Source organism: Bos javanicus, chromosome 16, assembly GCF_032452875.1.
Source record: "Bos javanicus breed banteng chromosome 16, ARS-OSU_banteng_1.0, whole genome shotgun sequence".
Taxonomy (NCBI): Eukaryota; Metazoa; Chordata; class Mammalia; order Artiodactyla; family Bovidae; genus Bos; species Bos javanicus.
Genome location: NC_083883.1, coordinates 39,482,550 through 39,589,986, shown reverse-complemented (window position 1 = coordinate 39,589,986; position 107,437 = coordinate 39,482,550). Strand labels below are relative to the sequence as shown.

Genomic DNA, 107,437 nt, shown 5'->3' with positions numbered 1-107,437 from the left:
TCCAAGCTCAGTGATAGCTTGGCATTACGCATAGTAATGCTTGACACAATAGCTTGACATTGTTCATGGTGGGGATGTTTACATCACGGAAACTGGCAAACACTACAAATTTGGGATGTCCCCCACCCCCAGCCATTTGTTAAATATTTACCCTCTCATTTTTGGCAAATGGCTTTATCGAGGCCTAACTGATATGCAAAAAAACCTGTATATATTTAATGTATATAATTTGATGAATTTGGACATATGCCTGCATGTGTGAAACCATCACCGCTCAAGGTAATAAACACACTCATCACCTCCAGAAGTTTCCTCATGGACCTTTGTTTATTTTTGGTTAAGAATATTTGACATGAGATATACCCACTTGCTGCTGTGCTGTGTTCGGTTGCAAAGTAGTGTTCAACTCTTTGTAACTCCATGGACTGTAGCCTACCAGGCTTCTCTATCTATGGGATTTTCCAGGCAAGAATACTGAAGTGGGTTGCCATTTCCTCCTACAGGGGATTTTCCCAACCAGGGATTGAAACCGAGTCTCCTGCGCTGGCAGGCAGATTCTTTACTACTGAGCCACCTGGGAAGCCATACACCCTCTTAACAAATCTTTAACAAAATTTAAAAATCCACAATACACTATTGTTAACTATTGGCACTACATTGAATGGCAGATCTCCAGAATTTATTCATCTTGCATAACTGAAAGTTTATATCCATTGAACAACAATTCTCCATTTCCCTCTCCCTCCAGTCTCTGGCAAGCACCATTTCACTGTTTCCTTCTATAAATTTAACTATTTTGAATACCTCATATAAATAGAATAATACAGGCTTGTATTTTTGTGACTGACTTATTTCACTTACAGTAATGTCTCCAGGTTCATCAATGCTGTCCCATATTGCACAATTTATTTTCTTTTTTAAGAGCTGAATAATAGCATACTGTATGTATATACCACATCTCTTTATTCATTCATCTGTCCATGGACATTTAGGTTGTTCCCATATCTTGGCTATTGTCAGTAATGCTGGAATGAACCTGATAATGCAAATACCTTTTTGAGATCCTGATTTCAATTCTTTTGTACAAATACCCAGAAGTAGAATTGCTGGATCATATGGTACTTCTAGTTTTAATTTTTTGAGGAACCTCCATACTATTTTCCATAGCAGCTGCACTATTTTACATCCCCACCTACTGTGTAGAAGGGTTCTGATTTCTTCACATCCTAACACTTGTTATCTTTTATTTTGCTTTTGATAACAACAATCTTAACAGATATGATGTGATATCTCATTGTGGTTTTGATTCACATTTCTTTGATAATTAGTGAAACTGAATACTTTTTAATATACCCATTGGTTATTTGTATATCTTCTTTAGAGAAATGTCCATTCAAGTTTTTTGCCCATTTTTGAATTGGGTTATTTGTATTTTTTTTTTTTAAGTTATAGAAGTCCCTTACATATTTTGGATGTTAACCCTTTATCAGATGTATGGTTTGCAAACATTTTCTCATTCAAAAGAAAACGTTTCTTTTGCTATTCAGAGACTTTTAGTTTGATGAAATCTTGCTTGTCTATTTTGTTTTTGTGCCTTTGGTGTCATATTCATTGTTAAAACAATGTCAAGAAGCTTTTTCGATATGTTATCTCTTAAGAGTTAAAAAAAAGATCTTGCTGCACATTATATTAAAGACTGTTCTGCCTACAAAAAATAAAAAGAGTTTTATAGTTTCAGTTCTTACATTTAAGTATTTCATACATTTTGAATTGATTTTTTAGCATGGTGTAAGAGAATGGTCCAGTTTTATTAGCATGTGAATATCCAGTTTTCCCAACACCATCTGTTGAAAAGACTGTCCATTACCCTTTCTGTGATCTTGGCAGTTTTATCGAAGATATACTAACTATATATGTGTGGGTTTATTTCTGGGCTGTCTATTCTGTTACATTGCTCTGTATGTCTGTCTTCATGCTAATATCACACTGTTCTAATCACTATAGCTCTGTTTATTATTAATAGTTCTAACTTTTTTTGCGGAGTATTTAAAGGTTTTCTGTATGCAAATCGTGTCATTTGCAAACAGAGATAATTTACTTCTTCCTTTATGATTTGAATACTTTATTTTTGTTGTCTCTGCTCCAGCTAGAACATTGAATCTGAGTGGCAAGAGTGAACATTCTTGTCTTGTTTTTCACAATTGAGCATGATGTTAGCTGTGGACTTGTCATATATGACCTTTACTATGTTGAAGTAAATTCCTTCTACATCTAGTTTGTTGAGAGTTTTAATCATGAAACTGTTGAATTTTGTCAAATAATTTTTCCTTATCTATTAAGGTGATCATGTGATTTTTATCCTTCATTTTGTTAATGTGGTATATCACATTAATTGACTTGCATACATTGAACCACATACCACTCTTTATGGTTATATTTCTCCTGATTAAAGAGTCAGTCAAAGTTTATGTTTATAAACTTTGTTTAACTATTAGATCTCTTTAGTTTGTCTTATTCCATAACAGTTTTCCATCCTCCAAAGGGTCTAGTTTAAGAATGATCAACATCGAGTTTGCTACTACTGGAACTAATCTTCTAAAATAGCCTTCTACTTAGTTTTCTTACTTCCAGTTGCTCGCCTATAAACTGTCCTTCAGAACTATCTTTCTAAATCATAAATCAGATCATGTTTTTTTTTTTTTTTGCCTGTTAGTCACTCAATTGTGTCTGACTCTTTGTGACCCCATGGACTGTAGCCTGCCAGGCTCCTCTGTCCATGGGATTCTCCAGGCAGGAATATTGGAGTGGTTAGCCATTCCCTTCTCCAAGGGATCTTCCCGACCCAGGGATCGAACCTGGGTCTTGCGCATTCCAGGTAGATTCTTTACCATAGTTTGAGCTACCAGAGGCCCTCTGATGTATAAAAGTGTTTGCTGAAAGAGTTGAGTGGTTTGGGAGGGTTTTTAAAATCAGGAATAGTAAGGCATGTTTATATACTGTGGCAAATAACCAAGTAGAGAGGAAAACTCAACAATTTGGGAGAGAAGTTGGTGGAAATCTGTCAAAGTTATCTGCGAATTGCCACTATTTTTTCTCTGAGAGTGAGGTGAGAAGGAAGTGGTAGAGATTCGTGGTAAGAGGAGATGATATAAAATAGTCATCTAGGACATGAGATTGGGAAGTGAAGGACTTAAAGAAATCTACCAGGGTTTGGGGGCAGTAGGATAGGCATGAGTTGAAGAGTGATCAGTTAGGAAGCTGAACATTTTTCCTCTATCTAAGATGAAGTGTTCAGGTGGGGTCTGAAGTCAGAGAAGAGTTGGATTTTGTCCAGAGTTCGAGTCCTACCATGTAAGTGTGAATGAATGAGAGAAGACAATGGAGCTGAGAGTATGCAAATGTGATGTTATAGAATCATGAACTCTAAACTGGGTAATGAAGGAGATGAGAAAATAAAGGGGGGCTGGACAGTGAAAGATGGTGGAATGTTTGGATTGGAAGTCCCAGGAGTTTTAAGGGAATATCACATTAGAAGAGTTAACCGGAAGAATACAATGATGTTGGTGGAGAGTGGGATGCTTGTAATTCAGATTGTGAAAAATTACACTTGTTGAGAATAGTATAGCCAAGACCAGCACTGTCTAATACAATAGCCACTAGCCATATATAGCTTTCTAAGTGTGTTACTATTGGAGAAGGAAATGGCAACCCACTCCAGTGTTCCTGCCTGGAGAATCCCAGGGATGGGGGAGCCTGATGGGCTGCCGTCTATGGGGTCGCACGGAGTCCGACACGACTGAAGCGACTTAGCAGTAGCAGCAAGTGTGTTCCTAATTTCTGCAAGTGTTAATCATGCAGTTGTGTCCAACTCTTTGCAACTCCATGGACTATAGCCCACTAGGCTCCACTGTCCATGGGATTCTCCAGGCAAGAATACTGGAGTGGGCTGCCATTCCCTTCTCCAGGGGATCTTCCTGACCCAGAGATCGAACCCAGGTCTCCTGCATTGTAGGCAGATTCTTCACTGTTTGAGCCACCAAGGAAGACTATAGCTTTCTAAATTTACATATAAATCAACATTAAGTTAAAAATTCATTTTTCTTTGGCACTAGCCACATTTCAAGTGCTTAACAGGCATACGTGGCTAGTGGCTACTGCACTGCTGCTGCTGCTACTGCTAAGTCGCTTCAGTCGTGTCCGACTCTGTGCGACCCCATAGATGGCAGCCTACCAGGCTCCCCCGTACCTGGGATTCTCCAGGCAAGAACACTGGAGTGGGTTGCCATTTCCTCCTCCAATGCATGAAAGTGAAAAGTGAAAGTGAAGTTGCTCGGTGGCGTCTGACTCGTAGCGACCCCATGAACTACAGCCTACCAGGCTCCTCCATCCATGGGATTTTCCAGGCAAGAGTACTGGAGTGGGTTGCCATTGCCTTCTCCGGCTACTGCACTAGAGAGTGAAAATTGAATTTTTCCATAATGGCAGAAAATTCAATTGGACAGCACTGGTTTTGCATATAAACATAGTACTATGTGGGCTTCCCTGGTGGCTCGGTGATAAAGACTCTGTCTGCAGTGCAGGAGCTGCAGCTAAACCAGCAGGTTCAATCCCTGGGTTGGGAAGATCCCCGGGAGGAGGGCATAGCATCTCCTCCAGTATTCTTGCCTGGAGAATCCCATGGACAGAGGAGCCTAGCAGACTATAGTCCATAGGGTCCCAAAGAGTGAAGTGACTTAGCATGCATCCAGGTATAGTAGTAGGTGATTGAGACAGGTGGAGGATAAGATTGTTAGAGGGAGCTAGGTTAAGGAGCTGATTGGACATGACGTGGAAGGACGGTATATCTGATTTTGAAATCACTGAGAATTATGACAGGAGTCACGGGAAAGAGAGAGGCATTGAGTCAGAGGTTAATTCACAGCTTCTCCATGCTGCTCTGAGCCTCTTGGAGACAGCTGACCTCACCCACAGCTCTGTGTGTGGGTCTTTTAACCAAAGGAGAATCCCATCCCCCTAGCACATGATTAGAAGGAGGCTTTGATGCAGTTTATATGTGAGGACTTGAAACACGAGGAGAGATGCACTGGAGATTTTAATTTGTTTCTACAGTGCCAAGGGAAGCTGATGTAGCAGAGACTCTTAAATACAATGGAACAAATAAGACAAAATTTTATTTCTCTGCCATGCAACCATTTGCCCACTCTAGGCTGGTAAGGAGGCTTTCTTGCCTGAGTCACTCTTGTTATTCTGTCATCTCTGAGGACTTTGCATGGTTGAAACTGGGTTGCTGCCAAGACCATGATACAGCTCTCAGAAAGGAGAGAGTGAGGAAGTCCAGAGTAAGCAATTCCCTTTTAAGTAATTGAAGGAGAAACCACAAGCATAATTTTCATTCACAAGAAAATGATCACATGGCCACACCAGCTGCAAGAAAGACAGGGAAAGGTTGTCCCTACTTAGGCAGCCATGTGACCAGGAAGAAGAGGTAAACAGACTTTTAAAGTACAAGTTACTGTCTGCCATATTCTGCTTCTGAAGGAATTCTGGAGGCAATTCTTTCTTTTTCTACAGGTTTTAGTCTGGAATTGCAGCAGCTGTTTTCTTAGCATGCTAAGGATGAGCTGAGTCAAGGCAGAAGCGCAAAGCCAAGGAAACTGGAGAAATGGCACTAGAGCCACTGGATCGGGCAATCCTGAAGCCCACGTTACCTCTAGACTCCAGTTAGATGAGCCACTATGTTTTCTTGTTATACTGGTTGGAGTTGAGTTTTTGTTTCTTGCAGTTAGGATGCACCCCAATTTATTTAACCATTCCACTGCTGACACTATTTCTCTTTGTCATTGTTACAAGCAATGCAATAAACATCTTTGTACACATGACCATTTCTATAGGATAGAGTCTAAGATGTGTCATTGCTGTGCCAAAGAATATGTGCATTTAACATTTTGGTGAACACTACCAAGTTGCCCCAACCTATGTTTAATAACATTTACATTTCACAATCACCACCCTCCTCTAATGTTCTGAGATGTCTCCTTTTGTCTAGGTTTTGTAGGATAGCTTTTACAGAAGAGGATTTTGGTGATGTGTTCTCCTCTGCTGATGTTGAGGCTTAGATTTTTAAAAAAAATTTTTTTTTAAATTTATTCTTTTATTTTTGGCTTTGTGGGTCTTTGTTGCTTTTTTGTGTGGGCTTTCTCTGGTTGTGATGAGCAGGGGCTACTCTTTGTTGTGGTGCACAGGGGTTAATAGCCACCTGTTGCTCTGGCTAAGGCATGAGAAAATCTCCATGGGAAAAGAATATAAGCAAAATATAGCAATAGAGCATAACCCAAATAAAAGTACATTGGGTTGATCAGTTGGGGTCATCATGCCCTGCTAAGCTAAGGAAGAACATAGTGTGGACCTTGGAACGCTGGTCAGCACAAGTTCAGAACACTGCCTATGCACACACTAAGATGTTTTCCCAAGGCATATGCGGGTCTACCTCCAGATAGGTGATAGCCCTTGTACAAGAAAATAAAAGACAGTTTAAAGTAATTAATAAAATGGGAGTCATGACTGGGGACACAGGAGGCTAACTTCATCGTAACACAACAGATACTTTCTGCTTGCCAAGACACTAAATAAAAGTGATGTGGCTCTGAGGAATAGGGCTCTTGACCCAAGAGGTCTTGAGTTGCCCGGTCCCATCTTTAAAATTTTAATTCTGTCTCTAGTTTCTTTTTCCCAAATTGTGCGTTGACCACTTTTGATCCCTAGCTGCTGTGCTGGACACAGCAAAGGTGCACAGACTTCTCATTGCAGTAGCTTCTCTTGTTGCGGAGCACAGGCTCTAGGTGTGCAGGCTCAGTAGTTGTGGCTTGTGGGTTTAGTTTCTCTGGGGCACATGGAATCTTCCTGCAGCAGGGATTGAACTCGTGATCCCTGCATTGGCAGGCGGATTTTTATCCACTGAGCCACCAGGGAAATCCGAGGCTTAGTTTCTTTCTCTATTCACATACTGCTCTTGCTCCTTCACTGTTTACTAATCCAGCCATGACTAATCATAGTTACACTCTTTATAAGTCTGCTGGCACTTCCATGAAAACAGATGCCAGAAATAAAAATATGACATAGTTAGATAGTATAACTTTTACTCTGTAGGAAAATGTGCTCCGTAGTCTTATCCTATTGATACAAGCTAGTTGTCTCATTATATTTTCCCTTTTGCCCTAAAGTTTGATATCTATTTTTAATTATCTAGCAAGTTTTTTTTTTTTTTTAAGAGAAAGGAGTAAGTGTAGACTTTTAAAAAAAATCAAAATGCTCTGAAGTTAGAGACTGTTTTAAAATAATGATATACTGTGTTAAGGACAGGACAACTGTGGGGGTGTTGTTTTTCTTAGTTGTCACAGTTTTCATGTGAAACTGTCTACACTGGGAAGCAGTGATTGGGAGTAGGCACTAGGAATGGGCTTCCCTGGTACTTTAGATGGTAAAGAATCTGCCTGCAGTGCAGGAAACCTGGGTTCAATCCCTGGGTTGGAAAGATCCCCTAGAGAAGGGAACTGCTACCCACTCTAGTAATCTTGCCTGGGAAATCCTATGGACAGAGGAGCTTGGTGGGCTACAGTCCATGGGGTCACAAAGAGGCAGACACAACTGAGCAACTTTCACTAGGACTGGGAGAACACAGAAGCTCTTTCTTTAATTGATATCCTCTTACAATGATCACTACAGGGAATGGGGAGACCCTCACATTATTCTATGGGGGAAGGCAGGGAGATGGGGCCAGGGGGACCAATGGAACAGGAATCAGTAACCTAGACAGGAAATGAAATGGGCCTGAACTAGGCAGTGAGGAAAGGGGGAAGATAAGGAACAGAGTCTGTGATTTTATTAATACTTACCTTTATGTGAGTATTTACTGTACGTTAGGTACAGTAAATAGGCTCTGTTTCTTTGCATTGATCACTGAGGAAGGCTTTCTTATCTCTCCTTGCTATTCTTTGGAACTCTGCATTCAAATGGGTATATCTTTCCTTTTCTCCTTGCTTTTCACGTCTTTCTTTTCATAGTGGTTTGTAAGGCCTCCCCAGACAACCATTTTGCCTTTTTGCATTCTTTTTCTTGGGGATGGTCTTGATCCCTGTCTCCTGTACAATGTCACGAACTTCCATCCGTAGTTCATCAGGCACTCTGTCTATCAGATCTAATCCTTTGAATCTATTTGTCACTTCCACTGTATAAGCGTAAGGGATTTGATTTAGGTCATACCTGAATGGTCTAGTGGTTTTCCCCACTTTCTTCAATTTAAGTCTGAATTTGGCAATAAGGAGTTCATGATCTGAGCCACAGTCAGCTCCTGGTTTTGTTTTTGTTGACTGTATAGAGCTTCTCCATCTTTGGCTGCAAAGAATATAATCAATCTGATTTCAGTGTTGACCATCTGGTGATGTCCATGTGTAGAGTCTTCTCTTGTGTTGTTGTGAGAGGGTGTTTGCTGTGACCAGTGCCTTCTCTTGGCAAAACTCTATTAGTCTTTGCCCTGCTTCATTCCATACTCCAAAGCCAAATTTGCTTGTTAACTCCAGGTGTTTCTTGACTTCCTACTTTTGCATTCCAGTCCCCTATAATGAAAAGGACAACTTTTGGGGGTGTTAGTTCTAGAAGGTCTTGTAGGTCTTCATAGAACTGTTCAACTTCAGCTTCTTCAGCATTATTGGTTGGGTCATAGACTTGGGTTACTGTAATACTGAATGGTTTGCCTTGGAAACGAACAGAGATCATTCTGTTGTTTTTGAGATTGCATTTAAGTACTGCATTTTGGACTCTTTTGTTGACTATGATGGCTACTCCATTTCTTTTAAGGGATTCTTGCCCATGGTAGTAGATATAATGGTCATCTGAGTTAAATTCACCAATTCCAGTCCATTTTAGTTCGCTGATTCCTAAAATGTCAATGTCACTCTTGCCATCTGCTGTTTGACCGCTTACCATTTGCCTTGATTCATGGACCTAACATTTCAGGTTCCTATGCAATACTGCTCTTCACAGCATCAGACTTTGCTTCTATCACCAGTCACATCCACAACTGGGTGTTGTTTTTGCTTTGACTCCATCTCTTCATTCTTTCTGGAATGGTGGATTACACTATTTAATCCTTATGAGACTCTACAAGGTAGGATGTGTTATAACTTCTATGCAATAGGAAAGAAAACTGTAGCTTCAGAAAAGTACATTACTTGCTCTGGTTCACACAGCTAGTAAATGGCAGGACTTCTGCACTCATTTCAGTTCTCTAAGCAGCCCCTACAGCAGGGTGTATTGAAAGATCTGGAGAGTTGGACTGTAAAAAAAGATAGGTCCAGTAGGGGGTACTATTTGTGTACACTAAAAAGAATTTCTGACAATGTAAAATTACCCTTGAGTTGAAATGCCTTACCAGTCTTTCTGATTTAAAGGATGTGCCGGAGGCCAAAGTGTTTAATATATTTTCCCTTTTGCTAGGTTTCTGGGACCTAACTTGTAGTGGGAATTCCTTATAATGTACTTTCACAGCCTTGAGAAATTTCACAGAAATAGCACCTGGGAAAACAGCATATATTAAGAAATTATGTTAATGATTATCTTTCATGTTTTTCTTAAGAATAATTGCCTTGTTACAAACCCCAAGGCCAGATCCAGAAGGGAGTATGACTGGGATCGTGAAAGCATGGACGTTGGAACACCGGGTTGGTATCAGACATGAACACTGCCTACTTGCTAATTGTTCCCAAGGCTAGCCCAGAAGGGAATAGCCTGGGGCAAACACAAAGAGATCTGGACTATGTCAGTGTGGTCCATGACATTTAGGAGTAGGTGATCAACAACACAGCATGTGTCTTGAGAAAGGTAAGTTCTGAGAAAGTCTTGTAGTCAGCAATTAGGAATAAAAGCTGGACTCAGAGTGGACTTTGCACACTCAGAGGTCCCCTGACCCATTGCATCAGATTTTGTGTTCTGTCTTCATTCTCCTTGCTGGCTCCTGGACTATTAGGGCAACAGTAACTAAATTCATTTGTTTTTATGCATGGGTTGTGTTTCAATCAGTAATTGAAAAAATGTATCTCAATAGGTAATTATATAGAATTAAATTGGCAATTATGTAGAATTTTTCTGGGCTCCAAAGTCACTGCAGATGGTGATTGCAGCCATGAAGTTAAAAAATGCTTACTCCTTGGAAGGAAAGTTATGACCAACCTAGACAGCATATTAAAAAGCAGAGACATCACTTTGTCAACAAAGGTCTGTCTAGTCAAGCCTATGGTTTTTGTAGTGTTCATGTATGGATGTGAGAGTCGGACTGTGAAGAAAGCTGAGTGCAGAAGAATTGATGTTTTTGAACTGTGGTGTTGGAGAAGACTCTTGAGAGTCCCTTGGACTGTAAGGAGATACAACCAGTCCATCCTAAAGGAGATCAGTCCTGGGTGTTCATTGGAAGGACTGATGTTGAAGCTGAAACTCCAATACTTTGGCCACCTGATGTGAAAAGCTGACTAATTTGAAGACCCTGATGCTGGGAGGGATTGAGGGCAGGAGGAGAAGGGGACGACAGAGGATGAGATGGTTGGATGGCATCACTGACCACTGACTTGATGGACATGCATTTGAGTAAGCTCCAGAAGTTGATGATGGACAGGAAAGGCCAGACATATGGATGCTTTCATGGAGCAATATCCTTGTAATATGATTTTCATGATATCACTATTAAGAATTCTGAAGTCATTTTTTACATTGGAAACCACAAGCTTAAATGCTGGAGTTAAGAAGATCCCTGGATGTATGTTTTGCAGATCCATGTCTTCACTCAGCCACTTATTAGCTCTGTTACCTTGGACTAGGGGCTTCCCAGGTGACTCAGTGGTAAAGAATCCGCCTGCCAATGTCGGAGATACGGGTTCAATCCCTGGGATGGGAAGATCCCCTGGAGAAGGAAATGGCAACCCACTTGGGTATTCTTGCCTGGGAAATCCCATGGACAAAGAAGCCTGGCAGGCTACGGTCCAGGGGGTTGCAAAAGAGTTGGACACGACTTAGCAACTAAACCACAAACAACAACAACTTTGGAGTAATCAACTGATATTTCCTTGTCTGTTTCTTGTTAAATTGTGTAGTACTGACCTCCCCATGAAGACAGAGCTTGCCATAGTAAGAAATTCAGCTACCATCATTACATTTGGCAGAGATTCAAAGGCAGGAAGGGGAATTTTTTTAAAAAAATTAGAAAATGAGAGGCATTCAGACATACTCTTATTGGAGATTGTTTGCATGGGAAAGGTGAAGGCGGGTTAATGAGAAGCAGGGCATCACATGTGCCTGTGTTTGGGGATTATATTTGATTTTCTTTGTTGTTCATGAGTTGGAACTAGGGCAAGAGTTAGAGAAGCTGGCACTTATTGACCAAGTCCTGGTCCTGAATGTTCTAATCTGATTGCTGCAGAGGTTATGGGTCAGAGTTCTATTGTGACCAAGTCCTGGTCCTGAATGTTCTAATCTGATTGCTGCAGAGGTATGGGTCAGAGTTCTATTGTTGTAGATGGTTTGGCAATAATCTGTTTGTGTATTCAGTCCCTTGGCACAATGTGTTCAGCAGATGAGATTAGATTCAGGTGGCAGCTTGTGATCCCATAGTTTGCCCCATGGTTGCCTGGATAGTTTACCTTGCCATGCTTCATCCTGGGTACCCAACTTTCCCAGCCAACTTCATGAGGAATACTAAAGTGTCAGCTCTGCTTCACAGGAGAGAAAAGCATTTCCCAAAGTCATTTTTATTATATTCAGCAGAGCAGTTTTTCACTATGAGTTCCTATATTAAGTGCTCTGCTTCCAATTCCAATGTGTGTGTGGGGGGTTTTCCCCCCACACCATTGAGCGGTTCTTGGAGACCAGCTGGGTTTCCTACAGTTGAACTCGATTCTGACACTATCTACCTAGAGATAGTATCAGGTTCTATGCATTAAAGGCTTGGTCCTACCAGATCGCCTTCTCTTCAGATGTCAGTCATGAGCCCAGGTTGTCACCTGTGCATCTGAGAGCCAGTTGTAGGTAGGAAGTTTCAGTGAGCCCCTAATTGGGTTCAACGAATTTGCTAAAATAATCAGTGCTTTTGTGAACTAGTTTGGCTCCCAGAACTCAGAGAAACATTCTATTTACTAGATTACTAGTTTATTATAAAAGGATGATATAATTTAGGAATAGCCAGGTAGAAGAGATACACAGGGCCAGGTAGGTGGGAAGGGAATGGAATTTCTATGTCCTCTCAAGGGCACCATTCTCCCTGAATCTCTGTGTGTTCACCAACTTGGAAGCTCTCTGAACCTCATCCTTTTTGGTTTTTACAGCGGTTTCATTACATAGGAGATTTCATTAATGTGCATTAGAGGATACCCCAGGTTGACTGTCATAGAAAACTGTCTCTTGAGCCTTTAAATTCTACACCAATTCTACACCTCTGGCTGGCCAGCTGTTTGTTTCTTTATTTAGGTTTTAAGGTAAAAGACCTGGGGCTATTTGTTTCCATCAACCTGACTACAAATCTAAAGGCGCAGTTGAAATGTCTATTTTTCTTGCCATCCTCAGAAGAGATTGCTGCAGATCTACTCTATGATTCTCATTCTTTTCAGCTTACAATACAAATAGCTTATTATTTTTTGCAACCTATGTCTTATAATAAAGCAGTGCTGAAAAATTAAATAGAAGAATGTTCACTTGCCATATAGGCTATGAAAATGATTTGCTGGTGGTGATTTTTTAAGCTTGATTTTAAATAGGTTTATGAAGAATGGCACTTGGAAGACGTGGTTCAAATTTTGCTATTTAAGGTCCCCTGGAGGAGGAAATGGCCACCCACTCCAGAATTCTTGTCTGGGAAATCCCATGGACAGAGGAGCCTGGCGGGCTACAGTCCATGGGGTCGCAAAAGTCAGACACAACTGAGCGACTAATACTAATACTAATACTCATTACATAGGCATGATTGATTAAGTCACTAACCATTGGTTACTGATTCAACCTCCAGCCTGCCTCTCCCCTCCCCACAGATCAAAGGGATGGGAAGGAAAGTTCCAATCCTCTAATCATATGGATTGTTCTTCTGGTGATTGGCCCCCATCTTTAGGTGTTTTCCAAAAGTCACCTCATTAACAAAAGATATCTTTATGTTCTGATCACTTAGGAGATTTCAAGAGTCTTAGGAGTTCTGTGCTGGAAATGAGGAAGACCAAATATACAGTTGTTATTACATATCACAATATCACATATGTCAAGAAGTGAAATTGGAAATTGGTTAGAAGTGTTAAAAAATGGAACAAAAAAGAGGAGCTGCAAGAGCGGACCAGAGTGGAAGAGCCACAAACTACATCTCTTCTTACCTACACAACTCACTTACTCCTGATTCCGTAGGTTTTGAATTTACTCCAGTGTGAAAACCATGGGCCTCTCTCTCTGTGAGGAGAAGTTGGCCATCTAAGCCCGTCAGTGAGATCATGTGAAGGCAACACCTTTTCTGGCTGAGTCACATTCTCAAATGTGTAACTGTGAGAGAGGATCCAGGGTTGGTATAGCTTGGTCAAAAACTGCTTTTGACATGGTGTTTGCTTTTGCTCTTCTTTTCCTATCTTTTCTTCTATTATCTCTCTGTGAAAGACTTCTCAGCTCTGTCTTTTCCAACTGGATTTCGTTGACCCTTAGAAGAGGCAGCTGTTTGCCTCTTTAAGCAGAATTGTAAAGGTGTATGTGAGTGGAAGGTGTTTTTACTTTGGGTGCTGGAGGCCGGTTCCAAGAGTGGGTGGAGGTGGTTGCTTTCTGTGCAATAGATCTGATTGGGTTTGTTCTTATGTCAGCTGGAGACCCTGTTTGGTTGAAGAGTGCATTCTAGGGGGATGGGGACTTCTAGGCAGGTACATTTCTTTAGAAACACTCCAACCAAGTCATTGACAGCTCCCATCCTTTTATGGTCTTTATTAATAGACTTCTCATCCCCTTCTCTCTTTTCCCCAGCTCTTAAAAAGAGAATTAAAGACCACTCAAAAATAATCATAGGCTTTTGCTTTCTTTTTATTTTTAATCAGCTGATACCATAAGAGTGCCCTTTTAGTACAACCATTTAGTATTTCTTTCGTGAAATATTGAGTTTTAATCAAGATCTATGAAAATAGGAAAGAGGTCTAATTGCTCAGAGTGGTGTCTGAGACAGCTCTCTCTTCTAAAATGAACTTTGAACCTTCCAGCAGTCTTCAAATGCACAGAAATCTTGGTTATCTTTCTCTAGCATTAGAAGCAGGTGGAGCTGGGAGACACTCAGGAATACTAGTGGGCCTTTGAGCCAGCCAGGGAAGGGGAAGGGGTGGCTTTCATTGCTCAGATATAGATTATAGTCATGAAGGCAAAGCTGTTGCAGTGGGGGAACCAGATTGCTGTCCATCTACTCTGTGCATTTGATAGTTTATTTAGGTAATTTTTTATTTATAGGAAAATCAGGAAAATGGCCACAAGCAAAGCTAGAAAGCTGAAGACTTTAAGTAAGCTTGCAAAGAGAGATGGGGATTCTTGTACAATTCGAGTTTTGGTGGCCTTGAATGTTCGGTCCCACTGGGTCATGATAGCATTTCGGGCTCCTTCCCATTTCCCTGGACCAGTCAAACGGAACTGGTATGGTGTGCATGGGCCAAAGAAGATGGCCAAAGCCAGGCGTGGATCCGTCAGGAGCAGAGAGAACAGGTTGGGCTTTGCGTTGATAGCGGTCAGGAGTTCATCTATATATGTGATATAATCGGTTTCCAAAGCTTTGCAGTAACACAAGCCAAACCTTTATAAAAGGAAGATTGGGATAAAGGAGAAAACAAAAAGATTAAATAATGGTAACCTTAGAACAAGTAAAAGTGCCAGAAGTAAACAATAGGCTGCAAAATTTGAACTGGTTTCTGTATTCTTCCCTCCATGCCCATAGCTGTCTATTGGTCTCATGGTATTGTTTAAATACAAGATAGATCCTTTGAAAAAACACTCTGTACACATGGTTCGTCAAATGCTGATAATGAATCTAGTATTACTTTAGTCCTATTGTCAAATGACTAGCAATTTCTAGAAAAAAAGGTTTTATATAATTTTACTATTCCTACATCTTCCTGAAACTCAATTATTGCTTGATTTGTATAATGTGAAAAATCACAAAACTCAGTAGGGTGAAATTCTGTGTAATGCTAGTATTAATCCTTAATTAATTAATCCCTTGACTGACCAAAGTGACAAAAGCTTTTGCTTCATGTAGTTCTAATTAGTGATTTATGTTATACCAGAATTGCATAATGGAGATCAGATCATATCCCAGGTTGAGAGACACTGAAAGTGCTTTTATAATTTTGGGATTTAGGACTTTGACAAGGATAGAACAACATTTGAAGTTTGGAAATATATATGAAGGAGAAAAGTGGTGTTTCTTAAATGCAGTGATTTTAAGAATTTTTTCTCGGCTACAAACCCCTTCTTTTTCCCAAGTGAAAAATATATGTCAAAGTCTGAAACATAAATAGTAAAACAGAGAAAATAATAGGAGCTTTAGGATTAGGACTTGGGGAGAGCAAGAGTCCCTCCCAGCTGGCCGTCTGCCTTCCACTGTCCCGGCCCTTCGTGGTAGCCAAAAAGCAGAGCACAAGTGGAGACCTGTCTCTGGAGAAGGGCCAACAAACTTGTTCTTCAGAAGACTAGATGCTAACTACTTAAGGTTTATGAGGGCCATGTTACAGTTTCTACCTCAGCTAGTCAACTTGGCTGTCCTAACATGAAAGCAGTCTTAAACAATACGTAAATTGCGTCTGCTCAGTCGCTCAGTCGTGTCTGACTCTTTGCAACCCCATGGACTGTAGCCCGCCAGGCTCCTCTGTCCATGGGATTTCCCAGACAAGAATTCTGGAGTGGGTGGCCATTTCCTTCTCCAGGGGATCTTCCCCACCCAGGGATCAAACCTGTGTCCTCCATATTGGCAGGCAGATTCTTTACCAGTGAGCCACCAGGGAAGCCCAAACTTGAGTGGGGCTGTGTGCTAATAAAGCTTTACTATGGCCACAGTGATCTGAATTTTACATAATTTGCACGTTTTATAAAATCTTCTTCTTTCCAATGATTTAAAATAGGAAAATAGGCGGTTGGCAGATTTGGTCCATTGGCCCTGTTTTGACTCATGTTCTAGAGTGGCTGTCTGAATAAAAACAGGAGAGGTGAACGTAGATTTGCTGAAATGAGTGAATGAGCAGACCCTTTGGTGTCAGAGTGGATAAACACAACAGTTTGCCTTCTGATTATGGATAGAAGTATAGAGTAATATCTGGTAGATAAGGATTAATTACATTTGGTTTAGAATCTAAACTCCACGTCTCCATGTCGTGCTAGATGACCATGGTCTAAAGTGATGGTTTAGGACATTAAAACCTGTTTCCTTTGCCTTTCTTTCCTTAAAACAGGCTAGCTTAGTCTTTTCCCCCACCTTTTGAGTCTTAGCCGCTTCTTTTTTCTCCAGTGTAACTCGCACAATTCTTTGCTCTTGCTTTACCAGTTTTAGTTATGATTCAAAAAGAATGCATAGCATTTAACTTACCCACTGGGCTTGTTTTTTTTCCTTTCATTAACTTCCTCAATCATTATGCTTGATGGTGGTAACTTAATCACACCTATAAAGCAAACAAATAAAAATGCAATGTAACTTCAGTGCTTACTTAGCAGGCAAAGATGCTTTACTACTGCACATCTTTTATTTCTAGTACCCAGCTAGTCATTTATTCTTTTGGCAGAAATGTTAGCAGAGTAATGTTAACTCCTGGTGATTATGCCACCAGTTGAAGAGATAAGAATCAGATCCCCTCACTACTTATTTGATGTTGCAGAACCTCACAACTGGCTTGACTGAATTTGTCATTCAATTGATTGAGCTTTTAAAATGTTAAAATGTTAATTGAACCAGTTGATTGAGTCAGAATAGCAGCTGATATTTTTTGATCCATGATTTATCTTCTGTGCTTGTACTGGCACAAATTCATTGTGATATTGTAATTCAGTGAACAATAGATGGATTTGCTTAAAAAAATTCTATTATTTTAGATGGGAGGTGGGAAAAGTCTCAAAATTTCCAGTACCTAAAATGACATGGTAAACTGAACACATATATCCTATTATTTCTTTTTAAAAATTTAATTATTTTACTTTGGCCACACCATGTGGTTTGTGAGATGTTAGTTTCCCAATCAGGGATTGAACCTGAGCCCTCCACTGTGAAATGAGGAGTAATAACCCCTGGACTGCCAGGGAATTCCCATGGTCTCCTATTTCTTATACACTTACCTTTCAGGACCCGAACAGCCCATCGAGCTTGCGTATCCCCTGTGGGTAGTAAGGAGCCCAAGGGTTTGATGAGACCAATGACAGCCAGGGTTGGCTTTGGCAGATGTGCAGGAAAGATGTACTTGTATAGCGATGCCTGGCCATCTTCGACTTTCACTACAGTCTCGTCAAGGAAGGGGAAAGCAAAAGTGTATCCAGTGGCAAAAACAATGATATCGATGGGCTCTTCCTTTGGGGTGTTGCTAAATACGACAGAGTTTTCCTTCACTTCCTTAACTCTTGGCTTGATGAGTACTTTCCCAGTGATGATACGGCCTGGGAGCTCGTCATTTAGCACAGGCTCTCTTAGCTGTACCCTAGACATTAAAATGGATAAGGAAGAGATCTGCCAGGGACCGATGGGGCCAGCCCTCTCTCCTCCTCCCCTTCTCCTCTTCATTCTGTGACTGGCCCCTCAGCTAGGCAGGAGGTGACAGTATTGTGGGAAGTTACCTCTGTGGGAGTGGATTCATGAATGACCAAGAGGGATGATGGAACCATGCTTACCATTTACAAGAATTTAGAAGCCTCGGGAGAAGGAGGTCAGAGTTTTCTCTAGCTCTGCTTCTCCTGCTGAATTCTAGCATTCAGCTATCCCTGTCATTTTAGAGAGAGCTGAATGCTGAAGGACCACAAGGGACACCAGGGACTTCTCTATCTGCTGAGAAATGCTAGAAACTCTTTCCTCCTCGGAAGCAATTGTACAAGGAAAACATGCATGTGTATAAAGGAACCAGGGCAGAATTAGCTTTTTCTGGCTATGCCTTTGGAATCACCCTTTTCTGGCTGTGTCTTTGGAATCACAAAGCAAATACTTTGCAAGATGATTTTAAGTAAGCTGAGTCATTTTGGGCTTATGGTGAATGCACAGAAACAGACAATGTGATAAAATGGAAGGTGCTCTGGAGCAGGAGGTAGTTAGGGTGGCTTTGTGTCCAAATGTTTATATTTAACAGAGCTTGGGAAAACCATTTCGTCTTTGTAGGCTTTCTTTTATTCACCTGTAAAATAGGGATGCTAATACTTGCCATCCTTGTTAGTTGATTGGGTAGGATGAAGAACATATGAAATAGTGTATTTCTAAGAACTTTGGAAATGAAAAAGGATTAGCTAAATCTAACAGGGAAGATATTATAATTCCTCAGGCTTCTTTTACATTTTCTAGGCTTTGTGGGATTAAATAAAGTCTTTTGAGTGGCCATTTAGGCTAAATCAAGCTTATGGTAGGAAAGGCTCTGGTGAAAAGTTTAAAACTCCTAGGGGACTTGGAGTTAGGCAACAGAAGAGGGTAGGTAAGAAAGGAAAAAAATGGAGACAATAGCAGGACTAGACAAGCAGGGAGAGACGAAGGTATATGAGAGAAGGATGAAGAGACCTAGAGGAATGAAGTACATGTAGCAGGAAGGGGGCTGCCTGCCAACCCTGGTGGCTTGGGTGCCACCTGATCCATCCTGGTCCAGAGTGGAATCTGGGGGAAGATCAGACAGGATCTCTAGGCTGTGGTGTTACCCTGGCAATGGAATATAATTGTACAGAGTCAATGAATGAGGAAGTAAAATAAAACCACTGGTTCTCATTAATGGGATAAGTAATGGGTTGTAACTGAAAGGACAAGACTGAAATCAAGGTCATCTTGGGAAGAAGGCACTGTCCTTTGAAAGATGGTGAAGGATTAAGTTTTTCCCACACTGTGAAATAGTGTGCTTTTGTTGGAAGAGTCATAGACAAGTTTTTCTCTTTTGATTGATGCAACTAAGGTTTATGTAACTTGCCAAGGTCACAGAGTCTGCTTGGTACTAGATTAACTTGGGCAAGTGACTGAACTTCCCTAAGTCTTAGTATACCCATTCTGAAAGGGAGGTTATATGGCTTACTTTAAAGGGTTGTTGACAGTTATGTATCACATAATTCTACTTACCAAGCACTAAAAACAGTTAGCCATTATGACTAAGTAATTCATATGAAGTTTTCCTTCATACTCAGTCTTGTTGCTGTATTATGGTTGCTGGAAGGACCAATGCCCCTTCTCCCTAACAGCCTTCTGCAGACCCTCCGTATTTACCTGTCTTCTGGTATTAAGCCATAATTTGCATGATTGAACCAGCTGTTCATCCTTTTCGCTATCAACCAGTTCACAATTGGAGTTGGAAGAGAATTTCTGAATGTGTTCTGAAATCGTGTCATGAAAACCATGTCCCATGGGTACCCTGAGTCAAAGACACGGCTGATCACCCATGCCCCTCCAGTGGTGCTGAGGAACACCTAGAAGCAATCAAAGAGGTCACTCAGTTTGACACAGTGAACAGGGCTGGTTCGTCAGAGATGAGAGAAGTTTCATGAATTGAAAGGCACCAAATAGCCAGCCACGCCCAAAATACCTCCCTGACAAGACAGTTTTGGCTTCTCTAACTCCCACTTTAAAGTTATTCTTTTGAGATAATGGTTTGAGTATCTAGAGTATGAAAATGCCTTAGCACGTATTATTGAGCCCTTTTTATCTGCCAGGCTCAGTGCTAGACCCCATGGTGAATTATATATTGTGGTTAGCCATAGGAACTTAGAATCTCATGTGAGAAGATAATGTTATCTCAGGTGATAACAACTTTGTATGCTAGTGACTATGAACAAGAGCAGGGCAAGGATCCAACTGAAAGTTGTCTATAGGGACTTCCCTGGTGGTCCAGTGGTTAAGACTCTGCCTTCCTGGATCAAACCCATGCAGGAAGCACGGGTTTTATCCAGGGAACTAAGGTACCACATGCTGCACAGTGCAGCTAAAAAAAAAAAAAAAAAATATGTCTGCAAAGAGTTTCAACATAAACATTGTTAGAACTGACAGTAAAATTTAGTAATACAACTAGTTTTAGTGGATTTTTAAAAAACAGATTATTTAACTATTTGAGTTTATCAGCTGACCTAGTTTGTTAAGCTAATAGTTGCTTTGGAACCTATACAACAAGGAGTTGTCTGTATAACTTTTTAAAAGTTGAAAAATTTAGTCAACTGATCTGTTCCTTTGCAAATACAAAACAACTGGTTTAATGCCTGGTTTTTCTTCCAATAAACTGGGGCATGGTGGCCATAGCTGCAGTGTTAGTGTTTTTATGACACATTTTGTTTGACCTTATAATACTGGAGTGGGTAGCCATTCTCTTCTCCAGGGGATCTTCCCCACCCAGAGATAGAACCTGGATCTCCTGCCTTGCAAGGCAGATTTTTTACCATCTGAGCCACCAGGGAAGCCTAATAATATGATGGAGCCTTATGGTGGCAAGAATTATGAGCACATCAGTAATTCTGATGTTAGACATATTTGCACCTGCCTTTCTTCATCATGATGCAGAATCAGATATGATATTTTGGTAGAAATGAATTATATTCTGAAACAAGGGGAGTTTCTTTGTCAATATAGAAATGGTGTGTGCCAAAGCATGTTTTCAGACTGCAGAAATTTCCAGCGGTTAGAGAAATAGAAGTAGTAATGCATGACTCACGTGTGGTGGTCATTGTGAATGGGCCTGTGCTGATTTTTGCTTCAGAACCTCCTTTCCCTTCCTTCAGGATAACTCTACCAAATTGCTAAGTTTCTCCAAATCAGTCAATCAATCATCAAGTTCCTTCCTTAAAGTTCCAGAAAGGAACACACTCCTAATTTTTCTTCCTCATACCTATTTTCATTCTTGCAATTATTTACCTAATTATTTATACTTATTTACTTGACATCTGTTTTCCCCATGACTATACCATCTATCAGAGAAGGCAATGGCACCCCACTCCAGTGCTCTTGCCTGGGAAATCCCAGGGACGGAGGAGCCTGGTGGGCTTCCATCTATGGGGTCGCACAGAGTCGAACACGACTGATACGACTTAGCAGCAGCAGCAGCATACCATCTATGACAGCAGGAATCCTGTTTGATTATTCTATTCTTTCGTGTAGCCTCCATGCCTGGCACAACATTTGGTATAGCAGAATTCAATGACTAATATTGATTTGTCGCCTGAATGGCTTTCAATGAGTTTATAGCATAGTTGGAAAGAAAATACATACTATAAATAATACATACTATATATTTTACCTATATATAAAAGGTAATTGCCATGCCGTGCTAAGTTGCTTCAGTCGTGTCTGACTCTGTGTGACCCTATGGATGGAGCCCACCAGTCTCCTCCATCCATGGGGATTCTCCAGGGAAGAATACTGGAGTGGGTTGCCATGCCCTCCTCCAGGGGATTTTCCCGACTCAGGGACTGAACCTGCGTTTCATAAGGTTCTTTATCACTAGTGCCAACTGAGAAACCTCATAAAAGGTAATGAGCAATACCAAGAATTAAAAGTGCCATCTGAGGAGTGTAAATTTCAATTATTACATAAATTCATACTGGAGAGATGATTTTGTGTTGGGTAGAGGTATCTGGGAATGTAAATGTAAATTGTAATAAAAGAGAAAAGGGCACTGCAGAAGGGAGGGCTATGGTGTGAATGAAGGGGAAAATAGAGACTTGGGGGTGGGAAAGGTCACAGAGCAGATCAATCAGCGTTCAGTTGATGATCGTGTGGGAAAGTAGTGTAGGATAAAGTTAAAATGGCAGATCTGGACCAGGTGATGGAGAGCCCTGTAATTTATGATTTTTTTTTGTTAGGTAAGGAGGAGTTGTTAGTTTTTTAACATGAGTGTCATAAAGAGAATAGGCTTTTCAGAGGATTTGTCTGTTGGTGGTTGGGGGTCTGGATGGATTGTCGTGTGTGGGAGGTTGACTGGGATAGGAGTACAGGCCCTTAAGGTAGAATTAGGAGCAGGGGCTTTGAATGGAAGAGACTTGGGTTTGAGGACTGGCTCTACTGCTGGTAGTGTGCCTATAGGCAGCTTGTTTAACTCTAGGTTTCAGTTTCTTCACTTGTGATTAAGGAGTCTTGTACCTACTTCATGGCTTGTTTTGATGATTGGCTGAGGTCATGCAGTAAAGCCTTTAGTGCTGTTCTCAGTACAGAATAAGCAAGCCCCAGTAATAGTAACTCTTTCCATAATTGTTGTGAGGAGGACTGTGTAATAGATCCCACGTGAGGTGGTATGGACTTGATGAGGATGGTGACAACCAATAAGGAAAGGAAGGAGCAAATGGAAGATCTTAGTAAGAAAAAATTAGCCAGAATTTTCTGACCTATGGGACTGAGTAAGAAACAGATGCTTGCTGTAACTCACTTTGGCTGGGAAAATAGCACAAATAGGAAGTCATAGAACTGAATTTGTGAGGAAAAATGACACGATATATGACACCTGGAATTTATAGTAACATGTATGAACATTCAAGAAAAAAGTACCTTAAAAATCTGTCTGTGTGTGTGTGTTTTAGGAATTCTTTTTTCTTTTCATCATTTATCATGGTGTCAAACACAGTTTGTTTGAGGCAAGCATCTTAAGATAAAGCCCCTCATTAGGTAACACCAAGAACAATACCTTCTTTGCCAGGTGGCTGGCCTCCACAGCAATGTCTGTGCCAGAATTTCCCATTCCAATAACAAGAACGCTCTTGTCCCTAAATATATCTGGATGTTTATACTCTCGGCTGTGGAAATACTGGCCTTTAAAATTATTTATACCTATAGAAAAAAAAGGAAGTCAAATAGAAAGTTTACAAGATCTGTGAATGAAACACACATTATTTAGCTAATAACATCCTTTTGATGGGTGACTTAGGTTGTTTTAATAGCATACTCAATTTTAAGAAAATCTGAAACATGGATACATAATTATGCAAGATACAGAAATTGGTGAGTGATTATTTCATGGAGATACTTACTCCATCTCACTAGATGGCCCTCTAGTTTTACTTACTATATGATTACTAAGTTAAAATATCATGGCACTGTAAAAAAATCCACCCTGCCAACCTACTAGGGATTTCAAAGTTTTTGAGCATGAGCCACCCATCCTTGCTTTGCCCTGCAGTAAACCAATTTCTGCTAAAAACAAAAAACAAAACAAAAAACTAAAAAAAGGAAAGAAAGAAAAAAAAATCATGGCATTAAGACTTACTAAGCTGAAGTACAAGAGGTCATTACTTTTAAAAATTTGATAGAAATGAATGTGACAGAAATACTGTATTTACTAATTGATTATTTAGAACTTTTCGTAAGCAAGGAGAAAGAGCAGAGAAGTTAAAGTGAACTATGAGTCAGTGCTTCCACTCTATTCAGCAAACTTTTTGGACACCTCTTATGTGCCAGACACTGTGCTAGATGATATGGGAAATAAGAAATAAAAATATGGGACTTTCCTGGTGATCCAGGGGCTAAGAATCTGCCTTCCAGTGCAGGGGATACAGGTTCGATCCCTGCTCGGGGAACTAAGATCCCACATGCTGCAGGGTTACTAAGCCCATGTGACGCAACAAGAGAAGCTTGAGTGCCACAGCAAAGACCCAGTGCAACCAAACCTTTTTTAAAAAAGGAAATAAAATTATAGTCCCTATTTGAAAGATCCTTGTGTGTTTACTTTGGTGACTGATGGTAACTTGGCTAGGTTTGCTGAGTCAGCCAGAGTTGGCTCAGAGAAAAAGGGGTTATGTTAGTTATACTGGGATCAGCGCTGTTTGAACTAGATAAGACATCTCAGTTGATGCCAAATCTCATTGAAACATCAAATGCTTGTGGAGGGTTTTGGAAAATACTCTTAGGTTGCATAAAACAGTCAAAAGTAGTACATCCTGTGCAAAGAACTTTTTTTTTTTTTTTAAAGAAAATATGATAGCAAATCTAGATTCTCAGTGAATTCTCAGGATATGGATGCTGTGGCACATTAGTGGCGCATTACTGGGCCTTAACCAAGGCCAGTAACTCTATTTCACCTTAAATATTTAGAAGTCTAACATGAATCTCAGTTAAAACCCAACCACAATCTAGATCATTTTGAATTTAGCAATGATGCAATCAAATTCAAATATTGACTTAGCTCAACATTTGACCCAATAGGGATTCAAGAACTGCCAGGAATGGAGAGCTGGACAAGTTTAATTAGAATAATAGAATTATCTGTGAATGTTATATTGTCTTAGATTCTCTCTGATCAGGCTTTTTTGGATCACAAGTGGACAAATATGAGACTCCGTGGTTGAGTCTTCTATCAGACTAATACTTTCCCCACTTATATTACAGGAGAACAGAGCAAGAACTTTTGTTAGGTGAAGTGGCTGTGTTAGTAAACACAGCTGAATGTATATGGTTTCTGAATTAATAAAATAAATTACCTTGGGAAGTTATATATTTATTCCAGCTGTAATACCTATTATATTTACTAAGACTTTTTGGAACGCTTTCTTCTGGAATTGCCTCCAGAACTCATGACATGTTTTTTTTTTAATAACTTCAACAAATTTAATTTTTGTGACAATTAACAACTACTCCAGGGTGTATGTAAGTCTGCTGTGGGGCAGAGAGAGAGATGATGAGGTTTGGAGGACTCCATTTCAAGGCTAAAGTCATGAAATTTTAGTGCTCAAAGGCTCCTTAATAATAATTTAGCCATGGATTTGAAATAACCAATTGGTAGTGGCTGGTAATATGGATATTGAGAAAGATGGCAAATACTGATAGAGTTCTGTTTGCTTGATTTGTGATATATGCTGTTGGGTAAGGTAGGTCAAACCCCTCAGTTTCTAGGAAGGAAAACAGAGGTTTAGAAAGGTTAAGTGGAAAGCCCAAGATTATATAGTTTTTTTTTTTAAACGTCTGATGGGTAATGTGCCGGTGTCCTAACAAGGTTTAGGAGGGAGTACATGTCATGCTGGCTGGAAGAAGCACAAGCTGGAATCAAGATTTCTGGGAGAAATATCAGTAACCTCAGATATGCAGATAACACCACCCTTATGGCAGAAAGTGAAGAGGAACTAAAAAGCCTCTTGATGAAAGTGAAAGAGGAGAGTGAAATGGTTGGCTTAAAGCTCAATATTCAGAAAATGAAGATCATGGCATCCGGTCCCATCACTTCATGGGAAATAGATGGGGAAACAGTGTCAGACTTTATTTCTTTGGGGCCCCAAATCACTGAAGATGGTGATTGCTGCCATGAAATTAAAAGATGCTTATTCCTTGGAAGGAAAGTTATGACCAACCTAGATAGCATATTCAAAAGCAGAGATATTACTTTGCCAACAAAGGTCCATCTAGTCAAGGCTATGGTTTTTCCAGTGGTCATGTATGGATGTGAGAGTTGGACTGTGAAGGAAGCTGAGCACCGAAGAATCGATGCTTTTGAACTGTGGTGTTGGAGAAGACTCTTGAGAGTCCCTTGCACTGCAAGGAGATCCAACCAGTCCATCCTAAAGGAGATCAGTCCTGGGTATTCATTGGAAGGACTGATGCTGAAGCTGAAACTCCAGTACTTTGGCCACCTCATGCGAAGGGTTGACTCATTGGAAAAGACCCTGATGCTGGGAGGGATTGGGGGCAGGAGGAGAAGGGGACAACAGAGGATGAGATGGCTGGATGGCATCACTGACTCGATGAACGTGAGTCTGGGTGAATTCTGGGAGTTGGTGATGGACAGGGAGGCCTGGCGTGCTGCGATTCATGGGGTCGCAAAGAGTTGGACACAACTGAGCAACTGAACTGAACATGTTATGCAACAGTGTGAACACCCAGTGATCACACTTATGAACTTCAAAAGGATCATAGCTTCTTAATTGTATAGCCTGGAATCTATACCTTGGGTATAGATACTTGGGTCCCAAGCTCATCTGATTTAAACTGAGCACATTGGCTCCATTGCTTTCAAGCTATATGTTATCCTAATCTGACCTGACTTGAGTAACATCTGCAGGGCAGGTCTAGGACCATTTCAAGTACATGAATTTGTTGTAAAGTAAGTATTGCTGTCACTACAGGTCATATGTAGACTGTGATTCCTCCACTGGACCCCTATAAAACTCTTTTCATTCCTTTTGTGCAGGCTATGTGTTGTCTTATCCACTTCTGTATTCTTAGCAATAAACACAGTGTACTCTCTATGTCATGAAATTTTCTGGATTCTTGGAGTGATCCTGTACCAGGCACTCCTATGTGGGAGTTGGAGTAACTTGCCTACTCAGGGATTTTCTCTGTAGGCAAGAAATGGGTGAGGTGGAAAGAATTCATAGTTGAATGCATTTAAACCAAGGCTGTTGAGTCTTTCTCAGGGATGCTGAAGAGTTTCCTGCACCAGGAAGAAGGCTGAACTGCTTTCCAATTCAATGATTATAGTCTATGACAGTTTTCAGGGTGTGTTTTATCTTAACGTGGCCTGACTTCAGTAACAGCTGGGGGCAGACCAGGTATCATTGGAGGGAGATGAGTTAATTGTGAACTGAGCCTTGTGATCATTACAAGTAATATTTAGATGATTCAGAGAAAAATTTGCTAAAATTTGAACCTTTTGAATCCTTTGCTACAGATTAAATAAGCCAAACCTCTGGATTTTCTATTCCCTCTGAGTTGTAATCCAATTGAAATTTGACATAAATGAATCATGGTTGCAAAAGCCAGATGAAGAAACTGAGGCCCAAAGATGTCTTAATTTGCCTCCCAAGACTCGTGCCCCTGGTGACTATTAACCAGTGCCGTAAACCTTTGGTCTAGGTAACTACCATGACCCATAGACACAAACAAACAAAAATCAAGTTATTGTTTCGTTTATTCACAGATTGATGCTTGTGACCTCTACTCTCACCTTTGTCAATGCACTGCTGCTGAGGCTAGCAAACTATCTAGGTCTCCCAAGTCTTAAAAGGCTTTCTGGTGCTGCCAGTTACTTAGGGATGGACACTGAACCTCAGTGAAGCATAAAACTGCTTCATAGTTATTCATTCTACTCTTTGGTACTCATAACTTGTTACTCATGAAAGCCAAAATCTGGCCAAATAGCGCTGGTCAGGGGAAAAAACCCTCTTACCTCACTACTTTATTTAATGGAGGAAATCAATAGGAATGTATTTCCAGAACAATCCAGTATCAGGGTTGGTCACATAAGACAAATTAAAGTCAGTTGTAGAAAGGGCTATACCTGGAAAGGAGTCCAGTGGTAGATTCGGATTAGTAAGAAAACCAGTACAGACCATGACAGCATCAAAGATGGCTGACTCTTGCTTCCCTTCACACAGAGTGACTACCTCCCACTGGCCTGTGGCAGTAAAATCTGGGCGTTTTCTTACACTGCAGACTTTTGTCTGAAAAAAGAATCATAGACATGGTTAATAGTTTTCAAGATTCCAGAAAGGGCTTGCTGGCTGACATGCCAATTATTTCAAATGTTCTCGAGCACAGACTAAATATAATAAGCATAACCCTAGACGTTGAATTGGGCTCTCAGGTTAATCACAATTTTCTGGATGGAAGTATTCTAAACTTAGGGTTGTAGAGGGGTATTGAAGAGAGGTGATAAGGTCCAAAAATTTTAAGTGATTTGCTCCAAGTCTCACAATGAGTAATAGAACCAAGATTATAACCTAGGATATTTCTGTGTTTTTGAAATTCTTTTTCTGCCATGTCTAGTTCCTATAGAAACAGCTCTTTTTTTAACTTTAAACTTTTTATTTTGTATTGGAGTATGGCCAATTAAAAATGGTGTGGTAGTTTCAGGTGAACAGCGAAGGGACTCAAGAGACAATTCTTTTCAACAGTTCCTTTCATAGAGACATGGATAGTATATAATTGAAAATATAAATCTGGTCACAAGTATCTTAGCTTATGAAAGGCCTTACAGGCTATGGTACTGAAGTTTGCCCAGACTGAGGCAACTATGGAAAAGTGCTCATTTTATGGGTGAATTTCTGTGGAGTTGATTGAATTTCAAATACAGTTGATTCTTGAACAACATGGGTTTGAACTCTGCACGTCCACTTTTATGTGTATTTTTAAAATACAGTAAATATTACAGTACATAGGATTTATAAGTGTTTGAATCCATGGATGTGGAACTGTGCATACAGAAACAGCACAGAAATGCAGGAAATGGGAGATTTCCATTGTGTAGAGTTGGCCCCTCTAATCACCCATGTTGCTCCAGGGTCAACTGTGGTCTATTTTTATTCTCTTCCACTACATGTATGTCCATGGGTATGAGGTTCTGATTCAGAAAATATATAAAAGAAATTTACAAGTCAAATTTAAAAGCGTAAAAGAGACTTTGCTGCCTCATTTTCCTCTTCGGGTTTCAAAGAAGACAGACTTCTCAAGTCCAACTTAATGGTTCACTGTCTGGTTTATCATACTTGAAGTGCTTGTTGGGGGGTCTACATTTGTATTAGCAATCATCTTTTTAAAACATAAAATTTCAGCTAATTAAAAAATCATTCAAAATAAAATTTATTTTTATCTTGAAAATACTGAATTTATCATTGAAAATTTAGAATGTATAGAGAGGAAGGAAAAACAAAACCTCTCACAGACAGCTGCTTGTGTGTACTTTCTTAAAACTTTGGTGAACATCCAGTTTTATATATATATTTTAAAACAGGCTTGGAAAGCATGTAGTGAAGGAAATGTTCAGGTTCAGAAATTCTGATACATTATTAAAAATATTTTTGTGGATTATATCCATTGATTATGGCACTGTTTTATTTTTACTCTATCCCATGGGAAATAAGGAAGTGGGATGAAATATTCTTTGGACAACTTGAGTACTTTTAATTTTCTCCAGTTTTATTGAGATATAATTGACATATAACACTATATAAGTTTAAAGTGTACAACCTAATGATTTGACATGTGTGCATATTGTAACATGATTACCACAATAAGTTTAGTTAACATTTATCACCCCACATAGTTACAATTTTTTTCTTCTGATAAGAACTTTTATGATCTATTCTCTCAGCAACTTTCAAATATACAGTATGGTATAATTACCAATACATCTCCAGGATTGATTTACACAATATAAAAAGTATCTCCAGAACTAATTTGTCTTATAACTGGAAGTTTATACCTTTTGACCACCTTCCCTTACACCCTAGCCTACTTCTGGCAGCCATCAGTATGTTCTCTATTTCTATGAGTTTGGTGTTTGTTTGTTTGTTTGTTTGTTTTGGCAATGCTTCGGGGGGCATGAGGAATCTTTAGTTTCCCAACTGGGGATTGAACACATGCCCCCTGGATTGGGAGTTCAGAGTTTTAACTGCTGGACTGCCAGGGAAGGTCCCTTTTTATTTTTGGATTCTGCATATAAATGAGATCATGTAAATTTGTCTATCTCTGTCTGAGTTATTTCATTTAGTATAATGCCCTCAAGGTTCATCCATGTGTTTGCAAGTGACAGAATATTTTTTTTACCAAGGCTGAATAATATTCCATTGTCTGTCTATCTTATTTATTAATCATCTATTACATTTCTGTATCTACTTATCCATCAATGGACACAAGTTATTTCTATAGTTTGGCCTTTGTAAATAATGCTGTAATGAATATGGAGGTACAGACAGTGATTTCATTTTGATCAGGAATACTTTAAAGGTTGTGAATGTGAATCTTACATGGTACTTGTTTTGATCAATCTTTCCATGCATGTTACTTTTTCTGTGTAATTCTCCATCAATTCCTAACCATCCCTACCTCTTATAGGGAGGATAATAGGAGAAGAGAATCATATGAATTTTCATGTGTTTCTTGAGAGAAAGGAAAAACAGGAAGAAAGAAAGAGGATATATTTATTTGCTTCTGTCTTTCTACCTACCACCTGTCTCTTCCCCTAAAATGGGAAAGGAGGTGGGTATGGTCAATGAGAAGAACAATGTCAAAGATTTTTCTAATTCCAAAGATATCTAGAAAAATTTTCCTTCAAACAGTGAGATTCTCTTGTATATGAGCCAGTAAAAAGGACAGTAAAAAGGGAGAACCCAGGAGCTGGTAGGAAGTTCTCAATGTCCCTGTGTATAGGCATTTGGCTCAAACTGAAAATGTGATTTGATATTTTTAAGGTCCATTTGGATACTTGGATGGAAGCATTGCAAACTAAAAAAATTCTACAGATGAATCCTTAAGCCAACTATTCACTTCCACCTCCAGATTTACTTAGGGTGATTGTAAGTAAAAGGGGAAAAAGAATCCAACCAGGTGTTGTTGGTCTTGCCAGTTCATTCTCTCATTTATAGAACCCCAGGTAGAGAGAGATAACACAAAATAGGTAGGAAATATTTCCTGACTGCTAACTGATGTTTGGTGCCTTTCTTACCTTGAATTGAATGCATTCCAGGAGGTTGAACCGGTTTGCATACATTTTGAGATAATCCAGGAATTGAGAATTTGGCACATAGTTTGGATAATCTTCTGGGAATGGAAAGTCCGGGTAACAAGACATCTCCTTGCAGCTGTTGGAAACCACAGACTTGTAGAGGCTGGCTCTGCCTTCTTCAACATGTTCCTGTACAAGCAGTGCACGCACATGAGTGTGTATGCATGTGTGCATATAGCGTGCACACACATGAAATGAATACTAATTTTTAGATATTTGAAACATTGACTAAGATTAAGGTGACCCAGACAATTTATGTATGCGACCTTCTACTTTCTAATGGGATTTGGTATCCTGCACTTAACTTGAAAAATGATGAATATCAGGATAAGAATTACAATTTCATCATTATGTGCTAACAAACATAGGATAAACTTACCTGTCTAGATTTACACAGTATCACTGCAAAATAAAGGAAAATATGGAAATACACCAGACTCAGAAAGTAGTTTCTAGAGGATGAACGGTTGCTAGGTATGTTGATTTCATGAGGTATTGTCAAAAGGATTATGGAGAAAGGGCATTCAGATTATGAAGGATTTTGTATCTAAAATTAAGGAATTTGAATTTCGTAGAAACTGATGGAAGTGATTCATATTAAATTTTGAAAATATAATTCTGGTTTTACAAAAGATAAAGGGATCTGGAAAGGAAGGGAATGAGGCTAGTTAAGAACTAGAAACACAAATCCATACAATTGCCAATGAGAACCTGAGCAAAAGCAATGACAGTTGAAACTGAAAAAGATTGGATTTGTTAGGTAGCAGAAAGGTAGAATGCATAGGATTGTATGCATTACAATTAATGCTGTGCATTACAATTAATGCATTACAATTAAAATCTAAACTGATTAGATTTATGGTTTGGGAGAAGAAGCAGGTCAAGGGTTTCCAGACTGGACAACTGCGAGCATGGCAAAATGCTAAAGAATTTCCCATCCCAGTTTGAACTTAAATAACCAGCAAATAACAACATCTCAGACAACTAATACTACAAGGCTGAATAGTGGGCAGTTTTAGTTACTCATTTAGGTATATACATTGTCTCTGTTTTTTGGGTGTATTATAAAGGATTGTTCTAATTTCAGTGGGAAAGTTCTTAGCATTTTAATATTATTTGCCATCTTGGATATGTATAGTTCCTTTTTCCTGTGAAATAAAAATCATTTTTATGATCAAGTAGAAATGTGAATATAAACCTCACATATGGAGAGGACGTACTTTGTTCCCTCAAAAGGTGTGAATCTAGAGCTGCATGAAATGTGACATGTGTTGTGATAACAGAAAATAAAATTATAACATATCTTTATAGTTTGAAGTAATGATACAGATCTCATCAACTGATGAGTTCCCATTATCTTGCTTATTTGTGGCTCCACATCTGATAGTCTTATTTATCCAGAACACATCTAGAAAACTGGAATCTAAATGGCTTCGGAGAAAGATGACTGTTTAAATCCTGACCTTTTATTCTGTAGAAGATCTAAAGCAGTGCTGTTCAAAGAGCCAGACTGGTATGAACTCTTTGCTACCAGTTTATGACAATGTAAGTACAGAAGTTGAGGGTAAGCGTCTTAAAACTTTTATAGCGATAATTTGACATTGTTCAGTATTCACGCATGCGGACTCCTTAGTGATGAACGGGATCCATCTTGGCTTTGTCTAAGTCATGTGATGAGTTGTGTGGGATTTGAACTGTGTAGTAGTCATGTGAGTAGGACTCCATTACAGTGTGTGATATTTCAAGGCTAGTTTGAAAACTATTACCCAAAAGTGCATAAAAGCTATAAGCTATTTTCTTTGATTGGAAGATAATTGATATTTGATTATAACTTTACAGAATAAATGGTCAGAACTGACTACTACTGGTAAAGGACTGAAGATAAGTTTTAAAAATACAGTGCCACTTGCTTCACTTTGGATAGCAGTTAAAAAAATGAATATCCTGAGCTTGCTGAGGTTGCTTTGAATTTTTTTCTTCCATTCCATTCTTATATTCTGTGAGCCTCATTTCTTTATGTGTGCTGTTAAACAAAACTCAGAAACGGTTTAGATATATGTTAGGTCTTGGGAGGAGTGTTGTCGCCCATCCAATCCAGATTAGATAAAATGACAAACAAGAAGCAAGCTTAATTACCACATTATAAGCCTTAAGTATTAATATGTACGATGCATAGAGAAAGTGTGGCTATAGGTGTTTAATGGAGAACTGGTATTTCACACATAATGTTTTGTTTAGTAAAAAGTCACAAGTATAATAGTGATTTTCTACAGTAATTGCCTTGTACACACTTTCAAAGAAATTTGAATTTATGTTTTGTTTCATTTTCACCTTATTATAGCTCTTTTTATTGTATTTCACAAATATAATTGTCTATACTTCCTTGGAAATTAAAACAAACAAATCTGATTCTTTTCCACAGATTGAGGATCACAGCTGTTTAGATTAGCGCTTCTAAATCTTATTAAGAATTGCGTGGGGAATCTTATTCATGTGTAGATGTTGACTTGGTAGGTCTGGGTGAGCCTGAGATCCTGTATTTCTAGCAAGTTGACTTGCAGATACTACTGGTCATGGACCATGCTTTGAGTAACAAGACTTTAGAGCAGTCCTACCTGATAAGAGTGGGATGTAGGCCACACATGCACTTTAAAAATTTCCAATAGCCACATTAAAAAAGGTAAAGAGGATACTCAATAATTCCAAAATTTCATAATTTCAATATGTAATCAATCAAAATTATTAATGAAGTATGAACTTTTTTTTCTCATATTAAGTCTTTTAAGTCTAGTGTATATTTTACAAACCTGAATCCAAATGCTAAATTTTCACTGGAAAAAGTGGATTTGCATACCCAAATTGTTAACAAACGCATAAAGATTCTCCAGTAACTGAACTGAGTATTGGCTTTAAAATGAAAATTAATCAAAATTAAATGAAATAAAAAATTCAGTTCTGTAGTCAAATCGACTACATTCCACAGTTACCTGTGGCTGGTGGCTACCTTACTGGACAGCACAGGTTTAGACCATCCTTAAACTTGAAGCCAGGTATTAGAACTAAATTTAGTGTTGGTTTGATGTAGTTAAACATGATCAAGTTTCTTCCGGGTTATAGGAATGAAGAGAATGCGAATAGCTCTAAAGAGCTGTAATATTGAGAAGTGAGAGCAAACAGCAAGGGAAACAACTAGAGTGTAAGGAGAAAAACACCAGTTATCAACATTTTGGGATCAGTCAGTGTGTGACCAAAGCTCATTCACTTTTCTCTGGCATCTGAGAGCAGCATATTGTAAATAATACTTTGTTAATACTGCCGATTTCTAGTTAGCAGTAATAAAAGGCTAAATTTGGAATATACACTGTTAAAGAAGGGTAGAGATGTGTATAATATCTTGTTGTAAAGATTTTCATAAAAATAGTTCAAGAAACTTTAAAGCATTTAGTAATGGCATGTTTAAAAATCAAAGAGCAGTGGAGACTCACTGAAACTGAATAAGTCATGAAACCATGGTGACTTTAAAACAAATGAACCCACAAACAAAAATAGAAAATAAAGAAACCAAAACCAGCTTTGTTTTGCAACAGTTTGGAAGATAACTGTAAAGGCAGGAAGAAGAAAACTTTACAGGAAACACTGAAGCTTATTGTGAAACAATGTATCACAGATGTCAGCCTATAGGGTGGAATCCAACATGCTCTGTCTCTTTCCTCCTCTGCTTGTTTCTCTTGGTAAAAACACAAGGTCTGATGTGTTTAAGGTATATACAGAGATTACAGGTCCATGGCACTTCTGAATGAGGTTTGCAAGTCCTGAGCCCTCCCCTCCAGGGTTTGCCTCTGTGAAAAAAATGTCCCAATGATTCCCAGGCGCCACTGGGACCCCTGGCGGCAGGCACTCTTGGCATTCTCTCCGTCTTAGTTTGCCAGTTGCCATGGTATGCTGTGTGTGGACTCATGTTTTTCCTGAGAGTTGATGAGGACACTTAGGGGAAACATTTTTGTCTTGAAGGGGCAACTGAATGAGAGGTGTGTGTATGTGAAAGTCACTCAGTCATGTCCAACTCTTTGTGACCCCATGGACTGTAGCCTGCCAGGCTCCTCTGTCCATGGAATTCTCTAGGCCAGAATACTGGAGTGGGTAGCTTTTCCAGTGGGTCCCCTTTTCCAGGGGATCTTCCCAACCCAGGGATCGAACTCAGGTCTCCCGCATTGTGGGTGTATTATTTACTCTCTGAGCCACCAGGGAAGCCCGAATGAGAGGAGGGAAAAGGGGAAATAATAAGGGCAAGAATTGAGGGGTTTTTGGCTTCTTGGTCCACTTGGTGCTGCAATACAATAGTAAGGACATTATATTCAGTAGAACACTTCATGGGATTTCATGAACAGTCCAGGATTTGCACGCCCTTATTCCTGAGCTATGGCACAGACTCTGGAAATGAATGGAGTATAGTTCTAGACAGCGCAGGTCCTGGAGTCAGACAGCCTGGGTTCATATTTAAGCAGAACATTTTTAGCTGGGTGACCTTGGGAATTTTCTTAAGTTCTCTGTGTCTCAGTTTTCTCCTCTTGAAATAGGAATAACAATAGTACATATAACCCTTGGATAAAATGAAATGATAGCTCTAATCACAAAGAGTCAGACATGACTGTGCGACTGAACTGAACTGAACTGAATGCATTTAGAACACTGCCTGATAAGCTCTCAAAAAATATTAACTGTTTTGTATTATTCTTCTACAATTACCATGGAGATTTACTTTCTCAAGTTCTGTGTCCTCCAGAGAAGACTGTTGGCAATGGGAAGAAGCTTTGTCAGGTCAGAGGTCTCTCCTTTCTCATTTAAAATATGGATATAAAATGATAATTAAAGTGACTACTATATAGACACATTAGAGACTTTCTCTCAACACTGAGTGTGGGGAACCCTGAGCTAGGTTGTTCACAGCTCTTGTTCTCAAGAACAATTGTTTCCTTCTTTTCCTCTCCTTTGAAAAGTCAGAGCCCATTTTACTTTGTCACTTCTTTTCCCTATAGTCAGACTGCCTATATATAGTCTGTCCACAGTCTATAGATCTGTCTTCAGATCTACAGCACAGGTGGGCTGTGGAAACCTCAGAGAAGGCTTGAGGAACCCCATGAGAGGGTAGGGGCCTATCAGGTGGATCTATTCCAAGATGATATGAATTCAATAAATGTTTGTTTAATATATGAATAAAGTGAAACCTACTAAGATTACTGAACTTAAAAAATAAATTTTTAAGAAGTAAAAAGGTATCCATTTAACAGATCATTTCGACCCCTGTAAGAGTTAGGCTGAACACACCTAAAGAAACCTTCAATGATTTAAGGGGTGAAGTATTATACTTAATCATTGCCCTCACTGAATCCAAAAATATGTGGTACATAAGGTGCCTCGTGGGTTTGCTGGGTTGCTCAGCTGGTAAAGAATCCACCTGCAATGCAGGAGATCTCGGTTCAATTCCTGGGTCAGGAAGTTCTCCTGGAGAAGGGATGGGCTACCCACTCCAGTGTTCTTGGGCTTCGCTGCTGGCTCAGCTGGTAAAGAATCTGCCTGCTATGCAGGAGACCTGGATTCGATCCCTGGGGTGGGAAGATCCCCTGGAGGAGGGCATGGCAACCCACTCCAGTGTTCTTGCTTGGAGAATCCCCATGGACAGAGGAGCCTGGTGGACTACAGTCCATGGAATTGCAAAGAGTCTGATACAACTGAGTGACTAAGTACAACACAGCACAAAGCACATAGTGGGTACTCAATAACTGGAATAAGCAAAAGGATACATGTGTGGAGGCAAAGACCTTGATGGACAGAGGAAGAATGTCATTCCAGGGGAGGATTATTGTTACAGAGATGTGAAGGGTGAAGCAGAATGTGTTTCTGTCAGCATAGTATAATTACCTCTAGATGGTGTCAGTGTTCTACATGAAGGCTATTTCTCAAGGCTCCTTCCTAACCTAAAACCGTCTAAGAGTAATATTAGTTATGAGCGACAGGATAATTCCTGGCATGTTTTTCTTCAATTATTCCTCTACAGTTGAATAATCAGCCTTTAGCATTACTGTTCTAAGCCTCCTTTCCCTATTCAGAGCCTGAGAGAGTTGGTTGTCGAACAGATGTTCCACACTTGCCTCCTGCTGCCACTGGATTTGGTGCTCACAGGTGGGTTGTTTTCTTTTGAAATGTTGCCAACCCCTCCCCCACCCCGGAAAAGAAATGGGCTTTCTTTTCCGTTGCAACCTTTGTCTGCTTCCTCTTTAAGACTGTGGTCTAGAAGAGGCCAGAGTTATGCCCATATGAATATTGAATTAAACAGCAGTAGTCCATAATCTCTATAATGTTGAGGGCATCTCTCCACTTATTAGAAACCTTCTCCATATTTGTTTTCTTAGGTTTCTGCAGTTTGCCATTTTATTTTTGCTTTGTGACCCCTTCCACCCAGAACAGGTCCTAAAAATAACCCTTGTACATTTTGTGGCAAGGAGAGCCCTTGCCTGGGCAGACTCTAATTCTACAGGTTTTGAATGTGCCACTTGCTTTGATTGCAAAGACACCTCCAACCGTCTTCTGTGTGTGTGTGTGTGTGTGTGTATCTGCTGGGGTAGGAGCTGGAAGGGATTTCTCTAGAAAGACTCAGGAGACTCATAGCACGTTAAAGCTGAAAGTCCCCTATAAGGTCACTTAGTTTAGAGATTTTCAGTCAGGCTCTAGAGGAATCTCCAGGTAGTACAGAGGTGCCTTAAAGAGGCTTCTGTATCAAGAGAGAGCTGCTGAATGAAGGTGGAGGTGATTTTTCCTGCCTCCCAAGACCCTAGTAATTTAGCTTTTATCTATTTTTTAAACTGACTCCATGTTCTCATTTTACAGATGAGGTAATGGGGACTGAAAGGAGTTGTTAATTACTTAGGCTACTGCTGGGTCACCCTCTTTCTCATCCTTTTGATGTGCTATCACTTGCCTCACAGTGACCTCTTTTTTCCTTCATTCTCCACCCTGACTTCTTCAGCCTCCACAGATGCCATGTTTTCCTGAAAGAACTGAGGCCTCCATTGTGTTTGCTCCTGTGTCTTCTCTCCTTCACCTCAACATCTCTTGTCCATGTCCCTTTTTCCTTCCTTTCCTGTCTCTGAGGAAAGTGTGCCTCTGCACTTTCCCAAGGCAAATCCTTCCACTTGGATCTGCAATTCTACTTCTTCCTTTTACTGCTAGGATTTTGTCTCAATTTGGGCTAATGTATTCAGTCATTTCCTGTTATCCCAAGTATATTCTCTTTACTTGAGAGAAACATATATGGGTCTTCCTATCATGCAATCCAAACAAACACAATAGCAACAAAGACATTAATTCTGCTTATTATCCATTGCTTTCTAAATGGAGTGTGTGCGTGTGTGCTCAGTTGCTTCAGCTGTGTCCAACTCTTTGTGACCCTAAGGACTGTAGCCCACCAGGCTCCTCTCTCTATGGGATTCTCCAGGTAAGAATACTGTGGGGGTTTCCATGACCTCCACCAGGGTATCTTCCCCACCTGAGGATAGAATCAGTATCTCCTTCATCTCCTGCATTACAGGCAGATTCTTTACTAGCTGAGCCACCATGGAAGCTCCTTCTAAATGGAGTGTGAATCCTCAAACATTCCACCACTGTCCTCTTCTTCCATGTTTTCTCTTACACATACCCCATGTACCAATAAGCTATTTTTATTTTCCAACAAGCACAGTACTTTTTCTTTACAATATCCTCCCTGGTATTTCCCACTCAATCTCATTTGCCTGTTGAAATCTTCTAGAGTCCATCACACACTATCTCCTCCATGAAGCCTTCCTTGGCTTCCCTCAAGTGGATGTTATCCTGACTTCATTTAAATGCCCATAGTACTGCTCCCGACTTGCAAGATCCTGCCCTTTTCTATCAGTCTCGTAAAGAGACTGGGCATCACCACAGGGCAGGATGACTGTTTCTCATTTTTGTGTCCCTCACAGTGCTTTGTGCATAGGTGTTTGATCTGTCCAATTACATAGCCAGTTGGGCACAGATGGATCTAGAACACATTTCTTTTGATTCTTCATCAATGGTTTTTTTTTTTTTTTTTTTTTAGTGTGTTAATAATTGGGTATATGTGATTGACATAAGGGGCATTTTTCTCTGGTATCCCAAGGTCTCTGGGCTTACATTTTGCTATGACTGAGATTACTTTAACCAAACAACTCTACTAATTGTCCCTCTATTCTGGAAATTTATTCTGCAAGCCAGCTCTCAACTCTGATGGATTAATGCTAACACATCAGATTAATTAGTGGTAATCTGAGGTGTTGTGTTAAGAAGGATTCTGAGGTTAATTAGGTGAAGGGAATAGTGTTTGACTGGGTTTCCTTGATGTCTAGAGATAAAGAATGTCCTGCAATGAGGGATACATGGGAGACACGAGTTTGATCCCCGTGTTGGGAAGATCTTCTAGAGGAGGAAATAGCAACCCACTCCAGTATTGCCTGGAAAATCCCATGAACAGAGGAGCTTGGCAGGCTATAGTCTAAAGAGTCACAAATGTCTGAGTATGAGTCCCTGAGTCCTAATAGTGTTTGATTAGCAGTGTCTTCAATGGCCATGAGAGGCCATTATGGCATACATGTCAGGTTCTGCTTGTCTTTTGGAATGTATGTGGTTTGAATCATAGGAACAGAAGTTCTCTTTCCCCTAGGCCCCTTGGGGAGGTCTCTGTGCATCGATGGTCACATTTGGTGGTTGGACACATTTCAAGATATGCAGTTTTTCTTTATGTGAGCCAAGCTGGTTTATGCTGGGACTAAACTAGCATCATGGAAAAGAAATGCAAAAAAGCGAAATGGCTGTCTGAGGAGGATCCACGCACCTATGGACACCTTATCTTTGACAAAGAAGGCAAGAATATACAATGGATTAAAGACAATCTCTTTAACAAGTGGTGCTTGGAAAACTGGTAAACCACTTGTAAAAGAATGAAACTAGAACACTTTCTAACACCATACACAAAAATAAACTCAAAATGGATTAAAGATCTCAACGTAAGACCAGAAACTATAAAACTTTTAGAGGAGAACATAGGCAAAACACTTTCTGACATACATCACAGCAGGATCCTCTATGACCCACCTCCCAGAATATTGGAAATAAAAGCAAAAATAAACAAATGGGACCTAATTAAACTTAAAAGCTTCTGCACAACAAAGGAAACTATTAGCAAGGTGAAAAGGCAGCCTTCAGAATGGGAGAAAATAATAGCAAATGAAGCAACTGACAAACAACTCATCTCAAAAATATATAAGCAGCCCCTGCAGCTCAATTCCAGAAAAATAAATGACCCAGTCAAAAAATGGGCCAAAGAACTAAATAGACATTTCTCCAAAGAAGACATACAGATGGCTAACAAACACAGGAAAAGATGCTCAACATCACTCATTATCAGAGAAATGCAAACCAAAACCACAATGAGGTACCATTTCACGCCAGTCAGAATGACTGTGATCCAAAAGTCTACAAGCAATAAATTCTGAAGAGGGTGTGGAGAAAAGGGAACCCTCTTACACCGTTGGTGGGAATGCAAACTAGTACAGCCACTCTGGAGAACAGTGTGGAGATTTTTTAAAAAACTGGAAATAGAACTGCCATATGACCCAGCAATCCCACTGCTGGGCATACACACCGAGGAAACCAGAATTGAAAGAGACACGTGTACCCCAATGTTCATCACAGCACTGTTTATAATAGCCAGGACATGGAAGCAACCTAGATGTCCATCAGCAGATGAATGGATAAGAAAGCTGTGGTACATATACACAATGGAGTATTACTCAGCCATTAAAAAGAATACATTTGAATCAGTTCTAATGAGGTGGATGAAACTGGAGCCTATTATACAGATGAAGTAAGCCAGAAAGAAAAACACCAATACAGTATACTAACTCATATATATGGAATTTAGAAAGATGGTAACGATAACTCTGTAAGCAAGATAGAAGAAGAGACACAGATGTATAGAACAGTCTTTTGGACTCTGTGGGAGAGGGAGAGGGTGGGATGATTTAGGAGAATGGCATCAAAACATGTATAATATCATATATGAAACGAATCGCCAGTCCAGGTTCGGTGCACGATACAGAATGCTTGGGGCTGGTGCACTGGGACAACCCAGAGGGATGGTAAAGGGAGGGAGGAGGAGGGGGTTCAGGATGGGGAACATGGGTATACCTGTGGCAGATTCATGTTGATGTATGGCAAAACCAATAAAATATTGTAAAGTAATTAACCTCCAATTAAAATAAATAAATTTATATTAAAAAAAACAAATAGCTGTGAAAAGAAGAGAAGGGAAAAGCAAAGGAGAAAAGGAAAGATATAAGCATCTGAATGCAAAGTTCCAAAGAATAGCAAGAAGAGAGAAGAAAGCTTTCCTCAGCGATCAATGCAAAGAAATAGAGGAAAGCAACAGAATGGGAAAGACTAGAGATCTCTTCAAGAAAATTAGAGATACCAAGGGAACATTTCATGCAAAGATGGGCTCGATAAAGGACAAAAATGGTATGGACCTAACAGAAGCAGGAGATAGTAAGAAGAGGTGGCAAGAATACACAGAAGAACTGTACAAAAAAAAGATCTTCATGACCCAGATAATCACGATGGTGTGATCACTCACCTAGAGCCAGACATCCTGGAATGTGAAGTCAAATGGGCCTTAGAAAGCATCACTACATACAAAGCTAGTGGAGGTGATGGAATTCCAGTTGAGCTATTCCAAATCCTGAAAGATGATGCTGTGAAAGTGCTGCCCTCAATAAGCCAGCAAATTTGGAAAACTCAGCAGTGGCCACAGGACTGGAAAAGGTCCGTTTTCATTCCAATCCCAAAGAAAGGCAATGCCAAAGAATGCTCAAACTACTGCACAATTGCACTCATCTCACATGCTAGTAAAGTAATGCTCAAAATTCTCCAAGCCAGGCTTCAGCAATACATGAAGCGTGAACTTCCTGATGTTCAAGCTGATTTTAGAAAAGGCAGAGGAACCAGAGATCAAATTGCCAACGTCCGCTGGATCATGGAAAAAGCAAGAGAGTTCCAGAAAAACATCTATTTCTGCTTTACTGACTATGCCAAAGCCTTTGACTGTGTGGATCACAATAAACTGTGGAAAATTCTTCAAGAGATGGGAATACCAGACCACCTGACCTGCCTCTTGAGAAACCTGTATGCAGGTCAGGAAGCAACAGTTAGAACTGGACGTGCAACCACAGACTGGTTCCAAATAGGAAAAGGAGTACGACAAGGCTGTATATTATCACCCTGCTTATTTAACTTCTATGAAGAGTACATCATGAGAAACGCTGGGCTGGAAGGACAAGCTGGAATCAAGATTGCTGGGAGAAATATCAATAACTTCAGATATGCAGATGACACCACCCTTATGGCAGAAAGTGAAGAGGAACTCAAAAGCCTCTTGATGAAAGTGAAAGAGGAGAGTGAAAAAGTTGGCTTAAAGCTGAACATTCAGAAAACTTAGATCATGGCATCCGGTCCCATCACCTCATGGGAAATAGATGGGGAAACAGTGGAAACAGTGTCAGACTTTATTTTTGGGGGCTCCAAAATCACGGCAGATGGTGACTGCAGCCATGAAATTAAAAGACGCTTACTCCTTGGAAGGAAAGTTATGACCAACCTAGATAGCATATTCAAAAGCAGAGACATTACTTTGCCAACAAAGGTCCGTCTAGTCAAGGCTATATGGTTTTTCCAGTGGTCATGTATGGATGTGAGAGCTGGACTGTGAAGAAATCTGAGTGCCAAAGAATTGATGCTTTTGAACTGTGGTGTTGGAGAAGACTCTTGAGAGTCCCTTGGACTGCAAGAAGATCTAACCAGTCCATCCTAAAGGAGATCAGTCCTGGGTATTCATTGAAAGGACTGATGCTGAAGCTGAAACTCCAGTCCTTTGGCCACCTCATGTGAAGAGTTGACTCATTGGAAAAGACCCTGATGCTGGGAGGGATTGGGGGCAGGAGGAGAAGGGGACAACAGAGGATGAGATGGCTGAATGGCATCACTGACTCGATGAATTTGGGTAGACTTCGGGAGTTGGTGATGGACAGGGAGGTCTGGCTTGCTGCGATTCATGGGGTCACAAAGTGTCGGACATGACTGAGTGACTGAACTGATATGAAATTAGCACCTTTGGCCTCTCTGGAGCTTTGCTCACTGAATTAGTAAATGAGTGCTTTATTCCTGTTCCAAGTTCTACCCTTCAATAATAAGAGAATGCTAGGTCTTTCTCTTAATCTCTTAGGGCCTCTGAGGCCAGGATATCTGAGACCTTGCTCCTTTTCATTCTTTTGACATCTTTCTCCTTAGCACATTTAAAGCTCATAGGAAATATTCTTGTTCTCCTGAAAAGAAGGAAAAACAATAAGTTTGAGGAAATCTGATGCAAAAATCTCTCTGGCTGAGCTGTGGAGTTCAGAGTTTCAGTGACTCCAGTAGGGCCCCTGTGATTCTCCTGGGTCCCAGGGCAGTCAAGGGTGGGCTTTATAGTTGCCTCTCCCTCCTCCCCTCTCCAATCCATACTGTAGTCCTGAGAATATTACTTTTATTTTCCTCCAGCATCAAAAAAGTCTCCAAACTCACATCCTTTACTTGTGATTGTTCTTGGCATGGGTTGGAACTGCCAGGATCACAAGACCTTGAGTACAGAACTCCCCCTACACTGAGTCTTATGCTGCTTTACTTAAGATAGAGCAGGGCTGGAAAAAGAAGTTGGTATAAGCAGCTCAGTCTTGCAGGCAGAGGCAGAAATTCCTGCACTGTATTCATACCGTTGCCCCCACACTGCAGTTTCTTGCTTCAGACCCCCAGAGTTCTGGTCTTATCCTCCCTTGTCCTGAGCTTTCCCAGCTTGTCTCAGCCACTTCATCCTCTTCTACCCTTCATGGGCATCTTTCTTCCTCTTGGCTTTGGGTGTAGTTTATAAGGCAGCTGATGCACTTCCCACCCAAATTCAGGTGGTGCCCTTCTGCTTTTTTAAAAAAAAAAATTTTCAATGGCCCTTTCTGTCTCCCTGTTCAGCGGATGTTTCTAGCTCCTCCTCATGGGTGCCAGCCCTTGTGGAAGAAATTCAATCTCTTTTTGCACCAGTCAACCCTTTTCCAACAGACACACAACAAAGTCACGGAAACTCTACTTACGGTGAATCTCCACAGCCCCCCAAGGTCATCACTCCTCTCGAAGCAGGTGGGCTTTAGCCCTTCCTCCAGACAGCACTTGATGGAAGCCAGGCCAGTGGCCCCAGCGCCCACAATCGCAACTCGTTTGGCCATGTTGTCCTGTGTGGGGACAATGAAGCGGAACCATTTATTCATAAGTGAAAGCCTCACCCCATCCTTGGCTGCTCTAGCGAACCAGGAAAAAGAATTGGAGAGATTAAGGGATTTGCTCCTTTTGAATCCTCTGTAGCTGGTTTCTGGTGTCGTGCATGTGAGGAGGGCAATGTTCGGGTCACTGGTTTAACCCTGTGCTTCGTATGTTCCCACCCCCTCACTCAGAACTGGTGCTAAATAACAGTACATTTGTCAAGACTGTAGCTTTTGGCAGAATGGTTGAAATCGGATCCTTCAGTACACGGAATTTTGCGTTCTGCACTGTGCTGCTGCCTCCAGCCTTCCTCCACAAACCCTTGAGTAAAATAATAGAGCAGCAGCCCAGGAAAGGATCGCCTTGGCAAACTCAGGTTTTTATAAACACGTGAAATCGAATCTCAGATTGGTGTGATGTGATACGAGGTCACCCAGAAGCTGGTGGAGTGGGGTTGAGATGCAGAGCCAAGACACTGGCCGCCACAGGCGCTGTTACAACACTGCCCTGGGCTGGTCCCTGTCCCTGGCAAACTGCCAGTGTTCCAGCTGTGCTGTCATCCTTCTCCTACCTGCTGCCAGTGGATGGTCATCAGTGGGAAAGAGAAGGTGTGGGATGGAAAGGTAGGCATGGAGAATTCTCTTCCTGTCTCCACAGGGTCCTGACTCACCTCTAGGAAACCATCGTGTCACCACTGGCACTGATGGAGGGGTATCTGACCTTGGCCATGGGTTAACATGAACTTGTAAGAATGATGAGAGGCAATATAATGTATTGGTTAAGCCAGTGTTCTCCAACTTTTATGGCACCAGGGAATGATTTCATGGAAGACAGTTTTTCCAGGGATTAGGGTGCAGGTGTGGATGGTTCAGGTGGTAATGAAAGCAATGGGGGAGCGATGGCCAGGGCCAGAGGAAGTGTCGCTACCTGTGCTGGCCCACCCACCCTCCGCTCACCTCTTGCTGTGTGGCCGGGTTCTTAACAGGCCACAGGGGGTTGGGAACCCCCGGGTAAGCAACCAGACTCTGGACCACATTGTCTGTGACTTTGGCAAATCATTCTACTCCTCTGTGTATCATATAAAGTGAAGAAAATAGTAGTGTTTTCCTTGCAGGGTTTTGTTAGAATCAAGTGAGTCAATTACACATGACAGTTGGCTTAGAAGTGCTCCTGGGACATAGAAAATGCTCAATAAATAGAAGCTATTTTAAGTATAAAAACATTTCCCTAAATCAGCTTCCTCTTTGCCTTTCCCATCACTGAGCCTCTGTTCTTTAAATTCCTATAGCATTTTGGTCAACACGCACAAGCTTAACTCTTTATCATGTGATTTTAGCTGTTGTTCCCCCCAATTTTTTTGTGATCTTTTTCTCTCCCCAAGTTAGTAAATTTTTAAACCAGATGGATCAAAGAGTAGATGCAAAATTACCTCAAAGATACTATCTTCCTGAACATTTGCCATGAGACAAGGAAGTCTCACAGAGGAGCTTGTTGCACAAAACTGAATATACATCTTTTGTTTTTCAGGATTGAGACACAGAGTAGTAGTACAAGTACAGAGACGTCATCTGATTCGTACTCTGCTGTGACCCCAGGGTCTAGGGCTGCACTTGGAACATAACGTAATTGATGCTTCAGCTCAGTTCAGTTCAGTCACTCAGTTGTGTCCAACTCTTTGCGACCCCAAATATCGCAGCACGCCAGGCCTCCCTGTCCAACACCAATTCCCGGAGTTCACTCAAACTCATGTCCATTGAGTCAGCGATGCCATCCAGCGATCTCATCCTCTGTCGTCCCCTTCTCCTCCTGCCCCCAATCCCTTCCAGCATCAGGATCTTTTCCAATGAGTCAACTCTTCGCATGAGGTGGCCAAAGGACTGGAGTTTTAGCTTTAGCATCAATCCTTCCAATGAACACCCAGGACTGATTTACTTTAGGATGGACTGGTTAGATCTTCTTGCAGTCCAAGGGACTCTCAAGAGTCTTCTCCAACACCACAGTTCAAAAGCATCAATTCTTTGGCACGCAGCTTTCTTCACAGTCCAACTCTCACATCCATACATGACCACTGGAAAAACCATAGCCTTGACTAGATGGACCTTTGTTGGCAAAGTAATGTCTCTGCTTTTCAATATGCTGTCTAGGTTGGTCATAACTTTCCTTCCAAGGAGTAAGTGTCTTTTAATTACATGGCTGCAATCACCATCTGCAGTGATTTTGGAGCCCCCCAAAATAAAGTCTGCCACTGTTTCCACTGTTTCCCCATCTATTTCCGATGAGGTGATGGGACCAGATGCCATGGTCTTCGTTTTCTGAATGTTGAGCTTTAAGCCAACTTTTTCACTCTCCTCTTTCACTTTCATCAAGAGGCTTTTGAGTTCCTCTTCACTTTCTGCCACAAGGGTGGTGTCATCTGTATATCTGAGGTTGTTGATATTTCTCCCGGCAATCTTGATTCCAGCTTGTGCTTCTTCCAGCCCAACATTTCTCATGATGTACTCTGCATATAAGTTAAATAAGCAGGGTGACAATATACAGCCTTGTCGTACTCCTTTTCCTATTTGGAACCAGTCTGTTGTTCCATGTCCAGTTCTAACTGTTGCTTCCTGACCTGCATACAGGTTTCTCAAGAGGCAGGTCAGGTGGTCTGGTATTCCCATCTCTTTCAGAGTTTTCCACAGTTTATTGGATCCACACAGTCAAAGGCTTTGGCATAGTCAATAAAGCGGAAATAGATGTTTTTCTGGAACTCTCTTGCTTTTTCCATGATCCAGCAGATGTTGGCAATTTGATCTCTGGTTCCTCTGCCTTTTCTAAAAAGAGTTTGAACATCTGGAAGTTCACGGTTCACGTATTGCTAAAGCCTGGCTTGGAGAATTTTGAGCATTACTTTACTAGTGTGTGAGATGAGTGCAATTGATGCTTAGTACCCCCAAATATTTCTGTTTATATATATATATATGTTTTTAAAATTTTTATTTTTTTGGCTACTCTGTATGCATGTGGGGTCGTAGTTCTCCAACCAGGGATTGAATCCTTGCCCCCATGCAGTGGAAGTGCAGTCTTAACTATTGGACTGCCAAGGAAGTCTCCACAAATATTTCTTGAATGAAATGAAAAGGCCCATTTGTTTAGGTATCGTGTGAAAGTGTTATAGAGCCAATTTGCTTCAGCTGGATTTGATTTACTGGGGAAAGTTAGTAGATTCCCTTTGGGGGAAGTCATGCTCTAGTTGCTTATGGAATTGCCTTGAGCTCACTTTATAAAAGAGAGTATCTGTACTGACTCTTATTCCAAGGGCCTGACACAGTACTTTAAATATTTGCCTTTAAACATTGAAGAATCATCATCGACAGATTAGAATTACGGCCAATTATGGATTTGAAGATGTTATAGGGAGGCAAATTTTAGGTCAATATAAGCACTTTTCAGCATTTCAAGCTGATATTTATTTTGTTCAGACAGAGTCTGTAGGATGGTTTTTGGGGGAGATTTCATAAGTAGGAAATTAGTAGGTAATGTGGAGGGTGAAATCTAATGCCCTATAGGGTCTTATCAAGCCAGATTCATTACCCTTCTCATTAATTACCCTTCAAATACTCAATGAGGGGCTTCTATGCTGCTAAGCCCTAGGCAAGGTATTCAGGGGTACCAATAAGGCATGATGCCTTCTTTAGCTGTCATTCAGTGGGAAAGTAAGATTTGAGAATAAGTACCACATTCTGTGTCAAGTGCTAACACAGAGATGTTTCGCGTGTGCTTTGCAGTAAGCACATGATGAAAGAGGTGCTAATACTGACTTTGGGGAGGTAGGAAAGCAACACAGAAGCGTACTGTTTGCTCCCGGCTTTGAATGATGAAAAGAACTCCAGTGGGCAGAGGAGTGGAGGAAGTGCCCTCCAGAGAGAGGTAGCAGTGAGAGTAAGGGCCAGAGATCGGCCATAGAGGCATCATGACCATTTGACTCTACAGAGGCTTGACTCTAAGGAGGGCTATTCTTTTGACTCCTGTAAGAAATAGCATGTTCCCCACATGAGAGGACTACATTACTGTGTTGATTTACTGGATTGTATGTGTTTAGTCTTCTTTCTGCATAAGCCTATATGTTTCTTCACAGAAGGCCATTTTCTGTGACTAGTCTCTTATTTTCTCATAGCATCTAGCTGCATGCTTGGCCTGGACAGTAGTTGCATAAATATTTGGCAATGGGTTGATTTCCTGACAGGTACAATGAATTAATTCATCACCTTATATCTTTTTAATTAAAAAAATAATTGAGTAAATATCTTCTGGGAGCTAATATCCTGGGTCAGACAGTCTGTCCTCAAAATGACTTTCTATCAAATGTACAATCCATAGTAAGTCCCTCCCCAGGTCATAACTGCTACTCAGTGTGGGCCAGATGCAGCCAGCCTTTTTGTAGAAGTAAACATCACTCTGGATTTTTTATGGGAAAGTAGGGTACTTGGGTCTTGCCTGGAGAATCCCAGGGACGGGCGAGCCTGGTGGGCTGCCATATATGGGGTCACACAGAGTCAGACACGACTGGAGTGACTTACCAGCAGCAGCAGCAGGGTACTTGGGAGTCAGACCTGAGCTGGAAGTTTAGTGTTGGCTAATTGCCAGCAGTATGATGTTATACAAGTAATTTGTTTCTGTGTCTCAGTTTCCTTCTAAAATGAAGCTAGTTGCGACTGACATATATATATACACTTGGTTGGCGTGTTGCTGTGTGCATGGCGGTTTTTTTCTGACTCTTTGTGACCCCATGGACTGTAGCCTTCCAGGCTCCTCTGTCCCGGGCAAGAACATATATACACTGCTGCTGCTGCTAAGTCACTTCAGTCTTGTCTGACTCTGTGCGACCCCATAGATGGCAGCCCACCAGGCTTCCCCGTCCCTGGGATTCTCCAGGCAAGAACACTGGAGTGGGTTGCCATTTCCTTCTCCAATGCATGAAAGTGAAAAGTGAAAGGGAAGTCGCTCAGTCGTGTCCGACTCATAGCGACCCCATGGACTGCAGCCTACCAGACTCATCCGTCAATAGGATTTTTCCAGGCAAGAGTACTGGAGTGGGTTGCCATTGCCTTCTCAAAATACATAACTAGCAAAAACTGGCTGTATAGCACAGGGAACTCAGTTTGGCGCTTTGTGGTGACCTAGATGGATGGGATGTTCGGGCGAGCAGGGAGGGAGGCCCTAGAGGGAAGTGATATATGTATACATATAGCTGATTCATTTCACTGTACAGCAGAGACTAACACAGCATTGTAAAGCAATTATATTCCGATAAAAATAAATAAAAAATATAGCTAGAAGTTGAACCTGTTGTAAGAATGAATCAACAGATGTGTAAAACACTTTAGCACAGTACTTGGGACATTCTTATCTCAGAATAGAAGTTGCTATGTTATTTTTACATATTCAGGAGCATTTTCTTGAATCTGATATTTTTGTAGATATCTGCCTTGACAATTTTGAGTTTATTTATTTGGAATAGAAGAGTATTGGGGCAACTAGAAATATATAGCTAAAGATTGTGTTCTAGCAAGTAAAGGAAATGAGTAGGGAAATAAAAGAAGTGATGATGAGAGAAAGGGAAAGAGAGAAAAAGATAAAAGGAGAAAAAACAGGTTTCAAATCACCCTTCAGGACTTTTCTTTTTATTTCTTTACGTTTTCATTTCAGATCTACTTGGTGTGTGTCCATAGTCTCACATGAATTGTTCTCATGTTTGGAAAAGTGAACATGAGAATACATGAGCACATATGCACTCAAGGTGACTACTGCATTCACATGCTAATGAAAATTAATGCTTCCAACCGTTTCTTCAAGTATTGATACTTCTATGAAACCAAAGTGATTAAAAAAATTAATAAGTGCTTTTTAGAAAAAGTATTGTCTGCCTTTATTATTTCTTTTAACTAAAAATCATTTCTAGTCAGTGACTGCTGTAGGTTAGACAAAGTGATTGATAACAGGGTAGGAAATTTTATTAAGGTGAAAAATACTCTAATGCCACTGATTAGTGTTATTTCACATGCTAATGCAAAATGAATATTAAAAATACTATTGCTTCTAATGTGAATACACAATAAAAATTTGGCCATTCCTTTGCCGGAGGTTTTAAAAGCAGCGTATCATCACCATCATCATTATTTCAATGAAGAAATCCTCATCAAAGCTGACTAAATATGAAAGAAGTAATAAAAATAAAAAGTATGACCAAATTGAAGTGTCCACTGGATGAAAGTGAGTTTATAAAAAACATCAAGCAAAATAACTTAAGCAACACAAAATTGCTAAATGAGTTGAGAAATTACTGTCGGTTACATCAAAGTCACCAATTTTTAACCAACTGGGTTACAAACAAACACTGGTGTTTTCCTAAGCATTTTACATCACTGCCTCTACTTCAAAAGAAGTAAGATGCGAAAATATAATGTACCATAGTCAGACTGAGTGCCTCCGTTGGTTTATTAGGATGATATAGGGGTTAGAACATGAGGCTAGGGCTGTCATTCCCAGAATTGTGTGCAGAGGTACCGAGTTATTTTAAAAATTTGAGGAAAGCGTAGTAATACTCCATGTCTGTTGAATACCAAAGTATTAGCTGGAGGTAGTCCACAATTTTTATATCATATAGGGATGTGTTCTATTCCATAATGTAACATCTCTGCAAAGCTAGGTTTCTGACTGTTGCAATGTTAAAAAGTGAACAGTTGAGGTAGAACAGGAAATGAATATTTGATCTGATTCCGAGTTGAGCAGTGCTGTGTGCACCTCATTATTAAGTAATTGCGATTATTCAAGTATAAAATAAAAATAACATTTTCCTTTAAGTTTGTGTATTATTATTTCAAACAACTACAAGGTTGATTGAAAAAGAACAAAAATATAAATACAGAGAACAGAATAAAAATACAAATACAAAGAAAAGAAATACATAAGTTGTTTGGATGTGACTATTTAATAAGAGGAACTATAGCTTGGGGGCCCTGTGACAAAATTACTTGCACACTAAAGAGCCCCTTAAACCTAGGAAGTCTGGGAATCTTTGGGTTATAGTCTTCCCTTCTGAATATATTTTAATTGATCAGGAGACCTTGTCTACTGGTGTCAAGAAATGCAAACTATCCTATACCTGCTGCTGCTACTGCTGCTAAGTTGCTTCAGTCGCGTCCGACTCTGTGCGACCCCGTAGACCGCAGCCCACCAGGCTCCCCCATCCCTGGGATTCTCCAGGCAAGAACACTGGAGTGGGTTGCCATTTCCTTCTCCAATGCATGAAAGTGAAAAGTGAAAGTGAAGTCGCTCAGTCGTGTCCAACTCTTTGCGACTCCATGGACTGCAGCCCACCAGGCTCCTCCATCCATGGGATTTTCCAGGCAAGAGTACTGGAGTAGGGTGCCATTGCCTTCTCCGATCCTATACCTAGTCCAGCAGTTAACCAGTGTTAAAAGGTTTCTGGTGTGACTCATCTATGTATTTCAAAGGAAACCATCTTCACTGGTGCTGACAGGCTTCTTGTTTAGTTGCTAAGTCATGACTCTTTTGTGACCCCGTGGACTGTAGCCTGCCAGGCTCCTCTGTCCATGGGATTTCCCAGGCAAGAATACTGGAGAGGGTTGCTATTGCCTTCTCCAGGGGATCTTTCCCAACCCAGGGATCAAACTCTCATCTCCTGCACTGGCAGGCAGATTCTTTGCCTCTGAGCCTCCAGGGAAGCCAGACAGGCTTGTAACCATTCCTTTATTTGTACATTACCCACCCGCCCCTTCCCCTTTCTCTCTTTCTGTCTCTCTGTCCTGTGTTGTGTCTCTTGTCCTCTCTCTCACACATGGACATATACACACATTTCTTATCAGGTGGTTGTATTTCGGAAGAGGCTGAAGGAGGGGGAAACAGCTGCTGGAGGTTAGAAATCCCCCCTGCTCTGGGATTTCTAACCTCCAGCAGCTGTTACCCCCTCCTCCAGCTTCTTCCAAAACACAATCACTTGATAAGAAAAGTTCCGCCAGGTTCTAAATTCACCATACCAGTTACAAGGCCACAGATATTCCCTTGGCTGGAGGGGAAACTGCTGCTGCTGCTGCTAAGTCACTTCAGTCGTGTTCGACTCTGTGCGACCCCGTAGATGGCAGCCCACCAGGCTCTGCCGTCCCTGGGATTTTCCAGGCAAGAACACTGGAGTGGGTTGCCATTTCCTTCTCCAGTGCATGAAAGTGAAAAGTGAAAGGGAAGTCGCTCAGTCGTGTCCTACGCTTAGCGACCCCATGGACTGCAGCCCACCAGGCTCCTTCGTCCATGGGATTTTCCAGGCAAGAGTACTGGAGTGGGGTGCCATTGCCTTCTCCAGTGGGGGGGGGGGGCGGAAACTAGCAAATAACAAAGGACAGACAGTCTTTCCATCTGTTAATCAGATGGCATTCAACCGGATATCTACAAGAGAGTTTTGCAACTCTTAAAATTTATACTCCTGTGAATTTAACTGAGTGAAAAAAAGACAACATGCAACATAAATTGGTCAGATTCAAAAGGGAGGGGTCATTGCCTCTGTCTCTGAGCTCACGCCAATATTTGGTAGACAAACCCCCAAACCATTATCTAACACCAAGTTATAAGCTATTAATGAAAGCTCTTAAGAAAAAGTCCTGATTTCCCTTTGCATTAGGAATACATGTTTTCCCCTTGATTAACCAGTTAGTAGTCTACCCAGCAATGTACTTACCAGTGTACACAGAAGACTCGATACTATCTGACTTTACCGTCCTGATACAAGTACTCAAGCACTTACCCCTCTTTGTCCTTTGGGATGGGGAGTGACTTTATAGCTCTCCACAGATCAAGGGAGTGGCATTCTGCTGAGTTGACTCTGTCCTGAAGCACAATAACAAAACAGGAAAAATCTGGGCCTCACCTCCCTAAAGCAAAAGAATCAGAGGTTATATCTGGTTATTTACTTTATGTACTTGAAATTCCTGATGCCAAGTCCTGGCCACAGTTTGCAGAAATGGAACTGAATGATCCAGAGCCAATGTTGTCCTAGGCATCCTGGGTACACCGGATGAACCCTGTCTAGGATAAAGAATGTTATGCAGAATTTGCAATCTAAGTTTAGCCATTACTTATATTTTAACTTGATTAATTGCAACAGTGAAATGCTAAGATAAATACTGGTGATATGTACTTTAGACTCACTCTTTTCCCTGCAAAAGAGAAATTATTTTAGGGAGTCACAGCAGCATATTCATTGTTCCTAGATTTCATTCTTAAAAGAGGAGGGGATAAATAAAATAAGGCAATTATGACAACAGCTGCTACACTGAAGAGTCACTTTTAAACATTTTGACCCATTTCTCATTTAGAGAAAATGCTTATTGTTTCCAAATCATACATCACCCGTATTAGTATTCAGTTTTTTCTGTTAATTAATTTATTTATATGTTTTTATTATTTAAAAAAAATTAATTTCCATTGGAGTACAGTTGATACACAATGTTGTGTCAGTTTCAGGTGTACAGCAAAGGGAATCAGTTATACATTTACATATAGCCACTCTTTTTTAGATTCTTTTGCCATATAGGGCAGTACAGAGTACTGAGTAGAGTTCCCTTTGTTATACAGTAAGTCCCCATTAGTTATCTGTTTTATATGTAGTAGTATGTATATGTCTATCCCAGCTTCTCCTCTTTAAAGACTTGAATGCAGATGATTGCCAAAGCACTTGGGAAATATAACAACTGTGTGGAAGGAGCACAATATTTGGCATCAGAAGTCCTGGGTTTAAGTAAAGTTTCACCATGCACTATTAGAGTAATCTTGGGAAAATTATTTAATTTTTTAAACCTTTAATTTCCTCAGTTTAAGATAAGCATAATAATACTTGCCTCACACAGTTGTGGTGGGGAATGGATGAATCTGTATAGAGGCTGTGATGGTGATGATGATGATGCTATTGCTAGACCAGATAAGGTGTCTTGATTTTTGATTTACAATATTGAAATGACTTCCACAGGTACAGAGACTAAACTCCAAAACTGATTGGTAAGACTGAAGCATGGAGAAGCTTCTGGAAAGACAAATCTTTTTTTTTGTTGTTCCCCCTTGATTTTCAATGTAGTTTCACTACACCCTTTAGCCCTACATTCAGAGGGCCTTCTGTATCATTGGGTCTGTTGCTGGCTCACAACACTTACCCTTTGCCTTTTCTGGCTTACTGAAGACGTGGCGCCAAAATGGCATTATTGGCTTTGTTGAGCTCAGCTGCCTTCCTGTAGCTATGAAGATGATAGTATTTGGATGATTTCAAAGCTTATTTTTTACCCCAAAATTAAGGCTTCAAGACAACTATTAGTTCAAGTGTGTTTTTAAAAATCAAAATATGTTTGATATTGAGTCATGGATACCTTGAGAGCCAGGACCACGATTAATGTCTCAAACTCCAGTACTTAGGCATTTACCTTGATTGTACATGCACCTTTGGTGCCCACCAAGGAGGTCTCAGGGCCTTACCAGGCAAGCTGCTAACATAAATGGAAACAAAAATTTTATAGTGTTGGTTGTGTATAAACCTAGCCATTGATCATAGCATCTCATTTTCCATAATTATCAAGAAACTTAAAGTAATTAAAAATGAAAAGACTGGCCTTCAACAGCACCTTCCTTTTTTTTTTTTTCTTCCTAATTTTAGGGTTTATTGTCAATTAGTTGTACTTGAGGCCTTGGAAGAGGGTGTTTGCTATGCCCAGTGCATTTTCTTGGCAAAACTCTATTAGTCTTTGCCCTGCTTCATTTCGTATTCCAAGGCCAAATTTGCCTGTTACTCCAGGTATTTCTTGACTTCCTACTTTTGCATTCCAGTCCCCTATAATGAAAAGGACATCTTTTTTGGGTGTTAGTTCTAAAAGGTTTTGTAGGTCTTCATAGAACCGTTCAACTTCAGCTTCTTCAGTGTTACTGGTTGGGGCATAGACTTGGATTACTGTGATATTGAATGGTTTGCCTTGGAAACGAACAGATCATTCTGTTGTTTTTGAGACTGCATTCAAGTACTGCATTTTGGACTCTTTTGTTGACCACAATGGCTACTCCATTTCTTCTGAGGGATTCCTGCCCACAGTAGTAGATCTAATGGGCATCTGAGTTAAATTCACCCAGTCCAGTCCATTTTAGTTCGCTGATTCCTAGAATGTCGACATTCACTCTTGCCATCTCCTGTTTGACCACTTCCAATTTGCCTTGATTCATGGACCTGACATTCCAGGTTCCTATGCAATATTGCTCTTTATAGCATCAGACCTTGTTTCTATCACCAGTCACATCCACAACTGGGTATTGTTTTTGCTTTGGCTCCATCCCTTCATTCTTTCTGGAGTTATTTCTCCACTGATCTCCAGTAGCATATCAGGCACCTACCAACCTGGGGAGTTCCTCTTACAGTATCCTATCATTTTGCCTTTTCATACTGTTCATGGGGTTCCCAAGGCAAGAATACTGAAGTGGTTTGCCATTCCCTTCTCCAGTGGACCACGTTCTGTCAGACCTCTCCACCATGACCTGCCCGTCTTGGGTGTCCCCGTGGGCATGGCTTAGTTTCATTGAGTTAGACAAGGCTGGGGTCCTAGTGTGATTAGATTGAATAGTTTTCTGTGATTATGGTTTCAGTGTGTCTGCCCTCTGATGCCCTCTTGGAACACCTACCGTCTTACTTGGGTTTCTCTTACCTTGGACGTGGGGTATCTCTTCACGGCTGCTCCAGCAAAGCGCAGCCACTGCTCCTTACCTTGGATGAGGGGTATCTCCTCACTGTCACCCCTCATGACCTTGAACGTGGAATAGTTCCTCGAGGCTCTCCTGCACCCATGCAGCCACTGCTCCTTGGACGTGGGGTTGCTCCTCCCGGCTGCTGCCCCTGGCCTTGGAAAGTAGTGCTCAAAATTCTCCAAGCCAGGCTTCAGCAATATGTGAACTGTGAACTTCCAGATGTTCAAGCTGGTTTTTTAGAAAAGGCAGAGGAACCAGAGATCAAATTGCCAACATCCGCTGGATCATGGAAAAAGCAAGAGAGTTCCAGAAAAACATCTATTTCCGCTTTATTGACTATGCCACAAAGCCTTTGACTGTGTGGATCACAATAAACTGTGGAAAATTCTGAAAGAGATGGGAATACCTGACCACCTGACCTGCCTCTTGAGAAACCTATGTGCAGGTCAGGAAGCAACAATTAGAACTGGACATGGAACAACAGACTGGTTCCAAATAGGAAAAGGAGTACATCAAGGCTGTATATTGTCACCCTGCTTATTTGACTTATATGCAGAGTACATCATGAGAAATGCTGGGCTGGAAGAAGCACAAGCTGGAATCAGGTTTGCTGGGAGAAATATCAATAACCTCAGATATGCAGATGACACCACCCTTATGGCAGAAGGTGAAGAGGAACTCAAAAGCCTCTTGATGAAAGTGAAAGAGGAGAGTGAAAAAGTTGGCTTAAAGCTCAACATTCAGAAAACGAAGATCATGGCATCTGGTCCCATCACTTCATGGGAAATAGATGGGGAAACAGTGGAAACAGTGTCAGACTTTATTTTTGGGGGCTCCAAAATCACGGCAGATGGTGACTGCAGCCATGAAATTAAAAGATGCTTACTCCTTTGAAGAAAAGTTATGACCAATCTAGACAGCATATTGAAAAACAGAGACATTACTTTGCCAACAAAGGTCTGTCTAGTCAAGGCTATGGTTTTTCCAGTGGTCATGTATGGATGTGAGACTTGGGCTGTGAAGAAAACTGAGCGCTGAAGAATTGATGGTTTTGAACTGTGGTGTTGGAGAAGACTCTTGAGAGTCCCTTGGACTGCAAAGAGATCCAACCAGTCCATTCTGAAGATCAGCTCTGAGATTTCTTTTGAAGGAATGATGCTAAAGCTGAAACTCCAGTCCTTTGGCCACCTCATGTGAAGAGTTGACTCATTGGAAAAGACTCTGATGCTGGGAGGGATTAGGGGCAGGAGGAGAAGGGAATGATAGAGGATGAGATAGCTGGATGGCATCACTGGCTCGATGGATGTGAGTCTGAGTGAACTCTGGGAGTTGGTAATGGACAGGGAGGCCTGGCGTGCTGCGGTATTTGGGGTCGCAAAGAGTCGGACACGACTGAGCGACTGAACTGACTGACTGGCTGAGTCCTTGGAATGGTGAAATCTATCCGGGCCCCTTTTTGAAACAAACCTAGACCCTAAGAAACTGAACTGGTGGATGACAGTGATCTTTAGGAAGTAACTTGGAATTTCTGCTCTGTGGGTACGTGGTAGGATTGAACTTCTTGGTCTGTTAGTGGTTGGTTGGGAACATGTGACTGATCATGGTCAGTGAACTGTGAACCAAAGTAGCAAGTGTCTTTTCTGGGCTCAGAGGATTTAATTGCTGGTATGATGGCACCCCACTCCAGTACTCTTGCCTGAAAAACCCAGTGGATGGAGGAGCCTGGTGGGCTGCAGTCCGTGGGGTCGCCAAGAGTCAGACACGAGTGAGCGACTTCACTTTAACTTTTCACTTTCATGCATTGGAGAAGGAAATGGCAACCCACTCCAGTGTTCTTGCCTGGAGAATCCCAGGGATGGGGGAGCCTGGTGGGCTGCCGTCTATGGGGTTGCACAGAGTTGGACATGACTGAAGTGACTTAGCAGCAGCAGCAGCAGCAGCAGCATGAGATCCCATAGAACTTTCATTTCTTTCAGTGTGGTAAGGAGAAACTTTCAACATGGCTGTTCCATTAGCTTGATGCTTTGAGTAACTATGATGAGCAGAGCTTAACTCCCAATGGATATATAGCATGAGAGAGAAATAGTCTTTGTCTTATTTCAGAGTTTTGAGATTTAAGGATTTGTTGTTAATGCATCACACCTTGCTTGTAATGACTGATGCACTAGAGGGATGTTTGTTTGCTCCTTCATTGCATTTTTAAATAATCTTCTGAAGTCTCACTTCCCTTCCTTTCTTCCCCTGTTCTGTTCATATTTAAAGTCACAGAATTTCAAAGTTAAAAGAGAGCATAGAATTTACTCAGTTTTAGTCCGAGTTGTAAATTGGACCACCCATTGCAATTTTTTTCTTTCTCCCTCTAAAAAAGTTAAAACAGTCACAACTCCTTACTCTTCAACTCCCCCACACAAAAAGCATCAAGAAGCCCCCTGTGCCTCTCTCTCTCTCTCTCTCTCTCTATATATATATATATTTTTTTTAATACACGTGTTCTTAAGTGGAGTTAATTCCCTAAGTGCCTTTCATGTTGAGATTGTTTTTCTTTTTGTGAGAATACACCTGCAGAACAGTAGCATTGAAAGGGGAGGTGGAAATTGTACCATGCCTACTTGAGGCCAATTATTTTGCTTGAAATGGGTCTTTTCTCTGTCAACAGTGGTGAATCAGTGATTCACACCTCTGCCATCTAAGGATGAGAGCAAATAGCAGCCACTTTAAATTCCCTTAGATGTCTTTGTAGCTTGATGAAAGTTTTGTGGGAAAGTCTGCAACAGTGAGTTAGAAACTGTTATAACACTTAAGGTGCTATTATATTTTGTAACTGCCTAAGAAGTTTGTAATTAATGGGAAATGTTTACATGGTGACATATGTGGGAACCTTCAAGTTGTGAACTTTCAAAGGCACAAATGTGCATTTGTGTGTCCAATTATGTAAGGTAGTTCAGGTGTCTGGTGTGTGTGCATTTTCTACAAGCGGTTGTGCTTTTGCATACTTTACTGTACAAAGTACTGAGTACAGTACCTTTACTTCAAGGTCAGGATATCTGGAAGCAAGCATAAAAGCAGTGATGATATAACTGGTTCTACTGTGCTTTTCAAGGTACTGTACCATAAGATTAAATTTTTTTCTTATTTTTTTGTGTTTATTTTTTATGTATTATTTGTGTGAAAAGTATAATAAACCTATTATAGTATGGTACTATGTAGCCAATTGTGTTGGTGGGCTCCTAAGCTAACTTGGTTGACTTACAAACAAATTGAACTTACCAATGCACTCTGGTAATGGGATTCGTTTGTACCTAGTGGACTTACTGTATTTAGAACAGCAGCGAGGGGTGAAGCAGAAAGAACACTGGTGAGAAATCAGGGTTCATTAGTATTCTGTGCCGAGTAGAACAGTCATCCTTGTTTTGCCTAACACGTGAGGCTGTGGTGAGGATTAGGTTAGATAATAATTGTGGAAGTGCTTTGTAAGTACTACAGAACTCAGTTATCTAAATCTTTAAAGTGTGCATCTGGCTTTTCTTGCTCATCATGGTATTCCCAGCCACTGCACGGTCTTCTCTATGTCTGCATTGGACTCTGTGCTATTACTTTTTTGTCCCAAACCAATGTAAGTGCAGGGCTTAGCTCCTTCTCTACTCCACAAAATGTCTAGCTCCACTCAGTATTTGTGTGTGTGTGTGTGTGTGTGTGTGTGTGTGTGTGTGTGTGTATTTAATAGCTTTATTGACTAGCTGAAGAATCACAAGGAGAGATTGCATGGCCTCCTACCCAACATTCTGCTATCCTGCTGGTTCTTTTCTTCTTTTTGTTCTTATTTTCTTTCCTTCCATCCTCTTTTAAAAAACCTGAACCTTTCTCTCTTCTGAAGAATTTCATTTTGCTCCAAACTCAAGTCTCTCTTTTTTGCTCCCAGGCACTTGTAAGAATATTTTTTTCAAACAAATGTTGTCCCCATTCTTATTTAGATACCTTAATACCTAAGTTAACATACTTTTTACTGTAGATATTCATACAATTTTATGTTATTTTATTAGACACACAAATATATTAAAACTATTTTTGAATCTTCTTGACAACTTGCATTTCATCAACTTCTTAGTTCTCTTGTGGATCAGCCCCATTCTTGGTGTGTAGAGAGGGGATAAAATTGATTAACATGATATTTTACCTTGAATATAAGACGGACATTGGAAAATGAAGAAATAATAAATGATTTTTTTGTTGATTCATCATCCTTCAAATCATCATTTAGCACAGGCTGCAGAGTCAGACAGTTCTGGCAGCAAAACCCAGATGGGCTTGCTTATAACCCACATAACTTGGAAAAGCCTTTTTGCCCACTATGTCTCAATTTCCCGGTGTATAAAATAGGCTATGAGGATTAAATATGATGAAATTAAATTGAATTCTTCATAATATTTAGAACATAATAAATGACCGATATATGACTTTTTATTATTTTCTCCAGTTTCTTTAGGTTGCTAAACTTGAAATAGTTCCACAATAAGAGAAATTAAGATCCTATAGAATCAATTACTTTCTACTGGCTAGTAGCCCAAAGTATAGGAATGTCTAACAATTAAAGCTCTGTTTAATAGTTATAACTAAAATTCCTCTCCCAGAATATATGACAGATATAGGTGGATATCTGGGTGTGAAAACACAAGTTTTAGGTGTATACTTCTCACCCACAAGATAAAGCAGCCTGTCTTAATTGCACTTTGTTTGAACTGATAGAGGAAGCAATACCAGCTGGTATTCAGGAGACATGACTATTCATGTGGCCCTGGGTGGTGACCTGAGTTCTTTGAATCTCTGTTTTCATGTCTGAGAGCATTCTCTTTAGTCTCTTCCATCCTTAAAATGACCCAGTGACTTGCAGTGATCCTTTGGTTCCAAAATATGATTCCTATTACTGCTTTGCCCTGAGGAGTGCCAAAGCTGCCTTTTCTGTGTATTTTCTGGAAGTTGGGTTTGGTAGCTTCTTGGCACAAAATTGTCACCTTTGCTGTTAGTGCTCCTGCTGCTGCTGCTAAGTTGTGTCAGTCATGTCCAACTCTGTGCCACCCCACAGACGGCAGCCCAACAGGCTCCTCTGTCCCTGGGACTCTCCAGGCAAGAACACTGGAGTGGGTTGCCATTTCCTTATCCAATGCATGAAAGTGAAAAGTGAAAGTGAAGTCGCTCAGTTGTGTCCGACTCTTAGCGACCCGAGGGACTATAGCCTACAAGGCTCCTCCGTCCATGGGATTCTCCAGGCAAGAGTACTGGAGTGGGGTGCCATGCTGTTAGTGCTAGTGAACTACAAAAGACATTCTATTTAACCATTATTAAAAAATTGACAGTTAACAAATTATGATAAAACCATAGAATATTATACTTACTGGGAATTAGTGATCATCTGACCCCTTTTCTATGCTCAGTTGAGAAAACTCAGTCTCAGAAAACTGAGGTGACTTCTTTAGGAGCTACAGAAGTAATCTAATAAAAGGCAGGAGTGTAAACACTATTGCAAAATTGAAACAAAGTGGTTTGGTAATACAGAGGGGGAGGAGATATATTTTGGCTGGAGGGACTGGGGAAAGCATTTGACCTGGCACTGTAGGAAGGATGGGATCTTACTAGAGTATTGGGAAGGCAAGAGTAGATAGTGTGAAGAAAGGGAAGCTAGTGAGGCAGTGTTGAGAACATTGGAGGGAAGATGTGACGGCATCACAGTGGGAGGAGTGCTGGGAAGGGAAGTGACAGCCGGTGTGGAGAATTTTGAATAATAAATGATGGAGAGCCACTGAAGGTTTCTGAGGAAAGGAGTCAGGTGTCAGCAGGAAAGGAGAACTCCATAGCATCTCCTTGTTGGTACTCTCACAAACACCTTTGAGTCTGGGCTTTTAGGGACTGGAAGTTTTGGGGCAAGGGGAAGGGACACTAATATCTCAGAATTGGTTGTGGAAGAAACTGATGACTAACTAGGTAAATTAATCTAAAAATGCTGATTCAACTAAGTAAAGAATATAAAGATAATATTATGAACCTATGGTAACCATGAGAATGTGTTTTATAGATATTTCACAATAGGGAGTGTGATTAACCAAGGGCGTTAGCTGCGGTACTTGAGATGCATTGCTGCACTCATGCTCAGGTTACTTTTCCCATGAGCTGCTTTCAATCGGTGATGACATAGCCCAGAGACTGAAACATTTCATTCACGGGAGAGTTAGGGCTTCTCTGATGACTTGAAGTGTCCCCAGTGGCTCTGCCGATTCCTCTTTAGACTGCACAACAGTCTATGATGTTTCTATCCACCCATCTTCCCTCTCTCCTTCATTCAGGGTCAGACTTGCATTGCTGTTCAGTGACTCTTTCAGCCTTTTCTTGCACAGCTCTCTCTCTTTCCTCTCATGCAGTCATTTTCCTTAATAAAACCCTTGCATATTTAATCTCATTCTAGCACCTAAACTGAATTAAGTAGAATCTAATCTCAGGATTAGAGATTAGAATCTTAAAATCAATCTTAAAGGAAATCAACCCTGAGTATTTGTTGGAAGGGCTGATGCTGAAGCTGAAGCTCCAATACTTTGGCCACCTGATGCGAACAGCTGACCCATTGGAAAAGACCCTGATGCTGGGAAAGATTGAAGGCAGAAGGAGAAGTGGGCAATGGAGGATGAGATGGCTGGAAGGCATCAACGATGCAATGGACATGAACTTGGGCAAACTTTGGGAGATGGTGAGGGACAGGGAAGCCTGGCATGCTGCAGTCCATGGGGTCTTGAAGAGTTGGACATGACTTGGTGACTGAACAACAACAATCTCAGAAGCCTTTGTTTTAGCCTTATTGATCCATGGTCTGGTCATAAGGCAGACTGGACCAGAAAGTGAGGTATGTTGTGTGTAAACATATTCTCCTTCTTGGGAAATAGCCAAAAGCTCTGTACAAGGCGTTGCAGGCCAGCAGCAACATCTTCCAGGATGAAAGACCAGTTATGAAGAAGAATCTTCTTTTGCCATCCTCATTATAATGTGACTGCTGGATTATAATTCAATTAAGTTTTGAAAACCTTTATTACTTGGAATTTTGTTACATATGATGGTCCAATAGTTTTATTTTTCAAATATCTTTATTTTTCTGCAAATATGACACATTTGGCTTTGAGGGTGGAAATTCAAGGACCAATCATCTGGAGAAGAATAGTTCAAATCAGAAGTTAGTAAAGGGAACCATCACAGGGAGAGATTTTGCAAGAAGATGGTAGCTAGCTAACATCCTTCTCAGGAGAACAAACATTCTACAGCAAGAAATTGTAAGACTGAACCTAAGGAGGAATTTGGGCCTTAGGAGGGGAAAAATTCATGGATTAATCTCTGAAAGCAGTGTTTTTTTGAGAAGCCTCAAACCAATGTTTCCAAGATTTAATGTGCACAAGAATCCTCCAGAGAATTTATCAAGACTACAGATTGCAGTGGAGATTCTAATCCAGCAGGTCTGAATTACAGTTACATTTTATTCAGGAATCTGCACTTCTATAAACTCTCTGAGATATTCTGATGCAGAAAATGTCTGTGGGTCATAGTTTGAAACAAACTATCTTAGATGGTTTGTTTATCTAGGATACTTTCAGGTTTCAGGATGTACAGAGGCAAAGGAACAGACTTGAATGAGTCTTCCTTAATCAATCTCAGGCTCTGGATATGAACTATTTATGTTTAAAAAATGCACCATAATACTTGGAATGATTTCAAGTGATTATCTTCTTTCTAAACATTTTCAAGAATGTAAATTGAATAACAATTTTGTCCTAATGGTATTATTCCCTGCCACCCCACTGATTCAGCATCGACCTGACAATTGATTCTCAATCTTCCACTATAGAAATAGAATAATAACCATAGTCATTTCACTGGGTAGTGGTAATGATGAGTGAGTTATGAAAAAACAATTAGGGCAAAGCTTTGCACATTACAAAGCAGGGGCTGGCAAGCTTTCTGTATTTACAAACTTTCTATAAATATTTTAGGCTTTGTGAGCCATACTGTTTTTGTTAGCAACTACTCAACGCTGTCATTTCAGCTTCAAAGCAGCCACAGACAATCAGTGAAACGGAATGGCTGTGTTCCGGTGAAACTTCATTTACAGATCTAAGTAGTGGGCTGGTTTTGACCTACAGGCAGTAGTTTGCCTACTCTTGCTATAAAGCCTTGATAAATTCCATTCTATTATTATTACTAATATAATGGCTTGTAAGTGATTTTTAATAATTAGCAAGGTAATTGGTTTTTAATTGATAACTGAGTATATATACCATATACACTTTTTCAAAGGAATCTGCTTATAGGAGCAATGAAAAAAAACAACAACACCTGTATTTAAAGGCTGGTATCATTTCAATAGCCTTTAAAGAGTTTCCACTGACAGGATTGCCATCACACTGTTCTGGGCACTTGAGAAAGAAATCTAGGCCAAGTGAAGAGTGGTGACCCCAAAGGCTTTGGAGGAATAAAAGGAGAAATTTGTCTAAATCTTGAATCTCTGACCTTTCTGCTATATTTGAAGGTCTTGTTCTGGGCTTGTGACATGGTTTAATCTCCCAAAGCACAATTTGTAGAAATAACGGCTGTGATGAATGTTTTATAACCAGATATTTATCTATTATGTTGCTCAATATCTATTGACATTGAATTGCTTGTGACATTTTTAAAGTTCAGTTCTAAGCAAATGTCTGTCTCTCCTAACAAGCTGGTATGCTTGCTTTTATCAGATGACAAAGATTACATACTGTTTTGCTTTTTGCCTTGGTTATTTGTTAGTTAGAGCTAAATACAAGGCCCAGTCATTAAAATACTTTTCATCTACTTGGGAAATATACTTTTTTCCCTTAACACTTGTTTTTTGAAAATGTAAATGATTATCTTTAATGTTATTATATAAGCATTTATTTTGTTGTAAATTCCTTCAAATTTTAGACCTAGCTAAAATATAATCCAAATATTATAAATAAAATTAATCAGATCTTATTTGTGAGAAGAGTATTGTTTTCTATGTAAAGGACCCACAAAAGTAATACATATGTGATTATAAATAGAACTTTAGTATTTTGTTAATAGTAGAGGTTTTTGTAAATAAGTATTATGGGGCAAGGTTATGATATTCAGTTCTGGAGTCAGGCAAACCTGAGTTCCAATTCCAGCTCCATCACAAGATGGATGGCCCTGGGCATGTTACCTGAGTCTCAGTTTCATAGCCTGTAAAATGGGTACAAGAGCTGCACCCATCTCATGTAATTGTCGTGAGAATTAAATGAAATAATATACACAATGTGCACATTGTTATATGATAAGTAGTCTCTCTCTCAATATATATATGGTAAATACATATTATATGTATGGTAATATTATAAATACATCTATCTGTCTATTATGGTATGCTTATTTTTAATTTTACAGCAGTGTCTCTATCAGAGTATAGTGAAGTGAAAGTGTTAGTCGCTCACTTGTGTCCAATTCTTTGTGACTCCATGGACTGTAGCCCGCCAGGCTCCTCTGTCCATGGAATTCTCCAGGCAAGAAAACTGGGGTGGGTAGCCATTCCCTTCAGAAGATCTTCCTACCCAGGGATCAAACCCAGGTCTCCCGCATTGCAGGCAAATTCTTTACTGCCTGAGCCACCAGGGAAGCCCTTCAAAAATATAAGACAAATATAAGAAAAGTGGCTGTTTGCTCAGCTTTTAATGTGAGGCCCTAAAAACCTGTCCGAATGTTGCTGTTTTCTAAGTCTATCCTCTCATTTTTTTTTTCCTCCAGTATTTTTGAGTGATTCTCCATGAAGCAAATGGAGCCTGACTTAACATTTGAGAACTTTGTGACCAAATAAAGTTTGGCTAAGAGGATTATCAAGAACAACATGCAGAAATTTAAATATTTACACATTGTTTAAATTTTCCAATAATTTAAACCACGGGTGCTTTTTATCCTGTGTAATTCTACTATTTTTCCACATGGCTCTCCTTTATTCAGGCTTGGCAGCACTATTCAGCCAGTGTTACTATATTGATTTTTTTTTTTTTGGAGAGTCTGGTGAGTTTGAGGGAAGGATGGATGGCAAAGAAATTTCATGACACAATTTTGGTTTTATACATTTTATACCTAATTCTTCTAACTCTTTCTCTCTCTGTGTTCTTTCCAACTCTAAAATTTAGACTTTAGATTTAATATTTTTCCTTTTAGTTTTTTTTTTTTCTTTAAGAGGTACTGACTGCTATTAAAACTTAAAGCATTATGCTGATAGATTAAAATCACTGAAGTTGGGAGAAAAAGGCCACCACAATAGCAAGAAGCCCCAGGATTTTCAGTAGGAAGGAAACTGGGAAAGTTGATGAGGTTTTGATAGCCCGTGTCTTTAAAGGCTTCAGTATCCTTGGTTTCTGGGTGAAGATGGCATTCCTGGCTCCATTCCACTGCCCAGGCCCAACCAGGCGATACTGATAGGGGTTGCATGGCCCAAAGTAGAGTTTCACAGCCAGTTTAGGATCTTTTAGCAAGAGAGAAAGGATGTCTGGCTTCACACCTATCTCTACAGCGAGCTCGTCCAAGTATTCGATGTGATTGGTCTGCAGTATCTGGCTATTGCTCTCTCCAAACCTTAATGTAGGAAAAAAGACAGTCACAAAATATTCTAAGTTATATAAGAACATTAGGTATTCAATAGCTGCTGAAAGAATGGAGAGAGGAATGAATGAATACATGAGTTTTGAATGACTCTGGTGGCAAGTGTTAGTTTATTTCATCAGGAGACCCACATCTCAAATTGAGAGTAGGATATAAAATAAATAAGTCTGAATTCATGGAAGTTCTAGGAATGTGATGGGATTTATAACCATTATTATTATTTGGTATTTAGCAAGCAGCTACAAATCTTCTGGCAAGTAAAACTAGTCAGGATTGTTGCAAAGATTCACCAGATTACAGATGAAAGTGTAGCTCGGTGTCTTGCACAGAAGAGATGCTTAATATTTTCTTATTAAATTATTAAAGTATCTGGCACTCTGGTTGGCATATAATAGATGAATTAGAACTTGAAAGTGAGATAATCCCTACATGTGATGTAAGGCCCCCGAGTAAACCTTCCAATATACTTAATCACTTATGGAATTTTGTGGATTCCTTATGGAATGGATTCTTAATGGATCCTTAAGATCACTTATGGATTCTACTGTGTCACAAAGTATAAATCCTCGACTTTCATTCCATATCAACTCCTTTCTAATTTGCTTTGATGGGAGTTCCCCCAGCTAACTTTCCAGAGATACTCAGGCTACCACCTGAGTGTGTGAGAAGATATAGAATCTAACACAGGCATCATACAAAACAAATGAAAATATGTCAAGGAAAAATGTTCTTGTTTGGTGAAATGATTATTTTTAAGAAGTTGGATCTTAAACTAGCATATATAAGAATCACCTTGGAAGAACACAAAAATATGAATTTCCAGTCTCATCCAGATTTTGATTAGGTTGGTCTGGGTTATGTCCCAGGAATCTGCATTTTTAAGAAGCAGCTAGGTGATTCTTGTGAGCAGTTCAATACTGTTCTATGTAAAGAATTTTAAAAAATTCTTACAAGTCAATTCTTTTTTTATTCCTCTTGATAATGTCTTCCATCATAGTTCTCTCTGAGGGCAAGGTACATAAGCCTAGAAAATAAAAGGTTGGTTGAGCAGTTGGTTTGAATCAGTATCATTGCCTTATCTAGTAATTGATTCTTACATGTAAATTTTGGCCACTGACCCATGTTAAACCAGTCAGGGAGGCTGTGCTGTTGAACTCCAGCGTGTGCCAGTCACATTGAGTTCTGTGTAATGTTGCCCAGGATTCACCAGACTACACCATGGACTCTGAGGTGGGGTGGTGGCAGTTAAGAGAGGAAACTGGAGAGGGAAAGTGAGCCTAAGAAGCCAGGGAGCTGTGCCAGGTGGCTTGAGCTCCATTCTGAAGGTGGTGGGAAGCCGTGGGAAGTGACCTGATCAGGTTTGCCTTTTGGAAAGATTTTCCTAGGCGTTGAATTTTGGAAAATGGGTTCCAGGGAGGTGAGTTTAAAGGAAGCAAGACCAGTTAAGAGGCTGTGAAGTAAAGCAGATGAGGGAGAGAGTGGCACAAGCTAGGGTGGGGCAGTGGGGATGGAGAAAGATTGATGTGAGTTCTCACTGTGTGCTTGGGGGTCCATCTGTGTCACAAGTGTCCCTGGAGCTTCAGACACGCTGAAAAATGGTCAGTCTCTCTGGCAGGCTACAGTCTATGGGGCTGCATAGAATCCGACATGACTGAGCAACTAACACTTTCACTTTTTTTGGCTCCCTGGGGGCTCAGACAGTAAAGAATCTGCCTGTGGTGCAGGAGACCCAGGTTTGATCCATGGGTCAGGAAGATCCCTTGGAGAAGGGAATGGCTCCCCACTCCAGTATTCTTGCCTGGAGAATTCCATGGACAGAGGAACCTGGTGGGCTACAGTCCATGGGGTTGCAAAGAGTCGGACGTGACTGAAGAACTAACACTCCCTGGATATGGCTAGTCATCAGACATCTCAGATTCAATGAGTCCAAAATTGAGCTTATCACTGAAGTCCTCCTGCTTAGGCTTGCATACTCTTCCACATGCCTCCCCTCATCACAACACCACTTTCAATCCAGTTTCCACTACCTGAGATCTGCAAGTCACCTGTGATTCTGCTCTTTTCCTCTAATTTTTCTTCTTGGAGCCAATTATTATGTCCTGCTGGTTTTATCCTTAACTATTTCTCTTCTCCATGTTGTCTCTTTGCCTGGCTGAGGTTGTATCATGTTTTAGTATAGACGATTACACAGCCTTCTCACTAGTCTCTGAGATTCGATTCCTTTTGCCTTTCAAATCTATCTTTCACACTAATGCTGAAATAATCTACCAAAAATGTAAATCTGATAATGTCTGGTCTTTACTTAGAACCTTTCATTGGGTCCTCTGGCAGAAGAGCTTTCTTAAGTGGAGACTCTAGGTCCTCAGGCCAGACTTAATCAGGGTTCCTAAGGGTCCACTGGATGGTTTTGGGTCTACCAGCTAAATTTGGGAAGGGGCTTCAGGTGGCTCAGCAGCAAAGAATTTGCCCACAATGCAGGAGACGCAGGTTTGATCCCTGGATTGGGAAGATCTTTTGGAGAAGGAAATGGCAACCCACTCCAGTATTCTTGCCTGGGAAATTCCATGGACACAGAAGCCTGGCAGGGTACAGTCTATAGAGTCACAAGAGTTGAACATGACTTAGAGACTAAATAACAACAAGAAATTAGGAAAGAGCTGATCTATATTTTGTATTCAAGCTTGTTGCTGCTGTTGCCCCTGCTAAGTCGCTTCAGTAGTGTCCGACTCTTCGCAACCCCATGGACTGCAGCCTACCAGGCTCCTCTGTCCATGGGATCTTCCAGGCAAGAGTACTGGAGTGGGGTGCCACTGCCTTCTCTGAAGCTTGTTAGTGTGCCTTAAAAGGTTCCTCTGTTTTGGTCCCTTGCTCTCTAAGAAGAATCTTTCACCCCTCTCTGCCTCACACCCCATGTTCTAGGAATATCAGATAGCATGTAACTCTCCATCTATATCACACCTGTGTTCTCACTTAAGGGTTCCTTTTTCTGCACCTGGCAAACCCAACTATCTAGGAGTCTTCCTTGACCACATGCCCTTCCTCAGCCCCACTCTGCTGTTGCTCAGCACCGTTTCTCTTCTTTCCAAATACTCCATGCATTCCTCTGACAAAGCATTTGTCTTACTATCTTGAAATGATCCGTTTAATTTTGTCTCTATGCCACCAAGTTCCAGCACAGGGCTGAATATTCAATAAATTTTTGTTTAGCTGAATTGAACCCTGGGATCAGGGAGATAGTCTTCTGAGAAGTGCAAAGTGCTACACAATGCTCAGAGAGAAATATTTCAATAATTTTATAGCTTTGTAGGGATCTGTGAGGTTGAGGTGCTTAGATATTAAGAGTTAATTTGAAGTTAAGTATGGAGTAGGCCCTAGGTCTCTTGATTTGCACATATCCCAAGGAATTTATAAACATTTTATAGGCAAAACTTGGAGTCATAGATGTCTTCCTTCTTCACTGTTCTCTCATTAGTCCAACAAAAAGTAATATGTACTTAACACTATGCCAATTGAAATTCTCTGAATTTTCTAATATTTTAAAGGAATGATTATGGATATTTATTCTTGTATCCCAGTATTGGTTATTTTTTGAATTCTCTGCTAATTTTTTAGGATGCCAGTTTTGTGAGAGGAGCCAAGGTTGGAAACCTTCTTTTTGGCAACCTCCTTTTCTAAACTTGTTTTTGAGCAAAGTCCACCAAGTGTGAAACCCTCAGCCACTCACCTGCCTGCTAACCCACTCACTTACCTTTGAAAACTCTGGTTACCCAACGAGCTTGAAGTTCAATAGTTGGGAAAATGGAACCTAGGGGCTGGATGAGGCCAATGCATGCAAGAGTTGACTTCTCCAATTGAGGAGGGAACATGAATTTGTACAGCGAGACCATATTATTCTCTACTTTAACAAGATCTTCAAGGAAGGGAAAAGAAACAGTATATCCTGTTGCAAAGACAATGATGTCAATGTTCTCTTCCACTGTTCCATCTTCAAAGATGGCAGATGTTTCTGTGAGTTCTTTCACTCTTGATTTCACCTTGATGGCTCCATAGAGTATACGACTTGGAAGATCATCATTTACGACAGGCTCTTTAACAAGGTATCTGAAACACGCAGAAGAAAACACTCAGAAAGGAGTATTTAATGAGGAGTTTAGAACTCTGTTAATATTTTATGGGGTTGGATCTGAGAAAAGAGTGGTTTCTGAAATATTTGTAAAACTTTCTAACTTGACTTTCTAACTTGGCCTACCCCAAGCTTTACTCTCAGACTTTATTCTCATGTCACACGAGACTTTATTCACATGTCACATATCTCTTCCTTCAACAAATAAGGAAAACATGCATGTAGATGATGTGGGCAAAGCACATTGCAAAAAAAGAGACATCCTAAGGATTTAGACAAAATGCCAAAGCCTGTGATCAATTCCCGAGTATTCCAGTTGTCATTATCCTGCTGATATTTCCACTGTTGCTTTATGTTTTATACCTTTAATTATCTTGCTGTTTCATTTAATCTCTATCTAATCATAAGGAAGAAAACGTTTGTTAAATTCCCATCAGTTTTGAAACTAATTAAGAGATTAGTGTGAAAATTAATGCACAGAATTAAGTTTGGGGATATCTCTTGATCTCAAATATCCATGGATAGCATTATAACATGAATAGTGGAGCAAAGTCTGGTTACATGTCTAGAATTTCCTTTTTTTTTTTTTAGATTTGAGAACCACTTAAAAAAAAAAAAAGGCTGCATGGCATATATATCAGATCTCAGAATACAGCAGCCACATTGCATTTGTTTAAAGACTGCAAAGCTCGCCTGTTCTTTTTTTTTGGCGGGGGAGCGGGGAAGGAGCCTGTTATACTTTGCTAACTCTACACCATAAGAGTTCTTCCCATGGGTAGCTTTTGAGAACATATTCATTGCCTGTTAATCTCCAAGATATACATCACTGATCTTATGAATACAAGCAAAAAATATGGCTATTTATTTTTCTTTATTTGATAACAGGCTCCTGTAGAATTGGATCAGTTTTCCCACCCCACCCTCTGAAAGGAAGGTCACAATCTCTTAAAACAGCCTTTTTCAATGTTGGATAGCTCTGGGTATTAGGAAGTCCTCCCCCGATCCCAGTTCTACTCTCTGGAGCAACTCATATTTATACTTCATCTTCTCAAATATTAACTTTTTAAAAGGCATACAAAATGAATCTGGGATTCAAAATCTGGGAGCTATATGGTACCCATACTGTTAGGTTGTGGTCTGAACTACCATGTTAGTGATCTGGCTCTTTTCAAAGAGAAACCCTTCTGACAACCCTGATTATCAATGAGTATACCATAAAAAAGCAAAGTAACTCTACTTGTTTTGAGGGATAAGGCCATAATTTTCATGGTTGAACCATTGATTCATCCCATTTTCCATCATCCATTTTACAACTATTCGTGGCACGGCATTTCGGAGCTGGGTTTTAAACCGGGTGTGGTACACTGAGTCCCAGGGATAGCCATCTTCAGAGATACGACTTATGACCCAGGAACCATGTCTGGTGCTGATAAACACCTGGTGAGCAAAAAGGAATGCAGTTCACATTAGGGCATCATCTTTTTTGGGAGGAACCCACTGTGTAGATAATATATCACATGTATGGCCCCAGAACTGGCTGAAATGCTTTGTCTTAAAGATGATTGACTTCAAAGTGAAGGATCTTCTAGTTTTCACTGCTCTGGGTCAGCTTTATTGTACAAGTGGTGCCCAGAGGTAGTTATGCTGATAGAGGAAGACTACCATAGTCTTGAGAACTTCAAGGAGATCTGAGAAAATCTGGGCTAAATCAACCATAAAACCCACAAATCTATTTTTACATCATGGTTCAATACGTCTTCCCTCCTCTCAGTTTTCTATCCAACCCAAGTTGTTTTTATAGCAAAGGTATACAATTATAATCCAAGGAAATATGTATGATCGCAGCCTAAAAGCCAGATTTTTAACTTTGAATTTATTTTAAAAACTCAGAGTTTAAAAATCTAACATTTATTATTCATAGATATTACTTTATATGGAAGTTAATATGGGAAGTAATCAGTTATATTAATATATATATACATATATTTATTCTTTTTCAGATTCTTTTCCCATATAGGTTATTAGAGAGTACTGAGTATATTTCCCTGTGCTATACAGTAGTTCCTTGTTGATTATATATTTTACACATGGGCTTTTATTTTATATCTAGTAGTGTGTTTGTGTATATATCAGATGTATTCCTTACCTTGTATACTCATATTGCCCTTGTTTTCAAGATGTACATTTAAATCTCTTTTCAAGTGTATTTTACCTTGTTTACTGTTACTTCTCCATTGACCAAGTGCATATTTCATTTGCTTCTTAAAATTTTGCATGTCAGTACTTTTTTTTACATGCCAGAACTCTGTGAGTTCTATTGTACAAGGACTTGATAAACACATTAATACTCCCTTGTAAGGAACTGATTGACTTAAGAGTTGAAGACTGTGAATTCTAGATCGAGGACTCTGGATTCAGACTACCTGGGTTTGACTCCCAGCCTTACTACTTACAAGCTGTGTTGCCTTGAGTGAGTTACTTCAACCTCTCTGTGTCTCTGTTTCTCTCTCCATAAAATAGGGGTAGTAGCAGTACTTGCTTCATAGAATTATTGTACCAATTAAAGGAGATGATACATGTAAAGGACTGAAATTGTTGCTTGGCTAATGACAGGTATTGCTAGCTATTATTATTTTGTAAATTTAGGCTGGAGGAGTTTCATGTAGTGCCTCATATCTGGAGTGAGCCAGAATTTGGAAGCAAATTTTTCTGGGTCTCAACTCCTTAACTTGTAGAGTAGCACTTGTATAAAATGGTGTTGAATTGTTGGTGTGTGTGTAGTAATATACTTAACATCCTGACTGTTTCTGCTGCTATCCTTTTGTTGGCTTAGCCAATACTTTGGCTAGGTATTAGGTAATGTACTTAAATATTTCTATGAAGTCTTTTTCCATCACTTATCATCTGTCCTTCTTCTTTAGGGCTTCCATGGTGGCTCAGTTGGTAAAGAATCTGCCTGTAATGCAGGAGACTTAGGTTTGATCTCTGGATTGGGAAGATCCATTGGAGAAGAGAATGGCTATCCACTTCAGTATTCTTGCCTGGAGAATTCCATGGACGGAGGAGCCTGGTAGGCTACAGTCCATGGGGTCACAAAGAGTTGGACATGACTGAGTGAATAACACACTTAGGATCAATCCATGTTCACACTGGAAGCTCTGCCTGTTTTATTCCCTTTCTTTCTCTGTCACCATACCTGCAGCAGGGGAGCCTATTTTGGCTAGGTCCACTAGCTGTATCAGTGTGATATGTCTGAGGATTTAGGATCAGATGCATACTTCAGGCAAAGGACCAGAGATTTGGGTTTTGGTGGGAAAGTGTATGGATGACTCAGCACCATCACACAGCATTTTGAGTGGATGGTTGGACTGTGGTATAACAAGTCATATAATTATGAACATGAACTTCCTTTAACAAAAGCAGGGCACACTCAGGACTAAGGTGAGTTTAGACTGTAATTTTAAGCTTTGCAGGTGCACCTGGTTCTAACTCTTACCTACACAGCTCCTAGAAAATCTCTGGTAAGCCTTGTCAAAGAAGGATTGAGAGTGCATTACTCTGTGTAAGATATTTTATCATAATGATCAATTATGTTATTAATCTAATAAATGTTGGAAAGACTATTTAAAGATTAATGAGCTGGAAGGCACACAAATATAGCTAAGGTGCTTACTTAATACTGAATCTAGCATGATAGACAGGCTGTTACATGACAAAGCCCATATGAGGAAATAGACTCTTGCAATCTAAGATCTTTGGATCAACTGTCCTAAGTCCAAATCACTGACCTGCAACATGTAGTGGTCTAGTATGGAGCTTCACTTAGTTGACGGCTAGGTCAGCTCCTTTCATCATACTCCCTTCCTCAAGCTTGTCAGGTTTTCCAAACAGTAAGGGGACTGAACTTGGCACCTCCCCCACCTGAGCTGGCTTTTCTCCGAGCCTTTACAGTTACTGCCTCTTTACTTGTTCTTCACATGAAGGCCTTAAAACTTTGAAAAATGAAAAGTGGTTTCCTTTCATAAATAAGGTGAGGACCTCCTGTGTCTAGTACAACTCTTTCTGGTGTTAGTGACCTGCTCTGTCCTCAGGGTGGTAACTCTGACAGGTCCCAGTGGAACCCCTTCATTAACCTCCTGGGGAAGCACCATGTATGTTTATCACATTTGCTATTCAATATCTGAGCCCTGGAGCTTCCTTGGTGGCTCAGTGGTATGAATCAGTGCCTGCCAGTGCAGGAGATGCATGTTAGATTCCCGGTCCAGTAAGATCTCCTGGATAAGGAAATGGCAACCCACTCCAGTGTTCTTGCCTGGGAAATCCCATGGACAGAGGAGCCTGGAGGACTATAGTTCCATGGGGTCACAGAGTTAAATATGACTGCCCAAGAACCACAACAACATCTGAGTCCTGACAGTGTGAGGCTCAGCATAGGGCACTTTTGGCAGTGGTAGACATGGCCACAGTAAGTCCTGAGTAGCCAGAAGATGCCAGGGTAAGGAGGCCCGTGTAAGAGTGATAGAGCCCCTGGAATCCAGACCATGTTGAAAGGGCTTGCTGCGGGGAGAAGAACCTAAGCTATTTTCCCATCTTTGCCTAGGCCTGTCCTTCTAAAAGGGATTTAGTTTCTGCCATTCCCAACCATCTCTGTCAGCATCATTTGCATCTTGTAATGTTTGACGCTTGCAGCTAAGCTGTGTCATTCCTGAACAGGTGCAAAGATAACAGTGGTCGGAAGGCCTCAGGAAGCACCTAAATATTTATGATCTTGTTCGGGAGTCTTACTGTCTATTTAATCTCTCTTTTTTTAAAAAAATGATTCTTGGGAACTATGGATTGTTTACATTTCAAATAGAATTCAAATATGCATTTAATTTCTAAAAGGCACTCCTCCAAAGATGAGCAAGTCAACTCATAGAAGCCCCTGGGTAGAAACAAGGCCTCCTGTGCTGAATGTTGTCTGATCCAAACTAAAGAGAGAAGTCCGGAGAAGTAAAATGTCTTGCTCTAGGTTACACAGCTGATTAATGGCAAAGCTGGGAGATTGACTGGCTTCCTGATTTCTAGATTTCCTATGATACCACACTGGGCAACCAACCAACTAATCAACCAATTTTCAAGTAATGGAGCCTTGGTTATATGGCTGTGATTTTCTACTATGCCCTTCCCTTTTCCTCTCCTCCCCCCCAGCCCCGACCCCTAGCAGACAAGGTAATCAGGAAGCATGTTACCTGAGCAGCCTTCTTACACAACTCAACTGCAATATCTGAGGCTGAGTTTCCTATTCCAATCACCAAAATGCGTTTCTTTTCAAATCCCTCTGGGTGCTTGTATTGGCGGCTATGGAAATATTGGCCTTTGAACTTCTGGATACCTTTGGGGGTGAAGAAAAGAGAAATCCATGAACTATGTCAAGTTAATTTCAATAAAACTGCACTGTCAGCTTTTCCTTTCTGGGATCAATCATTTGTTTTGTTATTTCCCCTCTTAGGGAAGTTACAATATTAAGGCCAACTGGCAAACTCAAAGTATGAAGCATGTAAAAAATGTTAGGTTAAGCATATGGTGAAGTGAAGTGAAAGTTGCTCAGTTGTGTCTGACTCCTTGCAACCTCTGGACTATACAGTCCATGGAATTCTCCAGGCCAGAATACTGGAGTAGGTAGCCATTTCCTCCACCAAGGGATCTTCCCAACACAGGGCCTGAATCCAGGTCTCTTGCATTGTAGGTGGATTCTTTACCATCTGAACCACCAGGGAAGCCCAAGCCTATAGCTCAGCACCAAAAAAGTTGATTTCAGAGGTTGCAGCTTAGGTATTTACTAGAGGACAGATGGTTTTGATAAACAGAGCAGAGTCAGGTATTGATTTCCAGCCATCCATTATCCTATTTTGGACTATACAATGATACTTCAATATCACATAGCATATATTCTTTTAAATGTTTCTTAAACATAGTATTAAGTGCTATTATTGTAAATTGCGTAATAATTGGAATAATATTCATCTTTCTTATTTTGCAAAAGCAAATAAAAACTAAAATAAACTAAAAACAAGGCACATTTAAGGCAAAGGATAGTTTCCACATTGCAGTAAGTCAGCAACTTACTGGATGAGCCTTTTTTTTAATTAATTTTTTTACTGAAGGATTACAGAATTTTGTTGTTTTCTGTCAAACCTCAACATGAATCAGCCATAAGTATACATATATCCTCTCCCTTTAAAACCTCCCTCCCATCTCCCTCCCCATCCCACCCCTCTAGGTTGATACAGAGCTCCTGTTTGAATTTCCTGAGCCATACAGCAAATTCCCATTGGGTACCTATTTTACATATGGTAATGTAAGTTTCCATGTTACTCTTTCTTTACATCTCACCCTCTCCTCCCATCTCCCCATGTCTATAAGTCCATTCTCTATATCTGTTTCTCCATTGCTGCCCTGTAAATGAATTCTTCAAAACCATTTTTCTAGTTTCCGTATATGTGTGTTATAATATGATATTTATCTTTCTTTTTCTGATTCACTTCATTCTGTATAATAGGTTCTAGGTTCATCCACGTCATCAGAACTAATTCAAATGCATTCCTTTTTATGGCTGAGTAACATTCCACTGTGTATACGTACCACAACTTCTTGGTTCATTCATCTGTCAATGGGCATCTAGGTTGCTTTCATGTTCTAGCTGTTGTAAACAGTGCTGCAATGAACAATGGGATACATGTGGCTTTTGCAACCCTGGTTTCTTCAGGGTATATGTCTAGGGCTGGGATTGCTGGGTCATATGGTGATTTTATTCCTAGGTTTTTAAGGAATCTCCATACTGTCTTCCATACCAGCTGTATCAATTTACATTCCCTCCAATAGTGCAAGACCATTTCCTTTTCTTCACACCCTGTCCAGCATTTATTGTTGTAGACTTTTTGATGATGGCCATTCTAACCAGTGTGAGGTGATACCTCTTTGTGGTTTTGATTTGCATTTCTTTAATAATGAGCAATGTTGAGCATCTTTTCATGTGTTTGTAAGCCATCTGTATGTCTTCTTTGGAGAGCCTTTTAAAAAAATTTTGTTTTTAATTGAAGGATAATTTGGAGAAGGCAATGGCAATCCACTCTAGTACTCTTGCCTGGAGAATCCCAGGGATAGGGGAGCCTGGTAGGCTGCTGTCTATGGGGGTGCATAGAGTTGGACACGACTGAAGTGACTTAGCAGCAGCAGCAGCAGAAGGATAATTGCTTTGCAATATTGTGTTGATTTCTTCAATACATCAATATGAATCAGCCATAGGTATACATTTGTTCTCTCTCTCTTGAACCTGCCTCCCATCTCACCCCTCTAGGTTGTCACAGAGCCCCAGTTTGAGTTCCTTGAGTCATACAGTAAATTCCCACTGCCTATCTATTTTGCATATGGTAGTGTATATGTTTCCATGTTCCTCTCTCCATTCGTTCCACCCTCTCCTTCCCCCACCCCAACCCATATCAACAAGTCTGTTCTCTATGTCTATGTCTCCATTGCTGCCCTGAAAATAGGTTCATCAGCACCATCTTTCTAGATTCCATGTATTTGTATTAATATACTATTTATTTGTTTTTCTCTTTCTGACTTCACTCTGTATAATAGATTCTAAGTTCATCCACCTCATTAGAACTGACTCAAATGTGTTCACTTTTATGGCTGAGTAATATTCCATTGTATGAATGTGCTACAGCTTCTTTATCCATTCATCTGTCGATGGACATCTAGATTGCTTCCATGGACAGGCCTTTTTGAAGATAAACATCTGTGTCTTTTCCCAGGAAAACAGGACCTTATTAAAGTACTTGTCTTTGATGATGGGTTGCTTGAAAGAGCCTTTAGATCATGTGCTCAGTTGCTTCAGTCACATACGACTCTGCAGCTCCCTGGACTGTAGTCTGCCAGGCTCCTCTGTCCATGGAATTTTACAGGTAAGAATACTGGAGTGGTTGCTATTTCCTTCTCCTTTAGATCATATGAGTTCTCAAAGTGTTGGTCCCTTGGCCAGCAGTATTAGCATCACCGGAGAACTTGTTAGAGATGCAAATTCTCAGCCTAGACCTACAGAGCTGGAAATGCTAGGGATGGAGGCTAGAAAGTTGTGGTTTTAAAAGTCCTCCAGGTGATTCTGTTGGAAAGTTCCATTGCTTTAGATCAGGAAGCCTCAGTCCGGGTTGCATATTGAAAATCACTTGAACAAGTAATTGACCTAGGCCTACCCTAGACCAGTTGAATCTTTGAAGGTCATTTGAACTTTAAAAGCTCCTCAGGTGGTTTGAGTAATGTGGGGCTTGGACTGAACCACCCTATTAAATGTTTTCCTAAAGGCCTTGGGAAGGAAATGTGCTCTCTTAGGGAGAGGCCTGGGAGGGGCCATCTTCCCCTGTACTCCTCGAATCCATCACTATCCTATAGGAGCACTGATGTCCAGAAACTACCCCCAGTAACCCTGGCTGTGGGGATGGCTCTGTGGAAGTCCCCAAAATGAAACAAAGTCACAAGTGTTTGGCAGGATAGAAAAAGGTCAGGGTAAGCTTTTGTTATTGTTCAGCCTCTCAGTCCTGTCCGACTCTTTGCAACCCCATGGACTGCAGCACGCCAGGCTTCCCTGTCGTTAAGGTAAGGTATATGGCTGAAAGCATCTCTCCAACAGAAAACCAACTTGGTTGAAAATTCTCTGAAATTCTGAGTAACATTTAGTAACTTTGGGGGAGGCTGAACTTTGGCTGAACTCTAATAATGAAGACCTGAAGGGCTCAAAAGAAACAAAGATGGTATTTGGAGTCTTTCATGTTTCTGGCTCTATCCTGATTTTAATATTATGCTGAGTTGCAGTAGCTAGCCAGTTTTGCTGTCAATCCAGCCTGAACATTAAATACCTGGACACCTACTCCCAAAAGCTGGGGCTCTGCACAGGCCTCACCTGGAAATGACTCCAGTGGGAGATGAGGAAGGATGTGATGGCCGCTGCAGACCATGACTCCGTCAAAGACAGCGCTTTGCTCCTGGCCATTGTTCTTGGTAACAACCACCCACTGGCCAGAGGATGCAAAATCTGGGTGTTTTTTCACACTGAGGACGGTTGTCTGGAATCAAACACAGAGAAGGCATCATCGAGAATTACTCTGGCATAAAAGGGGCCTTATCCAGTGCCCAGGAGTGGGTAAGGGTAGAGTGCAATGTCTGGCTCCATTGAGATTCCATTTGAAGCCATTTCAAGCCACTTAAGGCAAAGACAGCTAAGTGCGCCCTGCTGCTTCTTCCATGGCACATGCTACCAAGGATGTATTGCTTTGTGTGAGAGGCCTGACTTAGCAGTGGGAACCAGCGTTAAGGACTGAATAAGGAGAGAGACTTAGAAAATCACGGCAAAACTCTGGGCAAGATACAAAATACGTGTTCATCATTCAAGTGATCACACAGTCAGCATTTATCACAAAACTTTTGTGTTGACCTCTTGCAGACTCAGTGTTAGAGAAGATATTCCATGAATAGTGCCTGGCACCATGACAGCGCTCCATGAATGGTGAGTTGTTCCTATTTATTTTATTAAAGGCATCATGTGCTTTTTGAAAAAAAAATTAATTTATGTTTGGTTGCACTGGGTCTTCATTGCTACTCACAGGCTTTCTCTCATTGCGGAGAGTGGGGGTTACTCTTCATTGTGGTGCATGGGCTTCACGTTGAGGTGGCTTCTCTTGTTGCTGAGGATGGTCTCTAGGGCATGAGAGCTTCAGTAGCTGCGGCACATAGGCTCAGTATTTGCAACACACAGGCTCAGTAATTGTGGTGGATGGGCTTAGTTGCTCTGTGGCATATGGAATCATCTTGGACCAGGGATCAAACCTGTGTCCCTGCATTGGCAGAGGGATTCTTATCCACTGTGCCACCAAGGAAGTCTGCATCATATCCTTTATTTTGCATATTGTTGTTTACTAGTGAGTGCGAATTTTTTTTTGGTAATATTTATTGTTACATTTGCACAACATTTCTTGCTTTGTGAATTGTCTGTTCATATCCACTCATTTTTTTTTTTTTTTAATGTAGTGTGTGGGCTTCTCTTGCAGAGCACAGGCTCTAGGAGCGTGGGCTTCAGTAGTTACAGCATGTGGGCTCAGTAGTTGTGGCTTGTCATATTTATTATTTTTAAAATGTCTTGCTAGCAATACATTTCATACTCTCATTTGGATTAAATAATTTACTGGTTTATTGACTTTTTGTAAATGTTGTTTGCTGTGTGGAGGTTTATGGATTTTTGAAAGTGTATATAAATGTTGTGTTTGCTGTATTTAAGAAGCAATGTCAAAGGAAGTGAAGAGTTTCTCCCAGATGAATGGCATGCATCCCTCTTGCTGGCAAGTGTTTGAGCCCCTTTTACATGCTTTTCAAAATTTCAGATATTTTTCAAAATGCTGTGTTGGCAATTTTGAAGCTTTTACAGTTTTAAAAAATGTATGTGGAATGTTGTGAAAAGGCTACAAAATGTCTGGGTATTTTCAGTTGAAAGATTTCAAATTTGGACCTAACAGAAGCAGAAGATATTAAGAAGAGGTGGCAAGAATACATAGAAGAACTGTACAAAAAGATCTTCACAACCAAGATAATCACAACGGTGTGATCACTCACCTAGAGCTAGACATCCTGGAATGTGAAGTCAAGTGGGCCTTAGAAAGCATCACTACAAACAAAGCTAATGGAGGTGATGAAGTTCCAGTTGAGCTATTTCAAATCCTGAAAGATGATGCTGTGAAAGTGCTGCACTCAATATGCCAGCATATTTGGAAAACTCAGCAGTGGCCACAGGGCTGGGAAAGGTCAGTTTTCATTCTAATCCCAAAGAAAGGCAATGCCAAAGAATGCACAAACTACTGCACAATTGCACTCATCTCACACACTAGTAAAGTAATGCTCAAAATTCTCCAAGCCAGGCTTCAGCAGTACGTGAACCGTGAACTTTTAGATGTTCAAGCTGGTTTTAGAAAACACAGAGGAACCAGTGGTCAAATTGCCAACATCTGCTGGATCATCAAAAAAGTAAGAGAGTTCCAGAAAAACATCTATTTCTGCTTTATTGCCTATGCCAAAGCCTTTGACTGTGTGAATCACATCAAGAGATGGGAATACCAGACCACCTGACCTGCCTCTTGAGAAAACTATATGCAGGTCAGGAAGCAATAGTTAGAACTGGACATGGAACCACAGACTGGTTCCAAATAGGAAAAGGAGTACATCAAGGCTGTATATTGTCACCCTGCTTATTTAACCTATATGCAGAGTACATCATGAGAAATGCTGGGCTGGAAGAAGCACAAGCTGGGATCAAGACTGCCGGGAGAAATATCAATAACCTCAGATATGCAGATGACACCACCCTTATGGCAGAAAGTGAGAGGAACTAAAAAGCTTCTTGATGAAAGTGAAAGAGGAGAGTGAAAAAGTTGGCTTAAAGCTCAACATTCAGAAAATGAAGATCATGGCATCTGGTCCCATCACTTCATGGCAAATGGGGAAATAGTGTTAGACTTTATTGTTTTGGGCTCCAAAATCCCTGCAGATGGTGACTGCAGCCATGAAATTAAAAGACGTTTACTCCTTGGAAGGAAAGTTATGACCAACCTAGATAGCATATTCAAAAGCAGAGACATTACTTTGCCAACAAAGGTCTGTCTAGTCAAGGCTATGGTTTTTCCAGTGGTCATGTATGGATGTGAGAGTTGGACTGTGAAGAAAGCTGAGTGCCAAAGAATTGATGCTTTTGAACTGTGGTGTTGGAGAAGACTCTTGAGAGTCCCTTGGATTGCAAGGAGATACAACAAGTCCATTCTAAAGATCAGCCCTGGGTGTTCATTGGAAGGACAGATGCTAAAGCTGAAACTCCAATAGTTTGGCCACCTCATGCGAAGAGTTGACTCATTGGAAAAGACCCTGGTGCTGGGAGGGATTGGGGGCAGGAGAAGAAGGGGAAGACAGAGGGTGAGATGGCTGGATGGCATCACTGACTCGATGGACATGAGTTTAGGTGAACTCTGGGAGTTGGTGATGGACAGGGAGGCCTGGCGTGCTGCGATTCATGGGGTTGCAAAGAGTTGGACATGACTGAGCGACTGAACTGAACTGAACTGATAATATATTCACTAAAGTACTCCACATTCTTGGCTATAGAAAATGTGGTTCAAGGGCCAATCTTCACTGTCACTGGGGAGGTTATTAGAAATGTAACTGACCTGAGCCAGTTCAGTCCTTCTCAGGCAACCTGGTGGTTTCCCATTCCTGGGCGGTCACCGTATTGATACTGAACTTAGTCTGGACATGTCCTTTTATAGTTTGAATTGAGTTCTTGCTTCTTATGGCTTATACCGCTTCAGAGACCAATAAATGGGAGTGAGTTTTCTTAACCCCTCTCCAACCTCCAGAAACAACATCAATAAAACGATAAACAAGAGAAGAAGCAACTGGGGGAACTCTGTATTAGATAGACTGAAACATTTTCATGGTATTTGCATATGTTTATGTCCACCAAATCAATTATTACAAATTAATGTAATACAAATCTATAGTAAAACAAAAATTACTGAGAAAATGAAATATGTTAAAAAATAAGTTCTACCAATATTTATTCAGAGCTATAATTTATTTCCTCAACACAGTTACTAGTTTTCAGAGTGTAGGCTATTGATACAACTTTAGGATGGTTAATGAGGATATTGTTTTTTTCTTGTTGATTATTTGTTTTTGAGGAAACAAGGGAAAGGTAGTTATAATTGCATTTCAGAAGTATCTGGCCATTCTTATGTTGCTAAACAATACATCAAAAATTAACAAAAATGGTTTCTATAGGGTTCTGAGATGAATGGGGAGCTGTGGGTTTATCTAATCCATTTTCTAAGATAATCCATTTCTATGGAGAAGGTAAGAAAATAAAACAACATAACTTTTATTTTCATATACCCTTTCAAAGGAAATGAGGCTAGTCGTCTTCAGTGGTTATAGATACTAATTTAAATGCAGTTTCACTGTCAATATCATTCAAGCCTTAATTTTGACAAATGTTTTTCTTCTGTTTATGCATATAGCCTATAGTATCACAGGTGATGACATTACTTCTTGAGTTTTCTATCGTGATATTTCCCTCCCCCCTACCCAAAATACAATACCTGGAACTGAATATACTTTAGTAGATCAAACTTCTTGGCAAAGATTCTGAAGTATTCCAGGAGTTTAGAATTGTGCAGGAAGTTTGGAAAATCTTCAGGCATTGGAAAGTCACTGAAACAGGACATTTCTTTGCTGGTGTTGCTGATGACAGATTGATAGATACTTGCTCGGCCATCTTCAACATTTTCCTAATGAAATAAAGGAGTGGTAATAAGGTATTAAAGAAATCCCTCGATTTCCTGCTCACCTTCCACATGTAACCCCTGCGTGATTGGAAGCTCTTTCATTGCTGCTGTTGTTTAGTCATGTTCAACTCTTTTGTGACCCCATGGACTGTAACCAGCCAGGCTACTCTGTCTATGGGATTTCCCAGGTGAGAATACTGGAATGGGTTGCCATTTTCTTCTTCAGGGGATCTTTCCAACCCAGGGATTGAACCTACCTCTCCTTGGCAGGTGGATTCTTTACCACTGAGCCAACTGGGAAGCCCCTTTCATTGCTGCAGTATGACTGAAATGTCTGGTGGATGAGGAGCTGTGTATGTGCCATTCTTACATTGCTAAAAAATGCATCAGTAATTAGCTTCCCAGATCTCTACCTGTTTAGTGTCAATCATTGTGACAACTGATGCTGAAGCTGAAACTCCAATACTTTGGCCACCTGATGTGAAGAACTAACTCACTGGAAAAGACCCTGATGCTGGGCAAGATTGAAGACAGGAGGAGAAGGGGATGACGGAGGATGAGATGGTTGGATGGCATCACCGACTCAATGGACATGAATTTGAGTAAACTCCAGGAGTTGGCAATGGACAGGGAGGCCTGGTGTGCTGCAGTCCATGGGGTTGCAAAGAGTCAGACGCGACTGAGTGACTGAACTGAACTGAACTGATTGTGACAATCAGCCCCCTTCCAAAATTTTCCCTGGCGAGGCTACACCCATCTTCCACATCTTTAGGAGCCAATAAACTCTGCGTCACTGGTCAGAGACTATAATGGAGAATTTCAGTTAAAATGAGTACTTTGGGGAGCAGGAAGTTTTCACATCTTAATTTGAATCCCCCGCCTTTATCTTATGCTTTATGTGAATCAACCTTCCTCAAGTGATAATGGTAAGTAGTATTTTTCTGTTTCTGGCTGCACTGGGTTTTTGTTGTAGTGCGTGGGTTTTCTCTAGTTGTGTCAGGGGCTTAGTTGCCCTGTAGCATGTGGGATCTTAGTTCCCCCAGTGGGATCAAACCTACATCCCCTGCATTGGAAGGTGGATTCCTAACCCCTAGACCACCAGGGAAGTCCCAAATAAGTAGTATTAATGCTAATCAAGTATATTTTTTCCTTTTGAACTTTTTATTTTGTATTTGGGTATAGATGATTAACCATGTTGTGATTGTTTCAGGTGAACAGCGCAGGGGCTCGGTCATACATACAAAGGTACTCATTCTCCCTCAAACCCCCCTCCCACCCAGGCTGCCACATACCATTGAGTTCCATGTGCTACACTATAGATCCTTGTTGGTTATTCATTTTAAATATAGCAGTGTGTACATGACCATCCCAAACTCCCTAGCTAACCTTTCCCCACCTGCCCCTAGCAACCGTAAGTTTGTTCTTTAAGTTTGTGAGTCTCTTTCTGTTTTGTAAGTAAGTTCATTTGTATCATTTTTTTAGATTCCCCAATCAAAACTTAAGTTTGATTCTGAGTGTTGTTGAGTATGCTTTGATAATTCAGGAGATAGCACATGCTGTGGCTGAGTTTATAATTTCCTCTACAACAAGTGCTCTGCGTAATGATTTAACATTAAATAGTGCAAGAGCCAGGTATGGTGATTCAGTGTTTGTGAAGTCAGCATGTTATCAAACAGGCTTTATAAGAAAATGTAAATAATGCCACCCAAGAACTCCTCAACAGATGCTTCTGCACAGGCAGAGACTAAGTATAATCCAGCATATAGTAGTTGCTATGATGACTTAGCACTAGGGTGGGATGTAAAAAAAACATGGAAAGATTATAGGAACTCATGAATTAATTATAATAAATTACCTAATCTTACATAAATGGCATTATAATCTCCTCTACAGAATAGTAAATAAAGGACAGTAAATATCCAACTGTAATTCTACCATTGTAATAAATCAGTTGTATATGTTGCTTTCTTACCATTACTTATAGAAAATTATTACTTTCCTGCCAGATCTTTAGGTCAAGCCTCCTTAGATTTTTGGACACGGAAAGAGGCAACCTGGACTAGCAGAAGGAGCCTGGGCTTTGAGTTAGACACAGGTTTGAATTCATCTCTTTTAGGCTGAGTGAGCCTGGACCAATCAGTGCCTCTGAGCTTCGGTCCTGTCATTTGTAAACTAGGGATGTGTTAGGTGCTCAAAAGTATTGTTATTGTCTATTGTTACAGAGGAAGCTATAAGCTTCAGCAAAGTTGTCAGTGACTCCTCACTGTTCACCACAGAATAAAGGTATCCAGGCAGCTGCTCTGACACCACAGGAACTGATACAAACACACTATCATCTATCACATCTGAATTTTCTGATATTTCATTTACAAGAGGCTATACTTTATTTCTGGAGAAGGCAATGGCAACCGACTCCAGTACTCTTGTCTGGAAAATCCCATGGATGGAGGAACCTGGTAGGCTGCAGTCCATGGGGTCGCTAAGAGTTGGACACGACTGAGCAACTTCACTTTCACTTTTCACTTTCATGCATTAGAGAAGGAAATGGCAACCCACTCCAGTGTTCTTGCCTGGAGAGTCCCAGGGATGGGAGAGCCTGGTGGGCTGCGGTCTCAGGGGTCTCACAGAGTCAGACACAACTGAAGCGACTTAGTAGTAGTAGTAGTAGTAGTAGTAGTAGTAGTAGTCGTATACTTTATTTCAAAGAGTTAAAGATTAAACTGTGGGATCTTTCCTCTTTTATCAGCAAAGCTCTTTATATGTGTTGGGCTTCACTGTGTCCAAATTTCAGAGATTATCGGTACTAACATGATTTTCCAAGGCTAAAACAATGTTTGCTCTCAGATCGTGCCATTTAAGACCAATAAAAAGTCCAAGTTTGTAAAGATCCTTCTCCTTCCTCCATTGCTTTCTCTTCCTCATTCATTCATTCACTCATGCCTACCATAAGCCAGGAGTCAGATGCCTTTTTTCCCATGAGCAGATTGTCTATCTTTCCTAGTCCGTAATTGAGGGGCAGATGATAGCTTTGTTACAGTATTAAGTGGCTTGGTAAAAACTAGTCATGTTAGGGCATGTCAGTTTTCTAGGTGATTTGGTGTGGTCTTATTATTAACTGTATGTATGTACAGAAGAAAAGGGAGTTTGTATTCAAATATGAAGTGCTTTCTGTCTCATATACAAGGATATAATCTGAACTTTGAATGAGTAAATCATGGTATTTTTGTTTTCAAACACTAGCTTCAAATTGCATAATACGGTCATCCCTTAGTGTTCATAGGGGATTAGTTCCAGGACCCTCTGTGGATACCCACATCCAAGGATACTCAAGTCCATTATATAAAATGGTATAGTATATGCACAGAGCATACACAAGTTACATAAGTCAGATTCTTCCTTTTCTCCTGTAAAACAGAGTTCATCAATTGTTCCATTAGACAGTTGTCATGGGGCTTTGATGAGATTAGATAATGCTTAGCACAATGCCTGACTTTAAATAAGTGCTCCATCCATGTTTGCCTCTCTTGCATTACTACTGGCCATTAGAGTTAGTCTTACTGAACCAGTCATAGTTTTGAGACAGAATAAAATGGACTGTTACAGTAGAGCTAACATGTTAGTTTTTACAAGTGCTTTAGATTGGCTTTAACATGTAGTTGGCTCCTCTGTCAGGTCATTTTAAGGGAATTTTGAGTGATGAGAACTGGTTCTGATGCCTGAGCTTCTATAGTAGTTTCAGGGCCAGGGCAAGGATCTCCTTTGGGGATTTTACTTGTGTAATTTGACACAAATGATGACATCAAAATTCTTTTATGAACATCAAGTAATAATCTTTATACTTAGGTTGATTGGTAGACAACTATTAAAAAATGCTTTCTGTCCATGTGCACTTCTTCCTATACTGGCTGAAGTAGATGTCTATATATCTAGATAAATCTGGGTATAATTGAGTTTTCCTGGGGTTGTAGAGGGAAGATGATTCTTATTAATTCTCCAGGCAAGAACACTGGAGTGGGTTGCCATTTCCTTCTCCAATGCATGAAAGTGAAAAGTGAAAGTGAAGTTGCTCAGTTGTGTCTGACTCTTCGAGACCCCATGGATTGCAGCCCACCAGGCTCCTCCATCCATGGGATTTTCCAGGCAAGAGTCCTGGAGTGGGGTGCCATTGCCTTCTCCAAAGTAAATAAATAAATGTCTATCAACTATATCTCCTGTTTAGGTCCTGAGCTTGGAGTTAGGGGTAAAGTGTTACCAGGACACACAGTTTTCTATCTTCATGGAGCTTATTGTCACATTGAATTAAAATCAGTTTGGGCTTTGGAGATGGAAAGTAGAGAAATAAGATGAGAGGCTTTGCTCTCAACCAAGGCAAGGACAGGAGACATGACTTTCAAAACAGATAAATTTAATTCATATATTTACTTAAAATACAAGCACTGCCTAAAAATGAACTAAGCACAAATACAGATTAATAGTCTGAATTTCCTAACAAATAGAATTAGTGACAATTTACTTGTTTAAGATAATTGATCATATGGTAAGCATTTTTCTTACTATAAATTTTTTTGCAAGTCAGAAGATTATGTTCAGACAACCCTGATTTAGAATTTATGATCTTTTATTATAGGCTGGACTAAGGTTTATCTTTGATTCTTTAAAGATGAAAAGGATATAAAAACTAAATTAAGTTTAAGAAAGATTATAAAGCTAATATTTAATCTAGAAGGAGCAAGCTTACAAAGCAAAAATAGATTCACTTATTACAAATATAAATACAAAATCTTATAAATTGTTTTTTGTTATGAAATGTAATTATATTGACTTCTAACAATCCATAGTTTATTCTCATGGCTAGTTATTCTAAGCAGTTTGGAAATAAAATTTATTTCTTTGAAAATATCCTAACATTCCAAATTTTCACTTTTTTGGGTGGATTTTATCTGCTCTGTTACTTGTAATAAGTGTAACTGAAACTTTAAATTCTTACCAATAAGAATATTTTTATTTTAATTATTTTAGTATTTTATTTTAATTATTTTAGCATCTTATTTTTATTTAAAAAATTTTATTTTTTTTATTGGCTTATAGTTGATTTACAATGTTGTGGTAGTTTCTGCAGTACAGCAGAGTGAATCAGTTATACTTGCATCCACTCTTTTTTAGATTCTTTTCTCATGTGGGTCCTAGTCCTACAATTAGAGGCAAAACTGTCATTCTCAAATGCTAATCTATGGACTAATTCCAGTAGAAGAATTCAGGGGAGCTTTGAAAAGTATAAAAACGGTAAGTAGGTCTGGTTTGGGCCCAGACATCTGTATTTTAGAAGTGCTCCCCAGACATCTGTAGTTTAGAAGTGCTCCCCAGCTGACTCAATGCACAATGAACACTGAGACACACCCTTTATTAGAGTGTCATTGCTTTCTGTCCTCTCTCCTTTGGGCTGGTACTTCCCTAATTTCTGCCCTTGATCACTGAAAGAGCCCCCTAATTAAACTCGTTGACTCAGATACTGCCCACTGTCTTCACTGATTTCAGGGTAAATGGTACACTCGTTGGCATGTGACACAAGGTCCTCATCCAGACTCTGGCTCTTCTCTCCAGCCTCATCAGTTATCTCTCAGCCAACCTGCATCCTTCTTTCCAGCCATGTTACATGACTTTGTATTCTCTAAGTGTATCAAGTTTCACAAACCTCCACGCCTTTGCACATGCCATTTGCTTGGCCTAGATGGATTTTCACATATCTGATCTCTGTTTATTGTCAAGACAAATAAAAGTATCATACCCTTCTGCTGAGTGAAATTCTGTGCTTTCCATAACACTCAGTGTTTCAGCTTCTATAAATCTGCACTCTGGATTTTCTTTAGTTCCCGCCACACCCTGCTCCCGAAAAACGAGCCCTTTGATGGTAGGGACTGTACAATTGTGTCTTTTTAGTACCTAATATATTCCTGGTGCATATTATGCAACCAGGTAATATGTTTGTTGAATGAGTGAAAGAAGTCGTGTTAACCAGAGCATTTCCCCCTCATTGTAAATAGGGCTTAATGATACTAAAGTGAAAGTCAAGTTGCTCAGTCGTGTCCGACTCTTTGCGACCCCATGGACTGTAGCCTATCAGGTTCCTCCGTCCATGGGATTTTCCAGGCAAGAGTGCTGGAGTGGATTGCCATTTCCTTCTCCAGGGGATCTTCCTGACCCAGGAATCGAACCCGGGTCTCCCGCATTGCAGGCAGATGTTTTACCATCTGAGCCACCAGGGAAGCCCCATAATGATACTAAGATACTACTAAATGATACATTAAAATAGTAGTGTAATGGGAATAAGTAAATGGTTTTGCTGATAGTATGCTATAAACTTTGTTTTATTTTATGCATGCAAATGTTATGATTTTGCTAATATTATGTTACAAACTTTATTCTATTCTATACATGTAAACATTACTTCTTTAAAAAAAATTATGGAGCTCCCGGGGGACCGGGTGGGACCAGAGAAAGCGAAGCCGACCTCGGCGGGGTCAGGAAGCGCACCTCCCCTTTTCCTAAAAGGAGCTCAGGCCCCGTATTGAAAAAAAAAAAAAAAATTATGGAAAACTAACTAAAATTAGGGCTTTCCTCTGTAGCTCAGTTGGTAAAGAATCTGCCTTCAGTGCAGGAGACCTGGGTTTGATTCCTGGGTTGGGAAGTTCCTTTGGAGAAGGAAATGGCAACCCACTCCAATATTCTTGCCTGGAGAATCCCACAGACAGAGGAGCCTGGCAGGCTACAGTCCATGACGTCGCAGGAGTCGGATACAACTTAGTGACTAAACCACCAATCAAAATATATCTTAAACAGCTGGTAAAGAGGCTTAAGAACCATAGTATTTTATATTTGTTTTCCTGGAGAGTTACAAATATCTAACATGTTAAATTTGGTTCTATTAAATGGACAACAATGTACAAAAACATATATTGAATAATGCTGTGATACATTTATCACAGAGAACTTCCCAAAGTAAAACAAGGGTAAGGCGGTTATCTTTACAGGGAAGGAAATGACTCTTTGTTCTAAGCTAGTTCTGTCTAATGTTAAACTGAATATAATGTGCTGTTAAAAAAACATGCCAACTGAAACAGAAGAGAGGCTGTGAGGCATAGAATAAAGAAAGTACGTGTTTTGGTCAGTGCGAAAACGGCACCATATGGGAAATTCCTTTTGGTGATTTCCCGGGTGTCTACTTCACAGTCTCATCTATTATCAACATTTAAATTAGTAAATTTGATGGAGACAAATACAGATGATCAAATTTGTATATACCCAAGTGTGGAGGCATAGAAACTTGACAGAGGATTGAAACTTCAAACAAACACTTAATAAAGTGAGGTACAGGTGATTTACAATATTATATTACTTTCAGGTGTACAGATAGTGATTCAATATTTTCATACATTGTACTCCATTAGAACTGGTTACAAAATAATGGGTATATTTCCCTGTGCTGTACAATATATCCTTGTTGCTTAGCTTATTTGTTTTATACACAGTAGCTTGTATCTCTTAGTCCTACACTCCTAACTTGCCCCTCCTCTCTTCCCTCTCCCCGCTGGTAACCATTAGCTTGTTCTCTCTGTGAGTCTGTTTCTGTTTTATTATATACATTCATTTGTCTTATTTTTCAGGCACACATAACCAATAACAGAGTATCTGTCCTTCTCTGACTTGTTTCACTAAGCGTAATACTATCTAGGTCCATCCATAGGTTGTTACATGTGTCAGAATTTCATTATTTTCTATGGCTGAGTAGTATTCCATTATGTATACTGCCACATCTTTATCCATTCATCTGTTGATGGACATTTCATTTGCTTCCATATTTTGGCAGTTACAAACATTGGGGTGCATGTATCTTTTTGAATTTGTGTTTTTGGATATATACACAGCAGTGAAATTGCTGCATTGTATAGTAATTCTGTTTTTAATTTTTTGAGGAAATTCCATACTGTTTTCCACAGTGACTGTATTAACATACATTCCCGCCAACAGTATACAAGGGTTAGCTTTGTTCTACGTCCTTGCCAACATTTCTTATTTGTGGTCTTTTTGATAATAGCCACCCTGGTGTGAGGTAATATCTCATTATGGTTTTAATTTGCATTTCTCTGATTAGCAATGTTAAACATCTTTTCATATGCCTGTAGGCCATCTGTGTATCTTCTTTAGAGAAATATTTATTCAAGTCTTATGCCCATTTTTAAATTGGGTTGCTTCTTTTTTTGATACTGAGTTGTATAAGCTGTTTATATATTTTGAATATTAACCCCTTATCAGCCATATCATTTGCAAGCATTTTCTCCCATTCAGTAGGTTGTCTTTTCATTTTGTTGATGATTTCCTTTGCGGTGTAAAAGCTTTTAAGTTTTATTAGGTCTCATTTGTTTATTTTTGCTTTTGTTTTCTTTGCCTTAGACAAATAAAAAAATATGTTATAATTTATATCAAAAAGTGTTCTGCCTATGTTCTTTTTTAGGAATTTTATGGTTTCAGGTCTTATATTTAGGTCTTTAATCCATTTTGAGTTTAATTTTTTATACGGTGTGAGTAAATATTCTAATATTATTCAACATAGAAAACTTAACAGAAGATTGAAACTTCATATAAACACTCTTTGATTAAGAATAAAACCAACTAGATAATGTCTAACATGCACAAATGTGAAATCCTATAATTAAGATTAAAAAATTAGTTTTTACAAAGATAGGATAATAGTGACCCAAGTCATCAATAATTCAGATGAAAAACACAGGGGTTTTAATTGATTCCAAGTTTAATATTCATCTTTAGAATTCTGTGAGATGAAGCATGAGGGTAAACATGTATAAGTTTAACTGCAATATCGTGGCTGGTTCTAAGACATCTTATTATGTCATCTCATTGTCATCTACCACTTATTAGTAACTATAGGCAAATCACTTACTTTGACTTTCTCACTTTTAAGTTGGAATTACTAAAAACTATTGTGAGTATAGAATGAGATAATTCATATGCAAGTAATTATATAAATGATAGCATTAGCTTTGCACATACTGAAAAAGCTAGTGCACATTAAACCTTTAGTAGAGGTGCAGCATTCAAACCTAGTGAAGCACAATCTATAGTGGGAAAGTGTAAAATGAATTGACTGTAAATTTTTTGAGGGGAGTGATTTTTATCTGATTCATTCAGACTTTCATTTTTATTATTTTCCCACTACCTGTATCCCTTTGGGCAGGTTATTTATCCTAAACTCTTCATATGTTAAGTGAGGATAATCATAACACCTATGCCCTAGGAGTATTGTGAAGAAAAATGAGATGGTGCACAGCAAATGTTTCCTGTTGCTGGAGAAAAGTGCTAAAGTATATGTTAATTACCCACCTTTCTCATGTTCCAAAATGGCCACTAGGAAGTGCTAGAGAATCTTTCGGAAGAATTCAGCACCATCTGAGTTGGGCATGGGGCAGGAATTTTAAAATTTTAACTTGTCACCACTAAATGTATTAAGTGATCTTAGAAGAATTGTGTGTAAATATAGAAGTTAGAGAGTAACATATTTTAACATTGATTCTGATTGGTAGAGTTGTAGAGAGGCAAGTATTGCTGGAAGTGGGTGTGGAGGCTCCCAGCAGCATTTTCAGCAGCTCCTTCCTTGGCACTACTGTCTCCTGGAAATCCAGACCCTCACGTGGTCCCATTGGAGGCCTGTGAAATTTTGATTATTGTATGTTTCACTCTTCAGTGAAGACTTTGTCTTCTTTGGGTAGAGAAATTGTTTATATTTATCTCTTGGATATAGTTTTAAGGGAGGTTTGAAATGTGATATTGTTGCAAGTGCCAGGGAGCTATATACTTAACCATTTTATATCTAATAAGGCTTGGACTATAAAGCTGAGTGTTGAAGAATTGATGCTTTTGAACTGTGGTGTTGGAGAAGACTCTTGAGAGTCCCTTGGACAGCAAAGAGATCCAGCCAGTCCATCCTAAAGGAAATCGGTCCTGAATATTCATTGGAAGGACTGATGCTGAAGCTGAAACTCCAATACTTTGGCCACCTGATGCGAAGAACTGACTCATTTGAAAAGACCCTAATGCTGGGAAAGATCGAAGGTGGAGGAGAAGGGGACAACAGAAGATGAGATGGTTGGATGGCATCACTGACTCAGTGGACATGAGTTTGAGTAAACTCTGGGAGTTGATGATGGACAGGGAAGCTTGGTATACTGCAGTCCATGGGGTTGCAAAGAGTTGGATACAACTGAGTGACTGAACTGAACTGAATTAATTCAAATTTTAACCTAACTTTTCTATCCCACAGGATGATATCTCTAATTCTGAAATTTTAGACATCAGGAATGTGATAGCAGGAGAAATATTTTGGGGCAGAAAGAATCTTCCTGGAATTAATCAAATCATATATATATATATATATATATTAATTGAAGCATAATTGGCATACAATATTGTATTAATTTCAGATGTAGGACATAATGGTTGCCATTTGTATGCATTGTGAAATGATCACCACAGTAAGTCCTATTTCTCATTTGTCGTGATAAAAAGTTATGGAGTTTATTGTGCTTTTTAGTTTGATGGAGTCCCATTTGTTCATTTTTGCTTTTGTTGCAATTGTTTTCAAGTCAGATACAAAAAAATCATTACCAAGACTGATGTCAAGAAGCTTACTGCTTCCATTTTCTTCTAGGAGTTTTATGGTTTCTGATCTTGTGTTCAAGTCTTTGATCCATTTTGAAACAGTTTTGTGTGTTGTGTAAGATAGAGATCCATTTTCAGTTTTTCACAGTGGCTGTTCAGTTTTCCCCACACCATTTATTGGAAAGACTATTCTTGCCCCATTGTGTATTCTTGACTCCTTTGTTGTAAATTAATTGACCCTATATATGTGGCTTTATTTCTGGACTCTCTGTTCATTTCCATTGACTTATGTGCTATTTTTTTTATGACAGTACCATTCTGTTTCTTGACTACTAACACTTTGTAATAGTTTGAAATCAGAAAGCATGATGCCTCCAGCTTTGCTATCCTTTCTCAAGACGGCTTTCACTATTCAGGATCTTTTTATCAGTTCAGTTCAGTTTGCTCAGTCATGTCTGACTCTTTGCAACCCCATGGACTGCAGCACACCAGGCTTCCTTGTCCATCACCAACTTCTGGAGCTTATAACAAACTCATGTCCATCGAGTTGGTGATGCCGTCCAACCATCTCATCTTCTGTTGTCCCCTTCTCCTCCTGCCTTCAATCTTTCCCAGTATCAGGGTCTTTTCAAATGAGTCAGTTCTTTGCATCACGTGGCCAAAGTATTGGAGTATCAGCTTTAGCATCCGTCCTTCCAATGGATATTCAGGACCGATTTCCTTTAGGATGGACTGGTTGGATCTCCTTGCAGTCCAAGGGACTCTCAAGAGTCTTCTCCAACACCACAGCTCAAAAGCATCAATTCTTCGGTGCTCAACTTTCTTTAGAGTCCAACTCTCACATTCATACATGACTACTGGAAAAACCAAAGCTTTGACTAGACAGATCTTTGTTGACAAAGTAATGTTTCTGCTTTTTAATATGCTGTCTAGCTTGGTCATAACTTTTCTTCCAAGGAGAAAGTGTCTTTTAATTTCATGGCTGCAGTCACCATCTGCAGTGATTTTGGAGCCCGAAAAAGTAAAGTCTGTCACTGTTTCCATTGTTTCTCTATTTGCCATTACATGATGGGACCAGATGCCATGATTAGTTTTCTGAACGTTGAGTTTTAAGCCACCTTTTTCACTCTCCTCTTTCACTTTCATCAAGAGGCTCTTTAGTTCTTCTTCGCTTTCTGCCATAAGGGTGGTATCATCTGCATATCTGAGGTTATTGATATTTCTCCCAGCAATCTTGATTCCAGTTTGTGCTTCATCTAGCCCAGCGTTTCTCATGAAGTACTCTGCATATAGGTTAAATAAGCAGGATGACAATATACAGCCTTGATGTACTCCTTTCCTGATTTGGGACCAGTCTGTTGTTCCATGTCCAGTTTTAACTGTTGCTTCCTGACCTGCGTATAGGTTTCTTAGGAGGTGGGTAAGGTGGTCTGTATTCTTGTCTCTTGAAGAATTTTCCACAGTTTGTTGTGATCCACACAGTCAAAGGCTTTGGCATAATCAATAAAGCAGAAGTAGATGTTTTCCCGGAACTCTCTTGCTTTTTTCAATGATCCAACAGTTGTTGGCAATTTGATCTCTGGCTCCTCTGGCTTTTCTAAATCCAGCTTGAACATTTGGAAGTTCATGCTTCACATAATGTTGAAGCCTGGATTGGAGAATTTTGAGCACTACTTTGCTAGGGTAATGAACCCGGTGAACGTGTCCGCTCTTCTTGGTCTGTCCGCGGCCCCTCGCCTGTCTTTCCCCCTGCCCGTTGGGGAGGGTGAGGAAGGCAGGGGTTGGGCGGCCTTTGGCCCTGTCCTTAGGTCTCCTGTCCCCCGCCTTGGGGCGTCAGTGGGCCGTTGGTCTTCTGACACAGCAGATGCTCTCGCTTCGCCTTCTCCGCGGGTGCCCCGCGAGCGGGCCCTCCCCGCGGTGGGGAGGGCTGTGCCACTGCGGCGCTGCGCACGCCACGTGGGTGTGTGAGCGTGCCTCATTTGACCCTCGGTGGTGCCCCTGGAGCGCTCCAGGTCGTCCCTCTGGTGCCTGAGGCCGAGCAGTGGTGTTGTTTCCCTTAATCCGGTGTCCCCCTTGGGTCCCTGCCGCAATGGTGTGTGTGACCCATGAGTGGCTCTCTTTAGGAGGGTGGGTAGAGACGGTAGGAGAGGTGTGCCTGTTCCCCTCGTCGTGGAGGCTGACGGATGAGGCCTTGCAGGGGGCGGGACGCAGGCTCTGCTACGGCCCTGACCGCGCACACGCTCCTGTGTGGTCGTCCGCTTACCTGTGCCGCAGACCCCTCCCGCCCAGCTGAGGACTGGCAGCTCCTGGAGCGCCTCCATGGGCCCGAAGGAGAGACGATCTGGGTGAGGGACGGCACGCCCTCGGTGAGAAAGCCTTCTCTAGCGATCCGAGAGGGACAGCCGCTACCCCTCCCGAGTGCGCAGTGGCCACCGCCAGAGCACGTGGGCAGAACCCCCTCCCCACCCACCCCTCCTCTCTGTTGGGGGTGGGTGCGCCGGCCCCGCGGTGGGGCCGTGTGCCGCTCCTTGCCTTTTTTTTTTCCTGAAACTTCCCTGGTGGCTTAGATGGTAAAATGTCTGCCTACAAGGCGGGAGACCCGGGTCAGGAAGATCCACTGCAGAAGAAAATGGCAACCCACTCTAGTACTCTTGCCTGGAAAATCCCATGGATGGAGGAGTCTCCTAGGCTACAGTCCATGGGGTCGCTGAGGGTCGGACACGACTGAGTGACTTCACTTTCACTTTCTTGCTAGCGTTTGAGATGAGTGCAATTGTGCGGTAGTTTGAGCGTTCTTTGGCATTGCCTTTCTTTGGGATTGGAATGAAAATTGCTCTTTTCCTGTCCTGTGGCCACTGCTGAGCTTTCCATATTTGCTGGCATATTGACTGCAGCACTTTCACAGCATCATCTTTTAGGTTTTGAAATAGCTCACCAGGAATTCCATCACCTCCACTAGCTTTATTTGTAGTGATGCTTAGTGATCACACCATCATGGTTATCTGGGTCATGAAGATCTTTTTTGTATAGTTCTGTGTATTCTTGCCACCTCTTCTTAATATCTTCTGCTTCTATTAGGTCCATACCATTTCTGTCCTTTATTGTGCCCATCTTTGCATGAAATGTTCCCTTGGTATCTCTAATTGTCTTGAAGAGATCTTTAGTCTTTCCCATTCTATTATTTTCCTCTATTTCTTTGCCCTGATCACTGAGGAAGGCTTTCTTATCTCTCCATTCTTTGGAACTCTGCATTCAAATGGGTATATCTTTCCTTTTCTCCTTTGCCTTTTGCTTCTCTTCTTTTCTCTGCTATTTGTAAGGCCTCCTTGGGCAACCATTTTGCCACTTTGCATTTCTTTTTCACTGCCTCCTGTACAATGTCACGAACTTCCGTCCATAATTCTTCAGGCTATCTGTCTATCAGATCTAATCCCTTGAATCTATTGGTCACTTCCACTGTATAATCATAAGGGATGTGATTTAGGTCATACCTGAATGGAGAAGGAAATGGCAACCCACTCCACTGTTCTTGCCTGGAGAATCCCAGGGATGGGGAGCCTGGTGGGCTGCCATCTATGGGGTCCCACAGAATCAGTCATGACTGAAGCGACTTAGCAGTAGCAGCAGCATACCTGAATGGTCTAGTGGTTTTCCCTACTTTTTTCAATTTAACTCTGAATTTGGTAATAAGGAGTTCATGATCTGAGCCACAGTCAGCTCCAGGTCTTGTTTTTGCTGACTGTATAGAGCTTCTCCACCTTTGGCTGATCTTGTCTGGATTCTATGCAAATTTTAGGATCTTTGTTATATAAAATGATCTTTTATGGTCCTAAAAATTTTAGGATTGCTTGTTACATTTCTGTGAAAATGCCGTTGGAATTTTGATAGAGATTGCATCGAATCCTTAGATTGCTTTGGGTAATATGGACATTTTCACAATATTAATTCTTCCAATTGGTCGGCATGGAATATCTTTCCATTTATTTGTGTCTTCTTCAACTTCTTTCATTAATATCTTATAATTTTCAATGTACAGATATTTCACTTTCATAGTTAAGTGTACTTAATTTATTCTTTTTGACACAATTATTAATAGGGTTATTTTCATAATTTATTTTTCTGATAGTTCATTCTTAGTGTATAAAAAACTATAGACTTCTGTACATTAATTTTATACCTGCAACTGAATTTGTTCTAATTTTTTTTGGTGGCGTCTTTAGAGGGTGTGTATATATATATGTATATCTATATATATACACACACATATACATATATGTATATATATACACACACATATATACACATTCATCTATTTACATATACATATATATTGGAGAAGGCAATGGCACCCCACTCCAGTACTCTTGCCTGGAAAATCCCAGGGATGGAGGAGCCTCGTAGGCTGCAGTCCATGGGGTCGCTAAGAGTCGGACACGACTGGGCGACTTCACTTTCACTTTTCACTTTCATGCATTGGAGAAGGAAATGGCAACGCACTCCAGTATTCTTGCCTGGAGAATCCCAGGGACGGGGGAGCCTGTTGGGCTTCTGTCTATGGGGTTGCACAGAGTTGGACACGACTGAAGCGACTTAGCAGCAGCAGCAGTATATATATATAGTCTATAGTCTATATATAAGAATCATATTATCCACAACAGTTACAATTTACTTCTTCTTTCCAGTTTGGATGCCTTTTATTTCTTTTTTCTAACTAGCTACTCTGGCTAGGACTTCCAGTCAATACTATGTTGAATGAAATTAGGAAGAGTGGGCATCTTTGTTTTGATCTTAAAAGATTTCAGTTTTTCATCATTGAATATGCAGTTAGCTATAGGCTAGTCATACCACCTTTATTATGTTGGGGTATATTTCATCTATACTCATTGAGAATTTTTTTTTCTGTAAATGGATGTTAAATTTTGTCAAAAGTTTTTTGTATCTATTGAAAAGATCATGATTTTTGTCCTTCATTTTGTTAAGGTGGTATATCACACTGACTGATTTGAGTATGTTGAACTATCTTTGCATTCCTAGAATAAATCCTGCTTAACCATGGTATATAATCTTTTTAATATATTATTGAATTCAGTTTGTTAATATTTTGCTGAGGATTTTTGCATCCATGTTCATTAGGAATATAGGTCTATAATTTTCTTTTTTGTGGTATTCTTGTCTTGTTTTGGTGTCAAAGTAATTCTGATCTCATAAAATAAGATTTGAAGTGTTCCCTCCTGTTCAGATTTTTGGAGAAGTTAGGTATTAAATAGGGAAGGATATGTAATAAATATTTTTTGAACGCTTGGTAGATTTCACCAGTGAAATCATCTGGTCCTGGACTTTTGTTAAGTTTTTTTGTTTGTTTTAACTGATTCAATTAATCTGATTCAATCTCCTTACTAGTAACAGCCTGTTTAGATTTTCTGTTTCTTCATGATTTAGTCTTAGAAGATTGTATGTTTCTAGGAATTTGTCCATATTTTCTAGGTTGTTCAATTTGTTGACATATAATTATTCATAGTAGTATTTTATGATCATTTGTACTTCTTTGGTATTAGTTTTAACTCTTATTTTTTTCTAATTTTACTCATTTGAATCCTCTTTTTTACTTAGTTTAAAGTTTTATCAATTTTGTTTATTTTTCAAAGAGTCAACTCTTTTATTGATATTTTCAATTGCTTTTTCAGTCTCTATTTTATTTTTTATTAAACTTTTTATTTGGTATTGGAGTATAGCCAGTTAATAACGTTGTGATAGTTTCAGGTGGACGGCAAAGGGACTCAGTCATACTCAGCCATGTTCATATTACCCCCCACATTTTATGTTTTAATGTCACATTTTATGTCTTTTCTGTGTATCCTTTAGATAATCATTGTAGTTATAGTTTTTCAACCACTTTTGTTAAAAATATTTTTAAAATTGAGGTATATTTGATGTAAAATATTATGTAAGTTTTAGGTATATAACAGAGTGGTTCAGAATTTTTAAAGATTATACTCCATTTATAGTTACAAAATATTCACTACAGCTTATTTATGGAGAAGGAAATGGCAACCCAGTCCAGTATTCTTTCCTAGAAAATCCCATGGTTAGAGGAGTCTCACAGGTTGGAGTCCATGGGGTCACAGAAGAGCTGGACACAACTTAGCAACTAAATAGAATAGTTTATTTTATACCTAACAGTTTGTACCTCCTAATCTCCTACTCCTTTCCCCCTTCCCATCCTCCCTCTCCCTACTGGTAACCACTGGTTTGTTCTCTATAGCAGTGAGTCTGTTTCTGTTTTGTTATATTCAACAGTTTGCTTTATTTTTTAGATTCTACATATAAGTGAAATCATATAGTATTTGTTTTTCTCTGTCTGACATTTCACTTAGCACAATACTCTCCAAGTCCATTCATATTGTTGCAAATGGCAAAATTTTATTATTTTTTATGGCTAAATAGTATTTCATTATGTATGTATATATTATATATATATACATAGTATACATAGTATACACACACACATCACATCTTCTTTATCCATTCATCTGTTGGTGCATACTTATGTTGCTTCCATATCCTGCCAATTGTACACAATGCTGCTATGAACATTGGGGTGCATGTATCTTTTTGAATTAGTGTTTTTTTTTTTTCAGATAAATAATCAGAAATGGTATTGCTGGGTCATATGGTTAAGTTCTAGTTTAGTTTTTTGAGAAACTGTACTGTTTTCCACTGTGGCTGCATGCACCAATTTACGTTTCCACTACCAGTGTGTGGAAGTTCCTTTTCTCTACATCTTTGCCAACATTTGTTATGTGTGTGTGTGTGTGTTTAACTGATAGCCATTCTGACAGACATCTGTTTCCTTCCTGAGGTTAGGGGTGTTTTCAGCCATTACTTCTTCAAATAAGTTTTCTGTGCCCTTCTCTCTCTCTTCTCCTGAGACACCTACAATCCAAATGTTACTCCATTTGATGCTGCCCCCTAGGTCCCTTAAGCTGTCTTCACTTTTTAAATTCTTTTTGCTGCTCTGTTTTGGTGAATTCCACTACCCTGTCTTCCAGATCATCGATTCTTTCTTTGCTTCATCTAGTCTGCTGTTGAACCTCTTCAGTGTATTCTTCAGTTTAGCTATTATATTCTTCAGCTCTAAGGCTTCTGTTTGGTACTTTTCTATCTTTTTGCTGTACTGAAATGTTTGATACATTTTCTGTCTTTTTGCTGAACTTCTTGCTGTGTTTATTCATTCTTTTCAGTGTTTTATGACCATGACTTTTAGGGCTTTACAGATAAATTATATATCTTGTTTCATTAAGTTTAAAACATTTTTATTGGCATATAGTTGACTTACAATGCTGTGTTAGTTTCAGGTGTACAGCAAAGTGATTCAATTATACATATATCTACTTTTATTTCTTTTTTAGATTCTTTTCCCATATAGGCTTCATTATGGTTTTTTTTTTTCCCCTGGGGTTTTATTGTTATTTCATTTGGAACATTTCTCTGTCTCTGAGTTGGTTTCTATGTACCAGGTAAAACAGCTATCTCACCCAGTATTGAAGGAGTGGCATTGTGTAAGAGAAGAAACTTATCATTTTACCTTGCCCTACCCCTTGGCTGTCTCTCAAGCCTTCTGAGTATCTGAGCAGTCAAAGTTTTTAATAGGCCCCAGTTGTTGAGGTGCCAAGAACTCTCTGTCTTATTTTTTTTGTCAGACTGTGGAACCCAGAACATAATCCACCCTGTGCTGGTCTTCAGAGCCAAGCATGCCAGGGGCATCCACTGTGTGGTCTGCACCTACCCACCAGCTTTGGTGGAGCCCTGGGAGTGGCTTGGGGGTCAGGGTACTTGATTAGCAGGCTTTAGTAGGACCAAAGGATCAGTGTATGGGCAGGGTGCAGTGAGCAGCAAGCAGTGCTAGTAATGGAGGGGAGAATGCAAAAATGGTTCTGGCTAGTGCCTCCATCTCCAGCGACAGTCCCAACAAGTTCCTGCACCTCTGGCAGATGCTCTAAGACTAGTAAATGAAACTCCTTCACATATGGTCTAGACACGTCACACACTGCTGCCTTTGTACTGGATTCCAGGGCAAATGAGTCTGTGCACGAGCTCTTTAAGAGCAGAATCCCCATTCCCTACAAGCCTAATATTCTCTTAGATGAAAGCCCTGTTGCTTTTCAAAGTCAGACATTTTGGAGGCTGGTCTCTCCAGAGCAGGTCCCAAGGGTTGGGGAGCCTGATGTGGGGCACAAACCCTTCACTTTTCAGGAAGAAGTGCTCTGTTCATGAGATCCCTCCCACATGTGTGTTGCTCTGCCAAGGATGGGGTTTGGGGAAAGATAATGCCTTTGCTTCTCCTACCTGTCTCAATGCAGCCCCTTTATTCTTTGTTGTGGCAGGCTTTTCAGCTCATTTTCAGGTCCTTCCCAGAGAGAGTTGCTCCATATGTAGCTGTGGATTTGTTGTGTACATGGGAGGAAGTAAGTTCAGGATGTTCCTACACTGCCTTCTCCTACCACCCATCAAGTCATATTTTTGATAGACCTCTCAAAAAAACTCTTACTCTTCTGTGTCCAAGTTAATGATAATTAAATAAGAGACATTTGGCTCTTTGATAGTAAATCCCAAATTGGGTAATAAAACAAAGCAATGACAAATTTATCATTAAACATGGACTCATTGAAATTTCATGTTTCTTTCTTAGGTGAAAAAAAAAATCTACCTGGGGAAAATATCTGAAATGGAATCTATATGTGAACCCAGAGTAGGCAAAATAACACATCCTTGGGTAAGACAGAAATTTCCATTTAATCACAGCACCCTCTCAGGTAAAGCTATAATGATTCTAATGATTAGTTGTTAGTAAGAAATGAATGTGATTCAAGCTGTTTTCCAGTTTCTTCTCAGCAGTTACTGTTTTGTATAAGGATCAATATCTTCATTATTAGCTCTGAGTGTGCTTGAATAGTTGAAAACACAGATTTTTTTGTTTGGTATTTGAGCAATGTTTGCTGAATTTGTCTCATCATAGGATTTATTTGGGACTCATGTAAAAAAAAAATATATATATATATATAGATTCCCTGCCTCAAAAGATTTTGACTCAGTAAGTCTGGGCTGGTGTCCAAGAACCCATATCTTTAAGAAACCTTCTAGGCATGTCTTATAATTATATACAGTTGAGAAACCCAATGCCAAAAAATTCCTCTTGGCACAAGAGTCATTTTGAACTGGGAAAGCACACATGTTAGATGTTCTTGCCATCTCCTTGATGAGTCAGCTTGTAGTGAGAGCCCTTTGGATGGTCTCTGCTGGTGTGAGAGTCTGCTTTCATGCACTCAAAATCTTTCACTTGTGTCTGGAGTGTTCCCACCAGTTTTAATATCTCATTTGAATGTACTTGATACATAATCTGAAAATCACTGCTCTTGAGTTCTGACATAAAAATTTGTTTAACCTTTCTGAGCAGGAATGCAAATTATGGTTATAAGTAGGGGCTCCTGCTTCGGAGAAGGCAATGGCACACCACTCCAGTACTCTTGCCTTGAAAATCCCATGGATGGAGGAGCCTGGTAGGCTGCAGTCCATGGGGTCGCTGAGGGTCAGACACGACTGAGCGGCTTCACTTTCACTTTTCACTTTCATGCATTGGAGAAGGAAATGGCAACCCACTCCAGTGTTCTTGCCTGGAAAATCCTAGGGGCAGGGGAGCCTGGTAGGTTGCCATCTATGGGGTTGCACAGAGTTGGATACGACTGAAGCAGCTTAGCAGTAGCAGTAGCAGGGGCTTCTGCTTAGGTGTCATGGAGACTAAGGTTTGAATGTTGGTTCCTACAGCTGAGTGACCAGTCATTTAACCTCCATCAGCTTCTGTTTGCTTGTCTATAAAATATGAATATAGGTATCATAGCTAATGTTTGCCATATTTGAAGTTCTTTGCATAAAATATCTTCCTTTATTTTTAAAACAGTACTATGAGATAATCATACTTTTCTGTTGTTCCTCATTATACAGCTGAGAAAACTAAGACACAGGAATGTAAATAACTTGCTCAAGGTCTCACACCTAGGAGATGGCCAGCTAATTATTTACTTAAAAGATTATGGGAAGAAATAGTTATAAATCTTTATAGCTATCTATCTTTGTATCTTTCTTTAATTTTTTTTTCACCTGAGTAATTTATTTATTTATTATACATATTTCAATGCCATTCTCCCAAATCATCCCACCCTCTCCCTCTCCCACAGGGTCCAAAAGACTGTTCTATACATCAGTGTCTCTTTTGCTGTCTCATATACAGGAGGGACAACTAGTATTACCAGTATTTGAGTTTGGCTAATGGAATAAATTTAATGAGTAAAATATCGTTAAAAAGTATAGTATAGTATAAAACTATATACTTTTATAAGCATACTTTTATATGTATATACTCTTATACATATAAAAGTATAAAAACATATACTTTTATACATATAAAAAGTATAGTATACTTCAAGGATAGGGAAGCCTGGTGTGCTGCAGTCTGTGGGGTTGCAGACTTGGACATGACTGAGCGACTGAACAATAACAATAGATACTTCAAGAGTGCCCATAGTTACACTAGAATGTTATCAGAAAGCCAAGCAAACGTTGTTTATTTTATTGTCAGAAAAAAGTCAGCAGTAATAAGAGCTCCCTCTCTGAAAAAGCAAGTGCTCAATGGTTAGACTATAAGTCGTGTCTTGAACAGAATGCCTCTCACTTCTATTTTGTAAAATGTTCTCTAATATCATTATATTGCTTTGAGAATAACAAAAATGTGGGCTGCAAGACAATCGTTGCATCCAGAGGAAAAGATTCTTTCACATGTCGTGTTGGCTACCTGGGCACCAGCCTATTTCTTTAGTTCCTGCTTGAAGTAAATCTGATCAAAACTGCTAAAGAAAAGCCAAGGTGTCTCAGTAGTATGAATCACCCTACAATAGCAGAACAACCTGTTCAAGAAACAAGAAGATCTCACTTACTTTGAATCTCCACAGTCCTCCAATATCTTCAGTCCTCTCAAAGCAAGTGGGTTCGAGTCCCTCATCCACACAGCACTTGAGAGAGGCCAGGCCGCTGACCCCAGCTCCAATCACTGCCACCTTCTTTGCCATGGTATCCTGTCAAGGAGTTGATCAATTAATGCTGCTTCACTGAGGCAACAGGTAAGACCGTCCTTATTGTGTGGACAGTAACTGGCTTTAAATGCTGTAGCAGTGGTCATTTAATAAGCAGCACTATTTGAATAAAATGCCTCACCAATCAAATCCCAGTCTCCTCTTCCCCTTGAAAGAAGCCAAGTTGTGTCACGTCTTGGTTTAACGTTTAAAAGCAACCTATTTAACAAAGCCAACCGATTCAAAAACATAGTACCAGGGATATGAGCCAGTCTTCAGTTAAGTTCCTTTTTTTGAAATTTTATTTTGAAACAATTTTATTCAGTGTGTCTTTTTTCTTTTTGCATGAGAGACTACCACTTCCCCCTTAATAAAGACATGCTGCTGCTGCTGCTGCTAAGTCGCTTCAGTCCTGTCCGACTCTGTGCGACCCCATAGATGGCAGCCCACTGGGCTCCCCCGTCCCTGGGATTCTCCAGGCAAGAACCCTGGAGTGGGTTGCCATTTCCTTCTCCAGGGGATTTTCCCAACCCAGGGATCGAACTCAGGTCTCCCGCATTGCAGGCAGATTCTTAACCACAACTGAGGTATCAGGGAAGTCCAAGACATAATGGTACTGCACACTTTAAATAAAGTGCAGTATAATATAAACCTGACATTGGGAAGGAAAAGAATTTGTGTGACACGTTATTTGGAGGGTCTGGAAATGAACCTGCAGTCTTTCTCACCTGTGCCTGTACTGTCAAACAGTGAACACAGTTTTCAAGAGACTGAGAATAAGCTAGACTTCAGTACTTCAGTGCCGAGGAGTCCCAACATTCAGAGTCCCCAAAGCGAGCAGAAGGCTTTCCTTGTGCAAGGATGACTAGACCCGTCATCTTCCAAGTACTGTCATTACTGCCCTAGAGTAGAGGGTTCTCCTTCTTCTCCAGACGTTGGCCGACGAGTCCTTAAGGGTTCGTCAAGCCATAATCAAGAGGGAAGGAAAGGTGCTGGGCGAGATTACGCAGCAGGGGCGGGAGCGCGGGAACCGGAGCCCTCTGATAAACGCTCCCCCTCCTCGCCCTGTTACGGAGAATGTGAGCGAGAACCGGCTTCCAGCTCAAACAGGAGACGTAGCTCCCGCGCGGCTACGCTGGGCCCGCTCCCCGCTTCCTCTTCAGTTAAGTTCTTCAGAGTACCGAACTTTTGTTTTTGAGTCTCTTTCCCCAGCTATCATCCTTACCTCTGTTTTTGTCTTTGAGTGCGCTGACAGTAGTTTTCTGTGTAGATTGTGTGCTGGGAGGTAATCAGAAGCGTTTTAAGAGTCAGAGGAACCTGTGGGCAATGGGAGGAGCTTGCAGTCCTCCGCCTCCTCCTCTGGCATTCTGCCAGCTGAAACTTCAAAGTCTTTGTCAGGAGTCCTGAAATGAAGCAAGAGGCTTATATCCTGAGATCCAAGGTAAAGGTTACAGTAACAGCATCGTACAGGTGCCCATGTATCATACAGAGAGTTTAAAAATCCTCTTTATTGATATAATGGATATAATCAATGCTCATTAACAAGTTAGCAAATATGCTCATAAAAAGAAACCCAAATTATTCCTTTATCCACCATAACATTTTTGTTTATCTTTCATATCTATATATGTAGATAATACATACACATAAACAAAAATGGAATCGCACTCTACATATAATTTCCAA

At 40.2% G+C, this 107,437-nt stretch overlaps 2 protein-coding genes across 8 annotated transcripts; both read right to left on the bottom strand.

The window, feature by feature from the left end:
• Positions 1–14,061: 14,061 nt before the first annotated feature.
• On the bottom strand, positions 14,062–61,302 carry FMO1 (flavin containing dimethylaniline monoxygenase 1). 5 transcript variants are annotated; one of them, XM_061382595.1, is made up of 11 exons: positions 61,199–61,302; positions 53,006–56,036; positions 52,774–52,922; positions 43,877–44,014; positions 30,594–30,782; positions 27,429–27,591; positions 22,851–22,993; positions 19,457–19,656; positions 17,356–17,711; positions 16,616–16,688; positions 14,062–14,830 (listed from the first exon to the last, which is right to left on the bottom strand). In XM_061382595.1, the coding sequence occupies exons 4-11, from the start codon at positions 44,006–44,008 to the stop codon at positions 14,488–14,490; spliced, it is 1,599 nt and encodes a 532-aa protein (XP_061238579.1). In that variant the 5' UTR covers positions 44,009–44,014; positions 52,774–52,922; positions 53,006–56,036; positions 61,199–61,302; the 3' UTR covers positions 14,062–14,487. The 5 variants fall into 5 exon arrangements, with proteins under 5 accessions (XP_061238579.1, XP_061238580.1, XP_061238581.1 ...); XM_061382596.1 differs by having other exon boundaries at positions 53,015–56,036; XM_061382597.1 differs by having other exon boundaries at positions 52,774–52,966; positions 54,506–56,036.
• A 1,638-nt stretch (positions 61,303–62,940) lies between these two features.
• FMO2 (flavin containing dimethylaniline monoxygenase 2) lies at positions 62,941–107,120 on the bottom strand. Of its 3 annotated transcripts, none has more exons than XM_061382589.1 (9): positions 106,977–107,119; positions 105,617–105,754; positions 83,772–83,960; positions 79,541–79,703; positions 75,831–75,973; positions 71,837–72,036; positions 70,225–70,577; positions 67,428–67,500; positions 62,941–66,449 (listed from the first exon to the last, which is right to left on the bottom strand). In XM_061382589.1, exons 2-9 carry the CDS (start codon positions 105,746–105,748, stop codon positions 66,104–66,106), a joined length of 1,599 nt encoding a protein of 532 aa, XP_061238573.1. In that variant the 5' UTR covers positions 105,749–105,754; positions 106,977–107,119; the 3' UTR covers positions 62,941–66,103. The 3 variants fall into 3 exon arrangements, with proteins under 3 accessions (XP_061238573.1, XP_061238575.1, XP_061238576.1); XM_061382591.1 differs by lacking the exon at positions 106,977–107,119 and adding an exon at positions 106,480–106,902; XM_061382592.1 differs by lacking the exon at positions 62,941–66,449 and having other exon boundaries at positions 67,424–67,500; positions 106,977–107,120.
• Positions 107,121–107,437: the final 317 nt, after the last annotated feature.

Excerpts from the sequence above, each read along its gene's own strand:
- FMO1 (XM_061382593.1), bottom strand. The coding sequence starts at position 45,555 with ATGTATATTCAGTTTTGTGCAACAAGCTCCTCTGTGAGACTTCCTTGT. Across the intron at positions 17,712-19,456 it reads GGCTTAATACCAGAAGACAG|GGTACAGCTAAGAGAGCCTG; the intron begins GTAAATACGGAG and ends TTTAATGTCTAG. Across the intron at positions 16,689-17,355 it reads GGCTGTTCGGGTCCTGAAAG|GTGTGATTAAGTTACCACCA; the intron begins GTAAGTGTATAA and ends TTTGCTTTATAG.
- FMO2 (XM_061382589.1), bottom strand. The coding sequence starts at position 105,748 with ATGGCAAAGAAGGTGGCAGTGATTGGAGCTGGGGTCAGCGGCCTGGCC. Across the intron at positions 79,704-83,771 it reads TAAAGTATATTCAGTTCCAG|ACAACCGTCCTCAGTGTGAA; the intron begins GTATTGTATTTT and ends GTTTGATTCCAG. Across the intron at positions 72,037-75,830 it reads TGTGTAAGAAGGCTGCTCAG|GTGTTTATCAGCACCAGACA; the intron begins GTAACATGCTTC and ends TTTGCTCACCAG.